This window comes from Thrips palmi, unplaced genomic scaffold (assembly GCF_012932325.1).
Source record: "Thrips palmi isolate BJ-2018 unplaced genomic scaffold, TpBJ-2018v1 HiC_scaffold_1, whole genome shotgun sequence".
In the NCBI taxonomy this organism is placed as follows: Eukaryota; Metazoa; Arthropoda; class Insecta; order Thysanoptera; family Thripidae; genus Thrips; species Thrips palmi.
The window spans coordinates 1,930,544-2,066,943 of record NW_023144620.1 but is presented as its reverse complement, the minus strand read 5'-3'; the positions used below and the strand labels follow the sequence as shown (position 1 = coordinate 2,066,943).

Below are 136,400 nucleotides of genomic sequence, written 5' to 3'. Positions count from 1 at the left end.
GGGGTGGGGGGCCCCCGGAGGGCCCGGGACGCTCTCAGCATAATGGCGCCGTTTCCATGCGCGCCGCGAGAACGCGCACTCGCATGTTTATGAAAAATTGCACGCGCATCAGCAGACTGATTCCGAGAGTCGTTTTCGTCGCTCTGTCTCTCTCGCACCTACACGGGACACGCCCCATGAGTGCGCGAGAGACAGCGCGACGAAAAGGACTCTCGGAGTCAGTCCTGCTGTAATGGTTTAATCAGCGGACTTTGCGTCCAAGGATGACGTGGAATAGCGCACAAGAAGGGCGGAACGCGCCGAGGCCGGGAGGAAAGGTTACTTGGCCACCGCCGCGGCGGAGACTCGTTGTTTCTCTCTTTTTTCGCCGTCGGCAAGCCAGAGCGCCAGTGGGCCAGAAGACCGGCGCCGGCGGCTAGAACTGTAGACGCGTTTTGAACTCTAGAGTCGCTAAACAGGACTCGAACCGAGCGTGTGACCCCGCCAATGGATTCCTCGTTCGGAGAGCAATCCATTGGTGGGGTCACACGTTCGATTCGAGTCCCACTTAGCGACTCTGGAGCTCAAAAGGCGTCCAGAAGTTTGGCCTGCGCCAGTCTCCTGGCGCACTGTGGGACGCCCCACGAGTGCGAGGGAGAGACGCAGTGACCCCCCAGTCAGTCTGCTGGAATGAGACAATGAGAAGTACTTGAATCGATTAGCCGCGTCGGGACAAAGAGATGACGCGTCGCTGCTTTCCCCCGATAGGTCCTGGAGAGTGTGTGTGTACACTGTAGAGTCTGGCACGGAGGTCTAACGAGGCGCGCCCGCCTGGGCCGAGCCGAGCCGGAACCGGGTACCATAGAAAAATGCGGCAAACAAATGGCATGGAAATGAAGAGAAAGAGAGGCAGGGCTGAGCGCGGATGGCAAATAAGCTACCCGGCCGCCCGATACAGGGAGAGGAAAAATTGGTAGCGGACGACGGGCGAAGGGAAGCATGTTGTCCGAGCAAGCGACGACGCGAGCTTTCCAAGTAATTAAGGAGACCTGAGTCACGACCTGCTCCGCGTTGCCTAGCGCTGCCCGGCGTTGTTTGGCGTTGTTTGCAGTGTGCGCGCCGCGGAGGAGAGGGGCAGTATCGGCTGCTGCAGTTTTTTTCCAGCATGCGCACCGGAAAAATAAACTGTACACTCACAGAAACTATAGGCCTTGTTTTTTTAAGGATCGTTTCCTCATGTCCTTGCTTCTCATAGTTTAGTGTGAGATTCAGTGTGAGACTATTCTCAAAGGTTTCTGTATCCATTTGGATTGATATTGGCACAGCAAGTTTTTGTCTGCTACTCTACAAATCGAAGAGTGTAGATATGCTCTAACTGGAGCATGCCTGCAAGCACGCTCTATCCCTTATGCACTAGCTGCATGCTTCAGTAAGCGTGTACATGGCATGTATGCACTAGTAAGTGCATGCTTGGCAGGCATGCACTGTGCGAAAAAACCACAGCGAATCCCTTTAATTTGTTTGCCGGGATTCACTGTTTCAGAACACAGGGTTTACTGTGCCTGGCTACAATATTTTCGTACCTGGTACAGGATATTCCTACTCCACCCCCCTGGTACAATAAAACCCGTACACAGTACGTAGATCCTGTAAAAAAGTACAGTAAATCCTGTACTCTGAACTACAGTGACAGCTGCACTAATCACAGCAGGATTTACTGTGATTTTTTCCCACAGTGTGCGCTAGCTAGAGCTACCTTCGATGCGCAGTCATAATACTAAGCTTTCCCCGTAAACAAAACTACTATCAAAAGTAGTACTGTCGTACCACCATTTCGGAGCTCGTACATCCCAAAAGGGGGAAACAAGGAGAAATGAAAAAAAAAGGCCCAAAAAGAATACTCCGGCGGGAAGGGGGAAAAAATTTTTTTTTTTGGGCGGACCCCCGGGGAAAAAACCAATTTTTTCCCAAAAACAAAAAATTCCAAATTTAAGACCAAATAAAAAATTTTCGGTTTTCCCAAAAGGTTTTGGTGTTCCCCTTGTTTCCTTGCCCCGAAAAAGCCCATGGGGGGGATTTTTCAGGGGGGCCCCAAATTTAACTTTTTTTTCCAGAATAGGGCTTTAGGATTTTTAAAAAATCTTTGCTCATGTTTTGTTTAAAGGTTATTTAAAATAAAAAGGGGTCTGATAAATTTTTTTTTAAAAAAATGGTTTGTATTACAAAATTGTAAAGCTCTAACTAAAAGCCGCGGGGGGTTTAAAAAAAGGGGAATAAAGCCCTTGGAATACTTCATTTTCCGAAGGCTGTTTCGTTTTGGTCAAAAAAAAAAAAAAAAATTTTTATTTCCCCCCACATGCAAAAAAAAACAGGGCGGGGCGCCCAAATTTCGCCGAAAGGATTCGGACTCACTTTTGTCAAAATCCCTAAACCAGAAAAATTTTGACCTTTTAAGGGGAAACCGTACCAAACAATTTGAGTCAAAATTTTAACGATTTCGTGTTTTTTTGTCGCTCAACCCCTTCGTGAGTAAATACCCCTCGAAAAAAATACCCCAAGGTCTTTCTTTTTCCAAAAGGGCCCCCCCCACCCCATTTGATTTCGAGGGTACTTATGAACAAGGGCCCCAAATCTCCCTTCTTTCAGGACGTCTCTTTCGGGAGCACTTCGGGACGTCGGAAACGGTAGGTCTGTGAGAGGTTTTTCGGAGGTCCCCCACCACCCGTCGCAGCGCCCTGCGGCCATGTAGTTCCGAAGGTGACCGCTAGAGCGCGCACCTGTGTCGTAGTTCGATGGCCTGCCGCTAGGGTGCGCCACTGTTCCGGATATGAATGCGTATAGGAATGTGAATATGACACAGATAAACTGTTAGGAAAAATGTATTTATTCACTGACCTTTTAAAATTAAAAATCAAACGATAGGACTTGTCACGAACAACAGAAAATATGGAGACAAAAATGGTGGACAGGACTCAAAAACAAAATATTTAAAAGAGGATTCTCAGTTGGACTGAAAAGAAAATACAGCAACCATAACTGTAACACCCCTTGATTAAAAAATAAGCCAAAATGACTGAAAGAAATTCAATTAGCACTGATTCCAAGGTGTCATGCTTACTTTGCTCTGTCGCAGGAAATTCACTTAATTTGACACTGAAGCACAGGAGTCAGTTCTTGTTCCACATGTAATTGCATAGTGGTGCAGGTTATCGTTGCAGAATCTTGGGCAACTCCAGTGGGTCAAGGTTTCCGCAAAGAGCCTATTTCTCAAGCATAAAATCAGATGACGAACAAAATAAACACTTTGACAATAAGAGTATCAAAGTAACAGAATATTGTAGGTTAACTTACACCGGCACTTTCTGATTTGGATTGAAACACGAAATAAGCCTGCACCAGGCTTTGAAGTATTTTTCTTATTGGTGCACCTGAGAACTGAACATCTTCGTGCGTGGTTTCTTTTCTTTGGAGAAATGAATTTACTATAGTTAACAGAAAAATAAATAGAAGTAAGGATCCGACGCCACAAGCACAGTGCGCGCCAAAGTGCGCCGACTGTCATCTGCACAACAGGTGAGCATCGCGTGGGCCCGAGGCGCGCTCTAGCGGACACACTCGGAACTACATGGCCGCAGGACGCTGCGACGGGTGTGGTGGGGGACCTCCCAAAGACCTCACATAGACCTACCGTTTCGGACGTCCCGAAGTGCTCCAAGAACCGACTACTTTGGGACGAGCGACCAGGGCGCGCTCTGGCGGCGAACTCTGGCACCACACACTAGGTCCCCGCGCGACGTACGAGAGAGCTTCATTTGTAGTACGTTTAGGGAGGTCCCGAAGAGCTCCCAAAACCGACTTCTTCGGGACGTCCGAAAGACGTCGGATTCCAGACATGTACTAGTTTTGTTTACGGGGTTTTGTTCGTATTACGAAGAAAAGGCTCATTAGGATATTGGGAGTGTGGTTAGTTGCTTTGGGTTCAGACCAAGGTTCAGACAGCGCGCATTGACACACACGTGGAGCCACATCCCGAGTCAAGCTTCTGCGCCCTGGCGTCATCGAGGAAAGTGGGCCAATAACGAACCTCCCTTCAAGTCCGAAAATGTAGCAAATTGCCTTTCCGGAAGCCAATAGCGGGCATTCTCCCTGGAGTGAAATGATGACGTTTGTGTCCCGGGCCTCGCACCACTACACTGTATTAATGAGCGGGGAGAGGCCGCACGCGGAAGCCGCCATTGTGGCCTGCTAAGTGCAGGATGTTTCGCGAGGGGGCGTGGCGCGGCGGGGCGGGGCGGGGCGGGGCGGGGCGGGGCGGGGCGGGGGGGGGGCGGGGCGGGGCGGGGCGTGCGACTGGCTGGTACCCCTGCGAGCGGGTGGCCCAGGTGCCCAGGTGGTCCAGCAAACTGATTCCGAGAGCCATTTTCGTCGCTCTGTCTCTCTCGCAATCGTGAGGCGTCCGCGCTGAGGTGCGAGAGAGACAGAGCGACTCTCGGAGTCATTCTACAGACAGGTGGACCGGACCAGCCGCCGCCAAGGAAGGTCTCGAAGAGCGCCCCGCTTCATTGCGTAATTTCCTAGCGCCAAAATTGGCGGTGTATTTGCATACGAATGCTCCTCGCTCGCACTTACGTCAGGCAGTCCAGAGTCATCGAACCTGCCCGTGCCGTGCGCAGCCGACTGATTCCGAGAGTCGTTTTCGTCGCTCTGTCTCTCTCGCACTCATGGGGCGTTCCGTCTAGGCGCGAGAGAGACAGCGCGACGAAAACGACTCTCGGAATCAGTGTCCTGAGCTGCGCGGTGTAGCGCTCCGTCGCTCTGTCTCTCTCGCACCCCTGCGGCTCGCGCCACGAGTGCGAGAGAGACAGAGCACGCCGCTTTGGCGCCTTTCTTCTCCGCGCCGCACCATCACTCACCCCTTTATTCCCCCGACACTTCAATTCTTCAAATAATGGGATAGCGCTTGCCTGCCGCGGACCTCGCGCTGCGATCCGCGCTGCCGACACGCCGCCAGCACACTGATGCCGAGCGTCGTTTTCGTCGCTCTGTCTCTCTCGCACTCACGGGGCGTCCGGGATAGGTGCGAGAGAGACAGGGCGCCTCTCGGAATGAGCCTGCACTGCAGCGCGATGACCTGCACCCCCTCCCCTCCCCCTTGGCGACGCCGCTGTGGCGAGTGTCAAGGCTGTGTGCCCCGGTGTCACGTTCATTGCCTCCGCTCACAACGGCCGCTGCAGGTCGCATTGTCTGCCTCGAGGGAATTCCCCCCACCCCCTTTCCCCCTTCCCCTTCTCCTCGTGGGCCGAAAAAGGTGCAGAGGGGGGGGGGATTTCTTTGCGGCTCATGGGAGCAGCTTATGGTGAGGACACGGGTATCATATGCTTTTGTTGTCGTGTGTGCTCGGCGGTGCGCTGTCTTCACGGCCATGCCGGGCAGATCGCAGTGGGCCGACCGGCGGAGACGGCCAAAACTCTAGACACGTTTTGAGCTCCAGAGTCGCTAAACGGGACTCGAACCGAACGTGTGACCCCACCATTGGATTGGTCTCCGAACGAGGAATCCGTTGGTGCGGTCATACGCTCGGTTCGATTCCCGCTTAGCGACTCTGGAGCTCAAAACGCGTCTCGAGTTTTGGCCGCCTCCACCGGTCCTCTGGCCCACTGTGCGAATGACCGAGGCCGACCGTGGGGTGAGGAGGTGAGGGGGTGAATTTTGCAAGGGTGCAGTAGAAAGATTCCAAGAGCCGTTTTCATCGCTCTTTCTCTCTTACACTCATGAGGCATCCCTTACAGGCACGTGAGAGACTGAGTGACGACAACGACTCTCGGAATCAGTCTGCAGTGTGGAACCAGTATAGAGCCTAAGCCATGCCGCGTCGTCGTGCGGCGTGCAGAGCAAGGGGCCTTACCCTTGTTGATTGTCCTGAAGGCGCGCGCACCGACACACACACACACACACACACTCGCGGGATGCCATGGCGATTGCGCGGCTAATTTGTCGGCATGCGAGACGGCGGGGATTGGGTTGCTCTTTGTTTGTAAAAGCACTCGGAGCGCACTGCACCGCACGTGTGTGCGACAGGGCGTGGCGCGGCGCGGCGCACGTGCAGAGCTAATTTATTTAATACGTGCAACGCCTTCCCATGACCCCCTCCGATTTTGACCAAAATTTTTTTCTGAGATGCCCTTATGGTAAGAAAAAACATCCCAAAATATTAGGTCGCTAAAAAATTTATTGGCCGAGAAAACCAATGTTTTCTAAATTTGCCACTTTTTTCACTTAATTTGGGAGTTTCTTTACTACTCTGAGGTTTTTGGTGCTAAGTGGCTGAAAATCAGTATTCTTATGTAAAATTGCCCAAGGAACAAGAATATGGTCACAGATTTGATCTACGACCGATATCTTGAGAAATACTTACCCAAAACGACAAAATTTTACTGAAAATACCCAAATTTTGGGGAAACGGTCAAAAATATTTTTTATCCACGATCCGTTGACGCCATCTTGTAGAAAAAGAGCTAATAAAGCTAATGAGCACACGCCCAGATTCGTAGCTCAAACCGTTTAGAAGCTGTAAGGCGTCAAAGTTTGAGGTTTTTTGAGGGGGCCTGAAAACCGGCACTTTTGACCTCTGCGCTCAATGTCCGGCACCCGAGCCGTACCAGCCATGATCCTTGCTTTCGAGGTGAGGTCTGCGTGCGCAATGGGAGTCAAGAAGAGGGTGAAGCGGCACAGCGTTTCTGAACAGGGTCCTCTTTAGAGCGCCTGAACAGCCGAGGGTTGGTAAGCTCACCAAGAGGCGCTTGGAAAGCACTCACCGCACCGTGGGCTCGCTCAAGGCCACGAACAATGCCATTCGGTGTCAGTCTAAAACTGTCGCCCTCGACAAGCTTCGGATTCTGTTGGCTGCCCCTTCCTTCTCTCTCTTTTCCACATGGTCCAAAGCCGTTGCCCCCGACCCCTCAACCTGCCCCCAATACCGGATATATTGTTTCAGATGAATTTCAAGCTTTTTGTCGGAAGCTGTCGCCCTTTGGTAAGCTTAGGAAGTTCTTCGGAATCTGTCGGCGTTTCCCCGGCGGTTTTCCCACTTTCCTAACCCTGAGGGGTCGAGGGCGAGGGGTTTGAAAAGTTGGGAAAGGGTGGAAAGCAGCAAGGGGCAGCCGACGACTTGCGATTCTCTCCCGAACCTTCCCGAGGGCAACAGCTTGAGCACGGTGAAAACGGAACTTGATTTTCCCAGGAAGCCTTTGGTAGAGACATAGGCCACTTCCAGGGAGTTCCTGGGAAAACCAGGTTCCGTTTTTACCGTGAGACCATAACCGAACAAAAGCTTGAAATTCGTCTCAAACAACACACAAGTTATCCAGTGTTTGGGAGCCTAAGGGTTCGAGGGCGGTGGTTCGGCAATGGGGGAAAGGAAGAAGAAGAAGAAGAAGAGTAAGGAGGGGGGTGGAGATTGCGGCCGACAGAATCCAAAGCTGTTAGAAGGCGTTAGCTCGCTGTCTGAAGGGTGAAACAGGTTTCCCCCTAAATTTGGACTTCTTAATAGGGTGAAACTTTCTATTTTCTCTGACCTTTTTCTGTAGTTTTATTCTCAAGGTTCAATACTTTAAGGAGGTATAAATAGGTATAAAATACGATATTATTGATTTCCGGAGCGAAACGCATGAGCTAAGCAAGCACCCCTACTGCGCATTACTTACACCTCATGCCAGCTTTTAAAATTTTCCCAATCCTGGTTGCGATTTTCCCTTACCTAATTACGGTTTTCCCTGACCTCCAATGCCTCTTTTAATTTCCCTTACTTTACTATGAATCCCCTTATTTCTCTGACCAGTGTGAACGTGTGAACCTTGCGTTGCCCTCGAGCTGTCGACCGCACTCTCAGACTGTTATTGACTTGTCTCTAGTTAAAGAGCATTTTACACAGCAATAAAAAGTACTGTTAATATCTATGTAAGATTTTGTTCGTTATATTGACCTAAGCAGATGATTTTCAAGCTTTTGTTCGGTTATGGCCTCAAGCTGTCGCCCTCAGGAAGGTTCGGGAGAGAATCGTAAGTCGTCGGCTGCCCCTTGCTGCTTTCCACCCTTTCCCAACTTTTCAAACCCCTCGCCCTCGACCCCTCAGGGTTAGGAAAGTGGGAAAACCGCCGGGGAAACGCCGACAGATTCCGAAGAACTTCCTAAGCTTACCAAAGGGCGACAGCTTCCGACAAACAGCTTGAAATTCATCTGAAACAATATATCCGGTATTGGGGGCAGGTTGAGGGGTCGGGGGCAACGGCTTTGGACCATGTGGGAAAGAGAGAGACGGAAGGGGCAGCCAACAGAATCCGAAGCTTGTTGAGGGCGACAGTTTTAGACTTACACCGAATAGCATTGTTCGTGGCCTTGAGCGAGCCCACGGTGCGGTGAGTGCTTTCCAAGCGCCGCTTGGTGAGCTTACCAACCCTCGGCTGTTCAGGCGCTCTAAAGAGGACCCTGTTCAGAAACGCTGTGCCGCTTCACCCTCTTCTTGACTCCCATTGCGCACGCAGACCTCACCTCGAAAGCAAGGATCATGGCTGGTACGGCTCGGGTGCCGGACATTGAGCGCAGAGGTCAAAAGTGCCGGTTTTCAGGCCCCCTCAAAAAACCTCCAACTTTGACGCCTTACAGCTTCTAAACGGTTTGAGCTACGAATCTGGGCGTGTGCTCATTAGCTTTATTAGCTCTTTTTCTACAAGATGGCGTCAACGGATCGTGGATAAAAAATATTTTTGACCGTTTCCCCAAAATTTGGGTATTTTCAGTAAAATTTTGTCGTTTTGGGTAAGTATTTCTCAAGATATCGGTCGTAGATCAAATCTGTGACCATATTCTTGTTCCTTGGGCAATTTTACATAAGAATACTGATTTTCAGCCACTTAGCACCAAAAACCTCAGAGTAGTAAAGAAACTCCCAAATTAAGTAAAAAAAGTGGCAAATTTAGAAAACATTAGTTTTCTCGGCCAATAAATTTTTTAGCGACCTAATATTTTGGGATGTTTTTTCTTACCATAAGGGCATCTCAGAAAAAAATTTTGGTCAAAATCGGAGGGGGTCATGGGAAGGCGTTGCACGTATTAAATAAATTAGCTCGCAGCGAGCAGGCCAAGTAGTGCACGGCTGATTTACACGGCCGGCATGTGTGCGAATAACGAGCGTCGCGTCCTTTGCCGCCACGCCGCGCTCCGTCTCCCTCGCACCTACACGGGGCCGTCCATGAATGCGAGAGAGACGGAGCGACGAAAACGACTCTCGGAATCAGTCTGCGGCATTCCGAAAAGCGGAGCGCGGAGCGCTTTCTGTGTTTTTGTCTCTCACGGCAATGAGAAGGCAATGCGGCCAATAGTCCGTCGGACGGTGCCGCGGTGTGCTGGCTTCATTAGGCACGCGTTCTGACGCGCGCGCGCGAGAGAGAGAGAGAGAGAGAGAGAGAGAGAGAGAGAGAGAGAGAGAGAGAGAGAGAGAGAGAGAGGCAGTAAGAGCTCTGGTCTGGCCCAAGAGAGCGCCTGCGGCATGGGCCAGCCCGCCACGCGCCGCTGTTCGGCGGGGCGGCCTACCCTGCCGACTGCAGGCGCTCTCCAGAGGCCGAGCGGAGTCTCCTTTCTCGCAGGGTGTACGGCACTGCAGCGGCGTCGGGAATGCAACCAGATATCCGTGTGTGTGTGTGTGTGTGTGTGTGTGTGTGTGTGCGTGCGAGAGAGAGAGAGTGAGAGACGCGCGCGCGTGCTCTCTCTCTCTCTCTCTCTCTCTCTCTCTCTCTCTCTCTCTCTCTCTCTCTCTCTCTCTCTCTCTGTGTGTGTGTGTGTGTGTGTGTGTGTTTGTTTGTTTGTTTGTGTGCAACAATCATAACAAACGTCGCGGGCACAGCCAATGAGAGAGGAGGGCGATGGCCGTGAATACATTTCCGCCGTATCGGGCCGTTGCCTTGCCTCCATGCATTCCGCGCGCCGCGCGATGCACACTGTCTGTGGGTGCCCTAGCGTCCGCGGGTTCGACTCCCCCCGCCCGCCGCCCCTCGCAGCCCTTTTCTCGGGAACTCGCTGCTGCCTGGCGCGCTATCCGATGCGCACACCACACCGTCCCTTCGCCCATTGTGCCGCCCAGGAGGCAGTGCCCTGTGCGGACCGATTCCGAGAGTCGTTTTCGTCGCTCTGTCTCTCTCGCACCCATGCGGGACGCCCCATGAGTGCGAGAGAGGCAGCGCGACGAAAACGACTCTCGGAATCGGTCTTCTGGCTTGCTTTGCCGGCGCAGAGAGCAAAGCCGTCGGTCCTAGGTTCAAATCCCCGCAGGGTCACTCCATTTTTCTTCCAAGGCTGCCGTTGGTTGCTGCTTGCCCGTCCGTCTTTCTCTCACGAGGCGCGCGGCGTGCGCGTGCGGCGCGTGTTCGTCTCGTCGTGCGTCTGCATTATTTTTTCGCCCCGCCTAATGAAAACGCGGCCGCACTGCGCGGCACTGCGGTTATGCCGCCGCGCGGCCCAGCAGACTCATTCCGAGAGTCGTTTTCGTCGCTCTGTCTCTCTCGCTCTCATGGGGCGTCCCGTATGGGTGCGAGAGAGACGGAGCGGCGGACGCGACTCTCGGAATCAGTCTGCTGCTCGGCCAGGTCCACGACGCGGCCCATTGTTTCGCCTCTTGTTGTTGTTGGTTTTGTTACGATTATTATTATGGAGATGATTCCACCGACGTGATGTTGTTGTTGTTGCTGCGAATGTGGACGATGCGTGCGGATGGGAGGCGAGATTACGCGCCGCGAGTCCAAATACCGGAATAATAATGTAAGCGGCACAATGACCGCTCTTTATTTAAATTCAAAGGACCGATAATGTGGCTCGGCGTCGCTCTGTCTCTCTCGCACTCACGGGGCGTCGCGAAGGGGGTGCGACGGAGACGGCGAGCGGCCCGCTCGGCAGTGGACCAGTGGACCGCCCAGCCGGCCGAGGCAAACCTTTGCTGCGGAATGCGAGAGCAGGATGGACGCGCTGCACTTTCTGTCGCTCTGTCTCTCTCGCACCCCTGCGCGACGCCCCACGAGTGCGAGAGAGAGACAGAGCGACCGTTTCGGAGCGCCGGCTGCCTGCATGGGACGGTGACGAGCTGGTGCATTACTGCGTCCGACGCTCGGTCCATAACGCCTGGAATGCTGGACTGCCGCTGCAGACTGATTCCGAGAGTCGTTTTCGTCGCTCTGTCTCTCTCGCTCTCATCTCACAGGGAGTCCCGTATGGGTGCGAGAGAGACAGAGCGACGACTGTCGGAATCAGTCCGCTGTCTCCGCGCTGTCACGAGGCGCGGCGTGTCGTGGGTGGCTCGCAGTGCACGTCCTGTTGCGGCATCTTTAGCTCCGTCCATCTGTCTGTCTGTCTGTTTGTCTGTCAGCTCGTCTGTCTGTCAGCTCGTCTGTCTGTCAGCTCGTCTGTCTGTCAGCTCGTCTGTCTGTCAGCTCGTCTGTCTGTCAGCTCGTCTGTCTGTCAGCTCGTCTGTCTGTCAGCTCGTCTGTCTGTCTGCTCGTCTGTCTGCCAGCTCGTCTGTCTGCCAGCTCGTCTGTCTGTCTGCTCGTCTGTCTGTCTGCTCGTCTGTCTGTCTGCTCGTCTGTCTGTCTGCTCGTCTGTCTGTCTGCTCGTCTGTCTGTCTGCTCGTCTGTCTGTCTGCTCGTCTGTCTGTTTGTATGCTCGTCTCTCTGTCTGCTCGTCTGTCTGTCTGCTTGTCTGTCTGTCTGCTCGTCTGTCTGTCTGTCCGCCTGCTCGTCTGTCCGTCCGTCGCTTTGTCTGCAGTGCTCCCATGTCGGCTCGATAAAGATCGGCAGAGCGGCCCGGCGAGTGGCAGTCTAGGAGTGCCGGGCGCAGCGCGCGCTGCGGCCCCATGGGGGTAGTGACCGCGTTGGATGCGTCCGGCCAGCCGGCAGGGCCGACATCGCAGCGACATGGCCGTGGCATCACCACCGCCACATCACCACCACCACATCACCACCGCCACATCACCACCGCCACATCACCACCGCCACATCACCACCGCCACATCACCACCGCCACATCACCACCAGCACATCTCGCGCGCTGATGACATCACAGGGACGTGACCGCGTAAAAACGAACGGGGCGCAACGGACACAGCGTGCAGCGGTGCGCTGGTTCTGCGGTAACGACCGTGGGGTCGTTCGCGACACTGTTGGGCGGTGGTGCAGTGTGTCCTCGAAGCATGCCTCGTGGGTCCATTATGCACAGTGGGCCAGGAGACCGGTGGTGGCGGTCAAAATCACGGACGCGTTTCGAGCTCCAGAGTCGCTAAATTGGACTCGAACCGAGCGTGTGACCCCACCAATGGATTGCTTTCCCGACGAGGAGTTCATTGGTGGGGTCACACGTTCGGTTCGAGTCTCATTTAGTAACTCTAGCGTGTCCCCTTCAGACATTTCTGCCCGAGCGCACCCCTGCCCCTGCCGCCGCGAGTCCGCCGTCGCGGCGACGATGCGCGCGGATTTCTCCGTGTGTGGTCTTGTTCGCACGTGGCGCGCGGCCGGGCCGGTCAGCCCGCCAAGCCGCCAAGCCGCCCTCGCGCTCGCCACGTTCTCACTTCGCGGACCTGACCAGCGCAACCCGACGCAACGCGTCCGCGCTAAACACACGCACTCGCACACACACACACACACACACACACACACACACACACACACACACACACTCACACACACACACACACACTCTCACACACACACACACACTCTCTCATACACACACACACACACACACACAAACACACACACACGACACACACACACACGACACACTCACACACACACACACACACACTCACACACACAAACACGCACACGCACGCCCTCGAGACGAGAGGAGCAACAAAGTCACGTAACTTGGATGCAAATTGGACACGGCGCGTAAGTGATGAGCACCACGGCGGCGGTGCTGCTCGCCTCATCACTTGCTTTCACTGACCGACGCCTCTCACCCCGGCCGACCCGCGGGCCGACGCGGCGGGCGTCGCGGAGATGAGCCTCCTAGGCAAAGAGAGAGGGAGAGGGAGAGGGAGAGGGAGAGAGAGAGAAGGAGAAAGAGAGAAGGAGAGAGAGAGAACGGGAGGAAATGAGTGAGAGGGAGAGAGAGAGAGAGTGAGAGAAAGAGAGAGAGAGAGAGAGAGAGAGGAGATTCCGTCGTCGCGGGGGGCCTCGACACCTGTGCAGCTGTGCCAGGCGGGGCCGGGCTGGGCGACGAGGAAGGAAGAGTGGCTGGGCGTGGGCGGCGATGATGTCGCACGTCAGCGCCTCGCTGCGCCTGGCTTTGCCCGGCCGGCCGACCGGCTGGAGTAACTGGCCACTCAATTAGCGCCGCAGCCGCCAGCCTGGAGGCTCATTCCGAAGACGGCGCTCTGTCTCTCTCGCACCCGTGGGGCCCTCCGCATGCTCCGTGGCGGTGCGAGAGAGACAGAGCGACGGCTGCGCTGGAGTGCCGGAGGAAGGAGCGCTTGCAGCTGCGCGGCATATAGTTCCTGCTCGCGGACAATACCCCCGGCGGCGTGTTTTCGAACCCTCCCCGCCAACGACACCGCGCTGCACAGTGGGCCAGAAGACCGGCGGAGGTGGACAAAACTCTAGACGCGTTTTGAGCTCCAGAGTCGCTAGACAGGCCTCGAACCGAGCGTGTGACCCCACCAATGGATTCCTCGTTCGGAGAGCAATACATTGGTGGGGTCACACGTTCGGTTCGAGGCACATTTAGCGACTCTGGAGCTCAAAACGCGTGTAGAGTTTTGTCCTCCTCCACCGGTCTTCTGGCCCACTGTGCGCCGTGCGCCCCGTAAAGCAATATTTGCTAGTCGTGCCGCAGCCGCGGGCGGTCTGGTTCTCGGATAAGGCACCGACGATAGGCAGCGCGGCGCGGCCATAAGAGGCACACAGCAGGACAATTCCGAACGGCGTCGCTCTGTCTCTCTCGCGCTCACGCGGTGCCCCGTAGGGGTGCGAGAGAGACCGACCGCAGCACTCCTCGAAGTCACCGCCCTGCTGGACCTGCAGCTGGAGAAGCAGTCCGAGTGCCAGCACGGCGAGTGGCTGCCCGATGGCGATGTTGCGTGCGTGCCGGTGCTTGGCCGTGTTTTGGCGTGCTGGCCGCGCCGGCCGCCGTGCCGGTGTAAGCGGCGAAGTGTACCCCCCGGCCCAGGGAACCCTCGGGTACAACTCGCCTAGGACCAAGGTACCCGGGGGTACACAACGCCTAGGCTCAATGTACCCCGGGTACCTCAGGCCTGGGGGGTACACTGAGCCTAGGCGAGTTGTACCCCGGGTACAAAAAGCCTAGGCGAGTTGTACCCGGGGTACAAAAAGCCTAGGTGAATTGTATCCTCCCTCATCCGAGGGGAGGATACAACTAGCCTAGGCGAGTTGTACCCCGGGTACAAAAAGCCTAGGCGAGTTGTACCCGGGGTACAAAAAGCCTAGGTGAATTGTATCCTCTCTCGCCGAGGGAGGATGCAACAAGACGAGGGGATTTATATTCTTCCCCGGCAGGATTGTGATGCGTCAATGGTTGGTTTTTAATTGAACCGACGGAAGACTTCTAAAACTGAATTGTCCTACCAATCCTAACCAAACCTAACGGGCTCGTGACAGATCTTACTCTACTCGCGACAGATCTGATTCTCAAAAGAAATCGTACAACCTTTCCTAACCAAACCTAACGGGCTCCCCTTGGATGGAGGAGGATACAATTTGCCTAGGCTTTTTGTACCCCGGGGTACAATTCGCCTAGGCTAGTTGTATCCTCCCCTCGGATGAGGGAGGATACAATTCACCTAGGCTTTTTGTACCCCGGGTACAACTCGCCTAGGCTTTTTGTACCCGGGGTACAACTCGCCTAGGCTCAGTGTACCCCCCAGACCTGAGGTACCCGGGGTACATTGAGCCTAGGCGTTGTGTACCCCCGGGTACCTTGGTCCTAGGCGAGTTGTACCCGAGGGTTCCCTGGGCCGGGGGGTACACTTGTCCGCCGACACCGGCAGACGCCTTGGGTTGCGCATACCTTTCGCGGCTTCGCCGGCCGTCGACCAGAGCGGCCGGATTCCGAACGGGGTGTCCTGCCCGTCGGTCTGTCCTGCCTCTCTCGCACCCTTACGGGCCGCCCCGGGAGTGCGAGAGAGAGAGAGGCCTCCCGCACAGTGGGCCAGAAGACCGCTGGAGGCGGTCAAAACCCCGCGGACGCATTTTGAGCTCTAGAGCTAAATGGGACTCGAACCGAACGTGTGACCGCACCAATGGATTGCTCTTGGAACGAGGAATGCATTGGTGGAGTCACACGCTCGGTTTGAGTCCTGGTTAGCGACTCTGGAGCTCAAAACGCGTCTCGAGTGTTGGCCGCCGGCGCCGGTGTCCTGGCCCACTGTGTGTCGTTTGCTTGCTGCAGCGTCTTTAGGCTATTATTCCATCGTTATTCCGCGTGGATCGGGACGGCGGACTCGCCACCGGAAATGAGTCGGTGGTTCGCGTCGCCGGCCTCTGTTCTGCGTCAAACTGCACGCCGAGGCCTTGAGGCTGGCCGACTCCAACCAGCGCTTTCGTCGCTCTGTCTCCCTCGCACTCATGGGGCGGTGCGCACAGGTGCGAGAGAGACAGAGCGACGCCGCGCTGCTCGGCATCAGACAACTGGAGGTCAAGTTTGAGCCGCGGGGCTTGCAGCTTGTTACCGGCGGCTGCAGGCTGGTTCCGAGCACTGCTCTCGTCGCTGTCTCGCTCCCACCCACACGGGACGCCCCATGAGTGCGAGAGAGACAGAGCGGTGCTCGCTGAATCAGCCGACTGACGACTGCCGGCCTGCCCGCCACCTGTTGCGCAGAGTGAAGCGAAGCTCGCCCAGAAATGCAGACAATCTTCGAGACGCACCGGACAAATAGGCGGCCCTGTAGGTAATCTCGGCCCTGACAATGCCGAAAGGAGGGCGGGGGCACAGCCACCACACCGCAAGCGATCCGAGTGAACGACCGGCCCACAGTGGGCCAAAAGACCGCTGGAGGCGGCTAAAACCCTCGATGCGTTTTGAGCTGCAGAGTCGCTAAGTGGGACTCGAACTGAACGTGTGACCCGACCAATGGATTGCTCTCCGAAGGAGGAATCCATTGGTGGGGTCACACGCTCGGTGCGCGGCCCATTTAGCGCCTCTGGAGCTCAAAACGCGTCTAGAGTTTTGTACGCCTCCACCGGTCTTCTGGCCCACTGTGCGTCCCGCGGTTCGCGGCTCGGCGGCCATTGAGGCTTCGTCGTGGCGATCGGCACGTCGAGGCGTCGCCGCGCCGCCGCGCCCATTCGCAGTGTCGCGAGCCTTCGTTTGCAATGCAATGGTGATTCTATGCCGGGCTGGGCTGGTCGCTCTGTCTCTCTCGCACCTCTACGGGACGCCCCGCGAGTACGAGAGAGACAGAGCGATGAAAGCACTGGTCGGAATCAGCAGCTTGGGTGATGCCGCGCAGATGGCCGTCGCCCTGTCTCTCTCGCACTCACGGGGCGTCCGGTAGAGGTGCGACAGAGAGAGAGAGAGAGAGAGAGAGAGAGAGAGAGAGAGAGAGAGAGAGAGAGAGAGACCGGCAGTGCAGTGCCCGGCGAGGAGGAAACGCGGTCCGCGGAATGTGTCGTACTGTCCTGCCAGCGATAGGGCCGCGGCTCTGAATCCGAGAGCGAGACCACGGAGACCACGCCGGCAAGGCGCTGGGCGTTACAGTGGCGTCGCCGCGGCTAGGCGTCCCATTGGCCGCTAATGGGAGACTTGTCGGGGCCTTGCAGTGCAGCGTGCTGACGGCGTGCCTCTTTTTGCCCGCAGGCGAGTCCTCCGGGTCGGCGTCCGAGTCGGGCCGGCCGCGCGCGTCCACGCTGCGGCGCAGCGCCAGTGAGCGGCTGGCCGTGCCGCCGCGGCGGTCCTCGGCCAGGGACGGCGTCGGCGGCCCCCGGCCCGTGCACCAGCCCGGCGACATGTTCAACGACACGATGCGGCTGCGGCTGCGCGCCGCGCGCCCGTCCAGCCGGGCCGTGTTCAGCGACGACAGCAGCGGCGCGGAGGACGCGGCCAGCCCGCGCAGGCTGAGCGTCGGCAGCCAGCGGCCGCGGGAGCCGCCACCGCCGCCGCCGCCCAGCGAGGCCACGCCCGTGTCCAGGACCGCCATGGCGCCGCGCCGCGTCCTGGTGACCACGCCGACCACGCCGACGTCGCCGACGTCCTGCCCGCTGGGCGAGCGGCCCACCCCCATCGGCCGCACCAACAGCAACGCCAAGGCCTTCGAGGAGCGCGTGCGCGGCACGACCTCAGTGCACCGCCTGGAGATCAAGAACGTGCTGTTCGACGAGCCGCCCAGTCTGGACATCGACGCGCTGGCGCAGCGCACCACGTCCATCTTCATCGACGGCGGCAGCCCGGCCAGTGTGGCGGCCAGTGTGGCGGAGCCGCAGCCGGTGGCCGAGCCGCAGTGCACGCCCGCGGGCAACAAGGTGACCATCAGCGTGGGCGGCACGGGCGGCAGCGCGGCCGGCGACATCGACTACCAGGACGTGGCGGCCCTGGCGCGCTCCGCTGTGCTGCGGCCCGTGGTGCGGCCCGTCGTCATCCCCGTGGCGCACCAGAACCACTGCAGCCGCGTCGAGATCGGCGACCACAGCGACGAGAAGCGCACCAGCACCAAGATGACGGTGCGCATCGGCGGCTCTGGCGCGGACGGCGACGAGGGTAGCCCCGTGCCGGCGGCGGCCGCCACGCCGCGCGGCCGGGCCACGCCGTCGACGCCGACGTCGGAGCCGGCGGACAACGTGGTGACGCTGCGGCGGAAGCGGTCCGAGCCCGCCGAGACCATCAACCTGCTGATCGCGGAGAGCGTGGACCCGGTGGACGCGGTGCGGCGGAACCTGGTGCCGCACGTCTGCGGCGGCACGCCGACCACGCCGACCACGCCGGTGTCCGAGGCCCCCGCCGCCACGCCTACGCCGCCCTGCTCGGGAGGCAGCAGCCGCAGCAACAGCTTCGACGAGTCGGACCCGGAGCAGCAGCGGCCGGAGCGCGCCAAGGCCGTCGGCGTGGTGGCCTCCAGGGGCAAGTCCGGCGCCGACATCATGCGCGAGGTGCTGAGCCTGGGCGCCGGCCGGCCGGACGCCGCCGTCGACAACGCCAAAGAGTGCCAGGAGAAGGAGGAGGGCCGCTCCAAGTTCTACGTGTGGGTGGACACGGAGGGCCGCGACCACGCCGAGGACGGCCTGGCGGACGGCCTGGCGGACCACTGCAAGGACGACTTCAACCACTACGAGATGATCCGGGACCCCATCTACGAGGAGATCCACGTCCACGACGACCAGGATGACGACGTGCCGCCGCCGCTGCCGCTGTCGCCGCCGCCGCTCGAAGACAAGATGGCCTGCTGCAGGTACGAATGCAGTTGCACCAAGGATTTGTTTTTCCCCCGCGACTTTAACGCCACTTTGAGATTAGCCTGGAGGCCAATCGCGTCTGGGTGCCTGCACTGCAGACTCGCAGAGGCCGGTGCGTCTCGGTGCAGTGGTCGCACTCGTGGCTAATGGCCAAGCGGCCAAGCCAGCAGACTGATTCCGAGAGTCGTTTTCGTCGCTCTGTCTCTCTCGCACCTACACGGGACGACTTGCGAGTGCGAGAGAGACGGAGCGACGAAAGCGACTCTCGGAATCAGTCTGCAGGCGGCGTGCAGTAGTGGCTGTCCCCCGTGTCCCACTTGGCGCCGCTCCAAAGGGCTCACGGCGTTCGAAGGGCTTGCAGTGTAGGGCCGGGGGGCCCAAGGGCGCAGGCCAGGGTGTCTCTGCTGTGCCATTTGTGTGCCACTGCGATTCTGAGACCAGGAGCCCAGACGCGGGCTAGTCACAGTGGGCCAGAAAGCCGGTGGAGGCGGACAAAACTCAAGCCGCGTATTAATCGCTAAACAGGTCTCGAGCCGAACGTGTGACCCCACCAATGGATTCCTCGTTCGGAGAGCAATCCATTGGTGGGGGTCACACGTTCGGTTCAAGTCCGATTTAGCGACTCTGGAGCTCAAAACGCGTCCAGAGTTTTGGCCGCCTGCACCGGTCTTCTGGCCCACTGTGCGTGTGGCCTCTGTCGGAGACCTCAACGCAGGAGACACATGACAGCGTTAGGTCACTTGATTTTGAGATGACTGCCGTTCACGGTTTCGGGCATTGTCTTTGCTAACGCACTCCGTCTCCTCGATCGCCAGGTCCATCTTCGAGGGCGCCTCCAAGGACGACATCCTGAGCTACCTGGTGGACGCGCGCGAGCGCGGCATCGTGCCGGCCTCCTCGGAGGAGATGTACTTCGGCGGCAGCGGCAGCTCGACGGGGCTGTGCGACGAGGCGGAGGAGATGGACTCGGAGGACTCGCAGCCGCAGCACTCGCGGCAGACCTCGCTGGACCTGACGGAGCTCAGCTCGCGCGTGTCACAGCTCAGCAACACGAGCGACTCCAGCGAGGACTCCGTCACCCTCATCGCCAGCGACGCGCACGACGACAGCAAGGTGGGTGTCCGAGACCTCGTCCGAGACAGGAGAAGCAGATTGCACCGTGGGCCAGAAGACCGATGAAGAGGTGGCCAAAATCCCGGACGCGTTTTGAGCTCCAGAGTCGCTAAGTGGGACTCGAACCTAAGGTGTGACCCGACCAATGCATTGCTCTCCGAATGAGGAATCGCTATGCGGGCCGGGGCCGCACAGTGGGCTAGAAGACCTCTGGCCAAAACTCTAGACGCGTTTTGAGCTCCAGAGTAGCTAAGCAGGACTCGAACCGAACGTGCGACCCTACCAATGGATTGCTCTCCGAACGAGAATCCATTGGTGGGGTCTCACGATCGGTTCGAGTCCTTTAGCGACTCTCGAGCTCAAACAGTGGCGTATCAGGCACCGGGTCGGAGGGTCAGCTGACCCCCCAGTTTTTGAGCTGCCCCGGGTCACTCCCCTGTGAGGTAGGCAACTTGCAATACATTGACCCCCCAACTTTTTTGACGTTCCTACGCGCCTGAGCTCAGAACGCGCCTGCAGTTTTTTTATTCCGTCTCTCTCGCGCTCACGGGGCGTCCTGTATAAGTGCGAGAGAGACAGAGCGACGAAACCGACTCTCTGACTCAGCCTGCTGCGCGCGGAAAGGGTCGACGGCGACCTCTGGGCAACCTGTCAAGGAGGGCCGCGGCCGCGGCGCGCGCTTCTTGCGTTCCTTCTTCTGCGGACTGATTCCGAGAGTCGTCTTCGTCGCTCCCTTCTCTCTCTCGCATCCGTTCGGAACACTCCTTGAGTGCGAGAGAGACAGAGCGACGAGACGGCCCGTAACTGCAGCTTCTGCTGCGCGTTTTTGTGCCCCGCCGAGGCGTGGCGGCGTGGCGGTCAGTAGTCCGCCTCGAGGGCGTCCGCGGCACGGCGCTGCCAGCATCCGGTCCCTTTTCCTCCGGCCTCGCGTCCACCGCGTCCTTCCCTTCCGGACGTCGCACAGTGGGCCAGAAGACCGGCGGAGGCGGCCAAAACTCTGGACGCGTTTTGAGCTCCAGAGTCGCTCTGCAGGACTCGAACCGAACGTGTGACCCCACCAATGGATTCGTCGTTCGGAGACCAATCCATTGGTGGGGTCACACGTTCGGTTCGAGTCCCATTTTAGCGACTCTGGAGCGTCCGGGATTTTGACCGCCTCCACCGGTCTTCTGGCCCACTGTGAGTCCTCCGCGTCCTTCCCATCCGGACGTCGCTTCTTCTCTTCCTGCCTCTCGTTACCGCCACGCGGGACGCGCTCCCTAATGCGGCGTGATTGGTTAAGTGTGAAAACGTTTCACCTTTTTTTTATCTAGTGTCCTTGGTTTTTACCGGGACTGTACTTAGGCCCGCCGCGCCGCGCTTCTAATCCGGCGAGTCATTTATTTGGACTCTTGGCGCGCTTTTTACTCCCGCGCAGAGAAAGTGGATCCGCCGCGCCGCAGCCAACAGTGCCGCGGTCTCTTTCGCTCTAGTGCAGCGTCCCGCAGTGGTGCGAGAGAGACAGAGCGACGGAATCGCAATCGCTCGACGGCGACGTGATGATCGCCGGTCGAATCGATCGACGGCCGTGCGCGTGGGTTCGAATACCCGTTCCTCCCCGCCTTTTTTGTGTCGCTTCGCGGACGTTTGCGGCAGTGCAGCGATGTAGGGTGCCGCGTCGCCGCGGCGCTGCGAGGCCGCATGCGTTACTTTTTATCGGGTAACGGGAACGCTTGTGCGCCGAGGCGGTTACGACCAGTAACCGTGCGCGACGGCGGCGCCGTGCCGTGCCGTGCCGTGCCATGCCGTGCCGTGCCGCGCCGTGCCGTGCCGTGCCGTGCCGTGCCGCGCCGTGCCGCGCCGTGCCGCACCATGCCGTGCCGTGCCGCGCCGCGATGCGTCCTGGCGTTATGAGGTGACCCCAGTTGAGAGCGGGAAGGCGGGCAGCGGGTATTACCCTGTTTCCGCTTTAGACTGCGGAACGGCGCGGACACTGGTCACAGTGTAGGTCACGGTCGCCGTGGTTACGGCCGTGGGGGCGACCGGCTCAGCGAAGTTGACAATTGCTCGTGCAAACCGTAAAGGTGACCACCGCACAGTGGGCCAGAAGACCGGTGGAGACGGGCAAAACCCCGGACGCGTTTTGAGCTCCAGAGTCGCTAAACGGGGCTCGAACGGAACGTGTGACCCCACCAATGGATTGCCCGTTCGAAGAGCAATGCATTGGTGGGGTCACACGTTCGGTTCGAGTCCTGCTAAGCGACTCTAGAACTCAAAATGCGTCTAGAGTTTTGGGCGCCGATGAAGATCTTCTGGCTCACTGAGCAGTGGAGGCTTTCATATTGCACAGGAGCCCGCCATGGAGTTGTCCATAGAGGCTGCTTTGGGGATGTTCGTGGAGGCCACTGAGGGGATAGTGTCCGTCCATGGCGATGTGGCCATGGCTTTTATGAAGGCCATGGCAACCATGAAGGCCATTAGGAAGGCCATAAAGGAGGCCGTGGAGAAGGCCATGGAGGAGACCGTGGAAAAGGCCAAGGAGAATACTTTGAAGAAGATAAGGCCCCTCTGCCCACTTTAGAACGCACTCAATACACTCTCTGCATGTGATGTGCGAGTGTGTGATGTGACGCCTCAGTCGGCGCTTGGTTATAGAACACCTAGGAATGACAGTGTGTGCACGCCGTTTCTGACGCCGTTGTCCTCCTTGCAGGTGCGGCGCGCCGCGGCGGACATCGAGCGTAACGACTCTGGCGTGGGCTCGGAGACGTCGCGGACCTCGAGGGCGCGGTGGCAGCAGCTGCCCGCGGACCAGCGCGACCAGCGGCACGGCTGCGAGGACTGCGAGATGCCCGTGGAGACGCAGGTCACCGACAGGTACGTCCACTGTCAAACCATGTTGATGCACGTGTGGGCAAGGAGACCGGCGCCGGCCGGCGGTCAAGACTCCAGCAGCGTTTTGAGCGGCAGAGTCGCTAAATGGGACTCGAACCGAACGTGTGACCCCACCTTCTTCGAATGAGGAATCCATCGGTGGGGTCACACGCTCGGTTCGAGCCCCCCATTTAGCGACTCTGGAGCTCAAAACGCGTTTAGAGTTGGCCGCCGGTGCCGGTCTTCTGGCCCACTGTGGTAACTAACCTAGTGGCGAGCCGACCTGAGAGGGAGTGGGAGCACAGTGTAGCGCTAGTTGCCTACTTACCGGGCAAAGTGTTGCTTTTTGTCGACCTTTCGGGCGGATATCCAGGTGTCATGTGGGGGGAGGGGGGGGGGAAGAAATTGCCCTTTTACCCTCTTGATCCGCGCTCGCTACGTCCGCTGTAGAACCTTGTTAATGCATCCACGTCTGCTACTTGCCGTTACTTCCTTTTTTCATTGCAAGTCGTCGGATTTACGAGTGTGGGCTAACTGCTACCTCTCGCATTGCTCTCGCACGCCGCGTCCTTTTGTAGGGTGCGAAATTTCTCTTCCCTCGTGCGTGGCCTTTCGGCCGCCTTCCCGGCCTGCAGGCTGGTTCGCGAGAGTCGTCGCTCTGTCTCTCTCGCACCTATGCGGGGCGCCGCATGACTGCGAGAGAGACAGAGCGACGAAGACGACGCTCGGGCGGCCTGCTCTAGCGCCTCTAGGGCTGCCGGACCGGGGCGAATAAACGCAGATAAGCTGCGAGCCGCGCTGGCGAGCCAGGCCGGTTCCGAACAGCGTCTCGTCGCTCTGTCTCTCTCGCACTCCCACGGGCCGCCCGGCCGCCCCGTGAGTGCGAGAGAGACAGACGGAGCGGAACGCGCTGCGCGGCCTGCGGGACGGCAGCGGCGTTCAGTGCCGGTCTAACCTTCACCTCGCGATGCTTCGCGCTTCGCGACGGGCAGAGGCGAGACTGGCCGCGACCAGACGCCGCGCTTAATTGCTTTATTTGCAGACATAGTAAAGAGGAGGCCGAGCCGCTCTCTCTCTCCCTCTCTCTCTCTCTCTCTCTCTCTCTCTCCCTCCCCCCCCTCTTTCTCTCTCTCTCTCCTCTCTCTCTCTCTCTCTCTCTCTCTCTCTCTCTCTCTCTCCCTCCCCCTCTTTCTCTCTCTCTCTCTCTCTCTCTCTCTCTCTCTCTCTCCCTCCCTCCCCCCCCCTCTCTCTCTCTCTCTGTCTCCCTCCCCCCTCCTCTCTCTCTCTCTCTCTTACTCTCTTACTCTCTCACTCACTCTGTCTCTCTACCTCCTACTCTCTAACCCTCCGTCCCACAGTGCACTGTGGGCGATACACGGTCCTCCTCGCCCACCCTCTGGCTTCAGACTGATTCCATGCAGGAGGTCCTTCTCTCCACGGAAAAAAATACTTAGTCAGTCCGACCAAATTTTAGTTACCAATGCTTCGGTTGGTTTTGGCCCAACTAAGATGTTCCGTACCAGTAACGAAAATTTCGTCGGAAGAGCAGAAACGTTTGTTGCCACAACGAATCTATCGTTGCAGCAGCAAATTGATTCGTTGCAGTAGCCGACTCTTAATGCGGTCGTGCCAACCAATGAATTGCAACGAACTGCTGCAACGAACTTTCCGCTGTTCTAACAAATTTTTCGTTCTTCGAACGCAATTTTCGTTACTGGAACAAAAAAATCTTAGTTGGGCCAGAACCAACCGAAACATTGGTTGGACCAACTAATTATTTTTTTGCGTGTCTCTCTCGCACTCAAACGGTTCTCGCCATGAGTGCGAGAGAGACAGACCGATGCGACCCCCCGCTGGGCTACGCTGGGCCGGAGCGCGACCTTTCGGACCTACACTGCCCGGGTGCAATAATGTCATAGATGCAGATCCCCCTTCCCCTTCCTTTCCCCTTCAGGGATTACGCTGCTTTGCGGTCGGACTGCCGCCGTTCTGCATGCCAGGCGACACAGCCTCTACGCCTGATTTCACTCGGGCTGCAGACTGATTCCGAGAGTCGTTTTCGTCGCTCTGTCTCTCTCGCGCCTCTATGCGGGACGCCCCCGCCCCGTTGGTGCTAGCAGGCAGACGGAGCGACGACCGTCGGAATCAGTCTGCAGATACCCGACTTTGTTTTGGGACCGTGTGTGTGTGTGTGTGTGTGTGTGTGTGTGTGTGTGTGTGTGGAGTCAAGTGTGTTTGTGAGTTTGTTCCTCACTTTCTCCGAAAGCCCCGCATCGCGAGGCATGGAGAGGCACGCACACAAGGTGGGCCCGGGCCAAGTCGGGCCGCCGGGCCAAAGGTAATAAGGTACCGCGACGAGCGAAGGCCTCCCCCCCCCCTTTCTTTCCCTCCGCAACGCGCGCCACACACTCCTTGTCCAAATCAGTTCACGTTTTCGTCAAAGAAAAAGGTTGGCTAACGCGAAGAAAATAATGGCATTTGGTTTTGAAGTGTCTCATTCACAATCGTTTGTAGCGCAAAGGGGTGGTGGGAAAATTTAAGTGACAAAGGTACACCTCTGGAAATTCGAGCAAAGTCTGTGTTGGAAAAGGGTAAATTTTGGGGTGTGTTTTCCCGCTTTTTTGGCAGTGGAGTCACGTCTGCTCCTGTTCGTGAGCGCAGCGTGCGCCTTGTGTGTTTAGCGGTGACCGCAGCGGGAGATCGACTTGAGGTGTAGTGGAGGTGGCCCTGGCCCACCGCGGTCCGGCCACCCCGCCTCTGAATCCGAGAGTCGTTTTCGTCGCTCTGTCTCTCTCGCGCCCATGAGGAACGCCCCGTGAGTGCGAGAGAGACAGAGCGACGAAAGCGACGCTGAGTCTCCTGGACCGCGCATCGGGACCTTTATTACAGCCTCCTCGGTTCGGCCCGGTTTATAAGGCGAGGGTCTCGTTTCCCCGCCTTGTGCTGCAATTACAGCCAGTAAACGGAATGGAATGGATGGATCGGCCCACCTTCGCTACCGGCATGCGCGACCACTCGCTAAAAAAAAACAGCTATATATTTTAAGTTTTTAAATTTTTTAAAGTTTTTGAAAAAAAAAAGTTTGTTAAGACCGTAACGTTGAAACTTTCGCGTACATATGAAGTCCACATTCTCGGGGGGCTGTATCTCTTTTCTCTTCATAAATTTCTGTTTTTCAATCCAATTTTAAGAGACTCCTGCCTTTTCCGCCCTTTTTTGATGTTCTGTTTGTTGACGAATTGTTCCCTTTCTTGCAGTGGACTCATGTTCGCGCCGCTGGTGTGCCGCAAGTGCGCCAAGCGGCGGCTGGAGCGTCGCGAGATCATCCAGGAGATCGTGGAGACGGAGGAGAAGTTCTCCGGGGACCTGCGCATTCTGCTGGAGGAGTTCTACAAGCCCATGCTCGTGGCTGGTCTCCTCGCTCGGGAGCAGGTACGCCTTCCGTTCTTTTTTTTGTGTGTGTGTGTGTGTGTGTAGTTTTTCCTTCTTTTTGTTTAGAAATACAGGTAGTTTTCCCGCACTAAGTGCTGATTTTTTTTAAATTTTGGATTTTTAGAAAAAGAAACAGGTAGTTTTCCCTGCACTTCTCCAGTGCTAATTTACTTCTTTTAGAATTCTGATTTTTTAGAAATACTGGTAGTTTTTCCTGCACTGGTTGTTGATTTTTTTTATTTTAAATTTTTCTAGTAATATAGGTAGTTTTTCCCGCACTGCGCCTCTGACGTCATTCTAATGACATGCGCGCTGGACGGGTAGCTGGGCTTTGCGACGGCCGTCCCTGTCCCAGATCGGTCCCCGAACTGGACGACCGCCAGCGTCGCCAGAGGCCTCGGCAGCCGTCGGCCGCCGTCGGCAGCGGAGAGCGCTTACTGGACAAAAACGCCGCTTTTACGTCTCGATATCTCGTAAACGGGGGAACGTAACGAGCGTTATGCAAACGATGTCCAAATTATGAAATCGAGTTTGGAAATTGGTTTCCTGTACCAAAGGCTGCAGCACTCGCCGCTCTAGAGATACGCTCAACTAGAGTTGGATTCGGTTAGGAAAGGTGGCTCTTCGTGGACTTTCGCGCCTCACGTGCGTTTAGCTTCCCGGGGGCCGGCGGACTTTTGGCGTCACTAGCCTTGATTTCCGGACATGTTTTCGTCGCTGTCTCACTCGCACTTCTACGGGACGCCCTATGAGTGCGAGGGAGACAGAGCGACGGAAGCTCTCGTTCGGAATCAGCCTGCAGAGACGTCGCTGCCGATGACGATCGGGGTGATGAATTAGAAACTCTACACCTTTCCGTATTCATGTTGTGTTGGTAGTTTTATGTCATTTTGTGTTGTTATGTAATTTTCATGTTTTTGCCCGCAGCTGTCCGCCATCTTCCTGAACGCGGAGGAGCTGCAGGCGCACGCGACTGCCCTGGCGGAGCGGCTGCGCGACTCCCTGGAGATGGCCGTGGAGCAGGGCGACGACGACCTCCTGTCCGTGGACATCGGCCGCCTCTTCCTCGCCGCCACCCCCATGCTGCGCGCCTTCGAGCACTACTGCACCAGACAGGTACATCATTCCCCATCCTATCCGGAAAAATAATACAGAAAAAGTATACGGAACAAGTGTGGACCGTCCCACAGTGGGCCAGAAGACCGGTGGAGGCGGTCAAAATCACGGAAGCGTTTTGAGTTCCAGAGTCGTTAAATGGGACTCGAAACGAGCGTGTGACCCCATCAATAGATTGCTCTCCGGACGAGGAATCCATTGGTGGGGTCGCACGGTCGGTTCGAGCCCCATTTAGCGACTCTGGAGCTCAAAACGCATCCGGGATTTTGACCGCCTCCGCCCACTGTGCATCCTGTGCATGGTCGGTGTGGCGGCTGCAACAGGTGTTGTTGCCGCTGTTAGTTTTATTCGTTAACGGCCGCAGTATTCGCTGGGCGGCAGTGCGGCGGCAGAGCGGTTGGCCGTCGTTCTGTGTTTTGTCCGCTAATGCCGTGCAATTAGGCCCCCCGGCGTTGTTGAACAACGAAGCAAGCACACTGATTCCGAGAGTCGTTGTCGTCACTCTGTCTCTCTCGCACTCGTGGCATGTCCCGTACAGGTGCGAGAGAGACAGAGCGACGCAAACGACTCTCGGAATCAGTCTGCAGTGGCGGATCCAGCGGAAACGCAGCCGGACCTGGGGCCGCTTAGCCGGGCTCGGCCCAATCTAGATTAGATCTAGCGACTAGCCGCGCTTGAGTTGAGGCCCACTAGGCCCATAAGGCGCTGTCCGAGGCGGAAAACTCATCTCCGAGTCTCTCACGCAATCATGCCCCCCGCGCGGCACGTCGCATCGCGGACCATCGCATTCCCGACAGTGCTCTCTTCTGTCTCTCTCGCACTCGTGGGGGGCCGCCCGTCGGGGTGAGAGAGATAGAGAGAGAGAGAGAGAGAGAGAGAGAGAGAGAGAGAGAGAGAGAGAGAGAGAGAGCAACGGAGTGATGTTCGGAATCCGCCTGCAGGGTGGCCGACCCTGGGAACGCGAGCGCAGTGCCTGCCCGGCCAGCTGCAGCGGATTCCCGAAACGCAGAGAGAGAGAGAGAGAGAGAGAGAGAGAGAGAGAGAGAGAGAGAGAGAGAGAGAGAGAGACGATCCAGCTCCGATAATCTCGAAGGTGGCGAAGCCGTGTGCAAAGTTGCACTTCGCCTCTGGAAGGCATCCCCCTCCTCCTCCCCTGGAGTCCCTGGAGTCCCTGGAGCCCCTGGAGCTCCTGGACTCCCTGAAGCCCCTGGAGCTCCTGGAGCTCCTGGACTCCCTGGAGCCCCTGGAGTCCCTGGAGCCCCTGGACTCCTTGGAGCCCCTGGACTCCTTGGAGCCCCTGGACTCCTTGGAGCCCCTGGACTCCTTGGAGCCCCTGGACTCCTTGGAGCCCCTGGACTCCTTGGAGCCCCTGGACTCCCTGGAGTCCCTGGACTCCCTGGAGCCCCTGGACTCCCTGGACTTCCTGGAGCCCCTGGAGCCCCTGGACTCCCTGGCCTGGAGCCCCTGGCTCCCGCGGGTCCCTGGTGCCCACTCCAGCATCCCGCGTCGCTCCCGAGGGGCCCTCTCCCCTTCCCTTCGCCTGCCGACGCCTGCTAATGGCGTTGCCGTCCCGCTACTTCGCTTTTTGACTGCTTTTCGGGATATGGAGTCATCGACCGTCCGCGCGCGACGACTCTGAGCGATGTCCCGCGGTGTCGCGAGTCACGCGTCGTGGCGCGTCGCGGCCGCGGGCTGCGTCAGAAGCGTCGCTCTGTCTCTCTCGCACCCCTACGGGCCGCCCCATGAGTGCGAGAGAGACAGAGTGCCGCTGTCACGACAAGATGACATGTTTCGGCAACGGGATGCGATGCTGAGCACGTTTTGGGACGGAACACGCCTCGCAGCAAATGGATGTGGTGTTGACGCATTGTCCCTCACACTGTAAGATTCGTATTCACAAAGAAAGGATCACAAAGGATCATTGTAGCATAGGCGATAACATTAATCGCACCTGACGATGAATCGTGCAAAAGACGATGAAATCATACGTGACCTTATGTTGATAACTGTAGTGTTAAAATTTTAACGAGCCCTCTGATGAAGAACCGTGAAAATACGAATCTAATCGATCGAAGAAATTTAGCGTGCGAATGTCGAGGAATCTGGTACCGCTGGTGCCTTCATGCGTGTTATTCGCCTTCTACACGCGGTGGGGCGTTGGAGCTTGAAAGCGGGAAAGCGGTCTAGCGTCGCGTCCGCCTAACAGGGCTTCCAGCTCGCTGTGCTTTGGCTGCAGACTGAGAGTCGCACTGTCTCTCTCGCACCTATATGGGACGCCGCATGAGTGCGAGAGAGACAGAGCGACGAAATCGTCTCTCGGAATCAGTCTGCTGACGCCTCTCGGGTAGTTGACTCGGACGGAACGGGGATGGCGCGAAATGTGCCAAACGGACGAACGAACGCACGCCAGATCGTGTGTGTTTTCGAGTTTTCGCGTTTCGGTGCGTTAATGAGGACGAACGAGTTTTTGGCTCCTTTTTTCTCATTTCGCTCGTTTGTTTTCTTTCAAGTGAAGTTGATAATGCGTGTGCGGTGTGCGGAGGGTCGATCCTGCGGCGCGGGTCGCGTTCCCACGACGGGGCGGTCCTCGGGGCAAGGCCCCTGCGGACTCATTCCGAGAGTCGCTTTCGTCGCTCTGTCTCCCTCGCACTCATGGCGCGTCCCGTACTGGTGCGAGAGAGACAGAGCGACGAAAGCGACTCTCGCGGAATCAGTCCACTGGCAAGGCCCGCCGGTCCGGGACGTTTCCAGGCTCCAGGGACCCGCAACATTTGGGAAGCGACAAAAAAGAAAATAAAAAAAAAAAAACTTATACGTTTTAACGCCATGACGGGCAGGTCATGACCCCTGCCTCTGGATCCTCAATGGTGCGCCAGAAAATTGGCAGCCTGCCGTGCTGCTGCACAATCACACTGTAAATTTAATGCTGGCGAGAAACGCGACATGGCACTGCACTACAAGTCCTTCCTGAACATCTTGGGTCCGCGACTGAGGACACCACGTCACGCGCCATTTGCGGAGTGGTGCCTGATGCACTACTCTTTCAAGAACTTACTTCCAGCGCGACTTGTTAAATTTTGTTTGTCCAAGATCAAGATCCTCCGCGGGATATCGTCCCTTTAGTCCTCCGCGGCAGGAGACTGGCTCTGAGAGTCGTCCCTCTGTCTCTCTCGCACCTGCACGCGACGCCCGTTGAGTGCGAGAGAGACACAGAGCGACGGAAACGACTCTCGGAATCAGTTTGCAGGGTTTCCGTTCGATGGTCGGCGACCGCGCTTTTGACGTCCCCCGGTCGCGTCGCGTCGTCCAGACCACCGTAAAAGCGCGGGGCTGGGCTGCAGTGTCTGCAGTTGCCTGGCTGTGTGCCGTCCGCCCCGGTCTAGCGATACATCATGCACGCCGGCCGACTCCGCGCAGCGCTTCGTCGCTCTGTCTCTCTCGCACTCATGGGGCGACCCGTAAGAGTGCGAGAGAGACAGAGCGACAGAGGACAGCGCCACACCAGTCCCATTACGACCGTAAAAGTCGCTTCGGAGGGGAAGGGCCGTAGGGGGACGCAGGGACAGTCAAATACAAAGGCCTCGCGATGTGGACGGCAGGGAACTTTTAGCTTCAAGATAGTAAAAAGAAACAAAAAGGGAAGATGAAAAATGGGAAAAAATAAAAGAAGGCGGCGGAAATTGGAGGGCGTTGCCGCGCGACACTCCATCATGGTGTTGATGGGCGCGCTGTCCCTTCGCGTTTTCTGGTACGTCTCGCCGCCACTGCCGGACTGCCTGGTCCGCGTCGCCGTGGCGTCCCGATGACGAGATAGCGCGAGTCGCGGCGGAGCAGTTATCAGACCAATATCATTGGCTGGCCGCCTCCCCTCGCCGGCCACTGTCTCTCTCTGCCTCCCAATCTCTGCACTCCAAAAGTCTTACGGTGAAAATCGTGAAAATACCATCTTTCGATGAAAATCTTGCATCTTATGATGAAAGGGGAAAAATCTGTATCTACTGATGAAAATTCTGCATCTTGTGGTGAAAATTTTCCTTCTTTTGCTGAAAATTTTGCATCTTATGATAAAAATTCTGTATCTTATGTTGAAAATTCTGCATCTTGTGGTGAAAATTATCCTTCTTTTGCTGAAAATTCTGCATCTTGTGATAAAAATTCTGCATCTTGTGGTGAAAATTATCCTTCTTTTGCTGAAAATTCTGCATCTTGTGATGAAAATTCTCCACACTATGATGGAAATTCTCCGTGTGAAAATTCGACACACTACGATGGTGCAGCTGACTTTCCAACTTTCTTCAAGGAGCTCATATTATCTGAAAATTAATTGCACCTGAAGCATTTTCTTTGCATTTTGGAAAAATTTCCTCCGGATGATTGCAGCCTTTCAGCGTAAAGACATTGACAGTGTGTCTCCCCCTCACACGCGCATTGCACAAAGGGCGTGCGTTTACGGCGCGGCCACCTTCACAAAGACCGTGATCGAGCACTAGTAGTTCATGACGCTATGACTCGCGCCAAACGCCGTGGCAGGCTGCATGCAGCAGGCGGCCAGCTGCCCTCAGGCTTGCCCTCAGTGGTCCCAACTGTGACCCGAGGCGAAAGGCCAGCGACCCGCGAGGAGGAGGGGGAGGGGGAGGGGGCATCGCGGGGTCCACGGTGTCAGTGCCACGGGAGTCCAGCAGCAGCCTGCTGCACCGCGACAAAGGGATTTAGACAGACAGACAGACAGACAGACAGACAGACAGACAGACAGACAGACAGAGGGGGTCTTTCCCAGAATGGCGACCGCCAGTCTTTAACCCCGCCGGCCGCGCTGGGACGCTGGAGGCTCTGGAGGCGCTGGAGGCGTCCACCGGCCGAGCGCCCGGGGCCGTGGGCCTTGGACCCCTAGTCAAGTCGAGTCCAAGTTCGCGGTCGCGACGACAGGGCTGGCTCCAGCTAATGCGGCGTCGGCATGGATGACGTCAAATCTCGGCGGCCATTCACGTCGCCGGGTTCGACTTCGCGAGGCGTCGTCCCGGTCGTCCCCGAGGGGGCGTCGCCGTCGTCGTCGCCGTCGTCCGCGGCCCGCCGGGGTGTATAATCTCCGGCCGCGGTGCACGAGGAGGCAGCTGGAGGCAGCGGGGAAAAAAATAGCGCGCGCTTCTTTCGGACCGGGTGTTTGAACCCGCGACCGCTAATGTGAGCCGGGATCGTGGCGCTTTGCGCCGCGCCGCTCCATGATCCAATCATCCTCCTCTGTGCCGCGCCGTGCCGCGCCGTGCCGCGAAGCAGCGCTTCAAATCTAGCGCCGTAAGCTGCACACACGCACACACAAGCACGCGCACACACTCACACACACACACATACAACACACACACACACACACACACACACACACACACACAAGCACACAGACGCACTATTCAGCATAGTATATAAGTAATATAAATTCCTGTGCTGGCATGTACCCTTGCCTGCATGGCACGGACACCGCGGACCCGCGGGTCATTGCTGCAGTGTGCGTTTGTGTGTGTGTTAGTGTGTGCGTGTGTGTGTGTGTGTGTGTGTGTGTGTGTGTAATCCTGTGCCTCCGCATTATGCGTTAGCGCTTTAGCAAGGCGCTGCGCTGCCGGATCGGAATGCCTTGCAGGCCTTGCAGGCCTTGCAGGCTTCTTCCAGGGATGCGTTGGCCTAATAGACAGGGCGGCCGAATCGCGGGGATGGAACTGGATGCAGGCGTGCCGTGGGCCGCCGAGGGCCGAGGCACTGCAAGTCGGCTTTGGAATTCCATAAATACGTAATGTGAAACTCTGTGCTCTGCCTGTTTATCTCTCTCTCTCTCTCTCTCTCTCTCTCTCTCTCTCTCTCTCTCTCTCTCTCTCTCTCCCCGTCCTTTTTCGTGCCTGGAGAGGAAGTCGCGTCGGGAATGCGGGCGAATTCGATAACGACTGGCTTCCTCATTAGACGCATTCCGAATACGTGTGTCGCACGTGCCGTTTTGGATAGAGCGTGGCTGGAACGTGGCCGGCAGACGCGCACTTTAAAAGTCTCATGGTGAAGAGATTCTCCATATTTTGGTAACATTCTCCATTTGGTGAAGATTCTCCATATTTTGGTGAAATTCTCCATAATTTGGTGAAGATTCTCCATATTATGATGAGGATTCTTTATAATATGATGAAGATTCTTCATACTGTATTATGGTGAAAAGTCTTCATATTATGGTGAAGATTCTCCACATTATGGTGAATATTCTCCATGCTCTGATGTAAAGCCGGTGGCTAGTTTGCTTGCCACAAAATTGGCAAGTTGTTTTGGATACCAAAAATTGGCAAGGCTGCTTATCATGATGTCACTGCCCTCCGCAGTGCCCTGAAAGGGTTCTACCGTACCCGCGGGAACACATGAGCCACTGTTTATCTCAGGGAACAGAAAACGCTGCACCCTGGGAATGGTTTCCGACTTCCAGTGTTTTTTGATCTTTTGTTTTTCTTCTTTTTTAAAAGCTGATCTTCCTTGTTTGTGAGGTAAAATTGAAGCGCCTCATGCTGCACGGCGAGCCGCCCGAATGGCAGCCGGGCCAGGACATAAGTGGGGCTTCCTTCCCTTATCCGACTGGCTTTGGCTTCGCCTCGGTGCCAGAAATGGGAGGATTTCGTTGCCGTGTCTTTGGGCCTCGCAGGCCTCGCTCGCTTTCCAGTCATGTCTGCCTAGTGCTTGCGCTGCTTGCGGCGTAACGGTCGGGCCGTGTCTCGGTTTTAGAGCCAAAAGCATTCTTGGATAAACGTGTGTGCCTTTGCGGAGCATGCGGCTCGATCCACACCCAGGAAACGCTCTCCTAGCTTGAAATCGCGCAAAAGACGTCCGAATCAGACAAATAGGAGTTATTCTCATCATCATTGGCTCTAACAAAGTGCATTCTGTGGATGCAGTCTAAAGACTGTTGTTGGTTTTGGTAATAACTGTGACCCTTGTTTGCTGCAGGCCGCCGCCTCGCTGCTGTTGGCCAGCCTGGAGAAGGAGAAAGAGTTGCTGCGGATCTTCCTGAGAGTGTCGCAGATGGAGAACGCCGTGCTCCGTAGGATGAACCTCAACTCCTTCCTGATGGTAAGATTCCTATAGTCTTAGTTTCGATCTTGTGACTGAAAACCAATGGTCAGACTTCTCGCCACTCGAGAGAGTCTCGCCAACTTTGGATCACACCTGGAAAACAGGCCAAAATTTGGTCAGGTCGAAAATTCTTACCGCTAAAATGACCACAATTTGGTGAACCTAATTCTGCGTCCTGTCCTGGTCAGGCTGTTTTCGTTAGATCAAATTTTGACAAGACTTTCAGTCGTTTTTTTTTGTTCTCTTTATTTCTTGCCGTATTTTGGCGCATGGTCTTTTCATTCAATCCTCAGTGCTTTTCTCGTAACTTGTTTTGGTTTTAACATTTGGCGTCTTGCCCCGCAGGTGCCGGTGCAGCGAGTGACCAAGTACCCGCTGCTGCTCGCGCGACTGTACAAGGTGACGCCCTGCTCGCACCCCGCCAAGGAGCTGCTGCTGCAGGCCCAGCACCACATCGAGCTGCACCTGGAGCACATGAACTCGGTAAGACACATGGTGAAAATTCTCCATATTACGGTAAAGATGAACCATAATATGTTGAACATGTTCAATAATATGGTGAAGATTTTCCATAATATGGTGAAGATTTTCCATAATATGGTGAAGATTTTCCATAGTATGGTGAAGATTGTCTATAATATGATTAAGATTTCCCATAATATGGTGAAGATTGTCCATAATATGGTGAAGATTTACCATAATGGTGAAAGTCCTTCACATTATGTTAGCCCAGCTGACTTGGTAACTCACCATTGCAGGCTCATTGATACCTTATGAATATTTTGCCAAATTTCTTCTGTATTGTCTAAACAATCACACTACCTGCATTTTGCTGTTTTACTTCAACCGACGTTAACCCTTTGTCTATCTGCAGGTGGCCAAGGACATCAGTTCGACCAAGCTCTGGAGACGCATCACCATCACCAACGGACGGCGGGCGGGGGCTGAGTCCGACATGGTGAACATCAAGCTTCGCAAGGTACGTGTTTCGCTTTTCTTTGGTTGGAAAGGACAAAGTAGCATCATATCATGAAGGAAAACTGGCTCGAAATATTTGTGCACAAAATTCTTTGTGGAAATGGTGTTAGCTATCGTCGTCAGACTATTTTAGAGTGCAAGAGTGAGACTGAGACGTGCCGTGGTTGCAGATGGCGGTGGAGGTGCTGGAGTGGACGCAGGACGTGAGCTTCCCCATGGAGGGCCGACTGCTGTTCGCGCAGCCCGCCGACTCGAGCTGGCGCGCGGCCGCGCCGTCAAGATGAGCCCCGTGAGCGCGCTGCTGGTGACCCACGGCCACCCGGTGAGTACCGAGACACCGAGTGCAGTGGGCCAGAAGGCCGGCGCCGGCGGCCAAAACTCGAGACGCGTTTTGAGCTACAGAGCCACTAAACAGGACTCGAACCGATCGTGTGACCCCACCAATGGATTCCTCGTTCGGAGAGCAATCCATTGGTGGGGTCACACGTTCGGTTCGAGTCCCATTTAGCGACTCTGGAGCTCAAAACGCGTCGAGGGTTTTGGCTGCCTCCGCTGGTCTTCTGGCCCACTGTGCGCCTGACCGAGTACGCGGCGGCGCTACCCCACGCGGGGCGATACTCCTACTCCGCAGCGGTACCCCGCACTGCTAGTTGGAGCGGCCGTGGTCTAGCCTTTAATGGTAATGGTAACGGACGCCTGCCGGGCGGGCCGGCCCGCCACGAACGCCTGCGCTGCGGGCGTGCCTACCCCGCAGTTCGCAGGCGCTCTCCCACGCGGAACGCGCTTCAAATTCCCGTTCTGGCATAAAATCTCTTAGACCACTTACATCCGCGCTAATTTTCGATGCCCTTCGGAAATGCATTGACGTTATGCCTAGAATCTATGTTGCCCATCCCAATTTTGGATAATGGCATTGAAACGCTTTACGCCCCAAAAAAGGCAAAGTTTGATGCTTGGCAATGCACTGTTTTCTCATGCTGGATTCCTGTTGCAGTCGGCGGACTCCCCCATGGACGCGCCCCTCCACTTCCCCGCCCACTCGGGGGTGCGCGCGGCCACGCTGCTGCTGCTCAAGGAGAAGTGCGGCAGATACTCGCTGCTCAGGGTCAGTAGAGCTGGCGGATTTCGCGCCTTTTTCTCATTAAGTAGCTTGCTCATGCACTGTAAATGTCTTATGGTGTAATGCTGCAGCCACATATTTTGTTGCGGTTTTCTCCAATACGAAAGAAATTCGATAACATCTCCAAGGTGCAATGAAGGTTCAATGGCGAATTTCAAAGACGGTTGCGCCAGCATTTTATGATAGTTTTTTAATGATATGTTATGATAATACAAAAGAAATTCGATAAATTCTCCAAGGTGTAAAGAAGTCTCGAAAGAAGTCTCAATGGCAAATTTCGAAAGCGGTTGCACCGGCATTTTGTGGGAAATTTTCATCGAAATATGGAGACTCTTCACCATCATAAGACTTTAAGAGTGTACATTCATTGCTGTCGACGTGGTGCGTGTTGGGCCCTACCTGTTTGTACTCCGCGAGAAGTGTTTTGAAGACAGGTCCCGGACGCGACGACGTGGTGGCTGCCTCGCTGCACCGACTGGACATGCACTGGACGAACCCTGACGACGACCGCTGACTGACCCGACCTGACTACTTGCAGTGTGGCTAGTCCTCGAGTTTGGGGCGGGGTTGGTAACCCTGCGACCGCCTCCCGCCTAAACGGACTCCAGCGAAGCGCTCATTTGGAATTCCCTAGCTAATCACTACGTAGTTTTTAGTGCAAAGCTGTGCACGAAATTGGGCATACTCTTGTCCGAGTTCGGTCTTAGCTCAGCACGGCCATCTCAACCCTTTATTTGGCCTCGGCTGGTCCTGTGATTGGCTACCGCTGACAGCATTTGATTTCGGTTAATTCGTTTCTGTGCCCTGCCAACACCAGGCACGCTCCGTCCGCCCAAGGGCGGGTGAAGTAGAGCCTCTCTTTGACGAACGCTTGTCTGATTCGCAGGACCCCTTGTTCCTGGACAAGTGCATGGTGTGCTGCGAGGTGGAGTGGGACGACTACTTCGAAGTGCAAGAGCTTGCAACCAAAGATTCCTTCGTATTTAAGGTGAGTCCCGGGCGCCCTTTGCCTCGTAAGGGTCGCTGGTTGAAACTTGTGATGCATACGAAGTGGATTTTAACAAACTGGAAACAAAAAGAATCTAATGTCGAAAAATGTATCCGAATCGAATAAATGAGGTCCTATTCGATTCGAAATACGAATAAAATTTGATGTCTTGATGTAAGAAAAAGGGTTATATAAGCACTCTTTTGCTGTTTTGAGCCTAATTAATTCCATTTGGAATTTTTTCGTTTTGGTTCCCGAATTGGTTTTGAAGCGTCCGCACACCACTGTAAACCTGTCTGTTGTTCTGTGCAGGCGGAGGACGCCGAGCGGACGCGAACCTGGTACCGGCAGCTGCAGCTGCACGCGCAGGGGCTGGGCTCGTGGCGGAAGCGGCGGAACGCGCTGGCCAACATCATGATCAACGGCATGCAGCTGCGGAGCTAGGACTGCACTTACAGTGCCTCTGCGCCTACAGTGCCGGTGCACCTACAGTGCTGCTGCGCCTACAGTGCCGCTGCACCTACAGTGCCTCTGCACCTACAGTGCCGCTGCACCTACAGTGCCGCTGCACCTACAGTGCCGCTGCACCTACAGTGCCGCTTCACCTACAGTGCCGCTGCTGCTGCGCCTACAGTGCCGCTGCACCTACAGTGGCGCTGCACCTACAGTGCCGCTGCACCTATAGTGCCGCTTCACCTACAGTGCCGCTGCTGCTGCGCCTACAGTGCCGCTGCACCTACAGTGCCGCTGCTCCTACAGTGCCGCTGCACAGTGCCGCTGCAGCGCGGCGGTTCAAGCCAGACAACTAGTCCAGGGTGCCAACTAGAGGCGCCTGCGCCCGGTGACGAGAGGGTGGCGTAGCTTTAAGACGACGGCGTCGGCCCGGCGCCGCCCCAGGCAATGCCTCAGGCAATCGGAACTGAATCGGCGCCCGGCCGACGCCGTTCCGTAACTGACACTGTATGTAAAACGAAAGATTGTACCAGGTTTTTGAGCGTCTAACACTCCGATATATGTTCCACGTTTCGAGGTTCGCGGCGGTGAAGTGGCCAAACGAGTCTTCCCGGCCCCTTTGGCACCCTCTTGGGTTGCCCTACTAACCCACAGTAATCATGCACTTTACTCAGGACTGTTTCCCAGAGCGAAATTTACTCTTCTTCGCCATCCGGCACGAGTTTGGCTCCGCCAGATTGGAAGAATGGGTGTGCACTTTGCAACAACTTTTTTCTCGGTTCCACTGTTATCACTTATCTTATTTTTGACATAGTGTCACGGATGAAATCTGATGCATCCTTCATATCCAAGAAGTGAATCTCAGAATAGTTTCTCTTCAGAGAAACAATTCTGGTGCTTAGATTCTCTATAATTCTAACCTTCTAGGTTACTGATAAGACACTAACTGGCTCCTACTGATCCATATTGCCGAACCTAAAGTGTTTTTTTTTCTGAGAAAGAATGTTTTTGTGCCTAGTCGAAAATGTCAAATGTCCTCTTAGGCGACATAACAGGCAATTACCAGATTACTATTTCACCATCATAGAAGTGTTTTGTAGTAGTTGTATCAAATTTATGTAAATTTGCACATTTTGTACATATAGGGAAAAAGTTGAATGTATTAACTCCTGTTGCTGTGATATTAAGCACCGGTTAATTCGTTGCTTGAACATTATGATGAAAGAGAGAGAGAGGTAATAATTTATATTTCTTATAGTTGTGAGATGGAATGACTGCCCATACGGCAAAATTTATTTACACGTTCTGTGGCGAGTATGGAATATGTACATATATATGTAGCCGCATTTTAGAGGTGACATTGTTCTGTCCTCAAAAATTGACCTCCGCGCTATTTTTCAGAAATAAAACCATTTTGAAAAATACAGAATTTTATTGAAAGTAGCATGTTCTATGCTCTGAAACACACATGTGGTAGGGAATTCGATAACGCACCCTTAACTTTAGACCTTCCACCTGTATGAGTGTGAAAATGGACTCTAAGATCATCGACAAGATGAAAGTTATCATGCAAACTGTGCACTTGAAAGGTTTCTCACATAGCTTCATCAATGCAGTCTCTCAAGTGATACAGTAGATTCTGGTGACTTTATGAGGGGTCAAGGTTTAAGGTTCAACTTAAAATGCAACAGCAACAAAAAAAATTCTTACATTTGTTTTTCTTTTACGTTTTATTTCATTTTTCTTTTTCACTTGTTACAGTATTTAACTCACTTTTTCAGTATAAACCCCCAGGTTTATACAAAGAACAATACTGCTTCTCATACATTTTCTGACTAGGTGGTATTCAGTTTCTTGCGAGGGCAGATAAGAACACCCTTTCAACATTTTCTTTATCACATAAACGTTCATTTGCAACTGTCGTTCAGCTGAACGCGCTTAAGCCTAAAGATCTCATCCTCATCGTTCCAATTTACTTAAATGAGTTGCATTAACAATAATAAAATCAAATGAGGTTTTTTTTTTACAACGACAAAATTAAATGAGCTGTTTCTACAACGATGAAATTAAATGAGTTGTTTTGACAATGATGAAGGGCAAGATGACGGGTGAGATGGTGATGACGATGGGTGATGCAATGCGACTGGCGAGGCGCTTGGACGCAGGAGCCCTCTCACGGGGATGCCCCGCAGTACTGCAACAGAGGGCAGGGCGTTCAGGAAACGCACACCTGGAGTCAGCTCCTTACAAATAACAACTACAAAACCATTTGGCTCAGAGGGAATGACAACGTTTTCCACCGTACACTTCTCAAACTCAGAAGATTCACTCCAAGTTTGGGCGCAAGTTCTTTAGTTGACTCGGTGGCTAAGGAGGCTGAGGAAGCTGTCATTGCGCCAGACGACTTGGGTTCGACTCCCAGGTGAAGCATTGATTTTGCTCGTATAACAACATTTTCCTCAGCCAGTCTGTTGATACATCTTAAACGCGGTAAGATTTATCGCACGACTTCTCAGTGGCTGGGTGGCTGAGATGGTAGAGATGTCGGCCGGCGGGAGGAAGTCCTTGGTTCGACACCCAGGTGATGGAATCTTTTCCTCAGTTTACTTCTCAAACCCGGTACCATCACTCTAAGATTGATCGCGATGTTGCTTAGCGGCTGGTTAGCTAAGGTGGTAGAGATGTCGGCTGGCATGTGGGAGGTCTGGGTTCGTCTCCCAGGTGTCTGAATCTTTTCTTCAGTTTACTTCTCAAACCCGGTACCATCACTCTAAGATTGATCGCGACGCTGTGTAGTGGCTGGGTGGCTGAGATGATAGGAGATGTCGGCTGGCAAGCGGGAGATCTGGGTTCGACTCCCAGGTGTCTGAATCTTTTCCTCAGTTTACTTCTCAAACCCGGTACCATCACTCTAAGATAGGACGTGTTCAAAAGGTGTGTTGTCGTAGCTCAGGTGGCAGAGCGATGGGCCGTGGAGGCTGGTTGGAGGCCATGCGACAGCATACGATTCCCGTTGCACCTGGTTCGCCACCAGCCAGGTCAGGTTACCAACCCTTTATGATTGCCCCTACTCCACTCTCCCTTCGGGAGGTGGGGTAGGGGGGGTGGGGGCCGACGGCGGGAACTCTTTTGCATCTTATAGGGGAGAGCTAACTGACGCGCCACCAAGGTAGGCCGCTCATTGGTCACGCACTTCTAGCGGGTAGAGAGAGGGTGCGGGGAAGACGTGTGTTTGCTTCGCGTCTATTTGGCCAGGGTTGTCTGGTCCCTCTCACAATGCCGCGCCGTCAAGGTAGGCCACCCATTTGACACGCTGCCGCAAAAGCAGTACTGCGGCGGAAAATATAAACCATACCTAGCCGGGATTTGAACCCATGTACTCCCAACCTCAGCCCACTGAGCCACCACAGCACCGACAGAAGGCGGTCTGACTAAACTTAGAGTGATGGTACCGCATTTAAGCAGTCAACTGAGGAAAATGTTCCTGAATGTGGGATTCGAACCCAAGTTCTCTCTCAGCGACCACCTCCTCTGCGCTCTCGGCCACCGAGACATTGATAATGCGACCGCCGATGTTGATTGTTGTGGTGCGGGATTCAAAGTTCAACTGAGGAAAACATTTCCACGCCTGGTATTTGAACCAGTTTCCTCTCTCGGGGCGGCCTCTGCCTTTGCGCCCTGAGCCACCAAAGGACACCGTTCGTTCTTGCCCAAACTCAGACTCACCTGATTCTTCGGGTTCGAGAAGTGAACTGAGAGTTTGGGAACCAAACTCAGGAAAAGATTCACGGGATTCGAACCCGAGCCTTTCTCATGACAGCCGACTTCTTAGTCCACCCGCTACCAACTCGCTTAGCTCGCCTTGCCACGGAACTTGTACTGATGATACCAGATACGAGTGGTAAACTTATGAAAAGATACAAGTGTCTGGGATTCGAACCCAGATCCTGCTCATAGCGGACGACACTCTTTTATTTCTTTTTGGTTTGTATCATGCACTCTTCCTTAAGGAAAATATACAAGAGCCTGGGATTCGATCCCAGGTCCTTCCTAGAAGTGAGCGATACTCTTGCCAACTCTGCCACCGATAGGTGATGTTCCGATCGACTGTGCGACCACCTTCATAGACGGCATTTCATAGCAATGATCTAGAACCTAATGTTGCACTGCGCCGGAGACCACCGCCTTTGGCACGTCACAGGGGAGACGTGCAAAACAAGAACTGGGGTGGGAATCGAACCCCAGACTTTCGACGTCGTGACTACTTCCTCGGCCTCCTGAGCCACCGAGGCGAGTGAGAACATCACGCCCAAACTCAGAGTGAATGTACTGGGTTTGACGAGCTGCGGCAAATACGTACGTGTGGATCATGTATCATGCAATGGGAGTTGTGCCCAAGACTCTTCCTGAGAGGCCACTACCTTTGGACTCTGAACTAGAGACACTTGTAGGTTTGAGAGAAACTGGAATTTTGTTTTTATACTAAACACCCCATATCCTATAAATTGTGTCGAAAGCCAAAACATTGAATCAAATTGCCCATCTAAAATTCACTTTAAACACATCTCCTAACAGGCTCGACCCGTAAGGCATCGCCTTGACCTAGGTTAGGAAGGGTTTCGTTGGCGATGCAAAGACGGTCATGAAAAGTCAAAAGCAACTAATTTTTTAAACCAAAATTTTTTTTCTGCCCAAACGCCTCGAGGCTGCGCTGCGCGCGTTCTAGACTTCTCCTTCCACGCGCGTGGTGGTTGGGCTGCCTACCCCTCCGGCTGTACTAGTGTACCTACCTCGATGATCTGGTCGCTGACACACTCGAACAGGTCGTAGGCGAGGTAGCACTTCTGGCCTGGTTCTGCGGGCAGGAGAGAGAAAAAGGAAGCAGATCAGCAATAGTAAGCGATCAGCGGACTGATTCCGAGATTCGTTTCCGTCGCTCTGTCTCGCTCGCACCTATACGGGAAGCCCCATGAGTGCGATAGAGACGAAAACGAATCCAGGAACCAGTCTGCAGAAGGGGCCGGATCACGAGTCCGCGACAGAGCGTATGTATCGGTACGAATATGAATGAGTGCGGGTGTGAGAGGGAGTGAGTGAGTGAGTGAGTGAGTGAGTGAGTGAGTGAGTGAGTGAGTGAGTGAGTGAGTGAGTGAGTGAGTAGTGATGAGAGTGAGGAGTGAGGGGGAGGGAGGGGAGGAGAGGGGGAGGAGAAGTGAGAGAGAGAGAGAGAGTGGTGAGGAGTGAGGTGGAGAGAAGAGAGAGAGAGAGAGAGAGAGAGTAGGTGAGAGAGAGAGAGAGAGAGAGAGAGAGAGAGAGAGAGAGAGAGAGAGAGAGAGAGAGAGAGAGGACGGTCTCTCTATCCCTTGCGCAACACTTTGACAGTGCCGTTGCTCGCCGCGTGGGGAATCATTGGGCAAGCTCGCTTCGTTTTAGTTTCTAAAATTCTTTTCTTTCTTTATTTTTTTATCGCGGTCAGAGGTCTACGACACGCAGCTCCGCTGCACCGCCTTGATCGCTCCCTCCTTTCAGACAGTGCGGTTGTAAAAACAAGGCGTGCACAGTGGCACTCGAACCCGCGGGGTGAGCGGTTGCGTCTCAAGTCCTGGGTTCTTATACCAAACGAAAACAAACTGGCAATTATTTTTTTCCACTGCCCCCGTTTGCGATTTGCACAGTAAATGTCTTACTCTACAAATCAAAGAGTGTACAGGGTATGCTCTAACTGGAGCATGCCTGCAAGCACGCTCTAGCTAACGCATGCCTGCCAAGCATGCACTAACTAGTGCATACATGCCATGAAACGCTAAGAAGCATACATTTGCCAAGGGTAGGGAGTTTTCTGCATCAGGAAGCGTGTACATGGCATGTATGCACTAGTTAGTGCATGCTTGGCAGGCATGCGCTAGCTAGAGCGTGCTTGCAGGCATGCTCCAGTTAGAGCATACTATGTACACTCTTCGATTTGTAGAGTACGGTGAAAGGCGGCACCAACATAATATGGTGGCGATTTTCTCCATAATACCAACGAAAGTCGTCAAAATCTGTTTAAGGTACAGTGGATTCTCAATGGTATGTTACGAAGTCAGCTGCACCACCATAATATGGCACATTTTCACCATAATATGGATAATCTTCACTGTACAACATTTAGAGTGTGGTGACCCGGACTGGCCACGTATTCGCCCTGCAGAGCAACAGCAAGCAACAGTGGCAGCACTGGCGGCGACTGTTGGAACGACATGCAGCTCCTTGGTGTGCTTTACCACTCGTCTCCGGCTAAGTCTCAGCTTGAGAGGTCTCAAGGTCTCAGGTGTGGCGAGGTGGAAGTACGCTGCAGTTTGACCAGTGATCTGGACGGACGAGTGAAATGGTCTATTGTCAGCACGATTATCCGTTCAAGCCGGGATAAGCCCGCGACCGAGTGGCCATCGACCACTCGGCCCACTGGTCGAAGGAGACCGACTCGGCTCCGTGGCCAGTAGGGCGTCCACTGGTCCCTATTGGCAGAATGGAATGGAATGGAACCCGTTTGGCTGGTCGCACGCGTCGCGACGTCGCGTTCGCGTGCTCTGCCGCGCACTGCGAACCGCGTCGCACGTCCACGCCCTGCAGACTGATTCCGAGCGTCGTCGCTCTGTCTCTCTCGCACTCACACGGGACGCCTCATGAGTGCGAGAGAGACAGAGCGACGAAAACGACTCTCGGAATCAGTCTGCAGGGGTGGATCCAGAGGAAGGCTCTTGGGTGATGCAGTCCGGGCCCGACGCACAGTGGGCCTGAAGACCGGTGGATGCGTCCAAAACTCCAGACGCGTTTTGAGCTCCAGAGTCACTTAGCATGACTGAAATCGGACGCGTAACCCCACCAATGGATTCCTCGTTCGGAGAGCAATCCATTGGTGGGGTCACACGTTCGGTTCGCGTTCCCATTTAGCGACTCTGGAGCTCAAAACGCGTCTGGAGTTTTGGCCGCTGGCGCCGGTCGCCTGGCCCACTGTGCGGGGATGAGCGACTTGCCTTTGACGGACTGTGGCAGCAGCCGGCCCTGCTGCTGGGCCGCGCCCAGGCAGTGGTTGACGGCCTGCGCGGTGGCCAGGAAGTAGCTGGCGTCCTGCACGCCCTCGGCGTACAGCTTCACCAGGCCCTCCCCGGTGGGCACGCCCGCGGGGTTCAGCTGCACAGAGGAAACATCTTGCTGCATTACATTCCGACGTGATACATTTGACAGCGTAATCGCAGTAAATACGTGTGCGCACGGGTGTAACAAAGGCATAGAAATCATCAAACAGGGGCATGAATTTTCGGCAAAATTTAAATGCCCTTCCATTCACTGAGAATGAAAGAGTCCTGATCATGACTAAAATTTTGGGCGATGAATTCTTTATCACCCAAATTTGGGGTGAGGCATGCTCCTCCTTTAAACCCAAAGGACATTTACCAAGAGGTGCTGAACACCCTTCCAGCGCTTCAAAATTTTAGGAGAGGAAACACCCTTTCCCCGCCAACAAAATTTGGGTTTGGAAAGTATGCTTCGCCCAAAGCTTAAGGTATTGGGGAAAATGTGCTTTGTCGGGTTCTCCAGGAGGAGCATTTCCATGCACCCCTCGTCCCAGCGAAGGGTGAAAGTTTCCCCACCCAAATGGGTCTTAGGGCCCCTATAGCTGTACATTTTCTTCCTCGGCCCCCAAATTTGGGGGAGGAAGCAATGCTTCGCCCAAATTTGGGGACATAAAGCACACCTCGCCCGAAATTAGGTTTTTCGGGTTTTTGATTTGGAAAACCCCCCTGCAAGGCCGGCAAAATGGGGTTTTTGAGACCAGGGGTACAAAATTTGTACAAAGAAATTTTCCAAAATTGGGAATAAAATTGCACAATTGCGAAATCCGTAAAATTTTTATTGGAACTCCATCGGCCCCGCTGGAGGCAGGGGCAGTTGTTCTGCAGTCCAACAAAAATTGCCAATTGAAACGGAAAAATTTGTTGGTGGACCCGGGCGGTGATGGCTGACCGGGCGTTTGAGTCCCCCCCCTTGGGGCCTTTCCGGCAGCGCACCCTTTTCCCCCCTTTTTGGGGGGGTCGCGCACGGGTGTGAAGGAGGCAGCGCGACGAAAAAGACCCTCGGAATCAGTCTGCTGCCGGCCGGCCATGCTAAGCCGGCGTCCTTCGGAAGGTCCCCGCCGGACAGCGCCTCCGCCGTACTCACCGCTTTCACCTTCTTGTAGACGCAGTGGAGCAGGCACTGCAAAAGGGAGACAACATGAGAAGAGCCCCGAGGCACAGTGGGGGTCCAGAAGACCGGTGGAGGCGGCCAAAACTCTTGAGCTTCAAAGTCGCTTAACAGTACTCGAACAAAGCGTGTGACCCCACCAATGGATTCCTCGTTCGGAGAGCAATCCATTGGTGGGGTCACACGTTCGATTCGGGTCCCATTTAGCGACTCTGGAGCTCAAAACGCGTCCGGAGTTTCGGCCGCCTCCACGAAGGGCGTCATGCTCCACATTGGTTTTGGCGGTGTGCGCCACTCACCCCGGCGATGCGGCGCTCGTCCTCCGTGAAGGCCTGCCGCTTGGCGCGGCTCTTGGCGCTCTTGGCCGGCGCGCGCCCCTTGACTTCCTTGGAGATGAGCTCGGTGGCCGACTCGCCCAGCACGCTCAGGGCCTCTGCAACGCCAGGGACAGACACTGGTAAAACTGGAGCCAGGCGCGGATACAGTGTAGGGGCAAGGCGGGCAAAGAGGTCTCTGCCTCTCCCCAAGATGTAGCCCTAAGATTTCCGCCTGAAAGGTAGGCAGCCACGCTTTGCCCCTGTTAGTAGGCAAAGCATCCCCCCTTCCATTTGCCACTCCACTGTCAGAGACGTGCGATGGTCACTCCACCGTCAGAGACAGGCGCACGGCTTCGCGGCTTACCCTCAATGATGGAAAGCTTGATGTCGTCCTGGCACTCGTTGATGACCTTCTCGATCCTCTGCGGCGCTGCCGGCGGCGTCGCGCACCGCCCGCGGACCTGGTGGACACGGAGAGGAAGAAGGGGCGTTTATTTGAGGTGCTCGCAGTGTGTTTTGCGCGCACGGTTCGCCTGTCCTCGCGCGCGCCATGGCTCGCCACGCCACGCCGTGCCACGCCACGCCACGTCGCGCCACGCCACGCCGCGGTATGCACAGGTTGCAGTGCTGTTGCGACGCCCGGGGCGAGCATCCCGCCGAGGGCGCCGGCCTTGACCCACTTCATTACTTCTGTGAGGCACCGCGCGGCACATCGGCCCCTCGGCGGGGCGGGGCGGGGCGGGGCGGGGCGGGTGCGTCGTCCGCCGCCCAAACAGAGGAGCGGCACCGCGCCCCACCCCGCCCCGCCGGCCGGCGTGGACGACAAGGCGCTGAAGAAGGCGCTGCCCTTGGCTCGGCGGCGGACAGACCACAGCAGACTGATTCCGAGAGTCCTTTTCCTCGCTGTCTCTCTCGCACTCCTGGGGCGTCCCCTACAGGTGCGAGAGAGACAGAGCGACGAATGCGACTCTGGAATCAGTCGACAGCCCTCCCTGCCCGAAGGGGAGGGGGTTCGGCGAGGCGCAGAGTCGCGGGGATGCTGTCGCAAGGCTTTTGCCGGTCGCTCTGTGTCACTGGGAAAAAAGATGGGCTGTGACAGCCGCTTGGCCTCCGAGGCTACGAAATGGAACTCTCGTTTGTTTTCTGCAGCACCAGTTGTGTTTGTGTTGATTGACACAGACGACGAAAAATGAATTCAATCAATAACGATGATGTCCGAACTAACGCCAATATTCGACAATTCCGAATGGAATGAAGAGACTCATCTCACTTTATTGTCTATCGGACATGACATCGTAACTCATCGTACAATCTTCTAAGAGTTTCCAACGTGACATACGCCCTTTTACGCAACGACCAGCGACTAGGGAAGCTCAGGAGGCAAAGACGATGTCGTCAAAGTAAACTTCACTAAATTGTATAGATTTCAACGATAAACATACTGCAGCCAATAAAACAAACCGCTTACTCTTAGAGACAACAGTATCAGCCTCGGCGGCATGTTGATATCACTGACGTCACAGCAGTCAATGGAGTTGCTTCCATTCAGCAATCTTTATCAGTAAGTGGCGGCAAAAGTTTTTTTTCGTGCGTTACCCTGGTGCCCTGGCCGCTAGCCGCAATCGTGTATTGACATCTCTGGGACAAAGTCCCCCTCCCTTCCCCCTCAAATTACTGCGGCAGCCGAGCCGAAACTCCTGAAACGACTCCCGAGCGCCACGCCAGTGCAGTGCCGCTGGAGGTACTTTGCGTTGACGTAAGAACGCAAAGTACCTCCAAATGGTTTTCCCCTCGTTTTTTGTGCGAACTGCGTCCATTTCATTGTTGACTTGGAGTTAGTTCCATTTCTCCCGCGTCTTTCTCAACCAGCGGTGCATACGCGTGCGGGTGAGGCGGGGCGGGGTGGGGCGGGGCGCGGCGGGGTGGGGGCGGGGCGGGGCGCGGCGGGGTGGGGCGGGGCGGGGCGGGGCGGGGGGGGGGGGCAGACAGAGTGATCTCATCGTACAGGTGCGCCACGCCCGGCCACGCCACCCAAAGGAAAAGGAAAGTACTCGGCCGCTTGCCACGGGCCGCTAACAGTGTGGGGATCGCAATTGCGTGATTACTCCGACTGACAACTTCATTTACGAGCGCGGCCCCGGCCGGCTGGCCCCCCGCGGGGAGGCCCGCCCGCGCCCGCCCGCCCAAACGCAGCGAACCAGACCACAGACCGCAACAATCAGAGCGCGCTCTTCTCCTGGGTTGCATGATCAGGTGATGCTTTCAGCACACTCCGATCTGCTGCTCCAACTAACCCTTATTCTCTCCACGGCAAACGACCTTTCCTCAAATCGGAGTCTTACTGAAGCGCGTTCCCTTACCAGCCCGCCCCGCGTCTCAGTGTTCTCGAAAACCGGTGCACAGTGTGCCAGAAGACCGGTGTAGGCGGCCAAAATCCAAGACGCGTTTTGAGCTCCTGAGTCGCTAAATGGGACTCGAGCCGAACGCATGACACCACCGATCCATTCCTCTTTCGGAGAGAAATCCATTGGTAGGGTAACACGTTCGGTTCCAGTTCCATTTGGCGACTCTGGAGTTCAAAACGCGCGTAGAGTTTTGGCTACCTCCACCTGTCTTCTGGCCCACTGTGCGATGCGCTCTCGGCACACTCGCGCGTCTAGGACTATGGAGCGTAGCGTTTGTCGAGGCCAACGACTCACTCAAGCAGCCAGGCGGCCAGTGCAGAAGAGGCGGAATCGCGCGGGAAACGCATAGCAAACGTTTCCCCGGCGCGTCGTGGCGTCGCGGCGAGTGTCCAGGACCGAGGCCGCGCATAAGTGACTCGCTAGCCGCTAGACTCCGAGAGTCGTTCTCGTCACTCTGTCTCTCTCGCACTCCCCGAGTGAATCTGCACCCCGTTAATTTGACGTATTTTTGCCGTTTCTTAAACTTCATATTAACGTCAAAATTACGACAAACATACGTCATAAATTAACGTCAAAATAACGTCAAATATACATCAAAGGGATTTGACGTAAAGCTGCCGTAGATTTGACGTTTTTTTGCCCGTAAAAGTGGTAGAATTAACGTCAAAATACGGCATCCTGGAGGCCGGCGGAAAGGGGAGAAGAGATGGCAAAACGAAGACTGGCCGACCAGGTTCGACCCACAACGGTCATTGAAAGTCGGACGGTACCGCGGCCAGACGTATGCTGTAGTCTTGGAACGCGGGGTACTTGCCTCAAGTCGGCTGGGACTAGAACAAAGCCAGTATATTTCAACAGCGCAAATTTCGAATGCATGCAACGTGCATCATTTCAGAGATTGATCAAGTACCGTTCGGTCCTTTCCCTTGGCGACTCTGATTAAAACGCGCATAGATTTGTGGCTACCTCCACCGGACTCTGGCCCAGTGCGATGCGCTCTCGGCACACTCGCGCTCGGATATGAGCGTAGCGTTGTCGAGGCCAACCTCACTCCGCACCGGCGGCAGTGCAGAGGGCGGAATCGCGCGGAAACGCATACAAACGCTCCCCGGCGCGTCGTGGCGTCGCGGCGAGTGTCCAGGACGAGGCCGCGCATAAGTGACTCCTAGCCGTAGACTCCGAGAGTTCGTTCTCGTCCACTCTGTCTCTCTCGCCTCGTGGCGCCGCCCTCAGGTGCGAGAGAGACAGAGCGACGAAAACGACTCTCGGAATCTGTCAGCAGCCGGAAGACGGAGGCAAGGCAGGCGCCATGCCATTTCAATTACGTACTCTGCACTGCGGACACGGAAAAATGTTATTCGGCTGGCGCGGCGAGAAATCGGCCACGTCCGAACAGCCTCGGACATCGAGCTCTGCCGCGCTGCGGCGTTGGCAGTCGCGAAGTGACTGCCAGCGTCTTCGCAGAGTGGCGTAGCGCGAAGGGACGGCGGGCGTCAGCTGCGGGTTTGGACTACCCTACGGCCACGTGGAGAGGTTCAGGTCAGGTACCATACCGCCACACACAGGCGTGCTGCGGGTCGGCCTACCCTGCCGCCTGCACCGCCACACACAGGCGTGCTGCGGGTCGGCCTACCCTGCCGCCTGCACCGCCACCAAGGCGTGCTGCGGGTCGGCCTACCCTGCCGCCTGCACCGCCACACACAGGCGTGCTGCGGGTCGGCCTACCCTGCCGCCTGCACCGCCACACACAGGCGTGCTGCGGGTCGGCCTACCCTGCCGCCTGCACCGCGACACACAGGCGTGCTGCGGGTCGGCCTACCCTGGCCTGCACCGCCACACACAGGCGTGCTGCGGGTCGGCCTACCCTGCCGCCTGCACCGCCACACACAGGCGTGCTGCGGGTCGGCCTACCCTGCCGCCTGCACCGCCACACACAGGCGTGCTGCGGGTCGGCCTACCCTGCCGCCTGCACCGCCACACACAGGCGTGCTGCGGGTCGGCCTACCCTGCCGCCTGCACCGCCACACACAGGCGTGCTGCGGGTCGGCCTACCCTGCAGGCGCCCGGCCTATCTGCAGCAATCCGACTGCAGCGGCCAAGCGCAGCAACGCGCTCCACCACGCCTTGCAAGGCGCGCTGGAAGTTGCAATATGCACCCCGGCGTCGACCTGCCCTGCCTTGGCTCGGCTGTCTCGGCTGGCCGTCGCAGCGGACGCCGCGCAACCCTGGATGTTGCATGGCGGTGCGCTGCCCGGCGCTGCCCGGTGCACGGGTCGGGGTGGCCAGGCCCTGGCCAGGCCAAGCGCCGGGCTTGCCGGTCCGCGGTGCAGGCAGCAGACTCATTTCGAGAGTCGTTTTCGTCGCTCTGTCTCTCTCGCACCTTTACGGGACGCCCCGAGAGTGCGAGAGAGACAGAGCGACGAAGTACACAGGCGGGGCGTGCACTGCTGCACCGGCCGCGAACGACTGTTGCGTGGACGCGCCGAAGCGTCCCTCCGCGGCATCCTCATCGCGATCTTGCTCTCGTATGCTCGCTCGCGGGTTTCGGCGTCGGTCTGAATAAGCGGTGCGCGTCGAGATGGTCGAGAGCGCGCTGGCGGCCAGTGTGGCGTCAGGGTCGCCGTCGTGGCGCCCGTATTCGCGCACACACGCACGGACACACACATGCACACACGCACAGACAGACAGACAGACAGACAGACAGACAGACAGACAGACAGACAGACAGACAGACAGACAGACAGACAGACAGACAGACAGACGGACAGACAGACAGACAGACAGACAGACAGACAGACAGACACAGACACACACACACACACACCAAAAAAGGAAAAAAGGAAAAAAATATCGTGGATTAATCGGATGGAGCTTATCCCCTCGCAGGCCCCTGACAGGGTCGAGGGTCGTGTAGGCCTAATGCAGGTTTGCCTACTACCAGGCGTTTAGGTAATCTCACAGGGGGGCGATCGCCCAGTGTCCGCATGCTCTGGCTCCTTAAGCTACCACGCCTGATCCCCTCGCATGCAAGCGACAACCCGAGGAGAACAAGAGATCAGAACGGAGTCTAAATGGAGCCACGGGATGTCACTAGCACTCGGAATTTATGAGTGTACTTGAGCACGCTCTTGGAGGCACATGCTTGGCATAGGGATGAAGCAGGCACCACCAAAAAAGAGCGTGCTCACGTGCACACTAGAGGGACGTGCTAATTCAAAAAGCACACTCCGAAGCGCATGCCGACTCAAGTACACGCCAGTCAGTGTACAGTACAGTACAGAGTACACACAAAAGTTTTAAAATTGGACGTCCTCAGACCGCACTGTGACCTCTCCTTCAAGAACGGACTGTACCTGAGGGGCGGCGGCGTCGGCGACGGCCGCGGCCAGGACGGCGACGGCGACCACGGTGAGGGCGTGCATGGCGGCAAGGGTGGCGGTGCGTGTGGCTGTGCGGCTCGCGCCTCGGCGTCGCGTCGTCTGGGCCGTCTGCCTGCAAGGCGATGCTGCAAGGCAGTGTGCCGGCCGCGCCGCAGGACTAGCCGGCAAGGCAGGCAGGGCAAGGCAGGCAGGGTAAGGCAGGCAAGGTAAGGCGGCCATCGGGTAGGGGTGGGGCACGCCAGGCACGCCGGCCGGTGAGACTGATTCCGAGAGTCGTTTTCGTCGCTCTGTCTCTCTTGCATCTGCACGGGACGCCCCGCGAGTGCGAGAGAGACAGAGCGACGAAAGCGACTCGCACAGTGGGCCAGAAGACAGGTGGAGGTGGCCAAAAATCTAGACGCGTTTTGAGCTCAAGAGTCGCTAAAAGGGACTCGAACCGAGCGTGTGACCCCACCAATGGATTCGTCGTTCGGAGAGCAATCCATTGGTGGGGTCTCACGTTCGGTTCGAGTCCTGCTGAGCGACCTGGAGCTCAAAACGCGTCTTGAGGTTCGACCGCCTCCGCCGGTCTTCTGGCCCACTGTGCGACTCTCGGAATCAGTGTGCGGGTGCGCCGCCTCTACAGTACCGGCAGACAAATAGCCGCATCAACCCCTGCCGAGCGTTGTCGCTCTGTCTCTGTCGCCCTCACAGGGCTCTCCTTAAGGGTGCGAGAGAGACAGAGCGACGAAACGATCTTCTGAATTACTCGCCGCAGGAAGCTACTTAGGCCGACTTAGGCCCATCATATTCCACGGCTCCTGGAAATTTACGATGAAGTTTCAAAGTTCAAAGCATGTTCAGACAACATTGAAAATTCGCCCTTTATTTCGCAGGAGCCCTCCTGGAAAAATTCGCAGGCTCCCGGCGAAACGAGACTCCGTTTTCGCCACGCCCGGAGCGCCTTGCACCGCCCGTCGTTGGGAACGCGGCGGGGCGCGTTTAGTTTCAGCCGTTTCGACACAACGGCAGAGCGGCAGAACTCGGGACGCATTTCGGAGCATCGCAGCAGCATCGCCGTCGCTAAGTAGGTGGAGGCTGCAGACTGATTCCGAGAGTCATTTTCGTCGCTCTGTCTCTCTCGCACCTGTACGGAACGCCCCGTGAATGCGAGAGAGACAGAGCGACGAAAACGACTCTCGGAATCAGTATGCTGCACTGTGCGACGACGCGGTACGAATAGGATGAACAGTCGAACGCAACGCCGCCGGGACGCCGGGCGGTTTCTGGTTTGTGAAACCAGGAGTGCGACGGAACGGTGCGAGGGGACTCCAATTAATGTCACAACGGCACAAAGTCTCTGCAGACTGATTCCGAGAGTCGTTTTCGTCCCTCAGTCTCTCTCTCTCTCTCTCTCTCTCTCTCTCTCTCTCTCTCTCTCTCTCTCTCTCTCTCTCTCTCTCTCTCTCTCTCTCTCTCGGGCGCGCGCTCAAGAGCCGTCCCGTATAGGTGTGAGAGAGACAGAGCGACGAAAACGACTCTCGGAGTCAGTCTGTTGGCGAGGAGTCAGGCCGCTGCGCTGCCAGTGTACTCCAGTTACCGCCGCGGCCCGGTTACCCTAGGGTCATAGACTCCAGGTTACCTATGTTTCCCCTCTGTGCGGCGGATGGAGGAATCAAAAGAAACGTCGCCGTCTTCAAATCGAAGAAATGCGCGCTATCGCCGACTGTCTTCCGATTTCGTCGCTCTGTCTCTCTCGCACTCATGGAGAGTTCCGTACTGGTGCGAGAGAGACAGAGCGACGAAGCTTCTATCCTTCGGAATGAGGTGACTGCTTGGCCGACTGCAGTCTTGTCTGCGCTGCGCTCGGCAGAGGAGTTGACCCGAGTGGACCACTCAGAGTCCAGAGTTAGAGACCCTCCAGGGAGGATCTCTACTCGGAGTCCTACGTGCCGAGAAGCACGTCCGAGGCGGTCCCAGTCCCAGGCCTGTTTGTCGCCGTAAGAGTGGTCACCGGTGGTCACTGCATTCCAGAGGTACGTTTCCTTCCCACTACGCGGCCGCTCCGTTTTGGTCGCTGAACTTTGGCCTCCCGGCCCTGCATCGCGCTCTGAGAATGACAAAATTTGGCACTCCAGTGGCCTGCCAAAATTTAGCATTCTCAGAGGGCGATCCGGATCTAGAAGGCCAATTTTCCGCACTCGTAACGGAGCGCCAGTAGAGTGGCAAGAAAACTCACTCACGAGTTTGCATTGGAGGCTGCGCGAGAACGCTGCAGGCGGTGGCGTTGGAGTCCATGGATGGGCCATGCGTCGGACGACGACATCTGGCTCACTGTAGCGCCTGCCAAGTGCCGGGTAGGCCACCAGCCCGCGAACAACACACCGGTGCGTGGATGGTGGCCTACCTTGCGGCTGGCAGGCGCTAGAGGCCGGCTGGCGCCAACCTTGACCTTGCCCGCTCGCGTCCAGCCGTCTGATTCCGAACACTGCTTCGTCACTCTGTCTCTCTCGCACCCCTACGGACCGCCCCATGAGTGCGAGAGAGACAGAGCGACAAAAGCAGTGCTCGGAATCAGACGGCAGCGTCCAGCCCACACACACAGCGAGGCAAGCACGCCACAGTTGTCTCTGTCAAGCGGCAGCAGCAGAGTCGCTTTCGTCGCTCTGTCTCTCTCGCACCTTCACGGGATGCCCCATGAGAGAGAGGCAGAGCGACGAAAACGACTCCCGGAATCCGTGTGCAGTGACACCAGACATCGGATCTTTGTTCACCCATTTCGGATTCTGCTGCCGAATCCGCATCTTTACTGAGGCCTACCGCGCTTTGATACTGAGCTTGCCACTGCAAAAAAAAGCGTGAAAAACTTGCAAAAAGAGACGCTTTTATTGCGGTTTTTTGTAGCGGAGCTTCGGCGGGTGCCCATCCATCGGGCACCCTGCAGGTGCTGACACAAATCGACCAAGGCCGCCAACACCCGACGAGCTCGCTGCACAGTGTGCCTGCGACGGGACGGGTCACTCGGGCGCGCCGAGGGGGTCGCCTGCCTGCCCGCGAAAAGAACACCGCAAAAAAAACCGTCAGCAGGTTGAGGGAAGTCCCAGACACCAGAGCTGTGGCCCAGGCCGTCCAGGCCGCCCAGCCGTCTGATTCCGAACACTGCTTCGTTACTCTGTCTCTCTCGCACCTCTGCGGACTGCCCCATGAGTGCGAGAGAGACAGAGCGACGAAAGCAGAGCTCGGAATCAGACGGCAGGCCGGCCGGCCGGCGCTGGTGGTGGGAGCGGGGCGGGGCAAAGTCCGGCGCATCAACGAGCTTGAAAAACAAAAGCAAACGAGAACTAACCACTCGTCCACACTCGGCAGTGACAACACATCGCTTCGAGCCGCACATGTGCGCGGCCCGCCGGCCACTATCACTGTATGCAGACTGATTCCGAGAGTCGTTTTCGTCGCTCTGTCTCCCTCGCACCTGCACCGGGCGCCCATGAGTGCGAGAGAGGCAGAGCGACTCCCGCCTAACTAGCCGCCGCTCGTCGTTTTCGTTGTCTCGTTGCCGGGTCCGGCGGCCCCTCCGCAGTACCGCAGCGGCCGGTCGGAGGAAAAGATCGATCACCGATATTACAGTGTGACTGCTTTTCCTCGCTGCTCGCGCACCTGAAGCAGAGGAGCCGTCGGACACCGCAGCACCGCAGCAGCTCTCGCACACTGCTCTCGCACCAACGGCCGCGGGGTCACGCAGCCACGCGTAGCCACGCGTAGCCACGCGCAGTGTGCCCGCCCAGGTGGACACGTGGTCTGTCAAGTTAAGGACGCGCGTCAGACGCGCGTCCGGTTTGCGCTGGCTGCTGTTGGAGGACTTTTGATCCATGCATTGCATTAAAGTTGTTTAACCCGTACCTTTTTGGAAACGGGAGATGCCACGGATTCTCGTATTGCAAATAAAAGCGTGCATAGACGAATTACAAGGTTTCAAGTGACACAGGAACGGTCACACATCTCCGGCTGCATCCGGATAAATGGATTGTCGGGCTCCCATCCCTATCCCTACCACTCGTTTGCAAATCAAAGCTGGGAAATTCAGGAAATTGATAACGATATGGATGAATTGGAGCATTTTGATGACACGACAGTAGGTTAGGTTATGTTGGTATTATTTGCTCTCTAATGGGTTGTACACATATAACGTACTTTGGAACATCTTGTCACACACAGGGTTCGATCAATGGAAGTTATTTTACAAGACAAAAAGGAAAGTAGAATGAAAACCGTCAACAATTCACCAAAATACTGATTTATTAACTAAACAGCTAGTTGTTATCATAGACAATCAACTTTTCAGACTCAGGACCAGCTGTTGCGACCGTTCCTGTGTCACTTGAAACCTTGTAATTCGTCTATGCACGCTTTTATTTGCATTACGAGAATCCGTGGCATCTCCCGTTTCCAAAAAGGTACGGGTTGAACAACTTTAATGGATCAAAAGGATCAAAAGCCCTCCAACAGCAGCCAGCGCAAACCGGACGCGCGTACGCGCGTACGCGCGTCTGACGCGCGTCCTTAACTTGACAGACCAACGGACACCGGCCGGCCGGACCGGGGACCGCCCACACCCCGAGGGTCTCCTCCTCCTCGGCCGCGGAGAGAGGCGCGGTGACGTGCGCGTCGCGGGGCCCGGGGCCGCTCAGTCGGCAGGCAAGGGGGCACCACCGCGGAGCTACCGTCTCGTCGTGTCTGCACTGGTAAAACAGAGGAACAGAGGCAAAACGACGCCAAACCACCCACAGTGGGCCGCCGGAAGACCGGTGGAGGCGGTCAAAACTGAAGACGCGTTTTGAGCTTCAGATTCGCTGGATGGGACTCGAACCGAACGTGTGACCCCACCAATGGATTGCCTTCCGAACGAGGAATCCATTTGGTGGGGTCACACGCTCGATTCGAGTCCCCTTTAGCGACTCTTGAGCTCAAAACGCGTCTGGAGTTTTGGCCGCCTCCACCTGTCTTCTGGCCCACTGTGCCACCCCAGAGAGAACGAGCAGGTCAATGTGAACCGTTTATGAGGTCTGAGGGTCTCATTCTGACGTCCCTATGACATCCTTTGGCATCAGACTGATTTCATTTGGACTGACTAGCTGTTTTCCCTGGGTTGGAAGGGGCGGGGCGTGAATTAGTGAAGGACTTCCAGGCAAAATTGTGATGCCCTTTTTTGCTCGTTTCCCCTTCAGGCCCTTAAACAGCATGAAGGACTGCCTTTGTTTTTTCCAGTGTGGGCCGTCCTCGCCGACGTCATGAGCCTGGCGGTCGCGAGGCAGGTCGCTGCCGGGGCCCTTCGTGTCCTGGAGGGCGCGCCCTGCGTCCTCCGCGGCGCCGAGGGCTGCCCTAAGGGCCGCTGGCCCGAAGCGCCCGAAGGGCCCGAAGGGCTGGGCCCAGGGGGCGGGGCTGGCGGTGGCAGAGCCGAGGGCAGTACACTCCTGGACCGGGAACCCCCACTGGCAGTCTCTCCGGACTTACAGCACGGACTCGAAAGGTGTCAAGGTACTTACAGTGGGCCCAGTCAAGCGGCACAGGCCCTCTTGATTGTCGGCGCACTCTATGCTTTGGATCACTAGGGGTCAGTTTGGGGAAGACGAGTTTAAGAAGAGTACAACACTTACGGAGCTCTTATCTTGACTTTTGAGCTATCCCTAGACCAGTTTTTTTCAACAAAAATTTGAGTGTGAACTCTTTATATGGATGTCGAGGACTGTGCAGTAGGCCGCAAGGGGGGTGCACTTTTTTTCGTACCATGTACTTTTCTTCCCCAGTTTACCCCCAGCTCTCTCATGTATTTTCATGCGACTCCTGCTTGTTTCAGGCGTGGGCAGGGGAAGCAGAATTGTGCAAAGAGTCGGATGAGGTTGTGTTGAGGACCAAGGATGCAGATGATTTGAGATTTCCATTTGTCTGGCTAAGAGACAACTGTCAATGTAGTGCTTGTTTCCATCAAGATTCCCAGTCAAGAACCATTGATCTGGAGTCTTTCGACATCAATTCAAAACCAAAGCTGGTGAAAGTTAGTACTCCCTGAACTATTCCCTTTTGTTTGTTATTAGAGAAGATATGCCACAATGAATTTTTATTCACAAGGTTGTCGGTAATAAAATTCATATTACCTGGTTGGATGGCCATATAAGTGATTACGATTTTGAATGGCTAAAAGAGCGCAGTTTTCAATCGCACTCACAAGAGTCATGGCTGACAAGTATGTATCGATTGCCAAGAAAGACTTGGACTGCTCAGTCCTTCAACAAGATCTTGACTCGATACAAGTTCAGTGATGTTTTAAAAAGGTCTGCACCTGTTGCCTTTTATGAACATTTTTTAAAAACTATATTATATTGTTTTTAATTTATATTGTCATTTTCAGTGATGCAGTTCTATATAACTGGCTTGTGAGCCTTGCTACTTATGGTGTAAGCATTGTTGAGGATGCACCGGCTGAAAGTACCACAGTTCGCCAGTTAGCAGAGCGAGTGGCATTTATTCGGAGAACACACTACGGGCAAGTGTACCTGGATCCATCCAAGACTAAAATGCAAAACCAATCAAGTAGAATACAATTCAGTTTTTGTTTACAGAGAAGAATTTTCTGTACGTGCCAAGCCAGGTACGACTAATGTAGCCTATTTGTCAGCAAATCTACAACTGCATACAGATCTTCCTTACTACAACTACAAACCAGGGGTGAGTTGATGCAAGGTTTCCGTTTTTCTTAAATTGATTGGTGGCCATAGGTATGGAAATTAAAGCATATTTTGATACTGAGTGATCATCTCACCGATGTTGTTCCAAGGTGAATCTTCTCCACTGTTTGGTCCAAACAGAGAGTGATGGCGGTTCCAACCTGCTTACAGACTCACTTGCTGTAGCAGATTGGCTGAAAACTGACTTCAACAGCTCATACCAGGCTCTAACCCAAACTGTTGTGGACTGGAATGACATTGGACAAGAAGATGGCAATTATTTCCACAGTATTCACCGAGCCCCAGTTATTTGGTAAGAAATATAAAAGATTGGATTTACTGGAGGAAGTGTTTGTTGTTGCAAAGAATGCTAAGCAACTGTTGCTAATATCTCATCGTGAACAGCGAAGACCGCTTTGGAGAGATTGAGCGGATTAATTTTAGCCAGCCTCAGCGTGATTCCCACTTCAATGTCCCATTGGATAAAGTGAAACTGTGGTATAAAGCCATGGACAAATTCACAAAGGCTATCATGAGCAATGATTACTGTGTCACCTACAAAATGGCAGAAGGTACTTTAGACTTTTCTTCTTCTTGTATTAAAGAAGGTTTGTGTTTAACAGACAATGTTTCTGTAGGCTGAAATATTTATCTTTCGTGCAGGAGAAATTCTAACTTTTGACAATATCAGGCTTGTACATGGCAGAAAAAAGTACGACGACTCTGGAAACTCCATACGGCATGTGATTGGAGGCTACTTGGACTGGGATGAGATTTGGTCACGTATTAGGGTCTTAAAGAATGTGTGACAAAAGCAGCATGCCCATGTAAGAAAATAAGAGATGAGGGCAAAGTGAAATAACAAAATAATTTCTTAAATTTTTTTAATCTTATTTCTGTCTACTTAATCCTAAGACCTTTACATGCATCACAGTTTGAATTCCACCAAATCATATGTATAAAATATACAATTTTGGCAAGACAAATAAAATGTATAAATTATTCAGGAAAAAAATGACTTTATAAAAGTTCATATGGAAATTATTTCCCCATTATTTTACATCTCCATGTGAGACTTACCTTGCATGTTAGTTAATATTGCTTTCCTCAACCTCTGATACATTTTTAAAGCTGTCCAGCAGATGGAATAGATATAGAAAAAAAAGGTCAGAAGCAGATTCTTTAAACTTTCCAATAGCAATTTTAAACATGAGTGATAATGTTTTTCATAACAACAATCCACATCATGCACCATGAACTCGTCTGAAGTCAAAATTACATCAAGAGAAAATTACAGTAGCTGACATTAAACAATTACAGGAAATTAGGGTACAAAAAGAAAAGCTCCAACCCATTTAACGTCATCAGTAGAATGCAATTAGTTTGTCACAGATGTTTCAGAACAATTTGGCAGGATAAAATAACCCTTTCAATAACAAGCTACACATTACACTCTACTAACATGACAATGAGTACAAATGCAGTAACTTTTTTGAGGTCTTTTGATTCTATTCAAAAGACGTTATACAGTAATAAAATAATAAAACAAAGATATATTTTTAAAAACATAAAACGTTGATTTGTACAAAATTTGGTCAAAACTAATAATCTGAACATGTATTAAACAGACTGCTTCCTTTACCACAAACTAATAAATGTATTATTTCATGGAAAAAGCCGTCTTACACTTTGATTAACTGAGGAAGCTTCAAACAAATCATCAAGAATTATCTCCAATCACCAAAACAAAGATACATAAACAGAGAAACTATGACAACTCCAATAAAGATGATAAAAGGAAACAATTTTACAGATGAAGTGGGGCACACTCCAAGAAAAAAGGGTAAGATATGAATACCACAAATACAATTCTAATAGTAAACTGTGACCACTCTGATGTGGAAGAAAAGTATTGATGGAAAAAGGAAAAAAAAACTTCAAGGAAGTTACAGCAATTTTGAGGGTGGTTTGCACAAAAAAAAGTAAAGCTATTATACAGTTACTGTCCTTGTAAAAATGACAAATCTTAAAATTGCCGAGTCAATCAATGGACAACGACTTTTTCTGTACTCAGACTCGAGTTCAGGGGAACACAAATATGGATTGGTGGTATGAATACCACTGAAAACATTGAAAGGTTCAGAGAAGGACTTGGGTAGGGCCACCAATGGGGAGACAGTGGAGGCCCTCAGCAGGAATCTTCACGATGTTCTTCTTTAAGGAGACTGTTTTCCAGCAGCACCGTCATTTTCCAGACTGGCCCGGAAGGATGAACCCGGTCAAGCCTGGAACTGTGCTGGCAGCTGCTCCCAAAGAACTTGCAGACATTTTCATCTTGGATTCAGCTGCAAAGGACTGGAACACATGCTGTTGGAAACCAAGTAGCAGAACCTAACTACCTCAGCCTGACAGAAACTGCAACGCTGAACAAATGATTGTGAGCAAACAACGATGGCGAAGGAATGATGGGAAGAATGACAGACACCAGATGAAGCCACTGGTCACTTCTCTGGAAGACAGGCAACCCAGGGGTGATTGTGGAAAATAATATGTTTCCTGTCACTTCAAGAAAGTGCTTCTCTCTTCTTTGGTCTTCATTTCTGATGCTGCGTTAAATGAGTCTTCATTATCTTCACCAACCAAAAGTTTGCTTCACTTGTAATTTGGTTTGTAAAGAAATTTTGATGAGTGGTTCTTTTTTCTTCTCACTATTAGAAGGAAAGTACCTAAAGAGGTGTCTTCCACAAAATTGAATTAAAGCCATTCATGGAAGATAGAAACTGATGAATTCCAGTTTCCCCAAATAGTACAGTTGACACAAACGAATCTTCCATAACCAAATCCTAAACAAATAGTGCGGTGGTGAGAAAGAACAGGAACAATAAAGGACAGGAGGGGGAAATGAAAAAAAAGGAGGAGGGACTGATGAAGTGAGTAGCTTATATCGACTTCTGCAGGACAAACGCTGTCCCCTTTCTTGTTCGTCACTTCAGAGGGAAGACATTTTTCTTCAAATGCAAACTTTTAGATGAAATCTTCTATCAAAATCATGATAATAGTACTCTTGAATATATTCTTCTCGATAGGTAGAGTAGTATGTACGCTACAGCCTTAAAGTCAAGGTATTTCATAAGTGAATGACTCCCCTTCAAAATGGTTATAATAATCCTTACCACTTCAAAACAAAGTGTGCTTCGTTGATTTGTATTGTCTTCTTAGTTGGCCCATCCAGCTGCTTCTCTGACGATCTTCTTCCAATTCTTCGTTCCACATTTCTTCTTATTTCTTCGAGACCCTCAGTTAACAAGAGCTGATGATTATGGTATAAGAGCTGACCATGCTGATGGCTGTATGTACACATGTACTCTGAGAATTGTAACTTAAAAGAGGCTTCACAGAAGTCCGTAATGACTGGGTGATGAGAGAATTGAAAAGAGTGTACTTTCAACCATGCAACATCACCACCCCAGCTGTCAAGGACTTAAAAATTTGAAAGCACAGCTGCACTAGCCTTGCAGTCAATCTTGCTCTTTTCATTGTCATATGTGAAACCGAAGGGGGTCAAGAACTCTATACACTTTTCCTCGGACACGAAAGCCAATTCTGCAGTCACGAAACTGATGGGCAACAGTTGACGGTAGCTGAACACGTAAAAGAAAAAGAGATTTTGTTAGCGAAAATCACCATACAATTTAAAATCAAAATTATGAGAGCATCGATGAGCAGAGTAGATGGGAAGTTCAATCCCAAGACAAGGGCTCCCGAATTCTACCTAAGATAAGAAAATGCACATGCAAAATAAAATTGAACAGCAAGTTAAATAAGCACCTCTGCAAGTCAAAATGCAATGAGACATGACAGAACAAATGATCAACTCTGGCAACACCCTTATTTGTTCCAAAATTTGGACAAGTCTCAACTAGTGCTCTAAGAGAGCCGCATATAGCAAGTTACATAACTCTGAATGTGACTTGTTCCATCCTATGATGTTGACACAACAAAATCAGAACAAACAGTCCACACGTCATTCATTTTACGTTACTGTTAGTATTTATGAGATCCGTAGAGGCTACTCTCACGGCGTTTACCTTGGATCCACACATAACATGGTGGAGGGTGCACAAACAATGAATTCAGAAAAACTAAGGTCAGAATAAAGTACTTCCATTAGAATTTTGGCTGAGACTGAGAACTCGACACTTTAAAAATTGCCAGGAGGATTATAATAACACTAACTGCAAATTAGAGTATTCTCTACTGATTTTCAAATAAGCATAAATGAATAGATAGAATTAAATATTGGACTTCAGAAACTGACTCATCACAATTTAGTTCAAAATTAACCCTCAACAAAAGAAAATCAAGGAAAATAAGCCAATTCAAATTGAAATAAACCAGTAACGACTGTAATCAATATTTCACCAGAACCCAAGTTTAGCTCAGCCATTCAAAAGATAGTGATTTACCACTGTGCATGTGGCATTTACTTAGTCTCACAGATGTCACAAAGTTACACCATATCACAGACAAAACAGTGATCTTGTTGAGAAGATACAGAACAAGTGACACAATGAAACAAAACACTGCACTGCAGTACTCTGTCCATGTAGTTTTGGTTAAATTGCTTGATTGCTTACAAAATTAATGATAAATATAAACAGACAGCATTCTAGACCAATTTGTAAACTAAATTCCTTGTTGGATAGAATCAAACATTTCATTTATTCATACCACATTCTTACCTTCGACGAATCACTCCTTACCTTCAAGAAAATATGATTTGGACATGTTGCAATTTAACCTAAAATGGTACATCAACTCTCATCCCTTACTCCTTGTCCCATAAGTTAGAAAATAGTAATGGAGATACAAAGAACAATATACACCACAACCACCAAAGGAGTAAGAAATAAAGAGAATTATACCAGTTTATTCATTAGTTGCAAGTAAAAGGAAAATACGTACGATTTTATCATTATTTTAATTGCTGCTCTTCTTTCACGGTCAGCAAACCAGTCCACAAGGAATCCAGCCATTTTTGGAGCAGTTCTATAAAGCCGAAAGAATTTGTGATAATTCCCAAGCCACCATGCTGAACGCATAGCTAAAGCATGAGCTATGCACTCATTTTGTTTTGCTTCAGGAGATAGGGCTGCCATCACAACCGTCAGATCTGTGACAACAAGAAACAAAACATGTTGAACCACACTAAACATATCTTTACAAAATTATTACAGTATAAATATTTGCAAGTGAAGAGTAAAAAATGGACCAGAATCACAAATAATATAGGTAAAACCATACACACCTAAATTACTTTTAGTGAATATATAATACAATATCCTATAGGCAGTAAATTCCAAAATATTTTCGCCACCTAAATCAGCATAAAGCATCTTCAGTTGAGTCTGACACTGATTGAATTCTTCATGATCACCTTTTTCAAGAGCTATGCGAGCATGGGTTTCATACACTAATACTGTAAATTGATCTCTTATACCTGCACCTATATAAAAAGAGAAATATATCAGTAGCACATGTAAAATTTATAATTATATAATAATGCAGTTGCTCTCTGAATGAGATATTAAAATACTTACCGTCAGGTCTTGCCTAATTGATTTTAATTGATCACAGGATGCATGGTAGTCCTCTGTCTTCAACCATTTTTCTTTTGCTCTCATCAAAGCTTCTTTCAAGACTTCTACAGGTCGGACTTGGGAAGGTTCGGGAGCCTGAAATTGCATCAGATGTCAGGACATTTGCTTTCAAAACATATACTTACAAGTCATAGAATTTCTTAGATGAAGTACTTACTGATGTCAACCGAAGATATCTCTTCTCCACTTCCTGACATGTGCCAACAACATGACACTCTGAAAGATCGAAATCCCCATCAGGATCCTCAGAGAATTTTTTGGTTACACTGATGCGTTTGTGTCGGTTATTTTGAGGAGTCAGAAGAGCAGAGGGGTTTGATGGGGATTTAGTGATGGCACTGAATCTTGCTGCTCTTTTTTGAAGTGTCTCTGAATTACCAAGCTCTTCAGTGTTGCCACCAAATTCAGAGTAAAAGTGAGCCTTCAGAACTCTGCAAGAAAAACAAGATAGATTATTTCTACAAGAAACAGACATTACAGAGAATTGTGACACATAGAGTTGAACTGTAAAACATACCCCTTTGGATGATTTTTCACTTTCTTATTCAAAGCAGCACCACCTCTGCCTTTCCCTTGGAAATTGATGCGGTCCCCAATCCGACCTCTTCCTTTACCCTTCATAACTTTGAGACTCTTGAAGTCATCACCACTACTAGAAGAGCTGGTACTGTTAAAAGAAAATATACTGGTCAATTCAACAAATACAATTCATTCTTGAACACGAAGCCAGAAACAACAAGTACTTCCAAAGCTGACGAAGCCTTTGGTTCAAAAATTCTTATTACCTTCTCTTCCGCCGACGGTGTGAACCATGAGAAGAATTTGATCTTGATCGTGACCTGGAATGAGAGGACCTAGAGCGTGATCTAGACTTAACCCTACGTGACCTAGACCTACTCCTGGAGCGTGATGGGCTGGGGGAGCTAGAGCTACGCCTTGATTGTCGTCTGATTTGGTTATTTTTGTTGAATTTTCCTAGGCGTGCTCCCATTGAAGGAGACAATCCAACAGGGGTTTGCCTCATTGGTTTTGGCAAATTATTTCTATGCAGTCCAGGAAGAGCATCGGCAGACAAACTTAACAGAAAGAGCAAACCTCATTATAATGACATTGTAAACAACTTCAAAGTTCATACTAGTCATAACTCCTTCACATACTTTGGTAGGGGTTCTTCTTCCCAGTTTTTAGTCCACAGAGTCTTCATATTTGTGGCACTCATAATTTTCCCTTTGAGAATAATCTCAACTCTGTCTTTGTCAACAGGAGATAAACACCTATCATAGCACTTTGAAACATAGTTCCTGAATAACAAAGGCCCCAACAAATAAATAGAAGATACAAAAATCTCTGTATTAGTAAAACTAACAACCACAAATACTCCTCCTTACTTCAAACTTTCCGGCCATATTTCTGGTCCAGCTGGGCGAGGTGCTGCTGTGGGTGCAGGGGTGGGTGGTGGCGGTGGCGGCTGTATAACAGCTGCTGGTGGATCTGCTGGCAATGGTGGGGCTGGTAGTGGGGGCAGTGGGGGATCCGCAGGGGGTGGAGGATTCTCCGGTGGAGGAGGATTCGGAGGCAGGGGAGGCATGTTGACATTGAGGGGAGGGACAGAAGACCAGGTTTCCATGCTCTTGTTAAAAGCTGTATTTGCTGCTGCTGCTGCCATTAGTTGTTTCCTAGCCCTTTTCCTCTGAGTTTTGGAACCAGTGATTTGCTTATGTAGTTGCATCATCACATTGGGCGGATAAGGCATGCCAGGCCTTGGACCTGGCTGTTGCGGACTCTGATTGTTGGGATTGAAAGCATAGCCTTGAACCCTATTTTTGTGATTTATATTAAATCGAACAGGAGGATAAGCTGAAACAAATTGCAAACAAAGGCCCACAATTAGATTTAAAGAGTAAAGAGTGTCTTGACCGTAGCAGTGCATTAAAAATTTGAGGGTACATACGATTGTTGGGGACTTGATTGGGAAAGAAGTTGTTCTGGGGCCGTGGTGAGAACCCAGGGGGCAAGCCATTTGATGAAGGCGGAGGTGGAGGAGTTCCTGGTGGCAATGGTGGCAGATCATCCTCCCCAGGGGGGCCGCTCAAAGCTGGACAACTCTTTCCACTTTTGTCTTCCTTAGAACTCTCATTTCCAGAGTCCTTGCTGGCAGGAACAAAACCTTCAACAGAAGAGACAAGAGAGCATGGTAGAGTCATAAGACTATGGATGTATCAATCGGCATGTTTCATTAACATGTGGGCATAGTCCACATGTTATTATTACCATGCATAGGAGGAGCCGGTTCCTTGGGGAGCGGAGGGGCTTGACCTGGAGGGCCAATTTGACCATTACCATATGAGTAACCAGCACCTTGTTGAGCAGCTGGCATGTTATAATACGGGTGTGGGTAGCCATATCCTTGCTGTCCATACCTGAAAATTGAAAACAAGAAAGTATAAGCGGCATTCAAAGTGATTGGTAGGGATGGCTTTTGAGACTCATACAAAAGCGGTTACTCATGGTTATTCAGAATGCTTACCACTGATTGTATTGTGGTGGGTACTGCGAGTACTGTTGCCACATTGGCGACGGGTTTTGGCTTTTGTCCCCCATGGTCCAGAGAGCCAGTCCTGATCAAACAAGCAAAGATTTCAACAGAATGTAATGGGACGCTATAGAGGTTATGTCTCACCCCCTCAACAAACGCGTAGGTGGACGCGAAGAGAGACATACCGTGAGAAGTAAATGAAACGTAATGTTCTGACAAGACAAAACAGATACAAAGGACGTAATACAAAGTCAATGCAAGACACAAAGACGTCTCAAAACTAAACTGCTTTCAGCGCCATTTTGTCTATCAGATGTATGCTATCAGGTTACGACCATACGGTTGTCGGGAGTGACAAACGATTTGTGAACGCAAAAGCGTGCCCACGCACGGAACTAGAGGTATTACTTACAAAGCGTAGGCGAATGGGAACAGACAGGTGCCGATATAACTATTTGGCGCAGTCTAAACTAACTGTTGTCGATCATTCCGAACGCTTTCGTCAACTTTTTTGGAGCTCGGAGAGGGACACGGAAACTATGTAAACAAAGCAGTCTGGCCAACAGAACAACTACAGAGGAAAACAAAAATAACGTTGCTCCCCTAATGCAAAATTTCGTGGACACTCAGATTTTATTCCTTGTGGTAATTTCGCCTTGTCCTATTTTTAAGAGGGACAATCGCACAGGCCGATAGCATAAACTGGACTCCAACTTCTGGGAAATTAATGTCAGCGCCATCTGCTGCTGCTGGCATGAAAATGAAAGGCTGAATGCAGAATTTTATTGTCCGGGTGATGTCGGTGCTAGTTTCAACAGGATCAAATAGAGCATATTTGTTCTTCAGTGAACGCTGACGAAGCTTGTAAGTTGATCAGGAATTCTTACATTTGATTAAACACTGATAACAAAGAGACTTCACAGTTAGTTTTTGTTCTCGTTGCACTTGTAACCTGCGGCCCCTGCTAGTCATTGTTCGTGAAAGTGAACTGATTGCCCGTTTCCTTATTCCCTCCTTGACGCATTCGTCTGCAATCATTTGTGGTGTGGGCGTTTTATTGTGTCACTCTGATCGTGGTAGTACCTAGCTCGTGGCATTTGTCGCGCAATCATTAAAGTTCCATATCATCCGTGTGTGATGTTGTGATCACACACAGTACTGAAGAAGTTCAATTGATGTGGGGCATATCTCTCTTTCATGCCAATGACATCTTTTCAATGAAGCCTCTCTGCTTTTGATCCTCCTTGCAACTCCGAACCTTTCTCTCAAGTTAATCGTCTCTTATACAGTTTCTTATCATTACTGTTTCAGACGATTAAACAGCTTTGCCCCTCCTGACTGTCGCTGCTCATAGGAGATATTTTTGAAAATTGTTTTAGTTCTATTGATACTACATTATTTGAAAATGGGTACGTATTGATTCTTTATTTTCAAACAACAACAGAATATGTTCGCTCCTATTTTTATTTTGTTTTACCTTATCACAAATTAGTAATATTGTTCTCCCTCTTTGCAGCTGGCACTGATAAGGGTGATAATGATGTTGATGGGAAAGCAGCAAAACCTGGTGATGTTTCACAACAAAAAGACCCGGCTGAAGGCAACCCACCTGCAGCAGACCCCACATCCAGCCAAGCAGCTTCCTCTTCCAGCATGGATATAGATTCCACTGCTGACACATCAGCTACAGCCAGTGGCAGTCAAGCAGCCTGTTCCACTAAGTCATGCGTTTCTGAAACGGCAAGTTTCCGTCCAAGAAGCCCAGAGCACTCTCCCAACATTGAAGATGTTGACTTTAAAGTAATATTCAGCAAGAGCAAGTATGATATAACATTTCCCCTGGATGATACAGTAGCACAATTGAAGGATCACCTAGAAATCATCACTGGTCAGTGTTTCATTTCGCTTGTTTTATGCTATTATTAAGCTCAAAAAGAATACTAACTTTTTGGTCTTGTTTGCTCTAGGTGTTCCTCGAACAATGCAAAAATTGATGATTAAGGGCTTGGCTAAGGATTCATTTACCCTTCGTGAAGCAGGTGTTACAAAGGGATCTAAAATCATGCTAGTTGGCTCTAAGCTTGATGATATCCTATCTGTGTCCACTCCTAGCAAAGAGGTAAGGCTGTAATGTGACAACATTAATTTATGTCGGTTTTCTCTACCTGAGATTTGATTTGAATTTTTTTAATGCATTTGCATATTGTTGTTCTAGGAGCTGGAGCTGGAGAAAAGCAGCTCTAATGCAAAGGAGCCCTTATCAAAACAAAAAATACACAAGAAAGTGCTTGATAAAGGTGTGCCTGATGATGTGATGCCTGGCATTCTTAATAACAAGGTAAATACACACTTTACGAATATGATACATATTTTGTTCATGACCATGTATTTCACTACTTACAATTCATTATTTGACCCACTCAGGAAGCATTACCACCCTTCCCACTTTCTGGAATGTTAAATAAATATGGTGGAAAAGTTCGGCTCACGTTTAAGCTTGAGCAAGATGAAGTTTGGATTGGAACTAAAGAGCGAACTCAAAAATTATCCATGAACTCCATTCGGGGCGTAGTAAGTGAACCAATAGAAGGACATGAAGAGTATCACATTTTAGTAAGTTTGTGTTTTTTTACTTCTTCAACTTCAAGCAAATAAAGAAGATTGAGTCCTATCTTGTCTTAATATTTTCTTAATTTTTATTTTTGTTCACAGGGAATTCAGCTAGGTCCAACAGAGGCCTCTCGGTATTGGGTTTACTGGGTTCCTGTGCAGTACATTGATGCAATTAAGGATACTATCATGGGCTCATCATGGATTATCTAAGGAATCCCTCTGCCCCCCTGTCCTAGTTTGTTTGCGAGTTTGTGACTCAAGCACTTCTTTCTCCATTGCCAAAGGGTTTGTTGTTTGTTTTTCTTTTTTTGCTTTATCTCAAGTTCTGCTTTTCCATAGCATCATTGTCAATGGAAGTTCAATGATGGAGATAGTACAAACTGCTATGTACATGTTAATACCAAACCTTTCTTTGAAAAAAAAAAAAATCGATTGTTATCTTAAAAGTTGGTTGTGTGTGCTGTACCTAGTTGATTGAAGTGCATTGTTTCTCGTGTATTTAATTACCATTAGGAATTCATTGATATTATTGTGTCAGATTATATGGGTCTGGAGCTAACAAAAAGGTCATTTTGTGTTGTTGTTTTTCTTGTTTTTTTTTTCTTTCAAAAGTATTCTTTTTTCCTTGACTGAAAACTTCTTGATCTGTGATTTAAAGGATCTGTGCTGAACAGAAATCCCTTTCTGGGTCTTAAACATTAACTCCGCTAGCAGAGCAGTGTTTTCCCCAGCTGGTCTCAAGACGCCTAGATTACTTTTTTTTGAGGAAGAAGGTGAAGAACTTAATGAAGGTTTGTGGATTTTTGTGACTTAATCTTAAGCAGTTTTCAGTTGTCAATTGTGAATGTGTGTAACTGCAATAAGAAACTGTCTTAACAGTCTTTCCAAATTTATACAGTAGTTTTCACTATTCTTTTTTTATTTTAAAATAAATTGTCTTCTAAAGCAACTTTTATGATAGCACTCTATTTTTTTTTAAACATCACATCTGTTGCTCCAGCTTTCCGAACTAAATATCTATAATCTTTCTGCATTAAAGGAGGTTTGGCCTGGTTGTTGTAAAGACAGCAATGGATTTGAATGAATTCAGTTTTCTATCAATTCTCATTGCAGCAGAGAGAAGTAACCCATCATGAAATAATTCTTACAGCTTTTCAAGTTTCTTTATTATCTGGTTATCATTCATCACAGGGAGGGCAAAGAGGGTTGTCTTTCCATTTGCTCAGTGTTACACCTAGACAACAATGATTAACTATGGTATCTTGTTTAATTAATCAGTGCTTGGGAAGAAAATCAATTGGGATGGCCTCTATCATGTAACTGCAGACATGAAACCATGTTTTGTGGAAGACATCACTGTTATCATCATAATTCAAGAAAAGATGAAAAAAGAGTTACCATTTTTGCCTCTTGGTTTCTTGCATAAATTAAGAAGAATGTGACAGCCATATTGGTGTAGACATTTCCATTTGGAACATGATCTAATTCTTCATTTAAAAATAACTTTTGTATTGTTTTCAAGCAATCTAGGTCTCTTTAAATACTAGAACTAATCAACAAATAATTACTTAATGGGGTGTAGCAATCTGCTAAAAACAAAACCTACAGAGAGTATTCAACATTTGACATTTTTTAGTTGTCAAGTTTATAAATCTAACAATATAGTCATAAAGTGGTATACTCATGCTTTTCAAATCATTAATATCATGGAGTTCCAAGAATTGTGAATAGAACCAAAAACAGAAAAACAAGAAACTTGCTTTCTTGCATTGTGCAATGTCAGTCAGAATTCGATCTGTCCAGTCCCCTTCAGGTGGATACGAAGTATTGCCTGGCATCCTCTATTATGCACAGATGTCATGAAGTTATGCTTAACAAGAGAACAGAAAAAAAAAAAAAAAAAAGGTTTCACTAAAAAGAGAGATAAGACTCAAATCTTGATATGTATCTTGCTAGCTTTATGGATGCCTTAAAAAAGTTTGTTAAATCTTACTAGGGGCGATAAGAGGCTTAAAATCATTTGTTTGTTTTTTAAATCGATTATGGCAAGGTAAACTGGCAAAAGCTGTGAATTAATGCCCATTAAGAATTGAAAAAAATTGAAAAAAGCTAACCATTTGGGAACCTACTTAGCATTATAATTATCTCTTTCAAAAACAATAACTGCCACAAATATGTGTTACAAGAAATAAAACACAGTCATTTGAATTAAAAATAACAGTACAGACATGAAGGGTGTACTGAGTTCTACATACCTTTCTTTCTTTTTTTTTGTTTTTTGTTAACGTTTACAAACCGTCAAGTACAAAATTTAATGGATACTCTGGAGTAGTTGCCCAGTGGTTGCCAGGATAAGTTCCTTCCTTATTGCTATTTTTTAAAAATGGAAACTGAAAACTTTGATTTATAAAAGTTTCCTTTCATTTGTGTCCTGTTGTGATGCTACATCATTGACATCATCAATATAAGCTAAGGGCCACCAACATTTCTGTTGAGTGCATTATAATAATTATCATTAATATCCAATGAAAGTTACAGTTTTTTGACTGAAAGATTAGAACTAAGCCCAAGAAGGTTTTACAATGGTGACATTGCTTGGGGACAATGTTTGCCACAAATTGGATGCAGCAGAGGTAGAAGCTGTACTTGTTGCCTGAACAGCAGCTGTGGACATGGTTGATGTGGCAGCTGTTGCAGCAGTCATGACCGTTGCAGCCACCATTGCCACAGTACTGGATACTGTACTTGTGGTTGGCAATATTCTCCCAATTACACTAGCATCATTTGGGGCAACAGTTGCATTGAACTTTGTAGCACCAGATGCTTTAATGATTGCCGGAATAATGGTGCAGCCATTGGGCACAGGAGGGCCCAACATGTCATCAAGGATGTATGACATAAGGGACCCTGCAGTCAGTCCAATATTGTATGAGAGTGTCATAATGTTACCTGCAACATCATAGATGAAACTCACATCAGACTAATGTCACATTTGTCTCTTCAAAAAAAGCCTTTTGTTAAAATTTCAAATAGCTACCAGTCAGTTCACGCCGATCTTCAGGCACTTTGCTAGGAGCCTGAATCATAGGAATGCTTCCAACGAGTCCATTTGTGATCCCAAGGAAGAATGACAAAGTCATTGCATAGTATTCTCCTGGTATTGCTGGTCTGCCACGAGGGTAGGCACAGAGCCACAACAAGGGAACAATGCAAGCCCTTGATCCAGCGATGAATAGGAGATTGCCCCGGCTCCAATTTAGTGAGCAAGATGCTATGACCTAAAAAAAAATATTTAAAAAAAAAACTTGCAATATGACTCTAATGTACAACAAATTTTGAACTGCAAGTTTGACAAATCTCACCTTTCCCAACAAATCAGAGGCGTTGAAAATTGCTATAAGGATGACAGGCATCCAACTACCATACCTACAACTGACTATTTCTGTTTCAATCCCAGGATACAGGCATTGTGTTATGAAGTATGCTAATCCAATTGAAAGCATGTAAGGCCACACTACTTTGGCCACCTGCAGACGGATTTCCAAACCTCCTGCAACAAGAAACAGGGATTGTTTAGTGCTAAATTAATATTTTTCATATCTGCAGGACACAGGTGGACAACTTACGTCGGAAACCACGGACTGCCAATGATGGGCGTCTTCTTGCTCTAGCTGTTACATCTTTAGGTGTCTGTACCACAACGTCTTCCACCTTATAAGATGGACCAATGGTTTTTTCCGGTGATCCACTAGTTTGTGCTACAGCAGCTGCAGTCACAGCGGTGACTGGCAATGTGGGAGGAGCACCACTGGGCTCATAAACAGGATTAGCAAAGCTGAATCCAGAAATGCCTGGATCACGGGGGCTCTGCTGAAGTTTAAGTACTCCATATTGACTTCGAGACCCGCTTTCAGTATCAAGAGGCTCCATCTAAAACAAAAAATTTTTAAACTTATTCATTTTGTTTAAAGTTTGAAAACTTTTTTATAAGTAATTAAACCTTAATTGGGGTGACAGAAAGAGAGAAGGTTGAGACCTACCAAGCCTGCATCTTCAGTTGGCTCCAGTGTTATCTTTCGTTCTTGACACAACATTATATAGTACTTGATGAAAGCAGTTCTTCTCACAGTATGGTGCAGACCAAAGCACAATCCAACCATTGCGATGGATATAAGGAAAAATATTAAAGTATTTTCTTGTTGGTCATTAAGCATTAGTTTTGTAACTATGCGAATAAATGACACAAAGAATCCAGCAGCACCTGTAATGATGACAGAATTAACGCCTTGTACTTATCAAAGCTTAATCATTTCAGAACATAAAATTGGTACTTGCTTTCACCAGCCATGACTGCCTGAGTGTAACGAGATGGAAGCATGCTAGTGTAGCCATAAAAACTAGACTGCTGAACTGGAAAAAAATATAATTTTTTACAATGAAAATGGTGAGGAAATAAAAAGAGAAAGTAAATGCAAATGACGATTTTCTCATAATACCTGTGCAGCCTACAGCTAAAACAGCCATTGCTATGAGGTTTATTGAATATGATGTATGATGGCTGAACAATCCCAAATAAATTTCGCACACGGCGACAAAAAGGAGGGTAACAAATGAAACAATGTATCCTGAAAGTAGAAGCAAATTGACACAATTTTAGGAAAACGTTGGGTAAGAAGCGTGTATACTCAATCAGAGCACAAAACATACCAAAGGTGATTCGAGTGTGAAGTGACAGGCTTTCCACCAAGAGATTGTTGACCAGAACGGCGAAGAAGCCCATGAATATGTAAACTACATTCATGTCAAAAATAATTGTTGTGTTTGGGTATTGACTTTGGAAATAGTCAACAGCAACAATAAAGCTAGAATAGAAAAATAAAAATAGCTTGGTGTTAGAGGTCCTCATTGCACCACAATAATTCAATGCAGACGCAGAAACTTGGGAGCATGGCATAAAAACCTGTTATAAGGAAGGAGAAATCCGACACCCGCAAATACGAGAGAGAAATAAATGCAGTTGCAGTTATCGCCGGGAGGTGACATTTGGCGCGACGTCCACTCTTTCTCGGTGCTCGGTTTGAATTCAGACACCTTCTTGTGTGCCTTGCTGTCAAGCATGAGGTACCCCATACCCACTTTGTCCAAATCTTCGATTTCGGCCCCCATGCCTAAGGCACTCATATTGGCGGCACAAACGTCGCTCGACAAAAAAAACAACACTCGACCGTGGGCGGAGTTTGCCTCGTTAGTGGCACATGCAGAACATGGGTCGATATAAAATTTCTAAAAAACTTTCAGAAACCCATTTAGTCGCAATGCAGACTGTGACTGTTTCGAAGAGAAAGAGAAAGCCAGAGACACCGAGTTCGCCTTCAACACGTTTCATTGCGACAGAAACCCCGTGTACGCATGTCCAAGACCATTGATTTTCTGCGCCAAATGGCTGACGGAACGCAGTGCGGGCCCCCGGGCTGGCCAACAGACAACGTTGAACTTTGATGGATTTCTGATCGTATGCGACAAATAAAAGGTCTAAAACATTCCAGGTTTCAAATTTTATCAATTTTTATCAAATTTGAGACCCTTTGACCTGTCATTATAGTTTTCAAAACCAGTCGGAGTTTTCGTGACTTTCCTTCACGGGCAGTTGTCTCTCGGGGAATTCATTATTTGGATCAACAGTTGAAAGTGCTGGAAGTACGCAGAGCGCACATCAGCGCAGTTGTCAAGTGCCTCAAATTGTACAACGAAATTGAGTTAAATTCCAAATCCGTCAACAATGTCTTTGAACACCGCCCACACCAATGACGGCGTGCTCATCCACATGGGCGAACAGTACGTATGGCAGTCCTCGGCATCACTGCCTTGGCCCACTTTGTTGTCTGGAGACTGAGTCACTGACGTCTGGAAGGTTCCCCTTTTCTCTAAATTTCCTCGCCCTTGCTCAGAGTGTGAAAATGCGTGTCCTACGCCGGCTTTCCTGCCATTTAGGCCCCTTGCCCGCCCCTGCATCGCTTCCTGCAGCTCACTGCAACCTACTTCTCCAGAGATGGGGTCCCTCGGTTCCGTAGAGGTTATAGTTTGGCAGTTCCCTTCTTTGACTAATATTTGTTGCAGACATGTTGTTTGGCAGTTTTCTGTACCATGCGCCAACTTATCCACAATTTTTCTACTGTCTTTAGTTGTTGCCGTAGGATTCGAAGTCAGAGTGCTCATGACCACTGTTTACATATATTGTGCAATGTTTATCTTGACAGATGTACAGTAGTCCAGTCAATGTTTGTGCAGTGACTAATTTTAATATACCTTCAACTAACATTCAAATTCAAATTAAATTTCTCATTTTCTGTATTTTTTGACTTTGTACTATTGAACTTCTAATCTTAGCTAATGACTTAGGCAGATTCAATAAGGTCAGTGAAAACTGAAAGCAAATCTGTAACACACCTTCATTTCAGGATTTTTCTATTCTGCGATGATGTCACCATGGAATTTCATCATGTGGAGCAGGAAGTTTTTCGTGGATCTAAACGAGGTCGCCTCTATCTGACAACCCACCGAATGATCTTTACCAACAAGAATGCATCAGACAAATTGATGTCATTTTCATTCCCATTCGTCAGCATTAGTGAGGTAAAGCATTTGTGTTTATTTGGTTGATTCTTCAGCCTATTGTCCTCAAAATAATTTTTTACATTGTCTTCCATCCCTGACCAGGTTGAACTTGAGCAGCCTGTTTTCGGAGCTAATTACATCAAAGGCAAGGTCCGGGCGCAACCCAATGGAAATTGGGTGGGTGAAGCCAAATTCAAGCTCATGTTCAAGTCCGGTGGATGCATTGAGTTTGGACAAGTTCTGCTGAAAGCTGCGCAAATGGGTCAGTTATTTCAAGAGTTATTCATAGTTATTGTGGAGGAATTATGTTTTAGTTAAAATACATAGCAAAGTGTCAAATTTTATACTTTCTCTCCTATAGCGATGCGCATGGGCCCTCCGGATTATGCTCCTCCACCCTATGTGCCCCCAACTGGACCGTGGTACGCTGCTCCAGCACCTGCATACGCCCCCAATCCTACGGGCTACTATGGCTGGGTACCACCAACAGATGCATTTCCGCATGCCCCTGCAGGTCTGTTCCACACTTCTAAACCACTTTTTCTCATTATAAACTATTTTGTGTTGCTCCTGTTGTTCAACATGGTCTCTTTTCTTCTTTGGAACAGCAAATACCGTCTTCATGACGGACATGCCCCCTCCGTATCCAGGTATCAATGGCTACAATGGCTACGCTAATGCCCCCTCTGCCCCTGGGGCTGCCGGCTTCACAATGCCTCAAAATACCTCCTCTCAGGGTATGTATTCTTTCAGTTTGTAAGCTGTGTACCCCTACGCCACAGAAATTAATAAACTTAACTTTTTTTCTCTCCTTAAGATGCCAAAGCAGCTGAGGCAGCTCAGAGTGCCTACTACGATCCAAACAAACCACAGAGTGCGTGGGTACCACCACCTTCCTACTATGTAAGTATTTGAGATTTTTTGAAAATGATTATTTGATGTTTCCATTCTCTGCAACTGTCATGGTTCTTTTCAGGAACCTCCTCCATCCTACCACCATGCAACTGGCAAGAAAGATCAGTAGAGTTCTTTCATGTGAGAACTACATGAATGTTTGAGTGTAAGCAGTTCTGTCCATCAATAGTTGTGAAATTTCTTTGTTCTGTGGCCTTGGTTTACAAGTAATGTAACAAACAATTTGGAAGGAGAGAAAATTATGAAAAGTAATACAATCTAAGATGGCTGTTCAGTGATCTTTTGTTTTGTGAGGTAGTCTCGCAAATTATTATTGTTTAGTATGTCCCTTATTTTGTGCCTTTCTGGATTCGGTTTTGGTACTTTTTATTCTAAAATGCTGTAATCTTAAGTGTCATGAGTAATGTTTTCAATCTTGGACCATATTATGTAATGTTAAGGCTTAATGATAGAATAGCAAAAATTCATTTGTTTGGCTTATCATGTTAATGCAGATGAGAAAGAATGTGCATGCAATATTTTATTACAATCTCACCCTTTTTATTAGTTGTTTTGTTGGTAGATTTTGTCTAGAAGTCCCTAGCTTTTAACTGTGACAACATTCAGAATCTATGAAGTTACTGTAAAATGACATGATACCACTTGACGGTTTTTGCAAGTTTTAGAAGCAATTAATAACATTAAATTACATCACTTTGCTTTGCTGATGTCCAAAAGACGAGAAAAGTAGCACAAAGCACTTATAGTTTTATTAGTTGCAAGGTTCTTCATCCCTTTTCTTTCAGATTTTATATTTAATATTGACTGATCGGAATTGGAGGTGATGTGGAGTGCTCATATTACATATGTAGTGATTTGTTAATGCTATGAGAAAGGTTTGTAATGTTTTGAAAAGAAGTGTAAGGTTCATAGATTTTTCTTAATCTTGTTTTCAAACAAAATTAATCCAAACAATGTTACTGACTCAGTTTTCCACAATTATATCATTGGATTAGGCCTCATTCATTTTGCCCAGTGGTGTTCACGTGTTTGATTTGCTCTTATTTGAAGTTGTCAAATCGCAGTTACTGAAATACTTTTATGTGATACTCATGTTATTCTGTATCTAAATTTACTGCACTAGCCTGTGAATATTCTTTTGAAGAGGCAACTCCCTATTGAAGGTTGTATTTAACCTGTGCACATACCAGTTTGTGAATTAAGTGTATGATATACTTCAAGAGCCTGATAAAGGTTTTGTTTTTGTTAAAATTTTATGATGAGCATGCCTGCTTTAGTGAGTTTGAGGTGGGAATTGCTGATTGTTAATGTTGATTTTGATAACTTCTATTGTTCACTTTAATATATTCTTGTATTGTGAATTATCTCCAAAGATTGCATTCTTGCAAAGCCAGTTATTATACTCCATGCTTCTCTTTCATTATGAAGATCCATAGTATTTTGTTTTTATTTGATTGAAGCAACTTGGTTAAATAAGCCGGTTATCGGTGCTGTGATTTTATCATTATATTATGTAGCAGTGTCTCGTGCTGTACTGTACTCTTATTTTTATCATCCTATTTTCTATAATATGTTTGCCTCATGTTATAAAAGTGTATTCCGCTTGTTAATTCATTGAATGTGAATAAACATTAATTATTGGTTGCTAAGGAGGCATTAATTTCTCACATGGCTCAATCCCTGTAGGCTATTGCCACTTTCGGACTGTGAACTACAAGCATGCTTGTGACTCAGCCTTTGCACAGAGTCCAACATTGAAGTCCGGAAACAAAATGGTCAGATACTGTCACTTCAGATTGCGGCCTGGTTTTGTTCCCCTATAAGCACAGAAGTGTTCTAGGATGGATGGTATGATGGCTTATCGAACACGCATCAGAGTCCCACCTCACTTTCGGGCTCAAACTAAGATTGTTTGGAAACGGGACTAGTCGCAAGCGTTCTCAACTTTAGGAAGAACAAGCACCTTGTAGACGCGAAAAGTACCTTTAAAAATCTGCACTCGAACGCTAGAGGTCTGCTGAGGCCTAACAGCGCTGATGACGATGACTTCTCGCTCTCGCTGCTCTCGCGAGCTAGCGCCTGCCAGGTAGGCAACCATCCCGTCCCGCGACACACCGGTGTCAGGACGGTGGCCTACCCTGCCCCGTGCGATTGCGATTAACGGCTGGCTCGCTGGGGCTCGCTGGCACGCTTGTGCTGCTGCGCCGAGGGGTGATCCACTGTAAAATTTTGTGTACAATGATTGTGTGAATGTGCAAGATTTCTGGTGTTTTTGCCACATGTGTTGCCTACTTACAGGCGTTTTTGCCACCTGAATGTGAAATGGGGTCAAATTTTGTACAATGAATGTGGGAAGCTGTTCCCCCCTCGTGCTGCGCTGCCACGTCCGCCTTCAGCCTGAGTCCACCAAAAGCGCCCTTCGAAGCGTCCCATCCCACAGCGTCCTTTCGTGGCGCTCTTCTGTGCACTGAGAAAACCTTACAAACTATTTTGGGCGTTACAAAGAAAATTAGTTTGTATAACAAAGTATTTTGAGCATACGTAAGCTAACAAAGAAAATACTTCGTAATTTACGAACTATTTCTTCGTATAACAAAGTATTTTAGTTTGTTATACGTATGCTCAAAATACTTCGTAAGGTTTTAAGAGTGTGGCCGCGACTACACGTTTGCTCGGAGAGGCTTGTGAGAGGGCTGACCATGCCGCCCTAGCCCTCACTATCCACGCCTGCGTCACGCGAAGAGAAGAAGATGATGGCGCCTTTTTTGTCGGTGGGGTGGGGGTGGGGGCATGGGGGTCAAAAATGACGCACATGTGGCCGGCGTGGGACGGTCCGGGACGGTCCGCGTTCTGGAGGGTGGCCTGTCGTCGGCGCGCGGCCCGCACGGCCGGCCCAGTAGACTTACTCCGAGAGTCGTTTTCGTCGCCCTGTCTCTCTCGCACGTACAGGGGGCGCCCCATGAGTGCGAGAGAGACGGGGCGACGAAAACGACTCTCGGAATCGGTCTGCAGTAACAACAGGGGCTTGACGGGGACGCCGGGGATTAGCACGCATAAATCAGGGGGAGGCAGCCAAAGGCAGCGCGGCTCCATTCCGAGCAGAGCTCTCGTCGCTCCGTCTCTGTCGCACTCACGGGGCAAGGGGCGTCGCGCAGGAGGGCGTGAGAGAGACGGGGCGACGACGGCGCCGTTCGGAATCGAGCTGCAGGGGCCTCATGGCGGCAAAACCTACAATTAGAACGAAACAAACAGGTCCGAGTGTGGCAACGCGATTCGGGGGGAGGGGGGGGGGGAGAGGAGGACCGCCGGGCCGGGACGTGCACCGCTTTTCGCCAAAACGGTTTTCGCGTTCGGCGTGCACATTATTCGCCCGTCTCGGTTTTGTTTTGGTCGCGGGTTGCGGAACGCAGCGCGCCCAGTCAAAGCGCCTCCGTGTGACCGCGCCGCCGCTGTGGCCGCGGGGTCCTCGCGGGGTGCTGCGGGCTGATTCCGAACAACGCTCTCGTCGCTCTCTCGCACCTGCTGCACCACCCTGACGCCCCCCCTTGGCGTCGAGCGGGAGCAGGAGGCTCTAGTACACTGGTAAAACTAAAGCGTAGCATTACCCACTGTTTTCAAGCGTAATCAGGTTACGCTTGAAATCAAGCGTAACAGGCTCATCCGCCAAGATTCCCCCTATCAAAATGCATGGGGGAATTTCTAGTCTATGCTTGATTTCAAGCGTAACTTCTTCAAGCGTAACTTTATGCTTGACTCAAGCATAGAGTTACGCTTTAGTTTTACCAGTGTACTCGGTTGCAATGGACTGGTCCTTCCAAGACCACTCGGACGAGCATCCTTCGACGGTTTATCAACGCACAACCCTACAAGGGAGCAGCCTGCAGAACCCCACCTTTTCCTGGCGCGCAGTGGGGAAGTACCCAAGCCACCCACGTCATTGCCTGGTTCTTGACGAGAATGTACACTACCATCATTCGCCAGGCGCAGTAATTTGAAGGGAGGGGACCCCACACCCCCCAACCCCAGCCCGCCCTAGATAGACACCCTGGAAGGTAGTCAACAAGCAGGTCTTTGCCCCAGTAAGTAGGTAAAAATCGCTAAATTACCACTCCATAGAAAAATCCTGGCTCCGCGCCTGTCATTCGCAAACGGCGAGCCGACTTCTGAAAGTCCTCCATGCACGCAGCAAGGCCGAGCAAGGCCTTCCCCCTTCCCCACCTCTCGCGGCTGCATTTTTCGTCTGTATCCCAAAAATCGCTCCGTTACAGGGGCAAAGTGCGACTTTTTGTCTACCGTTCAAGTGGCACCAGACCCCCCCCCCCCTTTTCCCGCGCCTGGAGGCGGCGGCACCAATAAGGGCCAAGGCCGCCAAGGCCGCGACTCAAGGGAGCCAAACGAAGTCCGACAAGTCCGGCATGTGGGGCTGCCGGCTGCGAGCTGCCGGTCGAACAGGACAGGGCAGGGCGGGGCGGGGCGGGGCGGGGCGGGGCGGGGCGGGGCGGGGCGGGGCAGGGCAGGGCAGGGCAGGGCGGGGCGGGGCGGGGCGGGGCGGGCGGGGCGCGGCGGGGCAGGGCAGGGCAGGGCAGGGCAGGGCAGGGCGGGGCGGGGTGGGGCGGGGCGGGGCGGGGCGGGGCAGGGCAGGGCAGGGCGGGGCAGGGCGGGCGGGGCGGGGCAGGGCAGGGCAGGGCAGGGCAGGGCTGGACCGGCCCCACCCACCAGGCATTCATTGGTTCATTGGCGAATCCAGCTTTGTGCAGCTTTGGTAGAACTGGGTAGAACGCCCAGGTATGTACGTACCGGACCGACACTGTCAACAGCCTCCGCGCGCAGCTCACGAAAAAAAAGAATTTGTTGTGACAACGAAAATGTATGTTGATTTTGGGATAGCAAAAAAAAAGTTGTTAGACGTACTATAAATTTGTTGTGAGAACGAACACTTTGCTCTCACGACAAATTATTCGTCAGGAGTACAAACATTCATTTTTATTGTGTTTAGTACTCCTGACGATATAGTTCGTTGTCAGAACGAAATGTTCGTTCAGACAACAAATTGGTAGTACGCCCAACAACTTTTTTTAGCTATCCCAAAATCAACATACATTTTCGTCGCCACAACAAATTCTTTTTTTACGTGCTCGCCCTTTTTGGGGAGGAGGGGGGAAATTGGCACTTTTTGCCTCCTCCACACTAAACCTTGTCACTTTTTGTACGTGAGTGACGCACTTTGTCAAACGTTACCAAACCCCTTTTCCCTCCCTGTATCCGCCCCTGGCTTTCTTGGTCCTGCTAGTGTGGCATTGAGCGCAGTGTAGCAATGCATCAATCCAATGGACCACTCCGAGCATGGTCGTCCAGGCGGTGCACCTACACTGCCTACACTTCGACGTGCAGCGGACGCGCTGACTAGTATTTGGACTACGCGGCCAACAACCGCGACCCAGTGGCGGTCGTCGCTGACCGAATTTTCTCGCCTACGTGACCGAAGGTGGACAGACAGACAGACGGACGGACAGACGGATAGGCAGACCAGCGATACGCGAGCAGCGGGCTCGTTGGTCGTTGCGCTTATGTTGTTGAGCCGCACCGGTTTGGCAGAGAGGGGTGGGCCGTTATCCTACGCCACTGGTCAGCCATGACGTCACAGGAGGGCTCCGGGGATTCCATAGAAGACCGTTGGAGGCAGCCGAAAGTCCCGACTCGTTTTGAGGTCCAGAGTCGCTAAATGGGACTCGAACCGAACGTGTGACCTCACCAATGGATTCCTCGTTCGGAGAGCAATCCATTGGTGGGGTCAAATTCGGCTCGAGTCTCATTTAGCCACTCTGGAGCTGAAAATCCATCCGGAATTTTGACTGCCTCCACCGGTCTTCTGGCTCACTATGCGCTCCCGAGGTGAACGCCGGTGAGGCCGAAAGCGCAGGGAAGTTGTCGCAGGACTTCCCTCCCCCAACCCCGGCCCTCCCACCCTCCTGCAGTCGCGGGTGGATCCAGAGGTGGCCTGAGGGGGGCAAAGTAGCACCTGGTAACACTTTTGGCTTATTTGGGTAAACTGTTGCTTTTTGTCTACCCTTTCAGGTGGCTATCCGAGGCTGTCAAGGAGTTACTGTGCTTTTGCCCCACCCCTCCTTCTCGATCGCTTGCCTTCCTGGAGCTTTCTTGGCCAGGGAAGGCCGAGGCGGGAGACCCGGGCAGCCATCGGGAGAGTCTCAAGTTATTAGTTGCAGTTACGTCACCACTTATCAGGGCAGGCCGGCCGGGCCTTGAGCCTTCGGCAAGGCCTTCGGGCCGGGGCACACCGGTGTGGATATTTCGCCCGTGGCCACAAACCAATCGCGCGAAACGGCGTGAATTTCCATTTTAAAAGGAGGCCGGCCGGCCGGGCTTCGCCTGCTTCGCCTGACTTGGTCGCGGCCACCTCGAGGTGTCGATGACGGCGGTGACCCTTGCCGCCGCTGGGCCGCGTCCGCGCCGTCCGCGGCGGCCGGCCTCCGCGCCGCACCTGCAGACTGATTCCGAGAGTCGTTTTCGTCGCTCTGTCTCTCTCGCACCGATACGGCACGCCACATGAGTGCGAGAGAGACAGAGCGACGAAAGAGCGCGCTGCGTCCGGAACGCGACGGGGAGCGGCCTGCAGACCCGGCCCGGGGGCAGCCCTTCGGCGCCGTGCCTCGGCACTGCCTCCACTTGGCGGCTAGGCCGCATGGCCTGGCTCTCTAGCCTGGCCATGCCGGGCCATGCCGTGGCGGTGCAGAAACGCGAATCGCAATCATAGCGCCGCGCGTGCACGGCCGCGTTTTGTACGCCTCATTCAGATCGGGATTCGGCTGCGCCAGTGTACGCCAGTGCGCCCGCCTACGGCTACGGCGCACAGTGGGCCAGAAGATCGGCGAAGGCAGTTGAAGTCCCGGACGCGTTTTGAGCTCCAGAGTGACTAGACAGGACTCGAACCGAACGTGTGACCCCACCAATGGATGGCTCTCCGAACGAGGAATCCATTGGTGGGGTCACACGCTCGGTTCGAGTCTTGTTTTGCGACTCTGGAGCTCATAACGCGTCTAGAGTTTTGGCCGCATGCGCCGGTCTGGTCTTCTGGCCCACTGTGCGGCGGCCTACGGCGGCCTACGTGTGGTGCGAGCAATCCGTCACCATGGAACTCCATGCCGTCACTGCGCGCTGCCGAGCCGAGCCATTCAAGAGAGTCGGTCCGTCGCTATCTGTCTTTGTCGCACTCGAGGGGCTCTCCATAGGGGTGCGAGAGAGACAGCGACGAACTGCTCTCCTGAATCGCTCGGCTGCACGCCGCGCCGCGGCGCTGCGCGAAACAGGACAAGACGGACAGGGCTGCGGTTCGTGTCGTGGCGCGCTGCGCGCTGCACGGGGTCAGGCTTGGGGGGCGGCCGAGCCGTGGCCCAGCCGTGGCCGAGCCCCTGCTTTGCATACCAGACCTGCATCCGCCTAGAACACGTTCGCAGAATGGCCGTTGTTGGACACTACACCCACTCGACCCACATTACACTGAGGGGATCAATGCACACCCCGAGAACCAAAGACCAGGGAATTCCCATCCACGCATTTTTGCTCCGAGTCCCGCCGAACGTTGTTCCTCGCAGGCGAAAACCTCTGGGGAAAACCGAGTGATCTTCTGACAGAACAACGTATCTTCGTTGGGAATCCCGCGGCAGCTACGCTGTTATGTACGAATGCCACACAACTGAGGCACTGAATTCGCCCGCTGATTAGCCCATGACCCAACTAACTGCTGCCCGCCGAACTAACTCACTCCGCACAGTTGTTGGTCGCATAGATATCTCTGGTCTGGACCGTTCTTGTGCATTTCAGAGACTTGAACGCGTGGCAGACCGAGAGGAGCGGCCCGTCTTGAGCGCCCTTCAGCGCCTGTAAGGTAGAGTTACCAGCTCGCCCCACACAACGTAGCGCCTGTAAGGTAGAGTTACCAGCTCGCCCCACACAATGTAGCGCCTGAGAGGTAGGCCACCGGCTCGCCCCGTAACACACCGGCGTGGAGACGGTGGCATACCTTGCCCCTGCCAAGTTAAAGTCCTATTTACAGGGCTTTACTGCCAAGTCACCGGTGTGAGCTGGCGGAGCTGGCGATCTACCACTCGGCAGCGTCAAAGGCCTGTATATCGGCCCAGTGCGACCCAAGCGAGCGTGTTCTTGGTGAAGGAAGCTGTCATTCCTTACGGATCCTCCTTCACTACAAATCCAAAGGTGAGACTTCCCGCCACTCCAGAGGTGAGACAAAAGGGCTTGCGCCAAAATTTGGCGAGACAAAAAAATGTCTCACCACAAAATGCCAAGATATTTTATGGGGAGAAATTTTGGTATCGATCTGAAAGGTCTGATCAACACTTCGGAAGACTTTTTGTCTCGCCATATTTTGGCGCAGAGCCTTTCCACCTATTGTTTAATGCTCTTGGCCTCACCCGCTCGAAGGAACCGTGCTTCTGTGCACAGGAACGGGAACCGTCTTGATGCTACCCGCGCGCCGTGCGAGCAGGCAACCCATCCAACATCAGTTAGCTTTTTAGGTTTACTCAATTTCTCATATCCGAGCGACACACGTAGCCTTGCACCCCGCCGACCGAACCGAGGTATACTCTTCCCAGCGTAACCTTTCCGAAAGTAGTCCCTTGGCCGTTTTATCCCCACATTGGCACAGATTATTCGATGTTTCTCCCAAACTAAAGATTGATTCTCAAAATGAGGGCGAACGGGGCAGACAAAAATGTGTGGGCCTTTGACTGAAATAAGTTGTTATTATCGAATCTCTTCCAGTTGCTCAAACCTAATGCAGAAAGTTTGGAGCTCGGTCCAGAGGAGAAGCCGACCTCTCTCACACAGACCAAAACTTCTAAAGAATGAGACAAAATTTCAAAAAAAGAAGGTGAACGGGGCAGACAAAAATGTGTGGGCCTTTGACTGAAATAAGTTGTTATTATTGAATATCTTCCAGTTGCTCAAACCTAATGCAGAAAGTTTGGAGCACGGTCCAGAGGAGAAGCGAACCTGGTGCATTTAAACCAAAATTTTAAAAGAATAAGCCAGAATTCCACAAAATGAACGCGAGCTGGGCATACAAAATAGTGTGGGGCTTAGACCTATGCAAGCTCCTTTTATGGAATCTCTTCCAGTCACTCAATGTAAGTGCGAAAAGAGGTTCCGAGAGACCGTTGTTTTGAAGGGCTCGGACCGGCACGTCGTCTGCCCGCGGAAATGCAAAACCCGGAATGCGTAATGATTAAGTCCGAAATTGTTCGTAATTTTTCAATGTTGTTTATTTATACGATTAATTATGATGGCAACGGTCTAGGGTTGAGTATTAGTTTTAATAAACCGCATTACCTGCAGGACTATTTTCTGTTCTCTGTTTACTGGCGGAGTGATTTAGAAAGGTTATGCTGGGACGAGTAGGGTAGGTAAGGGTACCCCCCCCACCCCCACCCCCACCCCCTATGGACCGAACTCTCCCTCATGGAACTTGTATATATAACGCGTACGGCACTACGGGAACTAGACGGGAATTAATGCATCGAGTTTTCCAGGTAATTTAATCACGCACAAAATAAACTGGTCGAGTACCCTCGCTGTGCGGCTTTTCTTAAGGGGAAAATGTTTTGAAGGAGAATATGTTTGGGTATGATCCATGTGGAAAGAGAGGTTATGTTTTGTTTCTCTTCATAAGTTAGGGCTAGAGAGCCTGGAGAGGATTGAGGGTTACAGTACTTAAAGCACAAAAGGACGGTTATTTATTATTATAGGGATTTCTTATTTTAAGAACACTCCCCCGAATGGTGTCGTCTGAAAGGAACAATGTTAGTTATCCTTTTGCGGCAGGTAGTATGATTTTACAAGTCTGTCCTGAAATTCAGTGAAGTTATTTGTTTGTAGTGTTATGATGTGCCTTTTTTGATGAAGCTTGAGAATTGGAAATTAGAGTCCACAATACTTGAATCAATTTTCTTATTAAGTTTTAAGGAGTTCCCATAAAGTTATTGTTTCTCATATCATCGGATTGCCAACCCTTTGGTATCTCCGCTTATTTGGCTCAAGCTTTCAGGAATGCAAGGAGTTTAGGTAGAAAGTACCACCTTAAAAATTCAGACCTCTAGCTAGCACCTGATGGCTGCGGAGAAGCATGACTATTTTGAGACAAAGCTGCGAGAAGAAACTCTTTTAAAGTTAATTGTTCAAATGAAAGTCATTTTGGAATCTGAGGTATGTGGCTGTTCCATATTCATGAGCAGTCAAAAAAATTGATTTAGGGAAGATTCTTTGAATCCGTAAATGACAAGGGACATACGAGTTGGAAGATAGATTTGTTCAGAAGATGAAATTGCTTATATCTATGAAACATATCCTCCAAAGTATGTAATGTTTTTACTTTACGTACTCGTTTTGAAGGGGAACTTTAAAGAAGGGGAGCTTTAAAGAAATGGATGGGGCAGTTCGTCAGGGTATCAAACAAATAAAATGGGGGTTTTGCAGTGCTGTTTCATGTTTTTAAATCTTTTACTAGCTCTGACCCGGCTGTTCTGGACCCTCATACCTCTCTTTCATCCAACCTTTTGCACTGAAATGCTGATCAGGACTAAGAATATGATGATAGGTAGAGTCGATAGTGGTATGCAATGTGAAGCGTCTAAATATCTGCTGCAGTCTGGAAAAAAATAGCTGGAAGAAACTTTGAGCGTAAACTGATAGCAGATACATTTTTTTTTAAAATTTAAGGAACCATTCTTGGTCTTAATGTGTCCTTTCACTTCTGTATTTGAGAAATGATTCGATTTGGTTTTCATCTTCCAAGTAAAATTATTTTTCAGCTGGTTTGTAATTTTGTTTTAGTTATGGATCTGATTGTTATGGTGAACCTTTTCACTGGAAAGAATATTTTTAATTTCTCTAAAATGTATTTGCTAATTTTTGCAAAAAAAATTTGCGGAGCTCGGGTAAATTTTTCTTTCATCAAGTTGCTCTGCTAGTGTCGACTGAAAAGTTGACCTACTATCTAGAAACTCAAGTGCGTACATGACCCATCTTGAATACTGTCAGGTAAAATTGGTAGCATAGGTTCTTTGTTAATATAACAAAAAAAAAACTTTCTCAGTTAAGACAGTTTGATTTGGGGAGAATGAAGATTTTAGATGACTAACTTCTGGTTCCTATTAACCCGTCCGGTCGTGTGAGTGCGTGGTCAATCCCCAATCCCTCTTTACCCTTATGGACATTTTTTTGTTACTTGTCATCTACTTCCATAAGCACACAAGATGGTGGCCATTTTGTGAGAAATCAAGAACCTATATAGCCCCAATCCGACTGACTGACTCACTCACTCACTCACTCACTCACTCATAGAAATGTTTGGGGTCAAGGAGTGGTCGTAGAGACTTGCGGTTTTTTCCATTCAATTCCAAATTTTACGGGAAAATTGGGAAAAATCCCAAAAGTTGAAAATTCCTCACCTTTTCCGAGCAAACCTACTTAATCTTCAAAAAAGGGGACCAAATTCCTCACCGTTTCCGAGCAAACCCACTCAATCTTTGAAAAAGGGGACCGACCGACTAAAAAAATTTATTCGCCCTATCGGTAGGTCTGGTTGAGACATTTCCAAAAGTGTGCCGCAATCTGGTCCCCGTCACCGGCAACATCCTAAAAACGATATAAAAATAGGCCTAAATTCAACAAAATCCACTCAATCTTCAAAAAAGGGGACCGACCGACTGAAAATTTTTATTCGCCCTATCGGTAGGTCTGGTCGAGACATTTCCGAAACTGTGCCGCAATCGGGTCCCCGTCACCGGCAACACCCTCAAAACGATTAAATAGGCCTAAATTCAACAAAATCCACTCAATCTTCAAAAAAGGGGACCGACCGACTGAAAATTTTCATTCGCCCTATCGATAGGTCAAGTCGACACATCTGAAACTATGCCGCAATCGGGTCCCCATCACCGGCAACGTTCTCAAAATCATCAATCAAGAACCTAAATAGCCCCTAAATCCGACTGACTGAGTCCCTCACTCACTCACTTTGTTTGGGGTCAAGGAATAGTCGTAGAGACTTGAGGTTCTTTCCATTCGATTCCAAATTTTATGGGAAAATGGGATTAAATCCCGAAAGTTGAAAATTCCTCACCGTTTTCGAGCAAACCTACTCAATCTTCTAAAAAGGGGACCGACTTACTAAAAAAGTTTAAGCGCCCCATCGGTAGGTCTGGTCGAGAATTTCCGAAACTGTACCGCAGTCGGGTCCCAGCCACCGGCAATGGGGTCAATCATCATCAAGAACCTATATGGCCCCAATCCGACTGACTCACTCACTGACGCACTCACTCACTCACTCACTCATAGAAATGTTTAAGGGTCAAGGGGTGGTCGTAGAGACTTCCATTCACCTCTTTCCTTGTCAAAGCAGTCTTCAATATTTTCCGGACCTTGTATGAACCCATTGACTGCCACAGTAGCCAATGCAATACAAGCTATCGATTTGGGCAGTAAAAGTATAGCTTAATTATATGGTCAAAAGCTGTTAAATAGACCTTTCAAAGAAGCAGTACATAAACTTCCTTAGAAAATTTGCCTTTGATCACCACGGACTTGCTGAAAATACTTCGGCACGCGCCCCACACATGCGGGGGTCTGGGGGCGGAGCCCCCAGCGAGCAGCGCGAGTACAGTATCTATGTATCAACTTGCATCAAGGCAGCATAAAAATTTTCTGTCTTTTTAGATGTGATTGCACAAAATCCTTCACCAGTTAGAAAAGTTAGAAAAAAAAAGAAGAAGAGGGGTTTTGGTTGACGGGTCAGAGACGGGGCAGAGAGGGGGAGGTTCATTCCCGATTTCTCGACGAAATATCCTGAAAGTTTTTAAAAAAAAACCTAATGTATTTTTAATTATTCTTTTCTCACCTACTACAGATTTGTTCAAAGTTAAACGTCGCACCGGTTGGGCATCGTGCTGCCGAAGGGCATCCAGCCCAGCGCTCCAGAGGTACGTAGGACATCAAAAATGGATTATAAGTCACGTAAATAGCAACTGAATCACAAGACAGTGCGTGTTTCAGGATACACCTTCCGATCATACGATGAGCTCGATGGCCCTCAAATGCTCTCTTTGTGGCGAAGTGTTCTCTTGCCAGTCCAAGCTGACTGCGCACACACGCATTCACACAAAGCCATATGAGTGCAATGTTTGCAAGAAGACTTTTACTCATGAATCTCGCCTTCAAACCCATCTTCAAACCCATACCAGAGAGAAGCGCGTCGAGTGTACAGTTTGCAATCGGAACTTCAGTAGCTCCATTCAACATCGTGCTCATCTTATGATTCATACCGGGGAGAAACCTTTTGAACCCATAATTTGCAATGAGAAGTTCACTCAATCAAGTGGTCTCAAGACACACCTTAAAGGAGTCCATTCACAGGAAGGGCCTCTCAAGTGTTCAGTTTGCGACAAGAAATTTACTAATTTTAGGCTTTTTAAAACTCATTTTCGAATTCATGCCGGGGAGCAGCCTTTTGAGTGCACTGTCTGCAATAAGAAGTTTACTCAGATCGATCATCTGAGACGTCATATTCGAACCCATACAGAGGAGAAGCCCAAGCCTCTCGAGTGCACAGTTTGTGATGTAAAGTTCATTTCTTCAGACCAACTTAAAAGTCATCTTAGAATTCATACAGGGGAGAAGCCATTTGAGTGCCATGTCTGCGATAAGAAGTTTACTCGGGGTGGTGATTTGAGATCTCATCTTCGAACCCATACAGGGGAGAAGCCATTTGAGTGCCTTGTCTGCAATAAGAAGTTTTCTCACGGCCATCAACTGAGATGTCATCTTCGAACCCATACAGGGGAGAGGCCTTACGAGTGCTCAGTTTGCAATAGGAAGTTTAGTGGCCTATCCAACCTTAAAGACCATCTTAAAATCCATTTAGGGGAGAAGCCTTTCGAGTGCACAGTTTGTAATGCGAAGTTCATTTCTTCAGACCGACTTAAAAGTCATTTTCGAGCCCATACAGGGGAGATGCCATTTGAGTGCGATGTCTGCAATAAGAAGTTTACTCATAGCCATCATCTGAGACGTCATATTCGAACCCATACAGGAGAGAGGCCTTACGAGTGCTCAGTTTGTAACAGGAAGTTCAGATTCATAAGCAACCTTAAAGACCATCTTAAAATCCATTTAGGGGAGAGGCCTTTCGAGTGCACAGTTTGTAATGCGAAGTTTATTTCTTCAGACCAACTTAAAAATCATCTTCGAGCGCATACAGGGGAGAAGCCATTTGAGTGCCTTGTCTGCAATAAGAAGTTTTCTCATAGAAGTAGTCTGAATTCTCATCTTCGAACCCATACAGGAGAGAGGCCTTACGAGTGCTCAGTTTGCAATAGGAAGTTTAGTGGCATATCCAACCTTAAAAAACATCTTACAACCCATTCAGGAGAGAGGCCTTATAAGTGCACAATTTGCAATGAAGAGTTTGGTCATGATGCTTCTCTTAGAAAACATAATCTGAGAGCCCACGCCTCGAAAAAGCCTTACAGATGTACCGTTTGCAATATGAATTTTACTCAGTCAAAAAATCTTCTAGCCCATTTAAGAGCCCATATTGAGGAGGACATTGCTTGACCATGACGTTTGGACCAACAAGTTTCTTTGGCACACGACAGCGCAATTCGTTCGTTGTTGGAATCGAAACAAAGTAATGGCTCGGATTTTCAATCTTTATTTCCTGCTAGGGTAATGTCGAGTTCATGTTGTACAGCAGGCCCTCTAAAGGGCAGTTCTTTCTGTTCATTTATAACCACATTAATGCAGCAATTTTCTACTTAATAAATCGAATGATTGTCGATGCGAAGAAGTTACTTTTTACTCGTGCAGCCCCCGCGTTTCCTATACAAATAGCGAGAAAAATGCACGCAGCCACGCATTTTGATCTATGTTTTTACATAGCTCAGCAAAACTCAACAGTGTCATCAGTACACACTCTGTCCGATTGAAAAGATCTTATCTGGGCGTTTCCCCCAAGAGAATCTTATCTTAAGCGCAGGCGAAGTCCACTCAGTTTGACCATTTGGGACGGATACGTGAGTAAGCGGAATATATTTCTACATGCATCTTTTGTTTCTTTGATCTTAACAATTAGGTGAATTTTACCACAAATTATATTGATTTGTAGCTGTATCAAATGATCACACTGAGTGAAATTTGACTGCGTTTAAGATAAGATTCTCTTTGGGGAAAGGCCCAGATAAGATCTTTTGAATAGGATCCCTCGAATTTACTCACGAGCGCTCTCCCAAGAGCTTGCGTATACTCATTTGCACACACTCACAGGAGCGTGTACTCATTGAGTACAGGTTCCTGGGAGTGCACTCACTCCAAAATGAGTGTACAGTACTGAGTACACTGTTGAGTTTTCACAGTGGGCGTGCGGGCGGTCAGTCTCTGCCCGGTCCGGCGATGCCGGGCGATGCCCACGTGCCCATTGCGCCAGGGAGCCGTCATCGCCGTTTAGGTTTCAGGGTGCGAGATGGCGCCAATGTCAAGGTGGGGCGGGCCAGCGGGCCACGCCCATGGGCTGGCCGGCCTGGAGAGTCGCTTGCGTCGCTCTGTGTCTCTCGCACTCATGGGGTGTGTCGTATAGGTGTGAGAGAGACAGAGCGACGAAAACGACTCTCGGAATGTCTGCTGCCTTTGCTCTGCCATGGGGGACTTCCCGTAACGAGCCGCCGCCACGCCCCCGAGTAAGGCACGAGTGACGACAGGCTGAAAGGGGGGGGGGGGCAGGGACACAGGTACGAGTAATAAGACAGGCAGGACCAGCCCCTTGCAGACTGACCCCGACAGTCGTTTGCGTCGCTCTGTCTCTCGCACCTGTTTGGGACGCCCCATGAGTGCGAGAGAAACCGAGCGACGAAAACGACTCTCGGAATCAGTCGGCTGTCGGCTGCAGTGCGGCCTGGGCGCACTCTGGACGATATACGCGGCGATGTCACTCTCACTCTAGCAGCACAATGCCCTCACACAGCACGGGAGTGAAAAAATAAAACGACTATGAGTCGATGAGGGCAGTGATGACACCTGTCGAAGCGGCTGGGAATCGGCCGAAAGATAGCAAGGTGAAAACGGGACGTGGACAACAGGACCCAAACTGAGCGTGTGACCCCACCAATGGATTCCTTGTTCGGAGAGCAGTCTGTTGATGGGGTCACACGTTCGGTTCGAGTCCCATTTAGCGACTCTGGAGCTCAAAACGCGCCCGGGTTTTGACCGCCTCCACCGGTCTTCTGACCCACTGTGCACGGGGAGCGCTGCGGAGCGCCTGCAAATGCCCGGGTAGGCAGCCCGCCGAAGTGAGCGGCGCGGCGGGACGGCCTGGGCTGCACGGCGTCTGGGCCGCAGGGGCGCGGTGGGCAGCCCGCCGCACACGGCGTCGCGGAGCCAGGCCGAGCCAGGCGGTGGACGGAGAGCGACGGGCAAATAAAGACAGATGGGAGCGAGACGGGGCGAGCCCCGCTCCATATTGAGACTCGCCTAATGCCCCGTCCTTACGTCTGGCCCCTCGCAGGGTCAAGTTTAGCTCCCCTGCCTCGCGCGTGCCCCAGCCGTGCCGCCGTCGGCAGCCAGCAGACTGATTCCGAGAGTCGTTTTCGCCGCGGTGTCTCTCTCGCACTCATAGGGCGTCCCGTGGGGGTGCGAGAGAGAGAGCCAGAGCGACGAAAACGACTCTCGGAATCTAGTCTGCAGTAGAAGGAGAGTCCCCCAGCGGTCCAAAACTGACGAGCCCGAAACCAGGACCAGTTCCAGATCAGCCCACCGGTATTAATTCCTAGAACTGGTTCAGCGCGCACGGAATTTGAGAGCAAGGTCCCGACCTGTCACGCAGCGCCCCGCGCTGCGCTGCCCCGCACTGTCACGCATTTGACTCATTCAGTAGAGTCGTTTTCGTCGCTCTGTCTCTCTCGCACCTTCATACGACGCCCCATGGAGTGCGAGAGGGACAGAGCGACGACAACGACTCTCGGAATCAGCCCGCAAGCTTGTTATCCCTTGTCGAGCGCGCGGCCCGGCTCGCCCTGGGATTCGCACCAGCCTGAATGGAAAGACTGAAACGCAGTGTCGGACCTTGGTCGGACCTGCACTGTCAAATGGAAAGGAAATTGACAATATCCTGAATTGATTTCTAAATTTACTTTCCAAAATTGGGAGTTGACTGTGCATAGTGACTCTAGGTTGATTTCACGCACTCGATTTGCACTCCTCTCCGAAGGTTGATTCCGAGAGTCGTTGTCGTCGCTCTGTCTCTCTCGCCCTCCATGGGGCGTCGTATGAAGGTGCGAGAGAGACAGAGCGACGAAAACGACTCTACTGAATGAGTCAAGGGACGCCCCACGGATTGCGAGAGAGAGGGACAGAGCGGCGAATAAGACTCTCGGAATCAGCCTTCTGTGTGGACAGGGCACGCCCCAAGGGTGGGACATGATGATGACATTATCTGGTGTTGTGCGCCAGTCTATCAGTGCATCGGCATCGCGCTTTCGATGTTGCCGAGATCCAATCTGCCGCGGCGCCCCGCCCTGCAGACTGATTCCGAGAGTCGTTTTCGTCGCTCTGTCTCTCTCGCCGCTCGTGGGCGCACCGCGCAGGTGCGAGGGAGACAGAGCGACGAAAACGACTCTCGGAATGAGTCTGCTGCCCGCCCCGCCCGTGAAGTGGCCGCGAGCGCCAATTGACGCCCTGCTTCGGCCAGCTCGGGTTGCCGTCGATGCTCGTTAGTTTGGGGACCTTCCTCCGGCCCGACGGCGGCCCGACGGCCCTGCAGACTCCACATTCCCGACAGTGCACAGTGGGCCAGAAGACCGGTGGAGGCGGCCAAAACTCTAGACGCGCTTTGAGCTCCAGAGTCGCTGAACAGGCCTCGAACTGAACGTGTGACCCCACCAATGGATTCCTCGTTAGGAGAGCAATCCATTGAAGGGGTCACACGTTCGGTTCGAGTCCCATTTAGCGACTCTGGAGCTCAAAACGCGTCTGGAGTTTTGGCCGCCTCCACCGGTCTTCTGGCCCACTGTGCAGTGCTTCGTCGCGCCGTCTCTCTCGCACGCCGGCGGGCCGCCCCGTGAGTGCGAGAGAGACAGAGCGACGATGACTGTCCGCACGCACGGGCCGTGCGGCACGCACCGGCCTCGACCATCGCGATGACAGAAACCGCAGAAACGGACGGTAATTACGTGGCGGCTGGCTGAGGCTGGCGGCCGGGCGGCGGGGCGCCGCCAAATTCGAGCCGGCCGGGCAGACGGGGCTGGCAGGCAGCTGGCAGGGCGGGCGGAGCGCGGCGTCGCGGGCCGTCATTGATCAAGTCATTAAGCCGCGACGCGTCGGGGCGCCAAGTTTGCAGCCCAATGGACTCGCGCCATGTGCAGGCTGCCTGGCTGCGTGGCTGGCTGCCTGGCTGATCCAGAGACGGGTTTGGGAGGGGGGGGGGTCGCAAAAGTTTCCTACCGGCAGGGGCTAAGTGCGACTAGTTGCCTACCTTTCAGGCGGCTTCGCCTTCCGGGGGAGTGACGCCACCATCGCCCCCCCCCTCCTGGATCCGCGCCTGGGCTGCCTGCCTGCCTGGCTGACTGACTGGATGGCTGGCTGGCTGGCTGGCTGGCTGGCTTCTTGGCTGGCTGCCTGGCTAGCCGCCTGGCTAGCCGCCTGGCTGGCTATGCCTGTCTGACTGCATGGCTGGCTGGCTACCTGACTGGCTGGCTGGCTGGCTGCCTACCTTGCTGACTGACTGGCTGCCTACCTGGCTGGCTGACTTGCTGGCTGCCTGACTTGCTGACTACCTGGCTGCCTGTCTGTCTGTCTGTCTGTGTGCTGGCCGGCTCACGTGTGGGACAGAGGCCGCGCATTTGGCTCGCGCTCCAGCGACCCCACCGTCCGTCAGGACCGTCGTCAGTCGGCCGACGAGACCTCGCCGCGCCCCTGTGAGTCCCTGTGGGTCCCCCGGGATGAATCGACTGCCCGGCGAAAACTAGTCCATCATAAATTAATTCCCCACAAAAAAAAAGGCAAAAACCTGCAGCCGCGTGATGCATTTGGGGCATTTCCGTTTCAGCCTCCGTTCCTAGAAGAGGCGTGGCCTCTAGCTTGAAGGCGCGGCGCTGCGCGGCTAAGCGAGATGCATGTTTTATGATACACTTTTCGCCAGTGTGGTGCAACACCGTGGCGGCAACACGCCGTAAACTAATCTTTACAACTTCTCTTAGCGAGGGAAAGAGAGGACATTAACGTTAGTATGTAACGGACGTGCATGTGCCTTTTAACGAGAGAGGTTGAGTCGCGCTGGGTGGTTAATCTGCGAAGTCGGATGCTGGAACTTGCAGGCCGTGGCTGAACAGCTGAGCTCACAGTCATCCAGCCCAGGCGCTGCACAGTGGGCCAGAAGAGCGGCGGAGGCGGCCGAAATTATAGACGCACTTTGAACCTTAGAGTAGCTAAATGGGACTTGAACCGAGCGTATGTGACCCCACCAACGGCTCTCCAAGCAAGGAATGCATTGGTGAGGTTTCGCGTTTCGCTCGAGTCCCGTTGAGCGACTCTAGAGCTCAAAACGCGTCTAGAAATTTGGCCACCGGTGCCGGTCTTCTGGCCCACTGCGTGATATGCTGCTGGGTGATTATCACCGTAGGTTGTCACTCGCGTTCCCCAGGGTAGTGCTCCTAAACTAGACCACATAGGATGTTGAAATTTGTTTTGAGCTCGCCCCTTGGGGTCCTTTACCACCCCCAATCTTGAGTTTTGAGCTGCCACTTCTGAATCGGCCGTAATAATATCGAGAAGTGGTCAAAAGTGAACTCCGTTCACTTCCCCCGCACCAAGTCGATTTCGAAAAGAGGTGTTTAAAAACCTTCTGCGAGATGAAAGCAGACTTTCTTGTGACCAACATTTTAAAAAAAGTATGTGGGGTCACATCATCGGCCACGGTGACTTTCTGAAAGCAACAGGTGTGAAACAGCACGTCATCAAAATTGTTCCCCCAGTTTTCATGTGAACTCCGTCCACAGTGCTTAATTTGGGACGAAAATCGCAAAAATAGCTTTAGTAATGCGACCCGAGTCAGGAATTGTGCATCTTTCTGTTCTGCATCCACCACCATCAAAATCAGCTGGCTGGTGTTGTGGGAAGGGAATCCAAGTGGAATTTAGTCTTCGATTCCGCTGCGTATGTTTTTTAAAACGAACTCCGTCCACCCCCTTTTCTTGAAAACCAATGTTCCAAAAGTGCCCCGATTTCTTCAAAAGTTAGGTTTTAGTGGCCCCTTTGATAAGCGCTTGGTCGGAAGAATCGTATCTCAGCCTAGCGACCAGTGCGTGGCGAGATACAGTGGTTGTAAACGGTACAAGAAATGAACTCCGTCCACCCCTTTTCAAACTGCATATTTTAGCTTAAAAATCAGGTTGTCCCGTAACAAGATTGATCAGAATGAATTGTGTCGTCACTTATATGCACTTAATAGGCACCACAGTTCGTCAGACCTGCATTTAAATCGTTTATTTTGAAGGGGGAAATGGCGAACATAACCTCAAATTGCCGTAAGGCGCATAGGCACCCATACGCCTGTGGTTGCCTGTTTGCCCGGCGCTTCTCTCTGTTCTGTTCAGCGCTGTGCTGTGCACTTAGCTGGGGATCATTTTACTTTCTTCCACTTCTGTTTTGACCACTCTTTGGCATAATCTAGGACCGTTACCTAGCCTTAGAACTTGAAAAAACAGCCATTGGAAATTTGATTATGAACTATAAATTTCTTTTTTGGGCTGTCATTTCTAAACCCGTGGGCCGATTTCGCGGAGGCTTCGTATTTTTACCCTTCTAGTAGTCATCGCCTCCGTGCAAAAAGAAATTTCTTCGGGAACCTTTTATTTCAAAAGTATCCTCGGGCTAAAATGACAACCTACGCTGATAATCACCCTGCTGTAGTGCCAGTTCGAAACGTAAATCTGTGCGGATTCGAACCAGCAATCCCGCACTCAGCGATCGACACCCTTACCCACGCGGCTACGCCACTGCCACTGCGGTTCCCGTCCGGTGGCCGCACCCGGCCCTCCACTGGAAGTCGCTCAATGCAGCGCCCAATCATGGAAATGAAGGCGCGCGCATCGGCAGGGCAGCGTCTGGAAGTCTGGAGTCCGGACTCTGGAGTCCAGACGGTGGCGCAACGGGCTCCTCCCCCTCACAGGGGCGGCTGCGTGCGAGGCGCGAGCAACGCGAGTCGGAGAACCCTCCACCTGTCTCTGTCTCTCTCACTGGCCCGAGCTGGTGGGTGCGACCGAGACGCAGGGCGGCGGGGTGGCCGACGCGGCCCCACTGTTATCCAAGTTGCGATACTTTCAACTCAAAAACGTGCGATAATATCCAAATTGTGATTCCCACGAATCATTGCTCCCCAGATGCGATGACTTTTGTATCACAAAATTTTTGCAATGACCATCGCACATTTCTGCAATGAAAGTAGGAATTATTGCATAAAAATGCGATGATGGCAACACAAAATCTGCATTCAATACAGTTTCTTGCAATGATCATTGCAAAATTCTGCGATGCATCAGCTCATCACACCTTTTTGCAATGATCATCACAGAAAAGAGCGATGAAATATGTATCGCGCTGAAAGTGTGGTCTGCATCGCAAGTGGAATAACAGTGCCAGCAGGGCGTTCTCGTCGCTCTGTCTCTCTCGCACCTATACGCAACGCCCCATGAGTCCGAAAGAGACAGAGCACGCTGTGGGAAAAAAATCACAGTAAAACCTGTAGTGATTAGTACAGCTGTCACTGTAGTTCAGAGTACAGGATTTGCTGTACCTTTTTTACAGGATCCACTGTACTTTGTACGGGATTTACTGTACCACAGGAGTGGAGTACGGAATATCCTGTACAAGGTGCAGTGAATACTGTAGCCAGGCGCAGTAAATCCTGTGTTCTGAACTACAGTAAATCCCGGCAAAAAAATTAACGGGATTCACTGTGGTTTTTTCGCACAGTGCGACGACAACGACTCTCAGTCTGCAGGCTGAGCGTGGCACACGGCGGCACTTTATTGGTCCCGGTCATCATTACGCGCGCAAAGCCTGGAACAAAGGGAGCTGGGCAGCCCAGCGCTGGACGGTCCAGGACCACCCGCCCCGCCCCGCCCCGCCCGCCCCGCCCCGCCCCGCCCCGCCCGCCCCGCCTCGCCCCGCCCACCTCGCCCCGCCCCACCTCGCCCCGCCCCGCCCCGCCCCGCCCCGCCTCGGACGCCCCCACGAGCATGACTCCCTCACAAGGACGCCTTACTGACCGCAGACCACATCGGCGACCGTTGCCTGGCCGGGCCGCAGACCGATTCCGAGAGTCGTTTTCGTCGCTCTGTCTCTCTCGCACTCACGGGGCGTCCCGCATAGGTGCGAGAGAGACAGAAGGACTCTGGGAATGAGTCTGCTGGGGAAGGGGAAGGGGCGCAGGACAAAAGCGTCGCGCCGGAGCAGGTGCGGCGTGGCGTGGCGTGGCGGGGCGTGGCGTGGCGGGGCGTGGCGTGGCGTGGCGGGGCGTGGCGTGGCGTGGCGGGGCGTGGTCGGCCCGGGCGTGGCCCACCGAGGCGGCGCGGCGAGGCGGCCGCGGCGGCCCGGAGGTTGGACTAGGTCAAGGTTGTGTGGGACTGACCCGGCAGGGCCACTGTAGGGCCGGCCCTTGGCGCGCCGTGGGCCCCTCTTGTTGCGCTCTTTGGACCTTCGGCCCAGCAGCCCTTCGGTCCTCCGCCTGACCCTCGTCGTCCTTTCCTTCGCAGGTTGCGAAAGTACCCTTTTCTTTGTGTTAAGGCCATGCTTTTAACGGTGTGCAGGACCATTCTCGAAAAAAAAAAACAACAAAAAAACATTCGGACTTCGTTTATTTAGCTTCGATAGGCTGAATTTGAATCGAAAATCCGGTACACAAAACCGAAAGCTGGCAGACGCGACCGAACATTTGTGGGAGGAGAACTAAGCCTGGGTTTGTTGTCGTCAAACAAGTGTCCGAGTGTCCGGTGGTGGTATCGGTTCTCGATTGCATCCGCCATCGAATTCCGCCTATCGAACCAAGTTGATCACCTCAACAGAGTCTTTTCCCCCGTGTTGCTGTCTCACTTTTCTGGCTCGCCATAAATTTGCGCGGGGCTGTCGGCGCGGTGACCCGGGGGCAGGCAAGGCACGGCAAGGCACGGCAAGGCCCGGCACACGGTGACACGTTTAGATTAGGAGCACGCCACGGCGGCCTGCGCTGCCGCCGGCTTGCCACGCGGCCAGCAACCCCGTGCACGCGAACGCACTGTGTAGACTGGATCCGAGAGGGAGGTCTATCTCTCTCTCGCACTCATGGGGCGCTCCATACCGGTGCGAGAGAGACAGACTGACGGCCGCACTGTGCGGAATCAGGCTGCTGGAAGGGCGCAGGTCGCACCACTGGACAGCGGCGACGCGCGGCACACGCGTGAGATGCACGGCCTTCCCCGCGCCGCCAGAAGTCATGTTGATGTTTAATTTATGAACGCACCCCGCCGTCCAGTCGCGCACGGCGGGGCCGCCATGACTGTCACTGCTACGCACCGCCACTTACTGTCTCACAGTGGGCCAGAAGACAGGTGGAGGCGGCCAAAACTCTAGACGCGTTTTGGAGCTGCAATGTCGCTAAATGGGGCTCGAACCGGACGTGTGACCCCACCAATGGATTGCTCTCCGAACGAGGAATCCGTTGGTGGGGTCACACGCTCGGTTCGAGTCCTGTGCAGTGACTCTGGAGCTCAAAACGCGTCTAGAGTTTTGGCCGCCTCCACCGGTCTTCCAGCCCACTGTGCGTTTCGAAGCGAGCGGGCTGATGAGGTTCAACAGTGTTGCAGACGTGTTGTTGCTTGGATTTCAAAACCATTTCTCTCATTCCACAGCACGGCGATGGCGGCAAGGACTGAAAACACCGCCACCCTGGACCTGCCGTGGGACGCCATCCAGAGGCTTGGTGGCAGCGAATCTGCTGCCGCGGCGCTGGGCCGCGTCGGCGCGGTGCCGCTGCAGCAGGGAGGCTGGTCTGTCCTCCTGTGCGTGGACCTCGAGGACGTCGCGGGCGTCTCCCACCTGGTGATCTCAGTGGAGGGCCAGGCGCCCCCTCTACAGTGCACCATCGAGCGCATCATGAGGGACTGGTTCTCGGAGGACGAAAAGAAGGACTGCAAATGCCACATGTCGTACTCCGACCGAAGCCCCGAGCCGATTTGCTACTGCATGCTGGTGCCTAGCGACGGCAAAATCGCTAGCCTGCTGCTGGGACACACGAGGAGCCTGAAGGTGACGCTGAAGCCTCATGGTTTGGACCGGTGGAGAATGCAGAGGTAAAAAAGTCAATTCTATTCCGGGCGCCTTCACTGATTTTCTAAGTGTAGTAATGAACAAATTTTAAAAGCAATAACATTTTTATTGCATTATTAGAGCCATGAAAAATTTATTGCAATTGCATTTTTAACGCGATAATTTTTGTATTGCTGCCGCAGATGGGATAGTTTGAAGGAATCACATATATATTTATCGCAGCATGTATGAACCTTATTAACATAGAACATTAGAAATATCAGTGTTTAAAAAATAAATGTAAAAAGTTCTTACTAATTTGGGGAGTGAATATTGAACTTCGTTGATCAAACACTGAGAATCCAAACGCTATGAGTATAGCGTCAATTGGTGCAATGCAAAAGCATTGCACATGAAGTGCAATGCCTCCCATTTCCCATGCATTAGCATAGGGTCCTTTTCGGGAAGCATGCACCAAGGTGCAAGCTAGGCTGTGGGCATGCACTATGTGCAATATCACAGCGCATTGCACCATACGTGCTATACTCATAGCGTTTGGAATCTCAGTGAAGTAGCTTCGAGGCATTTATCTATGATCCCTCATCCAAGTTGGCAAAGCCAGACTTCTTACACAAGTATTTTTTTAAATAGCGAACAGTCATTAATTTTCGGCTTTTCTATACTCTACAAATCGAAGAGTGTACATGGTATGCTCTAACTGGAGCATGCCTGCAAGCACGCTCTAGCTAGCGCATGCCTGCCAGGCATGCACTAACTAGTGCATACATGCATGTACACGCTAACTGAAGCATGCATCTAGTGCATAAGGGATAGGGATTGTCTGCATCAGGAAGCGTGTACATGGCGTATGCGCTAGTAAGTGCATGCTTGGCAGGCATGCGCTAGCTAGAGCGTGCTTGCAGGCATGCTCCAGTTAGAGCATACCATGTACACTCTTCGATTTGTAGAGTAAACTTTGTTTCTTATCGGTGTTCTGTATTTTTCGCAGTTATTATCCAGGCAAACTCCGAAGCACGTTGAGCGTTTCACTGGAACCGCTCCTGGAGCGAGGTGTGGTGGTGGACGTGGTGCTGAACGCGGCAGGGCAGGACTTCCCTGCGCACCGAGCGGTGCTGGCTGCCGCCAGCGATGTCTTCCTCGCCATGTTCACGGTCAGTGAGTCCACCGCTATTCCAGGAATGTGTCGCACAGTGGGCTAGAAGACTGGTGGAGGCAGCGAAATCTCTAGACGCGTTTTGAGCCTCAGAGTCGCTAAATAGGACTCGAACGAATCGTGTGACCCCACCAATGGATTGCTGTCTGAACGAGTAATCCATTGGTGGGGTCATACGTTCGGTTCGAGTCCCATTTACCGACTCTGTAGCTCAAAACGCGTCTAGAGTTTTGGCCGCCTCCACTGGTCTTTTGAACCGCTGTGTGAGACGTGGGAAGGGTTCAATCGGGTCACGTTTCGTTTGAATACTAGGTCTGTAAGTCGACGCTCAATGGTATATATGTCTCTGTCGGCGAATCCACACGCGTTCCAAAGATACAGAAGACAGGTAGACGAATTTCGTGTGTGCCAATTTTATGAGGTTTTCATTTTGGTTGTTCTCAGTCTTTGAAGAAGTCTAAGGCCCGTGTGACCATTGGCAACGTCCGCAGCCCAGCCGTCTTCAGGAAGTTCCTGGACTTCTTCTACACGGGAGCCTTGTGGAACTTGTCCAACATGGAGGCGGACGTCCTTCAGTTGGCCGATCGTTTCCAAGTCGAACCTTTGAAGAAGCACTGCGAGAGACAGCTATTCCAGGACTCAAGTCTGACGCCTGTCGAGGCAGGAGTCTACGTTCCGGACCGAATTCCGAGCCCTGTGAGTAGTCTCGATGACATGAGCACAATCAACGACGTCATATTCGTTAGAACGTGACGTCACATTTGTTAGAACGTGACGTCACATTTGTTAGAACTAAACGTCATACTCGTTAGAATGTGACGTCATATTCGTTGGAACGTGACGTCATATTCGTTAATGGGTGACGTCATGCTCGTTAGAATGTGACGTCATACTCGTTAGAATGTGACGTCATACTCGTTAGAATGTGACGTCATACTCGTTAGAATGTGACGTCATATTTGTGACGTCATATTCTTTAGAACGTGACGTCATTTTCGTCAGAAATTTAGAAATGTACGAATTTCGCTTATGTTTAAACCTAATGGGATTTAAACCTGAGTCTGGGGTCAAAATAGGGGTAGGTTGGGGAAGAAAAGTACAAAACGCGTACTTTGCACTGTACAGAAGTTCCAAATGAGGATTCAACTATTCTGCTCTCGTGAACTTGTAATCCAATGCCTTCCTAATGAAATGGATCACTGTTTATTGATTATAGTTCCCCACATTACGTACAACATGTTAAAATGTATGTGATTTCGGAACTCCTCGAAAAGGGTAAGAAAAGTACACCACCGGGAAAGAAAAGTACACCAAATAGAATTGCGATTTCGAACCAGGAGACCACCAATCTTGGCTCAATACAGGTTTACCCCTTAAGTGGAGAGCTTTCACTTGCCATTAGTTCAAGTTTCGTCAAAATCGGTCAATTGGTTCTGGTTCTACATGGAAGGTCCAAAAAGCCTTTTCTCAGAGATAAGTGGGTACAGCATTTTTGTACTTTTCTTCCCCTTTTCACGTAAATGCCCAATAACTTGTTTATTTCAAGTCTAATCCTATAACTTGTGTTGACATTTTTTGCTTGTCTCGCCAAATCAAATCTATTGCCGTGATCAATTCAATTTTCATCCCGCTTTTAGTTTCTTAGAGGGTGTTTTTTTCTTCCCCAATGCATGTACTTTTCTTCCCCAGCCGACTGTACTTTTCTTCCCCATTTCATTTTTACACTTATAAAAAATTGCGTTGAAGCCTAAGAGCATCGAACGGCACTGTTTTTCAAAGATGATGGTCTAAGCTATAAGGTGGTACCTTACATTGGACTGTCGGCTGATTCCGCAGGAAGCTGTACTTCAAAGTACAAACATTTAAAAAAAAGATTTTCGTAGTTATTTTCAATGTTTTTTTCAAGCGTGCAGTTTGATTCTAAATATTATATGTAGAACTGGGCTAATTTTTTTTTTGTCAGCGGGATGACCAATCTTTCTTAAACCAATAACGTGATGGTTCAGTGTAGTTTCAGTTCGGAGATATAACGGGTGTACTTTTCTTACCCGAGCCTCGAGTGTACTTTTCTTACCCAACCTACCCCTAGATGTTATTTTCGTCATCAGCGCCCTTAGAAACATGAGACAAAATGCAAAAACTCGAATAAAAAGAAAGTTCAAAATATACCCCATTGGGATTTGAACCCGGGTCCGAACTTCTCCGATTCGCTTGAAACTGGCACCGTTTGTTTTGTCTCGTCGCCCCGATTCCAAAAATACTCCTACATGCAATCACTGATACTTTGACATAGTGACGAATGTCCAAAATTTTGATAGAATGAGATTTTTGGCTGCCTTGTAGAACTTTTGATTTACTATCGCCTGGTGAAAAGCATGTATCGATATCTCTACTAGATTCGGCGCAGGAAAATACTTCGAAATGACGAAAGTCCAGCTGTACTTTGACAAAATGACGAAAGTCCGCCGTACTTTGACAAAGTGACGAAAGTCCAACCGTACTTTGACAAAATGACGAAAGTCCCAACTGCAAAAAACGGATTTAGTCTATCAGTGCGTTCCCAACAAGAGGAATATCCATGAGAACAGTGACGGCATGAACATGGAACATGCCCGGGTTAAAAAATTTCATTTATTTTGTGTTAACAGTAAAGGTGGACTCTCGCCATTTTGTCGAATTACACATGGACATTCGTCATTTTGTCAAAGTACGGTTGGACTTTCGTCATTTTGTCAAAGTACGGCGGACTTTCGTCCATTTGGCCTCAATTTCGTACGCTGAGAAATGACGAATGTCCACTATCTCGGGAACCAAGCTGCCGATTGCAACGGCTCTTGAACCGATTCTGTGGTATAAAATTCTCCCATCAAATGCAATACCTCTATCTTCCAGCTCAATTTTTAGACTTGTTTCGGCTCTCCTGAAAAATCAGATATTGTGGACATTCGTCACTATGTCAAAGTACCAGTGACATGCACTTGCTGTATCCGTTGCCGAAATCCTCCTCGACCCCAAGACCATGATGCACCTGCAGCAGCGCCACTGGGGCTCGGATCGGATTTGCTGCCACTGGGCGGTTCTTAGGGTCACCCAAGGAGGCTGCATACCAAATTTGGTCAAGATCGGACCACGGGAAGTCCTCGCGGACGGACGGACGGACGGACGCACAGCATGCATCATACTATATGCCCGTCCCTCCGTCATCTTTTTACAAAAAATACACGGGACGGGCCAAAAACTATTGTCAAAGAAGGTCAGTGCTCGACGACGGGCCCTACTTACAAATGAGAATCTATGTCCGCAGGACTCTTACCGCTGGCATGACAATAAAGTTATAAGGACAACCGTCGGTGAAGATTACCTACTCGTAGAAGTTCCATGGGTGTTGGCCCAATGCAATGTTGACCGGTCCTTCTTCTATGATGGACCCACCCACCTTGCGTTGCCGGACGGCATGAACCTTTACTCTTATGTCAGAGTAGAATGTGATAAATATCTATCAGTTGACTTCAGTGGGAGTCCGAGTCCGGACATGCTCATAGAAGTTAGCAGGGAAGTGACAAATTGCGGGAGCGTCCTGGAACCTCCGCCTGGCCAAGGCGCTCGGAACGAAAGGTTTACGTTCGTATCCCCGAACACCTATCGCCACGACGCAGTCTTCCATCGCAAACACACCAGGTCGCTTGCCGCCCGCGCGCGCCCTGCCGCGCCGATGGAGGTCCGCGACTTGGTGTCCCTCGGGATGGAGCGGCTGGTGAAGCGTGGCGCCTTGTGCGACGTAGTGCTCAGCGCGGCCGGCCGGAACTTCCCAGCGCACAGGTAGAGTCCTAGATGTCACAGTGGGCCAGAAGACCAGTGGAGGCGGCCAAAATTCTAGACGCGTTTTGAGCCGTGGAGTCGCTGAACAGTTCTCGAACCGAGCATGTGACCCCATGCATTCCTCAGCAATTTTTTCAGCTGCAGAGCCGCCAATGGGACTCAAACCGAACATGTGACCCCACCGATGGATTGCTCTCGAGGAATGCATTGGTGGGGTCACATTCGGTTCGAGAACTGTTCAGCGACTCCACGGCTCAAAACGCGTCTAGAATTTACGAGTTTCAGAGTGCGTCTCTCTAATACATCTCGGACTCTACCCACAGGGTGGTGCTAGCTGCCGGTAGCGACGTCTTTCTCGCCATGTTCTCGGGGGACTTCCTGGAGAACATCGAGTCCCGAGTGGCCATCGCGGACGTAGCAAGCCCCGCCGCCTTCGAGAAGTTCCTCGAATTCCTCTACACCGGCAACGTCAGAGACATGGCGGGTGTTCAACTAGACCTTCTGCAGCTGGCCGACCGCTACCTCATGCCTGACCTGCAGGTAATGTAGAAATACTCGCGGATATGATGTGCCATGTGCCGCCAGAAAATAAAACCATGAATCCACCAGTGAAATCCGTGTTTCGCGTGAAATAACCGTATGATTGTTCCTCAGGACCTCTGCGCGTCCAGCGTCATCAAGTCGCTGAAGCCCTATAATGCGGTGGCTCTGTTCCGGATGTCTGTCGAGTCGACCTTCATCCCTGAGACCGTGAGGCGGGTGGCGGTGGAGAAATTGTTCAAACACTGGAAAGCTCTGACCGCCAAAGAGGAGTGGGCGGACTTGCAGCGTACGCACCGTGACGTTGCCAACACGCTCCAGACGGCCTGGGCGGCACAGCAGAAGTCGCCGTGGTGTACAGCATCGCCCACCAACAATCCACCATCGCCCACGTCTCCTCCAGCATCGCCCACGAATGTTCCAGCATCGCCCACGAATGTTCCAGCATCGCCTACGTATTCTCCGGCATCACCTACGTATTCTCCGGCGTCGCCTCCGCATTCAACATCGCCTTTCTATGTTCCAACATCGCTCACGCCTCCGTGTGCTGCAACATCGCCCATGCATGCTCCAACATCACCTCCATATGCCCCAACATCACCACACTCGTGAGTGATTGGTAGGGTTTCCGGAACTTTTGACAGCCCAAGTTTCTCTGTATTGTGTTGCAGCGCACATGTGTGTTCATTTACTTGGGACGAATATCGTCTACATTTTATAAATTTACTATTTTGTAAGGAACTTCATTTTAACTTTACCATTTTTTGCAACCAATTTCTTTAAAAAAATTGAAAAATATACTTGGATTTGTATTTTTTTTTAGAGTGAGACCAAAGTTGTGTTTGTGTGCACTCATAGTCCTTAACCAGCGAAAGCGCAGGAAGAAAACGAAGGCATTGTCGAATCCACGAAGAAATTAGAGGCATCGTAGAATCTACTATAAAGTGCTTTATGAAGCAAAATCGCGTCATTTGAATCAATTCTTTTCTTACTGGTTAACCTAAGCGTAGTATTACCCTCTGTTTTCAAGCGTTATCAGTTAACGCTTGAAATCAAGCGTAACAGGCTCATCGGCCAAGATTCCCCCTTTTCTAAATGCATGGGGGAATTTCCCGAGTATGCTTCATTTCAAGAGTAACGTCTTCAAGCGTAACTTCATACTTGACTCAAGCATAGAGTTACGCCTTAGTTTTACCAGTGTTCGTAGACTTTTTACAGTGTGAAAGTTTAGAACGCGTAGAACTTTGTATTCTTGAATGAAGCGTACACGGTAAAAACGGTTCCTGGTTTTCCCAGGAACCCCCTGGAAATCGCCTATGTCTTAGCCATAGGGCTCCTGGGAAAACCAGGTACCGTTTTCACCGTGTACAACTACGCTTCAGTCCCACCACCGTGGCGCGTGTAGAAACTAAGTACGCGGGCCGGTGTGTGTCGAACGCCCTCCCGTGGTGCACACAGTGTGCCACACAGCACACAGGGGGTCGCCACGTCGGTGCCGATGCAAATGCCCCGTCCCGTCCGCGGTCCGCGACTACGCTAGAACTACTCGCCCGGCCGGCGTCCCACAGTGGGCAAAAGACCGTTGGAGGCGGTCAAATTTCTTAGACGCGTTTTGAGCTTCATAGTCGCTAAGTGGCACTCGAACCAAACGTATGACTCCACCAATGGATTCCTCGTTCGGAGAGCCATCCGTTGGAGGGGTCGCACGTTCGGTTCGAGCCCTGTTAAGCGATTTTGGCGCTCAAAGCGCGTCAGAGTTTTGGCCGCCTCCACCGGTCTTCTGGCCCACTGTGCGTCAGTCGCGCGGCTGCTTTTATTCTTACTTAATTTTCGTTATGGCCACCGCGAGGCGAATGTGGCACCGCCGCGCGGTCACGCACTCCCACAAAAAGTTGATTGATATCTGTCTTTCGACATTATTGGCCCGCGGCGGCCGGGGCGTGTCACTGTAGACTCATAAAGTCCCCGCGACGCGCATTTTTTTCTGCCGAGAAAGAGAGCCAAAAAAATGTATTAAAAAATACTCCTCCAAAATGGCGATAACGTCCGGCAGAAAATTGTTGCGACACCAATGAGGCGCGCGCGGCTTGCGGGTTTCATTTCCATGGCCGCACGTTTTGGTCGAACTGCACGGCAATGCAGTCATGCGGCATCATGCAGCCAGTTCCGACAGGACCTGCAGATGGAGAGACAGGTGGAAAGGTAGGTGTGTGTGTGCGTGTGTGCGCGCGCGCGCGTGTGCGTATGCGTGAGAGGGGGGAGGAGGGGGGGGGAAGGAACGACCGCAGGTTGTGCACTGAGAAAGTTTTTTACTCTGAATTTTCAGACCCTAGTCTGTTTAAAAACTTCAGACTTAAATTATGAAATTTCAGTAAAGCTTTTTTAGAGTGTATTTGCACACCGTTATTTCAAATCAGGTAATTTCACGTTACTTCTACGTTATTTCAACGTTATTTCACGTTATCTGGACGTTATTTCAAGGAACACGTATACCAAAGTAGTCAAAATGTTTCCCCTTCGACTAATTTCGATGGACATTGTGTGTCGTCAAAGGTCTATAAATCGAACTATGTACTCGGACCTGTACGTTGACTTTTCATTGCAGCGTACTGTACCGACTGCGACTGTACACTAGCTGTTGAGTTTCCAGAGAGGGTTGTTGTCTCAGTTACTTCTTACTTTCGCAAAGAAGCGAGTGAACGTACGGCGAGGCCCACAACGGAGCCCGTGCCGAGGGAAGCCCCAAGAAACAACAACCCCCTTGCCTCCTCTCCCTTCTCTCCCCTCCTCTCCCTTCGCTCCCCTCCCCTCCTCTCCATTCGCTCCTCTCCCCTCCCTCCTGGTCCGGTTCCAGCCGTATTTGGCGGGATGTCGGAGCCCGGCTTTGGTGCGACACCCCGCACACCCTCACCCAGGGCACGCCGACAGAGGGTACGGCGGCAGCAATATTAAACACTCGCTAAGTCCAGTCGATCATTCATCAGGCTCACTGTTAAAAGTGCTGGACAGTTCAGTAGACCACGCCTCAGTCTCCATTCATTACGTTATTCCCAATGCAAAAATAAGTACGCCAGGTGAGAAATTCAGCTGAATTTCTGCTGCTATTGAAAGTATGAGTCACTGTTCTCGCTCGAGGTGTTTGAGGGCACTGCATTGGACGCTTTCGAATGCACGGCCGAACTGGTTCACCTGCACCTCGTATAGTAAGTGCCTGCACTAATAACAACAAGCTAGATGTGCGAATGAAGAGAAGAGAAAATATGAATTCCTGCCTGTGTGGTATTTAATACGATAGTAATACACTGTCCACGACAGACAGTGCGAGTCCGATGGTTTAATTAGTATACCAGAACAGAGATTTTTTTACAGTTTTTATTTACATTGTCGATTGAGGAAATTTACAAATTGTTACAGTTTGGCTGTACAAATCTTGTCGAATGGTCTTAACTACACACTCTGAGAAAAAATGACGGTAAATCCTGGATAATTTTTTGCCAAACTTTACCGTACTTCAAAAACCAGTATCCTCCGTACAGTCTACAGTATTTACCGTACTTGTTTTACAAAATATTCCGTAGTCATTTAACAGTAGTTACCGTTCTTCCGTACAGTCCATGCCGTAGGAAAGACCAGATCTGGTCCCAACAAAGGCCGCTTCCAAGAAGTGTCCACATCAGGATCTTGAAAAAAGGGGGTCGACCGACTGAAAAATTTTCTTGCACCTTTCAATAGGTCTCGTCAAGACCTTTCCAACGAGTGGTCGGAAGAGGGGTCCAGGAGTCCGACTTCAGCAGTTGCGTACATCAGGAACTTGGAAAAAGAGGGTCAACCGACTGAACAAAATTATAGCAGTTTTTGATAGGTATTAAAAGTACGGGATTGCCGGGGGAAAATGTACGGGATTCCCTGTAAAAAAAGTACGGCGTTTCCTGTAAAAAAAGTACGGGATTGCCTGTAAAAAAACGACGGCATTGCCCGTTAAAAAAAGTACGGTGAAGTCTGAAGTAATCAGTACAGGATTTACCGTGATCTTTTCTCGCAGTGCATGTTATCCAGTTTGATGCATCAGCGGTGCATCTGATGTGTCTATCCGTCTGCGGCAACTGCACAAAACCGCGCGAAAGTTGCCTACCTACAGGGGTAATGTGCGACTTGTTGCCTACCTTTCAGCCCCCCCCCCCCCTCCCCCTGAATCCGCGCCTGCCAGAGTCGCTAAACAGGACTAGAACCAAGCGTGTGACCCCATCAATGGGTTCCTCGTTTAGAGAGCAATCCGTTGGTGGGGTCACACGTTCGGTTCGAGTCCGATTTAGTGACTGTGGAGCTCAAAACGCGTCTTGAATTTTGGCCGCCTCCAGTGGTCTTCTGGCCCACTGTGCGGGGCGATCCGGCGTGGTTGACGAGTCTCTGCCGCTCGCCAAAAAATGGGCAGTGGAAACTGGAGCAGCGACAATGCGGGGCTCTTTAGGCTTCGCTCGGCCCGGCCTGCGGTCAGTGCCACGCCCTGGCCACGCCGTGCTCCGCCATGCTACGCCCAGGACCGACCCGAGCCCTGTCGGCTGACCGGTTGCCCCCCCCCCCTCCCTCCTCCTCACCGCCCCGCCTTTGCACCGAGCCTACCTAAATACATGTTTCGGAGACCTGCTAAGAAGGATCTATGCGACGGTCAAAACTGGAGATGAAAATTACTACAGGTTTAACATTTTTGTCGCGTGCACTGAAGACCTTAGTGAGTACTCAGTACACTTAAGTTCTCAGTGTGGCTTCAATATGGCGACCAGCTGACGACCCAAACAATGATGTTTTGGCAGTGCTGTAGCACTCGCTGATTGTGATACACAGGCTGTAGCAAGCACTCGATGATGGTGGATCTCAGCAGACCGATTCCGAGAGTCGTTTTCGTCGCTCTGTCTCTCTCGCACTCACGGGGCGTCCCGTGTAGGTGCGAGAGAGACAGAGCGACGAGTCAGCGACACGTAGGGGCAGGGCTGCGCACCTTGAAACCAACCGACGCACTCGCGAAAACGAGCGGGAATCCAATGCACCCCTTCCCTCTTCGATTGATCGGAACAACATGCGCAATTCCGTGCGGGTCTGCGCGCGACGCGTGTTTGTGTGCGAGCGTTTGTTGCTTCGTGTGTGTGTGTGTGTGTGTGTGTGCGTGCGTGCGTGCGTGCGTGTTATGGGTGATGCTGTAATTGCCCTGCTGCCGGGGACCCCGTGCAAAAGGGTGGGGAGGAAGCGCGTCCTCCTGGAGAGGGCAGTGCGGCGGGGCGGGGCGGGGCGGGGCGGGGCGGGGTGCGGCGGGGTGCGGCGGGGCGGGGCGGGGTGTGTTCGGGCGGCCGGGGGCTCCAGCGCCTGGAGGGGAGCGGACGCCGAGCGGACTTCAAAGTAGCGTCGGCCGATTCGGCCGAATGTAGACCAATATAAAAGCCGAGGCGACCCCTGCATGCCGGCATATCAAGTCAAGTGTCTCTGAGTGCGTGAGTGCGTGTGTGCTTGAGTGAAAAACCCCGACAGCAACCCTCTTGGAATACCAGCGTGCTGCCCCACCATGGCGGCGTCCAAGGTACGAGAGTGCCAGCCGAACCAGCCAGCCCAGCCGCGGACCAGGATTTACGTTTTACGTCGCAGTGCAGTGCAGTTGGGGCTGTAGTGGGCCAGAAAACCGGCGCGGCGCGGCGGCCGAAACTCTAGACGCGTTTTGAGCTCCAGAGTCCGTAAACTCGAACCGGACGTGTGACCCCACCTATGAATTGCTCGCTCCGAACGAGGAATCCATTGGTGGGGTCGCTCGATCGGTTCGAGTCCCATTGAGCGACTCTGGAGCTCAAAACGCGTCCGGGATTTTGACCGCCGCCATCAGTCTAGTGGCCCACTGTGTGATGGTGAGCAGTGCATCCCTTTCACAGGGCCTGCACTAGTTGTCTCGGATTGTGACGTCACATGTGTTTCAACGTGAAAACAGGTGTGCCTGTTTGAATGTGACACCCGAGCAACCTTACTGTCTTGTTCATTTTGATGTGACGTCCATGCTGTTGATTGCGGTCGGGGAGTCGCACTCGTTTTAACGTGACAGTGCCCCATTCAAATGAACGTGACTCTTGGCGGTATCACGTGAAAATGCACACTATCATGACAGCTCTATGACGTCACATTCATATGAACGTGACAATGGGGTGGATACTTTTGTGTCACACTCGAACAGGCATAGTGTGGTTTACACGTTGAAATGAATGGGACGTCACTCTCAGACTAACGGTGTGCCGATAGCATTCTGGACAACGCCCGCAAGACTCTCTTCGTTTAGCTCTGTGCCCACTTCGTGCAACAGGTGAAACGTGAACATGTCCAGGAACACACCGAATTCTCTTTTCAGTGTGAAAGAAGTGCTTCGTTGTGATGTTAAATCTCTTGCTCGACTCTAGCCATTGATAAATTTCTTAATTTTTCTTATATTTCTTATTATATTTCTAAGTCTTATTCTGCTAAATTCGTCAATTTCTTGCGATTGCTCATTCACGATGCGCACAGTGAATTCTCAGTGTCGTATTTTTCTGCGTCACTCTGCAAAAAAAAGTGTTGAAAATTCTGATAATTTAGACGAATCAATTTTGTCAGACTTAGCTGTTGTTCGTAAAATTCGTGCAACTTTTGAGCTCCTTGCCTCTTGAGTTGGTGCTCGCTTGTCCAGAGAACCAAAAGGTTTCGTTCACGTTCCACAAGACTTTTTCTGTCGCCAAAATAATGCGCCCCGAAAATTTGGTGCTCAATATGATTGTCTATACTCGTTAAAACAGTGTCTGCACTAATGAGTCATGAGCGTCATGAGTCAACAGTGGGGCATTGAAAGTTCACCTCGTTGTGCGTTGTGCGGGTGGGTGTCAGATCCGAAGCAGGGTGACATGTGGCTCCGAGCGGCTAATTTACGCCCCAGTGGCCTGTACTGTACTCTCTGTGTGTGTGTGTGTGTGTGTGTGTGTGTGTGTTTGTGTGTGTGTGGAACCGCATTGATTGCGGTCGCCCTGCACTGCCCTGACGCTGCTTGCGCGACCAAGCCTCACTGATGCGTGTTTATAGGTCACTGCGGCGGAGGCGAAAATAGTGCCGATGAAAGCTGAAACCTGAATCAGTGGTCAATCGTTTGGCTGGACAGAAGACTTCTGTCATTTTTTTAAAAGTCATGTTAAAATTTACCCGACGCACAATTCCTGACTTTTGACTTGACTTTTGTTGAGGTCTTGTCCGGTCCTGTGAAAAAAGTCCACCTTATTCCATGTCTCTCCAAATTAAAGGGCGCGACAGTTTTTTTTTTGCCACTCCCCTGCAGCGGCGTCATGAAGTCGTATTCCACAGTGTGCGAGACGAGCGTGTCACCGCACGTCCATTCATTGGGATTTAGTTGGTGCACTCGTGTAAATCTTGTCAGAATGTCAGAATCGTGTCTGAAAACCTGATCAAAATTCGCGCACCTCTGAAAGCTGAAAACATGTTCTGACATTCTGCAGAGCTCAGGCCATTAATATCAGCATAAGTTTTCAGAATTTCAGCTTTCAGAGGTGCGTGAATTTTGATCAGGATTTCAGACATGTTTCTGACATTCTGACAAAATTTACACGAGTGTGCTCCAGCCGTTTGTGACCTGATGGAGCAGCACGTTGAACTGCAAACCGGGAGGGACCCGCATGCCCACCCCATACTCGCACACGTGCGAGTGTGTGTGTGTGAGTGTGTATTCGCGTGCGAATGTGTGTGTGTGCGTGCGCGCGCGCGCGTGTGTGTGTGCGTATGCACAAGTGCGTGCGCGGGCGACACGTGCATCCCTCATTACTGGCGGCGGAACCCGTCCAACCGCTCCAGATTCAGCACTCTCAGACTATTTCACACATTGCGACATCTCCTTCCATTACACCCGGACCCGCCCCGCCCCGGGCCGCCCCCGCCGCGAGGTGGACCTGACCTGCCGCGTGGTCACGGCGGCAGCGGTCCAGGTGAGGTGGGGCGGGGCGGGGCGGGGTGGGGCGAGGCAGTGTCGCCCTGTGGGGGTCGCCATCTGATAAGCGCCCCGACCCGACACACTGCTCGCGGCGTCTCGTCATCGTAGACATCCAGCCGGTCGGCCGTGATTGTCTATCGGCTTCACCACCTGCATGCAGCCTGCAGGCTCGTTCCGAGGGATCGTCGCTCTGTCTCTCTCGCACCTGTACTGGACGCCTCATGGGAGCGAGAGAGACAGAGCGACGAAAACGACTCTCAGAATCAGTGTGCTGGCTCATTCTGAAGGATCGTCGTTGTGTCTGTCGCACTCATGGGGCGGCCCGGAAGGGTGCGAGAGAGACAGAGCGACGTCGCGACTTATTTTTGGAATCGCCTGGCTGCGTTGTAGTCCTGCAGTCCAAGGCGATTTTTTGTGGCATTGGGCGTATAGGTAGGGTTTGTCCCACATCGTGCCTAAATTCAACGAAATTTCCCGTAGTTTCCCGTAGAGTAGCGCGTTGTTTCGTGCAGACCGGGGCAGTTGCCGCAGTGAGTAAAGAAGTAAACGAAATTAAACGAACACAGCTCTGCAGGCTTATCATCTTACGTTGGTTTTCGTGCGTAATACGATGATTTTCCCAATGGGTAAGGTACGCCCAAATTTCCAACCTGCATAATACGCACGAATGTCTATCGTCAGGTACGCAGGATTTTCACGTAATGCCGCAGGGGTTTTCAACGTATTACGCACGTTGTCAACTAAGGTACTTTGGTTGCGATTGTAGTACGATGAATTTTACGTAATACGCATGTTTTGATTACAGCGTATGTTCTTCGCGTTACCATGTAAATGATCACGTGTGTGACGATGGTCTTGTGATTTACCTGCTCTGGACCTTACGAGCATGGTGCTTGAGTACCGTGCTCGAAGGACCACCATGCCATGCCGTGGCGTGGCTGGCTTGCCTGGCTTGGCGTGGGGGGCTTGGCGGGGCGAAGGCTTGCCGTGGCGTGGCGTGGCTTGCCGTGCCGTGCGCTCCGAGCCGCTTGTCCAGGCCGCGCTCAACACGCCTCGCTTTACGCCTTTGTCGTGATGACCGCGTTACTCGCTCACCTCCGCGACCCGCGACGCGCCGGGCGCGTTCTGCGTGATTCATAAACCTACTTGCCCCGCCCGCCCCCTCCCTGCTGCCCCCGCGTGCCCCTCCTCCCCCTCCCCTCCCGCGGCCCGCTGGCTGCCGACGGCCCGCTACAATGCCGCCCACCGGCCGCACGGCCGTCGGAGTGACTGATCCCCGATCTGATGGTCAGGGCGATACCATGTGGGATTATCATTATGCATGTCGGTGACCAGGTCGCCGGGCCGGCCGGGGCGTGGCGCAAAAGCCCCCCGGGCGGCCGCGCACAGTGGGCCAGAAGACCGGTGGAGGCGGACAAAACTCGAGACACGTTTTGAGCTCCAGAGTCGCTAAACAGGACTAAACAGAACGTGTGACCCCACCAATGGATTGCTCTTCGAACGAGGAATCCATTGGTGGGGGTCACGCGCTCGGTTCGAGGCCAGTTTAGCGACTCTGAGCTCAAAACGCGTCTAGAGTTTTGTCCGCCTCCACCGGTCTTCTGGCCCACTGTGCCGCGGCCCCGCCGTGCGTGCTGCGTGCGGCCGGCACAGTGTCGCCGCGTCGGAGGCGGGGAGGTCAGGCCGCTGGCTGTTGGGTCACTGCGCCGACGAGTGGCGCGCCGAATTAATGAGACCGCCGGAGAGAGATATCGGGAATTTCGTTTGGATTGCACAAAGGAAGGAAGGTCCGGCAGTCCGTTTCGAGCGCGAGTCACGACCCTGAGCAGTGTGCTCGCCACAAACTTGGCGAGCCGTTTTGAATGCCGAAAATTGGCAAGCCTCCCCAGTTTGCTCAAATTTGGCATTGCAGGTGCCCGGAGCTCCAAATACTAGCAAGCTGATTTACATTTCAGGTCAAGGCTTGCCACTTTTGGCGATGAAAACGGCCTGCCAATTTTGCAGGCGTGGATACAGCGGGGTGGGGTGGGGGGGATGCGCCCCCCCTCCATAGCCCCTAGATAGCCGCCTGAAAGGCAGGCAACAAGTGCTACTTTGCCCCCACCTCCCCCCACCCCCACCCCTAAGCCGCCTCTGGATCCGCCACTGCAACAATTGCAGTGGAATTATTTTGAGGCAAGCAAACTTGCTCCCAGGTTTTCAGTATGGAAGTCTGTCAGACCCTTCTTGCTTTCAAAACTAGTGGCGTTACTTTACAGTGCCTTTCCATCGGTTTTTCCGCTAGACATGCGTTGTTATTCTGCCCGCTGCACTTTTCTCGCTTGATTTAGCGCTCGTTCATTAATTAAGGCCGCGAAGGGCGAAGGCCTGTCTCGCCTCACTGTCGATAAGTCATCCTGTCCCTAGAGAGGGGCGGGGCGGGGCGGTGTGGGGCGGGGTGAGGCGTGCCGGACCGGTATCCCCGCGCGCACCGCGCCGCACTGCGCGCAGACAGAGGCGCGGCCCGCCGGCCCGCCCACTAGGGCCGCTAGTGTGGCCCACTGCCGGCGACGCCACCACACTAGACTGATTCCGCACAGAGCGGCCGTCGTCGGTCGGTCTCTGTCGCACCGAAACGGAGCGCCCCAGGAGTGCGAGAGAGAGGAGAGAGAGAGAGAGAGAGAGAGAGAGAGAGAGAGAGAGAGAGAGAGAGAGAGAGAGAGAGAGAGGAGGCAGCCCTCTCGGAATCAGTCTAGTGGGAGTGCGCCGTGCCGCCGTGCCAACTAGGAGGACAATGAATGACGCCCCGCGCACGCACGACGCGCCGCCATGTCGCTCGCCGCACCGCGACCGCATCCTCGCCCTCGCGCGCCGCCCCCTCGGCGGCGTCCTCGCGCTCAGCGTCGGCGTCCTCGAGCTTGCCGTCGATGTCCAGGAGCTAGAAGTAGGCGTCCTCGAGCTCGGCGTCGGCGTCCTCGAGCTCGGCGTCGATGTCCAGGAGGCGACCTCGAGCTCGGCGTCGGCGTCCTCGAGCTCGGCGTCGACGTCCTACGTGCACCTGCCGCCGGCCTCACCCTTTCCTCCGAGAGTCGTTTTCGTCACTCTGTCCCTCGCACTCATAGGGCGCCCCGAACAGGTGCGAGAGAGACGGCGCGACTAAATCGACTCTCTCTCGGAACCAGTCTGCAATCACCCTCACCTCACTCTGCTTTCCGATTCACTGTTCTCTGGTCCGCGGACCTTTGCACCTCGCCGTCGACGCCCCCCTCCCCTCTCCAAGTTCGCAGTGCCCAAGTTCGCGGCCGCTAGCCGCCCCTCCCCGCCGTCATCGTAAATGAGGCGGAATGTTGATCGGCCGGCGCATGTGTCCGAGTGTGGACCTCAAGGTCGTCTCTGTGTGTATGTGTGTGTGCGTATGTATGTGTCCGGGGAGGGAAAAGGGGGGGGGGTCCAAATAGGGCGCGACCGCGTCCAGAAAGGCGTGGCGTGGAGGAGCACGTCTAGTGGGTCGGGGTGGCGAGTCCAGCAGCTGTCTGGCGGGCCGGGCGGGCGGGGCGGGGCGGGGCGAGGCCCCCTCGACAATGCGAATGTAGAGCGATCGAACTGGACCGGCGGGCCGCTTTTAGCCGGAACCACATTGCGTCAGGGTGTCCGGCGGGCTCCTCTGTTGCAACGGGTGCAGACGGGGGCGGCTGGCCGTGCCGGCCCTCGGCCCTGCCGTGCCCTGCCGTGCCCTACAACGCCCTGTCCTCGGCGCGCCTCGCCGTCGTCTCTTTTGCCGTTCGGGGAATGCGAGCCCTTGGCCCTCGGCCCGTCTGGCTGCAGGGCGTGCCGGCGTGCCCGAGGTGGGCTTGTCGCCGTCTCCCTCGCACCCTCATGGAGAACCCCACGAGTGCGACGGAGACAGCGCGACGAATCGAGTCCTCTGACTCACTCGGCCGAGATCGTCCCGATGTTAACGCTGTGCTTCTCCCGCAGGCCCTGGCCGTCGTGCTGCTCGGTCTGCTGGCCCAGACCTTGGCGCACTACGACCCCGAGCAGGAGTACAGGCGGCGTGAGGCGCAGATCGCGTGCGCGACGCCCGGCCACGCCCTGGGCCTGTCGCCCGCCGCCTACGCCGGCTACTCCGGCTTCGCCAGCAACGCGCTCTCCTCCTACTCCGCCAGCGGCGCCTACTCGGCCTTCTCCGCCAGCCCCGCGGTGTCCGCCTTCTCCGCCACCCCCGGCTTCTCGTCCTACTCCGTGAGCCCCGCCGTGTCGGCCTACTCGGCCACCCCCGGGTTCGCGTCGTACTCCGCCGGCCCCGCTGTGGCGGCCTACTCCGCCACCCCCGCCGTGGCCGTGTCCAAGGCCTACCTGCCCCCGGCGCCCGCCATCAAGGTAAGCGTTGGGAAGCTCCCGCCCAAGCCTCTGGGACGCTTGGGAACTGCCAACTAAACGACACTTTGTTGATTTCCAGGTCGCCGCCCCTGCCGTGGCCACCTACGCCGCTGCCCCCGCTAAAATTGCCTACGCCGCTGCCCCCGCCGTGGCCACCTACGCCGCTGCCCCCGCTAAAATTGCCTACGCCGCTGCCCCCGCCGTAGCCACCTACGCTGCCGCCCCCGCTAAGATTGCCTACGCCGCTGCCCCCGCCGTCGCTACCTACGCCGCCGCTCCCGCTAAGGTTGCCTACGCTACCGCCCCCGCCGTGGCCACCTACGCCGCTGCCCCCGCCAAGATCGCTTACAGCGCCGCCCCCGCTGTGTCGTCCTCCTACATCACCACCGGCGCCGTTAAGGTCGCCTCTGCTGGCTCTGCCTACTCTGCCTACTCCGCCGGCCCCGCCGTCACTGCCTACTCCGCTACCCCCGCGGTCGCTGCCTACTCCGCTACCCCCGCGGTCGCCGCCTACTCAGCCACCCCCGCCGTGGCCGCCTACGCCGCTACCCCCGCTAAGATCGCCTACAGTGCTGCCCCCGCCGTGTCATCCTCCTACATCTCCACCGGAGCCGTCAAGTACGCTGCCGCCGCCCCCGCCGTGGCCACCTACGCCGCTGCCCCCGCTGTCGCCACCTACGCCGCCGCGCCCGCCAAGGTTGCCTACTCTGCCGCCCCCGCCGTGGCCACCTACGCCGCTGCCCCCGCCAAGATCGCCTACAGCGCCGCCCCCGCCGTGTCCTCCTCCTACATCACCACCGGCGCCGTTAAGGTCGCTTCCGCTGGCTCTGCCTACTCTGCCTACTCCGCCGGCCCCGCCGTCGCCGCCTACTCCGCCACCCCCGCTGTAGCCACTTACTCCTCCTCCCCTGCCGTGGCGACCTACGCCGCGTCCCCCGCTGTTGCCACCTACGCCGCCACCCCCGCCGTCCACGCTTACTCTGCCGCCCCCGCCGTCCACGCTTACTCCGCCGCCCCCGCCGTGGCCACCTACGCCGCTGCCCCCGCCAAGATCGCCTACAGCGCCGCCCCCGCCGTCTCCTCCTCCTACATCACCACCGGCGCCGTTAAGGTCGCCTCCGCTGGCTCCGCCTACTCTGCCTACTCCGCCGGCCCCGCCGTCGCTGCCTACTCTGCCGCCCCCGCCGTGGCCGCCTACTCCGCCGCCCCCGCCGTCGCTAGCTACGCCACCGCTCCCGTCAAGGTACGTCAAGTGCACACGTGTGCGGCGTCGCGCGCCTCGCTGGACTGCCGAATCACTTTCCAAGTCATTACCGCGTTGTGCAACGCACGCATGACGGCTAACTAGACCGCCTCCGGCGCGGCCCGTCCGCCGGACCTGCAGACTGCTTCCGAGAGTCGTTTTCGTCGCTCTGTCTCTCCCGCACTCATGGGGCACCACTGAAAAGTGCGAGAGGGACAGAGCGGCGACAACGACTCTCGGAAGCAGTCTGCAGCGTTACTAATGTGGACACGCGTCGCCACCGACTTTCGACAACCACCTCGTCATCGTCGTCCTGATGGTCTTGTTGTCGTTGCAGGTCGCCGCCGCGTACGCTGCCCCCGTGCAGACCGCCTACGCCGGCTACGCCCCCGCCGCCCCCGTCCTGCAGTACGCCCCCGCCGCCCACCTGAAGGCCATCACCCCCGCCGCCCTCAAGAAGGTCCACCACAAGCACCTCGAGGAATACGTGAGTACCGTTGTTGATAAAGCAGCTTGGAACCTTGAGTGTTTGGCTTATTTTGTGCGGAGCGCAGTGGACCAGAAGACCGGTGGATGCGGTCAAAATCACAGACAGGTTTTGAGCTCCAGAGTAGCTGAATTTGACTGGAATCACACGTGTGACCCCACCAATGGATTGCTCTCCGGACGAGGAATCCATTGGTGGGGTCACACGTTCGGTTCGAGTTCTCTTTAGCGACTCAGGAGCTCAAAACGCGTCTGGTGTTTCGGCCGCCTCCACCGGTCTTCTGGCCCACTGTGCGACGGCGGGTTGACCTGACACGTTTCTTCTCCCTGCGCAGGACGACCACCCCAGGTACGCGTTCGAGTACGGCGTGTCCGACCCCCACACCGGCGACCAGAAGGAGCAGCGCGAGGAGCGCGACGGCGACGTGGTCAAGGGCCAGTACTCCGTGGTGGAGCCCGACGGCTCGGTGCGCACCGTCAACTACGTGGCCGACTGGGAGACCGGCTTCCACGCCACCGTGTCCAAGGACGCCCCCAACCACAAGATCGGCACCGTCCACTAGCAAGTGTCGCGGCGCTAGTTGTCGTAGCGGTTCCAGAGCCGGCCTAAAGGACGGGCAATGTAGCACTCTTTGCTTACTTACAGTGGCGACGTGTGGCTTTTTGCCTACCTGTCAGGCGGCTGTTTAGGGGCCAGGGGGGTCAATAGTTCTGTTGCCCCCTCCTCTCCCCCACTGGATCCGCGCATGTCGTCTCCGCGCGCGGCCTCACGCCGAAGCAGTGCGTGATTGGCTTCGCGCTTCGCCCCCCAGTCAGTCCGTTGGTTCCGAATGACGTCACCGCCGCGGATGTTGGTTCGCGGCACTGCAAGTCAGCCGGCCCCACAATGCTCATTGTGCACTGCACTGTATTATTTTTCCGCCCCCGACAGTGTCGTGCAAACAGGCGACTATTGCCTCATCAATCGTTATGACATCGCTCTCTGATCCCCTTGGCACACCAACGCCGGGCCTTTTGCGTGAGGCCGCGCTCTGGGAGACGTCGTCTCCAATGTGATTGTGAAGTTACTTTTAGGACTTACCAGTGTTTCGCTAACCTACGCACCATTTTGTTTTACTCGTGGGTTTCGAAGCAGTTTTTTTTTTTATATGTTGTAGTTTTACGTTGTTCTTCTCATCTCATCCCTTTGCATATTCTCATTATCACTTACGACCACAGACGTGTGGTACTAGTCCCCTTTCATCGCGTCATCGCCTCGAGGCGCTTTTGTGAGCTCCTTTCATTACATTAATGGAGGACTCTATGGTTAACAGGCGTGTACAAAGCCTTCTTGTGTACCTAAGCAGCAACGCAAAGTTACCCGAAACGCCACTGCCCCGCTCTTTGTGCAATTATTTTTTTTGTTAATGTTATTGTGTCCTCTGTTACTCAACGATGTAATGTGGTTTGTTCGTTACTCAGCCTGCACATATAACGCAACGAATGTCAATTTATTTTTTTGAATAATAGTGCTTTTGTAATGATAAATAAAACGTGATATAAAAGAATCAACGACTTACCAGTTCCCCCCAAAGCCTGGTCAGTAGGCAACCCCTCTGCCACCTGCACAGCGAGTCGACAGCGAGTGTTGCCATCGAGACGTACGTTTAATTTCTTCCGCAGCCGTGCGGGCTGACAGACACACCTAAGACCAATCACAGGGGAGTGCGCCCTATAGCAGTGGCCAGCTCGTCGTGAACACTGGTTGCCAACAAATGTGACGTCATATTCGTTCGAATGTGAATTTAGTCACGTTCGTTTGAATATGATGTCACATTCGTTTGAATGTGATCAAACGTTCAAACGAACGTTGACCACCCTCTTTAACGGCCGTAGTCACCCCTTCCAACGAAGGGTGACACATATTCCACGAAGGTACATAAATTTACACTCCAACGAATATGACGTCACATTCGTTGGCTACCAGTGTAAGGTCCTTGGTCGGCCTGGGTTCGGCTCCCATAAGCAAACCAACATTTTCCTTCCCAGTTCATTCACGCTCAAAGAAAAATCCAGGACTAAAAGTCCAAGTTTGAACGACGCAATCAGATGTGTCTCGGTGCCTTAGATTGCAGAGGCAGGGACCTCCCGGAGACCTGGGTTCGACTCACTGGCATGGCATCATGCCGATTTTGTGATCTTCACGTTCTTTCCTGTGACATGTCAAAAGAGTAGTCTACCTCTCGAAGGTGGTAACAATGGAGAGAGTCCCCTTCGGATATTTCGAGCAATATATCTAGCCGAAGCGCGGAGAGACGCTGCCTCCGCGGGCGAACAGCAGCACAACGCGACGGCTGGCGCAAGGCTGGCCGGTGCGACCTTAGCCAGTCGCACTGCGCCAGCGAAGGTAGACCACCCCTTTGGCACGCCACTGGGAACAGGTGCAAAACACGGTATCGGTGCATTGCCGCGCCTGGGACTCGAACCAAAGTCAGAGTCAGCGCGACCATTTATTATGCGCTCCCTGAGCCACGGAGACAGACAGGAATGATTTTGCCTAAACTTAAAATGACGGTATCGGATTCTTCGTTGAGGAAATGTACTGGGCTGGAGAAGACAACTAGGCACGTTGGTGCATGGGAGTCGCGAACCCAGGTCCCCTCCCTGCCGGCAGCTACTACCTACGGAAATTTTTTTCTTGAGACATTTGGAGAGTCCTCTGAGGCTCGCTGCTAACAGGTGTGCACCGGAGTCGAATGGGTTGCCTGTGCTGACGGCGCAAAGATGACTGGGCTGCCCAGACCCCCTCCCCGCCCTGCCCCCGCCAGATCAGCGAGTTCGTTCACCAGCGAGAACCGCAGAGCGCGCAGAGTGGGCCAGAAGACCACAGAAGACCGGGGCAGGCGGCCAAAACTATAGACGCTTTCTGAGCTTCATGTTACTTAAGAAGGACACAAATCAAACGAGTAACCCCACCAATGGATTGCTCTCCGAACGAGGAGTCCATTGGTGGTGGGGTCAACACGTTCTGTTCGAGTCCCATTTAGTGACTCTGGAGGCCAAAACGCGTCCGAGATTTTAACCGCCTCCACCGTTCTGGCTCACTGAACAGACCCACCACCATCTTACGCGAATTCTTGGCTCACTAAATCTTCTTCTCTCACAACACATTGCAACACACTGCCTGAGCGACGCCTCCTTTTTTCTGTCCTTAATTTTCGACCCTCAATTTGTCTCACTTTGCGTGTGTGTGTTGTTGTGTGTGTTGTTGTGTGTGTTGTTGTGTGTGTTTGTGTGTGTGCACCTCGCACGAAGTACAGAGTGCCGCCATAAAGAAGCAAATCCCCGCTGCACCTCTATTACAGGCAGTAGCCGCCAGACACCCGGTCTTGACAGTGCAGCAGCCACGCACTCACTCTATCTTACTCTCTCTGTCTCTGTCTCTCTCTCTCTCTCTCTCTCTCTCTCTCTCTCTCTCTCTCTCTCTCTCTCTCTCTCTCTCTCTCTCTCTCACACACACACACACACACACACACTCGCACACACACTCGCACACACGAACCCATACAAAGTGGCTTTTTTTTGGCGACGGCACCAGGGCCACCCTTTAGCACCCGTTGTATTATCCGTTTCCGCTGCGCTGCCGTGGCGTGGCGTGGCGTGGCGTGCCGTGCCCCGTGGTGCCCTGGGAACGCTGCGAACCTTGCCCCGGCCGTTCACGCCCGTTATAAATTCGGCTCGGCGTGACGCGACTGTGGCACTCTGTAAACCAACACACGCGTAAAAAACAACAACAACAACAAAAACATGAAAACAATTATTAACACTCATACAAATAGCTCACTCACAAGCTGACTTCAATACCGAAGTGACGAAGGCCCCTACAATTTTACAGTGGGCCAGCCCTCTGATGCCCCGATGGCCTTCAAAATCGGAGCCGGGCCCTCGTCGTCGGCGACACTGCTTGAAACAGCAACAAATTGTTGAAAAAGTTGGAATTCGCAAACAGAAGCCGTAAATCCGGCAGAAATCTGAGGAAACTGCCAGTGTGTGGCCGCGGGGCGAGTCCAGTCAGGGTCGCGGGGCTGCCCGGCCCGGGGCCGAGGTAATGTCCCGTTCGCCTTATCACTGGCCGGCCGCATCAACTCGCAATTTTTATCTCCTTTACTAATGTCGGTGTCAGCGCCGAGGGGGGCCCTAATGATTTCCGCCCCGAGAGACAATCGGGTGGACAGCCCTGCCATCTCTCTCGCACTCTTGGGGCGCGCCGTTCGGGTGCGAGAGAGACAGAAAGTTGCAGGGGAAGGCCCGTGGGAGGTACGCTGTTCTCCTCGGAGCCCCGGCAACCGTCCCCCAGCGTGTGGTGCACACTCCAATTGCAGACTGATTCCGAGCACTGCTTTCGTCCCTCTGTCTCTCTCGCACCTGTAAGGGACGGCCCATGAGAGCGAGAGAGACAGACTCTTCGGAAGCAGACGGCAGTGGTCTGCCCGGCCTCCCTGCGGCGCCGCATACACACACTCTTTCAGGGAAAAAGAATCCATTTCTGGATTCGAATTCATGTTCATTATCACTTAACTAACCCGCCCGCCTTCCCCCTTCCCCCCGTTCCCAGGGCTTCCCGTCTGTCGTGTTCCCCCTTCCCTCACCCTTCGCCTGCAGACTGATTCCGAGAGTCGTTTTCGTCGCTCGTCTCTCTCTCTCTCTCGCACTCGAGGGGCGTCCCGCAGAGGCGCAAGAAAGACAGAGCGACGAAAACGACTCTCGGAATCAGTCTGCATCTCGCTTCCGAAGGACGGCGCCCCGGTCGCTCCGTCTCTCTCGCACTCCAACGCGACGCGCCGCGAGTGCGAGAGAGACAGAGCGACTGTTCGCAAGCGAGCCGCCGCGGTCCGGGTCCCCGAGGCGGCGCGCGGCGCGCACCAAGGGACGTCCCGACGCGTCCCGACGTCGTCCTGACGAGCCGGACGTCGTGACGGACGCGGACCGACTTGACAAGGACTTCTTCATTTCGACGCGAACAAGGCAAACATATTTACAGGATGATTGGCGGGCAAAAGGAAAGGCACGCTGCGACACGGCGCGCAGCGCAGCATGCGCGTCTCGCTGGAGACGCTCGCGATGTATCGTGTGGTGCCCGCTTTGGAAGCCGGACCGCCGTCGTCGCTCTGTCTCTCTCGCACTCGCCCCGCGAAACCGTGTGTGCGTGGTGCGCCGTGAGTGCACACTCTAAATGTTGTGCAGTGAAGATTCACCATATTATGGTGAAAATGTTCCATATTATGGTGAAAATGTTCCATATTATGGTGAAAATGTTCCATATTATGGTGAAAATGTTCCATATTATGGTGAAAATGTTCCATATTATGGTGAAAATGTTCCATATTATGGTGAAAATGATCCATCTTTTGGTGAAAATGTTCCATATTATGGTGGTGCAGCTGACTTCGTAACATACCATTGAGAATTCACTGTACCTAATGGATATTTTGACGAATTTCGTTGGTATTATGGAGAAAATCTCCACCATATTATGTTGGTGCAGCCTTTCACCGTAAGACATTTACAGTGCATGTCTGCAGGCGCACTGTCCGCAGCCCGAACAGTGTACCTGCACAGTGGATCAGAAGACGGGTGGAGGCGGTCAAAACCACAGACGCGTTTTGAGCTCCATGAGTCGCTAAATGGGACTCGAACCGAACGTGTGACCCCACCAATGGATTGCTCTCCGAATGAGGTATCCATTGGTGGGGTCACACGCCCGGCTGGCCTGCTCTGAGGCTGGCGGCTCGGTGCGGGCTGGGACCACTCGGCGTCCCGGGCTGGGCGCATCTTTTTCGGCCGCGGCGCGGCGTCGCGGATCGGATCACGCCTCCGGACCGAACCGGCGAGCAGCGAGAAGCCGCCAAGTGGATGAGCTGCCGGACCGGGCCGCGCGGCGCCGCAGACCGATTCCGAGAGCCGTCGCTCTGTCTCTCTCGCACTCATGGGGCGTCCCGTATGGGTGCGAGAGGCACGGAGCGACGAAGACGACGACTCTCGGCATCAGTCTGCTGGCGGTGCTAGCCGCGCCGCGGCGCTAGAATAAAACAAGAGCGAAACCGAAACGAGGCGAAACAGGCCGGCCGGTCATTATTCCCCATGAGCCGAGCGATTCGCAGGATCGCTCTGTCTCTCTCGCACGCTTACGGCGAACCCCGTGAGTGCGACAGAGACAGCGCGACGGCGCGACTCTTCTGAATCGTTCGACAGGGAATGCGGAACCCGGCGAGGCGGCCAGGGCGGGCCTCTAGGCGGGCCGAGCCGTCAAGCCGCCTCACGCCGAGGGATCGGCGCGTCGCTCTGTCTCTCTCGCACTCGCGGGGCGTGCCGTGGGGGTGCGAGAGAGACAGAGCGACGAGCCGATGCTCCGGAATCAGGTGGCAGGCGATCGTCACTTCGGCCGGCCGAGGCGCTCCGATGACGCGTGCCTAGACCACGCCGCACAGTGGGCCAGAAGACCGGTGGAGGCGGCCGAAACTCTCGACGCGTTTTGAGCTCCAGAGTCGCCGAACAGGACTCGAACCGAGCGTGTGGCCCCACAAATGTATTCCTCGTTCGGAGTGCAATCCATTGGTGGGGTCACAAGTTCGGTTCGAGTCCCATTCAGCGACTCTGGAGCAGAAAACGCGTCGAGTTTTGGCCGTCTCCACCGGTCTTGTGGCCCACTGTGCACCGACTGTCCCAGCACCGCCGGCCCAACTCTACGAGAATGTCCCGACTCGTGTTCTTTCCGTTCAACATGGATCTTTTCGTCACATCATCCCATCAAAAGAACTCTCTGTGAAATCAATGCACTGCCATTGGCACTCTGGTAGAGACAAAACTGCTTGCAGGATCATGAAGAGTAGAGTTTGAAGACTGGATACCCACTCCTGCTTCGGTAAGGTTTTTACAGTGCTCAATTTTTTTCAAACTTAGTCGATTCTGTCTTTTTAAAGAGTGCATGACGAGGTGCATGCTCACTTTCCATCGAATGAAACTGAACAAAAAAGGACCCGATTATCGCAACTCCCGAAAAAGATTAATCGCGAAGGCGTTCTCACTGCACCGTGATTATGACCGCCGTTGGTTCAAAAACACAACACCGCCGCCTCGCGCGGAGAAAGTGATTGCAGCCCAATTTTTTTGGCGATACAAATCGGTGCTCCGCAAAAGGGAGGCGGCAGGTGGAGCACCCCGCCCCACCCCGCCTCACCCCGCCCCGCCCCGCCCCGCCGTGCCCCGCCCCGCCTCGCCCCGCCCCGGTAGACGCGGGACGTGTGGGCAGCGGGCGAGCTGGTTTGTCCCAAGAACACGGCCAGGCCAGCTGACCCGGGGCGGCAGCAAGCGACAGCCTTGCAGTTTTGAAACACCGCGGAATCCCTTTCTCGAGAAACCCGCCTCGTCCTGCAGACTGATTCCGAGAGTCGTCTTCGTCGCTCTGTCTCTCTCGCATTCACGGGGCGTCCCTTCAAGGTGCGAGAGAGACAGAGCGACGAAAACGACTCTCGGAATCAGTCTACTGATCCCCGCCGGCCGCTTTGAAGCGCGTCACCGGACTGCGCCGGCGACACCCAGCCGTCTCTCTCGCTCCCCGACGCCACGCCGCGTGAGTGCGAGAGAGACAGAGAGTCGCGCAGAAGCTCACGTAACGGCCACTTTACGGGCGGGGCCCAAATCGCAGCGCGGAGCCGCGGAGCGCGCGGAGCCGAAGCGCAGTCAACAACAAATCCGGGCCGTGCAGTTGTCAAGGCGCGCGCCAAGCCGGCCAAGGCCAAGCAGCGGACTCCTGCACTGTACGCGCTGTCTCTTTCGCACTTACACGGAGCACTCGACGAGCAGGCGTGCGAGCGAGATGGAGCGAGAGCGACGAAAGCGCTGACGGATCGGTCGCGGGCGGCGTGCCACAGTGGGCCAGAAGACCGGTGGAGGCGGCCAAAACTCTAGACGCGTTTTGAGGTCCAGAGTCGGTAAACAGGGCTCGAACCGAACGAGTGACCCCACCTATGGATTCCTCGTTCAGAGAGCAATCCATTGGTGGGGTCACACGCTCGGTTCGAGTCCTGTTTACTGACTCTGGAGCTCAAAACGCGTCTAGAGTTTTGGCCGCCTCCACCGGTCTTCTGGCCCACTGTGCGTGCGGAGCAGCGTGGAGCGCCGTGCAGGCAGGCAACCTAGCGCTCGGCGCGCAGCGCTGTGCCGCGGGCCGGCCTACCCTCACGGCGCTCCGCTGCACCGCACTGCAGCACGCGGCACTGTCCCACCACGCGCGCGTTTAGGTCACCGCCAGTGGATCAGAAGACTGGCGGCGCCCGCGGCCAAAACTCTAGACGCGTTTTGAGCTGCAAAGTCCCTAAATGGGCCTCGAACCGAGGGGGCAAAAACTCGGGATTTTCGTGTACACATGATTCGGAAAACGCAATGATTGCGCATGGTTTTAATTGATTTCATGGCTGATTTTGCCTTATTTCGCGACGCACCAGGGTGATGTTGAGCGTGATTGCGTGTGATTGTGTTCGGAAAGAAATGATTTCGGACTGATTTGGCCTGGTTTCGTGTGATTCTGCCTAATTTCGGTCGATTTTAGTGATTTTGGCTGATTTCGTATTGCTTGATTTCGCGTGATTCTCAATGATTCGCGTGTGATTTCGGGGGCCGTGTACACATGATTGCGCGAGTTTTTGCCCCCTCGCCTCGAACCGATCGTGTGACCCCACCAACGGATTCCTCGCTCGGAGAGCAATCCATTGGTGGGGTCACACGTTCGGTTCGAGCCCCGCTTAAGGACTCTGGGGCTCAAAACGCGTCCGGGACTCTGACCGCCTCCACCGGTCTTCTGGCCCACTGTGCTTGCGGGGTTTTTCCTCCCTCGTCTTCCTGGGCGGCCATTGGGCGGCCCTGCCTGCGGTGCGTGCGGCTCTGCAAACACCCTCCGCATGCAGACGGTGCGCCGGACTCATTCCGGGAGTCGCCTCCGTCGCTCTGTCTCTGTTGCACCCACACTTGACGCCCCGTGAGTGCGAGAGAGACAGAGCGACGACTCTCGGAATCCGTCTGGTGCAGCTAATTGAATGCGAGTGAGTGACGGGGTAAACGGCCGATGCGCGCGCCATGCGTCCATTACCCGCACGCAGCACGCACTTGCAGCGCAGCAGCGCGCCCGGTGGTCAAAGTTCGCAGCCACGCACAGTGGGCCAGAAGACCGGTGTGGGCGGTCCAAATCCCGGACGCGTTTTGCGTTCCAGAGTCGCTAAATGGGACTCAAACTGAACGTGTGACCCCACCAACGGATTGCTCTCCAAACAAGGAATCCATTGGTGGGGTCACACGTTCGATCCCAGTCGTTTTTACCGACCCTGGAGCTCAAAACGCGTCTTGAGTTTTGGTCGCCTGCATCGGTCTTCTGGCCCACTGTGGGGGGACTGCGCTCGGTGTTCGACCCGTCGAGGACGCGCCGCATTTGCATCGTTCTCACTCAATTACCCCCTCGATGCGGCGCAGAGGTGGCTCCTGTATGGATGATTCAGCCCAGACGGGTGCACTGCAAGAAAAAGTTTGAAAATAGTGTACAGCAGTACAACGAGCTGTGAAATAAAAAGTGCATAACGAGGATTGTAGAAAGTACAACGAGGCCTGCTCTTGCAATTCTGTTGCTATAGCTATTGCTACAGCTTTTACTTTTCAGCCTTTTGCTATCGGAACGCAAAGGTAAAAATCACTTTGCTGCGTTAGCTCAAACGCTTCCATGACCATGACCACCATGACGTCGACCGTCCCTCGCGTTGCGTCAAATGAGCGAGGTCCGCCCGCCCAATACACGCCTCGCTGAGTGCGAACCCGAAAGTGTCCGCCGCCGCAGACTGATTGATTCCGAGAGTCGTTTTCGTCGCTCTGTCTCCCTCGCACTCATGGGGCGTCCCCTATGGGTGCGAGAGAGACAGAGCGACGAAAGCGACTCTCGCGGAATCCGTCATCAGTCTGCTGGTCCGCGACGGAGACGGAGTGCGCGCGAGGTGGCAGTCACAACATGATTGGCGTGGGACCCCTTCCACTCCCCTCCGCACAGTGGGCCAGAAGACCGGTGGAGGCGGCCAAAACTCCAGACGCGTTTGGAGCTCCAGCGTCGCTAAATGGGACTCGAACCGAACGTGTGATCCAACCAATGGATTGCTCTCCGAACGAGGAATCCATTGGTGGGATCACACGCTCGGTTCGAGCCCCGTTTAGCGACTTTGCAGCTCTAAACGGGTCTGGAGTTTTGGCCGCCTCCACCGGTCTTCTGGCCCACTGTGCTCCGCCCGAAACCCGATGCCCCGAGTTGTCAATCGATCCCCGTCGGGCCGCCATGGGGCCGCTGGGGCCGCCGTCGGCCGAGTGCCGATGCCGAGTGCATGTGGGCCACGCCGGTCAGGCGGCCGGCCGGTGACAGTCATTATGCAACAGAGGGCTCCTTCGTTATGAGGCCTAAGTAAAAGACAAGTCATCCGACCTGCAGCCGACGCAGTCGGGCGTGCTCATGCCCTCTTCCCCTCCCTCCCCCTTTCCCTCGTCATTCCTCTTCCCTTCCCCGCTACTTGCTCTCTCTCTCTCTCTCTCTCTCTCTCTCCTCCTCTCTCTCTCTCTCTCTCTCTCTCTCTCTCTCTCCCTCTCTCTCTCTCTCTCTCTCTCTCTCTCTCTCTCTCTCTCTCTCTCTCTCTCTCTCTCTCTCTCTCTCTCCAGCGGTGCACTGATTCTCGTCCAAAAACGCAGCGCGGTCACGTGACAGACCGTCGTAAGTGGCCCGAGCCACTCGCGGTGGTTACGCCGTTTTTTTTCGCGGTGTGGTTGTGTCGCGCGCCGCAAGACGCGCCCCGCCCTGCGCTCGCTCATTTTGGGCAGCAGGACGACGTCCGCCTGAACCGCTTTATTTTTCGGACCGCGCGCGAGTTTGCCGCCGCGTGGTGTGGCGTGGTGTGCACAGTGGGCCAGAAGACCGTCGTTGGGCCAAAACTCTGACGCGTTTTGAGCTCTAGAGTCGCTAAATGGGACTCGAACCGAACGTGCGACCCCACCAATGGATTGCTCTCCGAACGAGGAATCCATTGGTGGGGTCACACGTTCGGTTCGAGTCCCATTTAGCGACTCTGGAGCTCAAAACGCTTCCGGGATTTTGACCGCCTCCACCGTCCTCATGGCCCACTGTGGCGGGGCATGGCGCGGTGCGGCGGCCGGCACCGAGACCGATATATGTCTTCCCGAACGTTGCGAAAAAAGGAGCTCGAGGAACTCGGTGGCGGGGGAGGGGGAGGAGGGAGGGGGGCCTGGCGGCGGTGGGCCGGCGCTGATCGCACAGCGATTCCGAAAAAGAAAGTCATTGGCGTTCCTGTTTTACGATCATTTGCATGACAAGTATTGCTCGTCGCGCGGCCTGACGTTTTAGGGTCAGGTCTGAGGTAATTAAAGACTAAGCACCCGCGACCCGTTTGTTTTGTTTGTTTGCTCTGCAAGGGGCGGAAACGCGGTGCTGCTGATACACTCATATCCTTCAAAATACGTTTCATTAATGGTTATCGATATTTGTGCATGATTGATTTTCATTAGGAAGCTTAACAAAGTTTGACGAGAAGTAATCAATCAAATCGAGGGGGCGGTTACTTACTTTGAAGCATGTGCAAAGGGATGGCATATTACCATTTTCTAGGTTATTTTGAACGGTAGTAATATTCGAAGAATACACACTAAATGTTTTTGTACAAATTTTGTTCGAGACATCACAGTTTTTTTTGTGCACACGAACTTTTCGTACAAATTTGTACAAAATTTTGCACAAAATGGGGAAGTTTGTGCAGTTTTTCGTACAAAAATTGTACGAAAAGTTCGTGCGCACAAAAAACTGTGATGCCTCGTACAAAATTGTTCATACCATTTAGTGTGTAGAAAATGCATCCTGGGTGCGGAAGTTGACGACCCCAAAGCTTAAAATAGTATTAATAACAACAATAATGTCTGGATATGTGCACTACCGTCAATACGTTATTAAAGTAAAGGCACGAACGAGTCTGAGTTAACTGGCTGCGAGTTACGATGACAGAGGCTTCGGAGCCACCGTGTTGGTCCTTGACTGCCGACCGTGGGCCCCGCGGGGCCCCGCCGTGTCGCCTCGAAGAGCAAAGTGAGTCGAACGAGAATTTATTTGAACACCAGCCGACTCCACCAGCGTGGTTCCGAACAGTGATTTCGTCGCCCTGTCTCTCTCGCACTCTCCCACGGGACGCCCCTTGAGTGCGAGAGAGACAGGCTGATGGAGCATACTGCTCGGAGTCTGCCCACTTTCCCCCTCTCGCTCGCTCGTTCGGCCGGGCTGGGCCCGATTACACACACGTGTTTTCGCGCTCGTCCTCCCGCGGGTATCGAAAATCAAAATAGCTACCGGGCCATCAGCGCTCAGAGGAGTCGTTTCGTCGCTCTGTCTCTGTCGCACTCATCGGGCGCTCCGTCAGGGTGCGAGAGAGACAGAGCGGCAAACCGATCTTCTGAATCACTTGACAGATCCGACACGCTGGTAGCGGTAGGCGGTAGCCCACGCCGATACCGAATCTGCCGGCGGATTTCGAACGCCGCCTTCGTCGCTCTGTCTCTCTCGCACTCGAGGAGAGGCCCGTAAGGGTGCGAGAGAGACAGAGCGACGAAAGGCGTGTTTGGAGTCAGCCTGGCTGGCGGGCGGCGGTATTATCTCGAGCAGCGAATCTGGTCCAGGGGATCGGCGCCTGGACTGCGGAAAACGGCACTTATTCTCGCACCACGCGGTGACGCACAGTGGGCCAGAAGACCGGTGGAGGCGGACAAAACTCCAGACGCGTTTTGAGCTCCACAGTCGCTACATGGGACTCGAACCGAACGTCTGACGCCACCAATGGATTCTCTCCTAACGAGGAATCCATTGGAGGGGTCACGCTCGGTTCGAGTCCCCAAGCGAGTCTGGAGCTCAAAACGCATCCGGGATTTCGACCGCCTCCACCGGTCTTCTGGCCCACTGTACAGCCGCGGCGACCTGATCTCTTCTTCTTTCGAAGCCTGAGAAGAAGTTCCTTTAGACGAGCGAGCATATGTTCGTTCGAAATATGCGTCTCTCGCCTGGAAGAGCGCCTGCGGTCGAAAAGGTAGGCCGCCCGCCCAGCAAACGCGTTTAACGGGACTGCCTATCCTTGGACTTCACAGGCGCTCGGCCTGCGCGCACACTGAAAGATGCTTCTAGCTTATGTCCGGTCAGCCAGTAAAAAAACCCATTGATGTTAACAAACACGACACACATACACGGCCAAACGTACTCCGGAAGGATGGATTAGAACCATGCACCCGTGATGCACCCTAAACTCCATCTATTCTGTGCTTCCTTCGACAATCACGACAGAAGAACACCGCAAAATGTTTGATATAACAGCAATGTGTTTATGTTAGGTTCCCCAGTCCGATGATGACAAACAATGGACTTATTCTCCGCGCGTTCTTGCTGTCGAGGCCCTAGCGCCTGCTGAACCCGGGGTAGGCACTCCCGTTGAACGCGCGTGCGCGGCGGGCGGCCTACCCCGAGGCCCCATTACCATTAAGGGGGCAGTAGCACTTTGTGCACGCTTTTTCAAGTTTTTTCGAATTTTCTGTTTGCACCTGAATTAAAAAGACGTCCATGAATGCTAGAGACAAACGGCAGTAACCATGTAAAAGATTAATTTTTTTGCAACAATTTCAAAAAAAAGTATTTTGTTTTAGCATAAGGGGAGGCACTTATATGAGGGACGTAAAAAAGGCCTGCAAAATCATACGTGGTGTCACTGCGCGCACGATTTCAGCCGAAGTTTTCAACTTTTTTTCAATCGGTAAAGTGCATAAAAAAGAGCATAAAATTTCCTACAAAATGAACCACGGGGGTTAATATCGGATGAAAAATGCTACTGGATATTTAGTATCGAACAAGAAAAATGCATTCAATGGAAAATTTGTGAAAAACGACCTTTTTCTACCAGCGTTTTTGGCCCGATATTAACCCCCGTGGTTCATTTTGCAGGCAATTTTATGCTCTTTTTTATGCACTTTACCGATTGAAAAAAAGTTGAAAACTTTGGCTGAAATCGTGCGCGCAGTGACACCACGTATGATTTTGCAGACCTTTTTTACGTCCCTCATATAGGTGCCTCCCCTTATGCTAAAACAAAATACTTTTTTTTTAAATTGTTGCAAAAAAATTGATCTTTTACATGGTTACTGCCGTTTGTCTCTAGCATTCATGGAAGTCTTTTTAATTCAGGTGCAAACAGAAAATTCGAAAAAAAATGAAAAAGCGTGCACAAAGTGCTACTGCCCCCTTAAGGGCTAGACCACACTTGATTGTATGCCATTTCGGGCCCGACACATGCCCGCCTGCACTGCAAAACGAGACATGGCCGTCCTTACTAAGGTGACACTTTATCCCGGCGGGGAAGAGCCTCAAGCGACTACAAGCCCCCACTCGCAGTATGGGCAGTCAGGGTGAAGGAGTACATCCCCCCCCCCCCCCCGCAGGCGTTCTCTCCTTCATTGCGGCGATCCCTCTTCCATTTTCCGCCATTCAAGAACGCGATTTTCGCCGTCGACCCCGCCCGACTCCATGGCATATGGCATTGCGTTGCGTAAGGAATGCGATGCCACCTGTCCTTGGCCAGGCTCCCGGCAGGGACGCGGGAGGGGTGGCGGAGGGGAGGGGGAGGGGGGAGGCGGGCGAGGTAACCCACTTCTGGAGGTGGCCGGTGCGCTGACCAGCCCTGCCGATAGCGCTGCAGGTTGCAGTGAGTTAGGAAGGGCTGGCCCTGCACAGTGGATTTGCCAGAGGACCGGCGGAGGCGTTCAAAATCCCCGTTCTGAGCTCCAGAGCCGCTAAACAGGACTCGAACCGAACGTGTGACCCCACCAATGGATTCGTCTTTCGAGGAGCAATTCATTGATGGGGTCACGCGTTAGGTTCAAGTCCTGTTTAGCGACTCTGCACTCCCAAGATCCTACTGAGCTTTTTCTACGTAATACGAACAAAAAGCTTAGTATCATGACTGCACAGCGTAGGTAGTAACCTATGGTGAAGAGTTCTCAGTAGCTTATGTCCACTTTCTTCATATTACGAACAAATTTCTATGTATAATGACCGATTTGTGTCGTAAAGTACTGAGAATTAGCTTAGTATTATGACTGCATGGCATTTCTCAGCAGGAAATTGGGAGTGTGGAGCTCAATACGCGTCCGGGATTTTTTACCACCTCCACCGGCCTCTGCCGGTCTTCTGGGCCACTGTGCGTCGCTCTGTCTCTCTCGCGCTCACGAGGTGCTCCGTACAAATGCGAGAGAGACAGAGCGACGAAAGTCACTGCTGGAATCGGCCTGCATTGGCCGAGTGTGGAGGCACGGCGCGACCTCTCTGCAAACAGAGACGGGTGCAGCTCGGTGCGAATCCTCCTCAAAACGGCCGGCGACTCGGAATGAGAAACGCA

At 52.6% G+C, this 136,400-nt stretch overlaps 10 protein-coding genes across 12 annotated transcripts; 7 read left to right on the top strand and 3 right to left on the bottom strand.

Annotated features, from left to right (window-relative positions):
• Positions 1-18,086: 18,086 nt before the first annotated feature.
• On the top strand, positions 18,087-38,988 carry LOC117642107 (dynamin-binding protein). Its single transcript, XM_034379951.1, is given in 13 exon segments — positions 18,087-18,415; positions 19,235-19,532; positions 22,225-22,388; positions 25,643-25,817; positions 26,745-26,933; positions 33,900-34,022; positions 34,371-34,508; positions 34,900-35,004; positions 35,174-35,273; positions 35,276-35,325; positions 35,998-36,108; positions 37,010-37,111; positions 37,424-38,988. Coding segments are annotated over 13 exon segments (1,995 nt in total). The 5' UTR covers positions 18,087-18,107; the 3' UTR covers positions 37,556-38,988.
• A 287-nt stretch (positions 38,989-39,275) lies between these two features.
• Positions 39,276-51,934, bottom strand: LOC117643104 (general odorant-binding protein 70). The gene is made up of 7 exons (XM_034381790.1): positions 51,866-51,934; positions 46,472-46,568; positions 46,090-46,223; positions 45,767-45,802; positions 44,581-44,737; positions 42,355-42,419; positions 39,276-39,758 (listed from the first exon to the last, which is right to left on the bottom strand). Exons 1-7 carry the CDS (start codon positions 51,932-51,934, stop codon positions 39,738-39,740), a joined length of 579 nt encoding a protein of 192 aa, XP_034237681.1. The 3' UTR covers positions 39,276-39,737.
• Positions 51,935-57,392: 5,458 nt separating this feature from the next.
• Positions 57,393-59,472, top strand: LOC117643097 (gamma-butyrobetaine dioxygenase-like; the record flags this gene model as incomplete). The annotated part of the gene is made up of 8 exons (XM_034381776.1): positions 57,393-57,482; positions 57,726-57,923; positions 57,998-58,200; positions 58,278-58,412; positions 58,489-58,594; positions 58,704-58,906; positions 58,999-59,165; positions 59,257-59,472. Coding segments are annotated over 8 exons (1,248 nt in total), but the record flags the coding sequence as incomplete, so codon positions are not given.
• Positions 59,461-67,357, bottom strand: LOC117642135 (leukocyte receptor cluster member 8 homolog). The gene is made up of 13 exons (XM_034380013.1): positions 67,202-67,357; positions 66,781-66,871; positions 66,525-66,673; positions 66,205-66,420; positions 65,642-66,110; positions 65,411-65,554; positions 65,039-65,329; positions 64,771-64,920; positions 64,411-64,684; positions 64,190-64,328; positions 63,902-64,099; positions 63,559-63,766; positions 59,461-62,234 (listed from the first exon to the last, which is right to left on the bottom strand). Exons 2-13 carry the CDS (start codon positions 66,852-66,854, stop codon positions 62,075-62,077), a joined length of 2,472 nt encoding a protein of 823 aa, XP_034235904.1. The 5' UTR covers positions 66,855-66,871; positions 67,202-67,357; the 3' UTR covers positions 59,461-62,074.
• Positions 67,358-67,393: 36 nt separating this feature from the next.
• On the top strand, positions 67,394-73,152 carry LOC117642122 (ubiquitin domain-containing protein UBFD1-like). Of its 3 annotated transcripts, none has more exons than XR_004587534.1 (8): positions 67,394-67,653; positions 68,101-68,198; positions 68,306-68,677; positions 68,757-68,908; positions 69,005-69,127; positions 69,214-69,402; positions 69,502-69,687; positions 73,009-73,152. XR_004587534.1 is itself a non-coding variant. In XM_034379976.1 (7 exons), exons 2-7 carry the CDS (start codon positions 68,195-68,197, stop codon positions 69,610-69,612), a joined length of 951 nt encoding a protein of 316 aa, XP_034235867.1. In that variant the 5' UTR covers positions 67,394-67,653; positions 68,101-68,194; the 3' UTR covers positions 69,613-70,351. The 3 variants fall into 3 exon arrangements, 1 of the variants encoding a protein (XP_034235867.1); XR_004587533.1 differs by lacking the exon at positions 73,009-73,152 and adding an exon at positions 70,061-70,351; XM_034379976.1 differs by lacking the exon at positions 73,009-73,152 and having other exon boundaries at positions 69,502-70,351.
• On the bottom strand, positions 71,525-74,938 carry LOC117642116 (equilibrative nucleoside transporter 4). The gene is made up of 9 exons (XM_034379962.1): positions 74,363-74,938; positions 74,110-74,264; positions 73,899-74,027; positions 73,738-73,812; positions 73,443-73,663; positions 73,029-73,332; positions 72,765-72,952; positions 72,440-72,680; positions 71,525-72,351 (listed from the first exon to the last, which is right to left on the bottom strand). Exons 1-9 carry the CDS (start codon positions 74,581-74,583, stop codon positions 71,963-71,965), a joined length of 1,923 nt encoding a protein of 640 aa, XP_034235853.1. The 5' UTR covers positions 74,584-74,938; the 3' UTR covers positions 71,525-71,962.
• Positions 74,939-75,075: 137 nt separating this feature from the next.
• Positions 75,076-78,581, top strand: LOC117642134 (WW domain-binding protein 2). The gene is made up of 7 exons (XM_034379998.1): positions 75,076-75,237; positions 75,861-76,035; positions 76,120-76,279; positions 76,379-76,531; positions 76,626-76,754; positions 76,835-76,920; positions 76,994-78,581. The coding sequence occupies exons 1-7, from the start codon at positions 75,182-75,184 to the stop codon at positions 77,039-77,041; spliced, it is 807 nt and encodes a 268-aa protein (XP_034235889.1). The 5' UTR covers positions 75,076-75,181; the 3' UTR covers positions 77,042-78,581.
• Positions 78,582-86,410: 7,829 nt separating this feature from the next.
• On the top strand, positions 86,411-91,804 carry LOC117641798 (zinc finger protein 26-like). The gene is made up of 3 exons (XM_034379438.1): positions 86,411-86,498; positions 89,873-89,945; positions 90,019-91,804. The coding sequence occupies exon 3, from the start codon at positions 90,040-90,042 to the stop codon at positions 91,576-91,578; it is 1,539 nt and encodes a 512-aa protein (XP_034235329.1). The 5' UTR covers positions 86,411-86,498; positions 89,873-89,945; positions 90,019-90,039; the 3' UTR covers positions 91,579-91,804.
• A 4,084-nt stretch (positions 91,805-95,888) lies between these two features.
• Positions 95,889-107,726, top strand: LOC117641791. The gene is made up of 7 exons (XM_034379425.1): positions 95,889-95,927; positions 100,896-101,336; positions 102,302-102,464; positions 102,911-103,162; positions 105,771-106,285; positions 106,609-106,825; positions 106,940-107,726. Exons 2-7 carry the CDS (start codon positions 100,903-100,905, stop codon positions 107,435-107,437), a joined length of 2,079 nt encoding a protein of 692 aa, XP_034235316.1. The 5' UTR covers positions 95,889-95,927; positions 100,896-100,902; the 3' UTR covers positions 107,438-107,726.
• Positions 107,727-112,284: 4,558 nt separating this feature from the next.
• LOC117643092 (ice-structuring glycoprotein) lies at positions 112,285-122,456 on the top strand. The gene is made up of 5 exons (XM_034381763.1): positions 112,285-112,394; positions 118,779-119,180; positions 119,260-120,423; positions 120,761-120,910; positions 121,245-122,456. Exons 1-5 carry the CDS (start codon positions 112,380-112,382, stop codon positions 121,470-121,472), a joined length of 1,959 nt encoding a protein of 652 aa, XP_034237654.1. The 5' UTR covers positions 112,285-112,379; the 3' UTR covers positions 121,473-122,456.
• Positions 122,457-136,400: the final 13,944 nt, after the last annotated feature.

Coding starts and splice junctions, on each gene's coding strand:
- LOC117642122 (XM_034379976.1), top strand. Junction 69,128..69,213: donor CTGGCATTCTTAATAACAAG/GTAAATACACAC, acceptor TGACCCACTCAG/GAAGCATTACCACCCTTCCC. Junction 69,403..69,501: donor ATGAAGAGTATCACATTTTA/GTAAGTTTGTGT, acceptor TTTTGTTCACAG/GGAATTCAGCTAGGTCCAAC.
- LOC117643104 (XM_034381790.1), bottom strand. CDS start 51,934: ATGCACGCCCTCACCGTGGTCGCCGTCGCCGTCCTGGCCGCGGCCGTC. Junction 46,569..51,865: donor CCGACGCCGCCGCCCCTCAG/GTACAGTCCGTT, acceptor CGTGTCCACCAG/GTCCGCGGGCGGTGCGCGAC. Junction 45,803..46,089: donor ACGAGCGCCGCATCGCCGGG/GTGAGTGGCGCA, acceptor TCCCTTTTGCAG/TGCCTGCTCCACTGCGTCTA.
- LOC117641791 (XM_034379425.1), top strand. CDS start 100,903: ATGGCGGCAAGGACTGAAAACACCGCCACCCTGGACCTGCCGTGGGAC. Junction 101,337..102,301: donor GACCGGTGGAGAATGCAGAG/GTAAAAAAGTCA, acceptor TATTTTTCGCAG/TTATTATCCAGGCAAACTCC. Junction 102,465..102,910: donor TCTTCCTCGCCATGTTCACG/GTCAGTGAGTCC, acceptor GGTTGTTCTCAG/TCTTTGAAGAAGTCTAAGGC.
- LOC117641798 (XM_034379438.1), top strand. CDS start 90,040: ATGAGCTCGATGGCCCTCAAATGCTCTCTTTGTGGCGAAGTGTTCTCT.
- LOC117643092 (XM_034381763.1), top strand. Junction 119,181..119,259: donor CCCCGGCGCCCGCCATCAAG/GTAAGCGTTGGG, acceptor GTTGATTTCCAG/GTCGCCGCCCCTGCCGTGGC. Junction 120,424..120,760: donor ACGCCACCGCTCCCGTCAAG/GTACGTCAAGTG, acceptor TTGTCGTTGCAG/GTCGCCGCCGCGTACGCTGC.
- LOC117642116 (XM_034379962.1), bottom strand. CDS start 74,583: ATGAGTGCCTTAGGCATGGGGGCCGAAATCGAAGATTTGGACAAAGTG. Junction 74,028..74,109: donor TCACACTCGAATCACCTTTG/GTATGTTTTGTG, acceptor TTCTACTTTCAG/GATACATTGTTTCATTTGTT. Junction 72,352..72,439: donor AGATCGGCGTGAACTGACTG/GTAGCTATTTGA, acceptor ATGATGTTGCAG/GTAACATTATGACACTCTCA.
- LOC117642134 (XM_034379998.1), top strand. CDS start 75,182: ATGTCTTTGAACACCGCCCACACCAATGACGGCGTGCTCATCCACATG. Junction 75,238..75,860: donor CTCATCCACATGGGCGAACA/GTACGTATGGCA, acceptor CCTTCATTTCAG/GATTTTTCTATTCTGCGATG. Junction 76,532..76,625: donor ATTTCCGCATGCCCCTGCAG/GTCTGTTCCACA, acceptor TCTTTGGAACAG/CAAATACCGTCTTCATGACG.
- LOC117642135 (XM_034380013.1), bottom strand. CDS start 66,854: ATGGGGGACAAAAGCCAAAACCCGTCGCCAATGTGGCAACAGTACTCG. Junction 66,111..66,204: donor CAATCAAGTCCCCAACAATC/GTATGTACCCTC, acceptor AATTTGTTTCAG/CTTATCCTCCTGTTCGATTT. Junction 63,767..63,901: donor ATTCACTAAAAGTAATTTAG/GTGTGTATGGTT, acceptor TTGTTGTCACAG/ATCTGACGGTTGTGATGGCA.